Source organism: Natator depressus, chromosome 2, assembly GCF_965152275.1.
Source record: "Natator depressus isolate rNatDep1 chromosome 2, rNatDep2.hap1, whole genome shotgun sequence".
Classification (NCBI taxonomy): Eukaryota; Metazoa; Chordata; order Testudines; family Cheloniidae; genus Natator; species Natator depressus.
In genome coordinates, this window is record NC_134235.1 from 42,810,124 (window position 1) to 42,944,086 (window position 133,963).

The window sequence follows — 133,963 nt, forward strand, 5'->3', positions numbered from 1 at the left end:
TTGTTTTTCCTTTTTATCTTTCAAAGGCAAATGCTAGATTAATTTCATAATCTACAGTTTATCAAAACACTTGTTCTAAGCACTGTGTTCCATCAAACCAACAACAGTGGGCCACATTCATCCCTCAGTATCTCACCGGAGCTCCCACAGTGAGTCTGACACAATGATATTAACACCATTCAAACAAGAAATATGAAAATGGATAAACTTGGAGGTGCTAAGTGAACTTTTCCTCATCCTCTATGGTGAATATATTTAGACACATACTGAACTATCTGGAAATAATTTGGTTTGCGAAATCCAGCATCTGCTACTTTGCTGGTAATCTTTATCTCCAGTTTCATGTAGCAAAATGTTAGTAATCTTCATGTGATTGCATCTACTCTTAGCAGAAATAAGATAATAAGGGTGCTTGCATCTGGGAGTATGAATAAAAATAATTTAATCAAATCCATTGAGGATTTATAAAGAACAAACCCCATGATTTTTCTTTCCTTTTCCATTGTAGTTAAATGCGTTCACAGATTTAAGATATGTGATTAAAATATTGCATGTATTTTACATATCAAAATGATAAAGAGACACCTTACATAGAATCCAAATGGTAATACATGGGATACATATGCAGAGTAGTTACTTGAACATATTATTAACTAAAACTATGTGCCTGCACTGGCAACGTACTTTTTCTCAAGATACAGAAGCTTAAGGAAAAGAAATGAAAAGAAAGCAGTAAAGAGAAAGTGTCTGCCTCCTACTCCGTTACAGCAGTTTCCCTCTCACCTTACTAGAGGTCAAGCAACTGGAACACAACATGTACTGCAGACAGATCAGCCCTGGCACGCATACAGCACAGCTGTGTATCTAAAGCTGTATGCCAGATACAGGCTTGCATTTTCTAGTGCTTGCTAGTTGTTAGATCGTTGAGGCCATCAGGATCACCATAGACATTTCAGGGAAGGACAAACATGCCCAAAGGATGCAGTTATAATAAACCATGCTCCTTGAAGCTTTAACTTGCACATATGCTGAGGCGCAGTAAACGTAGAAGCTTGTTGTACCATAGCGATATGAAAACAGGTGTGATGTGATGTGAAACGATAGCAGTGATCGGATGCAGTGATGTGAAACAGACAGTTCTCAATGCTATCAACACACATTACACACTTTCAAACAAAAAGGGGTTTCTTGCATTTGTTTTTCTTATGGATTTAAATGAAAAGCAAATGAATCCCTTGAATAACTAGAATTGTGTTTCTTCTCATTAACTTTTTATTTGAAACCCATTGTCTTTTTGGAGTTACTGTAGCGAACTGGAACTGATGCTTGGAGCAGAAAGCTTTGCTCATCCAGAGCCAAATCCTGGCTCCCTGTGCAAAGCAGGTACATAGGACCCATGTAAGTGTAGGCAGAAAAAGTCTTTTCTCCACCCCAACCTGATAGCAGTAGTGGAGCAGCAGCACAGCCATTTATGGCTGTTACTACATCCCATGGGCTGTGGTAAAGTCCAGTATCCTTCAACTACATGTGGTTTTGGCTAGTAAATCTACAGTCATCCTCCCTGACCCACTTCCAGACTCTCTGTGCTGTGGTGAAGCAATGCAATGCTCCAATGCACACACACAGGGCACAGTCCCCCTGCCTAGACTGTGCCTGAAGGGACAAGACTTGCTCATAAAGCTTGTATCTATAATATTTACTACAGGCAAGGCTATCTGAACCTTCCACTAAAGCCAGATACATCAACCAAAAGGGGAAAGAGTTTACAAATATTTTAATTAAAATAATTTTTTCTCTCCCCTCTTTTTCTTTATCCTCCCTCAGCTACTGATGTCCAGATAGTAAAGACATTCTCACCAGTAGAGACAACCCTACCAAAACCAAAACATTGCATAACAAAACCATGCCTGATTAATTTATAGATACCTTCTCCCCCATTCCATTTTAATAGGGTTCTCTCAGCTTAAGTTGTGTTTTGAGTCTTTTCTAGCTACACCACACAAGGGATGTGGCCTTATCTTAAAGTCAGACACAAACCGAAATGCCTCCCTGAAGAGCCAGGGATTTGTGAGATCCCACGTTATAGACCAGCAGGCAGAACAAATTCACCTAGAAGCAGATAGTACACAAGTAGTTAAACCAGGGGCTCTCACAGTAGTTGACAGGTATTTTATTGCTCATTATGATCCCCAAAGTGTCACAGGCTGCCCATAACAAAATAGCAAAAGAACACTTCATTAGCCCTAGCCTCCAATTTTGTGTACTCAGGTCCATGAAAATATTCTTGTCACAAAGGCAGAAAACAAGAATGAGACATAAAATAGAGCAGAACGACAGATATGGGAGAGGAAGGTCAGCATGATCTTTGTTCTGAAAGAAATGAGCAAGGGAAGTAATCATCTCACCCATCAGACCAAAACGCTCTGTACTTGGTCGTTGGGAACTCGAGAGGAAGATGTGGAATCTCCTGGGGGTTGGGCAGAGTTTAGGATATTACAGCCAGTCGGAGGTGGATTAAGATTTATTGGTGCCCAGAGAACAAAGAACATTTGGGCCCCCCACGCTCCCCTCGCCATAGGGCCCCGCCCCTTGTCCCCAGCCAGAAGCTGAAGCTGGGCTGTGACAAGAGCCACCCAGAGAGTGCAGGCTGCTTTGGGGAACTCTGGACCTTCCACCTACCCTGGGTGGGGGCCCAGGATGCCTGAGAGCAGCCCCAGGCCCATGTCCCTGCCCCTCCGGACTGCTCTCAGGACCCTGCCCAGGGTAGGTGGAGGGTCTGGGGCTCCCCACAGCAGCCCAGGCTCCCTGTGCGGCTTTTACAAAGGCCTGGCTCCAGCTTTCACCCTGGCCAAGGGGTGGGGCCTCAGAGGGAAGAGGAGAAGCAGGGGGCAAGGCCACAGTTCTGGAGCCGGTGGCCCCACCTTCTAAACAGGTTCTGGCGCTTCTGGAGGCCTCTAAATTGATCAGGGCCCATAGGCGTGGGCCCCATGGGCCTGTGCATTAATCCTGCCCTGCATCCAGTCCTTTAATCAAGCTATTCTTGTACAGAGGAACACTGGGAGTTGCTTACATGAAGACAACTCCATTTAAGCTAATGGGGATGCATGAGCTACAGTGAGAGCAGATTTTGGGCTCAGTATCACAATGTCATGTTATACACCCAAAGAAAATCATAGCATTTTACCCTGTGACTAGTATTTCTTAATTTAATTCCTAATTTCACATTTTAACTCTCCTTTGCCTCTCACTCTGAAATTTTACTTACTTAATATTCTGCCTTTAATTGTCTGACTATATGTCCTTGCAGTCAATGTGAACAAGGAAGGTAATGTTAATGTCAAATGGCTTCTGAAAATATAAAAAACACACAAAGTTCCATTTAAAATAGTTTATAATCTTTGGAACGTCTGTAGGGTAACATTATATGCAATTTATTCTTGTCTAGTTAAGGTCGGTAGCTTTTTATACAGACTGTTAAATACAGTGAATGGTTACCATAGTTACAGCTGAATTTGAAAATTAATTTTATTTTATTATAATTCCAGCCTCTTACTACAATTCTTCTTGCTCTGGTACAGTTAAAAATATGTATCTATGTAATTAACCCTGATAGTCAAGGGGGGAGGGATAGCTCAGTGGTTTGAGCATTGGCCTGCTAAACCCAGTGTTGTGAGTTCAATCCTTGAGGGGGCTGTTTAGGGATCTGGGGCAAAAATTGGGGATTGGTCCTGCTGTGAGCAGGGGGTTGGACTAGATGACCTCCTGAGGTCCTTTCCAACCCTGATATTCTATGATTTCTCTCTCATTCATTTAAAATTGCATTTGGCAAGATAATGGCTTAGAGACATTTTTAGGTCAGGAAATGCAAGAAGGTAGCTGCCAACTACTGTGAGAGCAATAGTGCAATATATTGTATTCCTGTTTTTCTGGTTTAAATTGGGTAGCTTAATATGTCATAAATACATATATATACATACCATAAAATAAATAGATTAAGATGCACATTTTCCAGATTTATTTCAATAAATATGTATTAACTGTATGGAATTGCATTATATTAGCATTTATTTTCACTGAGGATCTGATCCAAAGCCCATTGAAGTTAACGGGAGATTCTTTCCACTGATTTCAGTGAGATTTGGATCAGGCCCTAAAATGGAATATAGCAAGAAATAACAGTGTATGACTTTATATAATATATACAGCTAAACAAATTCCTATTCCTTTGGATGGAAAAATAACATTCATATCCTCGTCTCAAAATGACATCTCCATGAACTTTTCCATAGTTGTGAATAATTAATAATAATCCAGGATCACATGTCATAATGAAAATAGATTGAGCCACCAGTGATAATGTTCAGGGCTTTTAGTATATCCGGATCTACCCCTTAATTCATGGGGAAACGGAATCCTAATCCATGGCCACATAAGAAATCACAATCATTAGTCAACTTCCTCCATATGGCCTAGAGATTAGAAGCGTTGACCTTAGGCTGCAGAAACACAGGTAGCTACTTGGTGCATTAAAGAATTTTGCTCCATGAGTGAGAACAAACATGAACAGCTGTAATACATACCATCCAATAGAGGGCTGTAGGACACATGCAGAAGCCAGTGCATTGCACTGGCAGGGCATATAAGATTTTTCCTCTCTTTGTAAATGTTTTCCTTGGATTTTTCTGATGCAAAAGGATTGCGCAGATTACATTAAAATACTGATCAACTGACCACTTGGCACAAACCCACATAAAGTAACACTAGCAAATACAGTTGTTAACTTTGAAGGCTCCCAAAAGTATGGATTTATATTGTTACACATAGTACTGGTATAACATTAAGAAACCCTACAACTATCATACTTTAAATATTAAAATTAAGCTTTAAAAGTAAAAAATATAAATGAGTAATAAAGGACTCTGAGAATATTAACTACATTAAATACATATTTAATTAACTTGCAACATATGTACTGTGATGGCATATGCTTCACAGCAAAATAGAAATGCCATTGTTCAACGATCCCTATTCTAGGCTTCTTTCCAACCTGAGACTGAGTCATCTGATGAGTCATGTAAGTAAAATGCGCAGAAATTCTGCCACAGAGGAAAAGCACATTTCCCCAATTACTCATAAGCAAAATATTTTTGGAGCAGAGCCTGGTGTGTGTTAGGAATATGAAGGGTGTTTCTATTTAAAAAAATAAAAGGATCAATCATTGCTTCAGCTGCCATTGAATTCTTTCAAAAAACATGCAGCCTAGATTTCCTTTTTAAATCACTTTTCATGGCTCTGTATGAAACAGAGTACAATACTGTCAATTTCAGGATCAAATAGAAAATGACTGTTTACTCATTCATCTCTACATCATATTTAAAATCTAGAGCCCAAGGACAAATTCAACCTGCACACTTGTCTGAAATGTGAGCTGTAGAAAGCTTATGGGTTTTAGAATCTTGAAGATGTACTAGGAAGATAAGAAGGATTTTGAAGAAATAAATACATCCCTAGTTCAATTAAAGTTTCTATCTTTGTATAAAATAATGTGTTGAATTCAAACTCTGGCAGCACTCTGATGTGGTCAAATTTCCTATATTAGCTAAAAGCCTGATGAGGGCCAGGGAAAAACAATGCTGGGGAAAAAATCACAGCTCTTCAAATAGTGCAGGACATCTGCCCTCAGACATTCACGAACAACTCCCACTGACTCCCATGACATCTGCGGTTTGAGCAACTCAGAGAGCAGAACTTGGGCTATCAGCAAACACTGCAGAGGTAGTAATTCAAAGAAAAAGGGATAAAAGTTGATCACTGTTGTATCTTTGAGTTTGATTAACTGTGTGTAAATCACCACAGAACCAAGTATGGAACAGAATCGTCCCCAAATCAAAGTATTTTCCCTCAGTACATTACATTATAACCTCTAGTACTTACAAACATTACTGCTTGTTATGGAAAACAGTAGTATTATAATTAGGCTGTGAAAAAGAATGAATCTCTGCAAAAAGAGCACTTCTAATAGGTTCACTGATAACCTTGTAGCAGGATTTCTACCACAGTTGCCAACTTTCACCCAGTAAATAAGCACCTCGACTTTCACAATAACCCAAAAATCAAGCTAATCCCATTTCAAAACAAGGCCATCCCTAAGAACCCCAACACTGTATGTGACTAGATCCTCCCGGCGTGCAGTCTGGGACTGTGGTGGGCCCTCTGTGCACCCCTGACTCTCTCGCCCCCTTGCTCCTGCTTGCCAGGAGCCAATCAAAAAAAAAAAAAAGAAGCAACAAACTACAACAAGCAATAAGCTACAAGCCAAAATCGAGCCAACAAGCAACTCACAAGCCAATTAAGCCAAAAACAAGCCCAATTTCTGCGTTTTTTTCACGGGTTTGGCATGTCTGCTGTCTACTCAGCGTTGGGATGCTTCCTTGTGATTGTGTCTGGGGAACAGCTCTGCCCAGTCTGACATCCCTTCCTGTCCCTCATTCACCCTGTGGCCCCTCTTACACTCCAGAAATTGTGGTGCTTCCTGTCTGTGACTTAGAGTGCTCCCCCTTTGTCACTGGCCCTCCAGCCAGATCACTATGTGATGTCCACTTCTGGAGTAAGTCTCACCAAACTGGCTGTCTGGATATTGTTCCCAGAAGTCCTCTAATTCAAAGCTATGCCACGTCCCCAGTGGCTGGTATGGGAACCTGGGCCCACCCACTGCTCCAGGTTCAGTTCCGGGATGCTCAAATCTGCAGCCAAGCTCTGCACGGTTCCAAACCTTGCTGCTGTTTTGCTGAGCCTTTTCTTGCTCCTCCACTCTTCTGGGTAAGCCCTTCCTTCAGGCCCTGGGTCCCAGGGCTTTTACTCTCCCCCTGGGTTTCCTTGTTTCCCTCTCTAAGCCCAGAGAGTGACTGCAGGCTTCCACACTGCAGCCCTATGCTTCTTTTTCTTTTTCACGGTGAAGGAGACTTGACTGAATAGTCTATAGCCATTGCCAACTACAATTCCTCAGTACTTAGCGGTTTATAGCCTCTCGCTCTGCCCTGTGTCTTTCAGGTAATGTAACAGCACCTTTTTAATAATACTCCCGTTCCCAGTGTTTTTAGTAAATCACATGATGTAATTTTTTTTGCCTTTAAGATGTATGAATTGCTCAAAAAGCTTTTCCCTTTCTTTATCAAAGCCCTTACCTACTCATAAAAGGGGATCAATTGTTTCTTCCACCTTACAGAGCACACGTAGTCCATCTTTGTGTCTAGTTATTCAAAAAAGATTTGTATTTAAGGACAATGGCCAGTTAGTACTAACAAAAACACTGCACTAGTCCTATCCAGTCCCTGAAGTATGTCGTAGTCCTCAACTCTAGGGGACAATTCAACAAATTCCTTTTTTTCCCATTAATCCCAATTTTTTCCCATTCCTCATTTAAATTTTTCTGTAGTAGGCTTTAGAATTCCTGTTTACTCAAGGGTATGTATATGTTAATCCTTGCATTTCTTGCAGCCTTTTTACCTGCTTTGCCCACCATTTCATTCCCTGTTTTCCCAGTATGCGCTGGGATCCAAGTTAATGCTGCATGTATGCCTATCTTTACTAACTCTATTATTAGAAATACAATTTTATTGATTAAATCACTTCTACAAGCTGAGACGCCCTTTTTTATTGCCATAAGGCCAGAGATTGAATGTAAAACAATGACGGCTTCTGGGACTGAATTAAGTCCCAGATTCAATTCAGTGCGAGCGTTAATGCTACTAGTTTGGCTGTCATGACACCTACATAGTCAGATATTGTTTTAGACGTACTAATTCCAAATTTTGGTATATGATATGCCCTCCCTACTCTTCCAGTTTTTTCTTTTTTACCAGTATATATTTGACAAAATTGACTTCACTTTTCATCACTTCATTTTTAATACCTACTCTCTCTTTTATACCCATAAGTTTATAAAATAAATCTAAATCCACATTTGGACATACGACTTTCCATTCATAATTAATTTTCCCATGACTGAAAGTTTTGACTTTGTTCAGCTTTCCCTCGTCTTTCAACTCCTGCATCCACAACTTTAACTCAAACGACATCTGGAGTTCTAGTGTCATGTGCTATAGTTCACCTATCGAATTCCCAACAATCCTCATAAATTTATTTGGTACTTTCATCATTGTAGTTCCCATTAACTTTGGCCCAAAAAGTTAGATCGAGTAGTTTCATTCATAGTGTAACTGGCATTTCACTAGAAGCTATCTGTAGTGCATATATAGATGTAATAAATGTGCTGTACACAATTCTTAGTGCCTAGGCTTGTATTAATTTTTAACATTCTGATTCTGATGCTGACCCGAAAGCTTGGCAGCCATAGTCAATAACTGATCTGATTGAGGCTCTGTATACTATCAGCAGTGTTTTCTTATCTGCTCCCCAATTAGTCCCAGCAAGACTTTTAAGCAGGTTAATCCTTCCTGTACATTATTAACATAGTTTATATGATCTCTCCAAAGTAATTTAGCATCAAATATTACCCTTTGGAGTTTGAACTTTTTAAACTATGTGTATTTGTTCTCCATACTGATACAGTTCACCTTCTTTTGCCTCGTATTAAATGAGGATATCGATATAATAGGCATCACAGAAACTTGGTGGAATAAGGATAATCAATGGGACACAGTAATACCAGGGCACAAAATATATCAGAAGGACAGAATAGGTCATGCTGGTAGGGGAGTGGCACTATATATGAAAGGGCAGGTCTACGCTGTGGGACTAAGTCAACCTAAGTTATGCAACTCCAGCTACGTGATTCCCAATCCTGAGCCATTCTTTTTATGTGACAAATCTGAGGAACTGTCCCAGAGTGAAGTGTCACAAGAGTAGTTTTTTGGAACAAATTGATAAATTAAACAATAATAAGTCACCAGAACCAGATGGAATTAACCCAAGAGTTCTGAAGGAATTCAAATGTGAAACTGCAGAACTACTAAGTGTTGTTGTAACATCATTTAAATCAGCTTCTGCACCAAATGACTGGAGGATAGCTAATGTGACGCAATTTTTAAAAAGGGCTCCAGAGGTGCTACAGGCCTCTAAGTCTGTCTTCAGTACCAGGCAAACTGGTTGAAACTATAGTAAACAGAATTGTCAGACACATAGATGAATGCAATTTGTTGAGGGAAGAGTCAACATGGTTTTTGTAAAGGGAAATCATGCCTCACCAATCTACTAGAATTCTTTGAGGGGGTCAACAAGCATGTAGACAAGGGGGGGTGACACCCTATACCTTGGGAGAACACCCAACACCCCCATGTTCATCCTTGTAAAATGTTTGTGTGGTATCCAATGCAAAGTTTGTCATGTTGGGTGTTTTTGGAAGGCTCATGATGCACTGAGCATTGTTGTTACAGTAATATTATAGGTTATAATTTTATGTATATAGTTATGAGGCTAAAAATTTATCTTCATGGCTTAAAATAAGCCCAGGCAAATATTCTCCAAGAGCAGAGAGGCAGTTCACAGCTCATCAGGGCATGTGTGAGACAAACCCAGCACAGCCTCACAGGAACAAAGGACGCCGGCCTTGGCAGCAACAAAAGAATCTGTTGGACTTTCGAGTGAGTCATCCCCCTTCAGTTTGGGACTATGATGAGGTAATGCTCACCTGACTCTAAAGGGGGAGCAAAACCAAGAGGGAGAAAAGAACATGCTAAAAGGGAGAGACGTTTGCCATGCTCGCTCCCTCTTCCACCTGCATCTACAGCCACCACCACCAACCGACTCAAGCGCTGATCAAAGGAGAGAGCCTGGCTGAAGAGCAACCAGCCAACCTGTGCTGAGAAACATCTAAGTCTGTAAGGGCATTGGAAGTGTTAAGATCAGCTTATAATGTGTTTTGCTTTTATTTCATTTGACCAAATCCGGCTTGTTATGCTTTGACTTATAATCACTTAAAATCTATCTTTATAGTTAATAAATCTGTTTGTTTATTCTACCTGAAGCAGTGCATTTGGTTTGAAATGTGTCAGAGATTCCCCTTGGGATAACAAGCCTGGTACATATCAATTTCTTGGTTAAATTGACAAACTCATATAAGCTTGCAGTGTCCCGCGGGCATAACTGGACACTGCAAGACGGAGGTTCTTAGGGTTCCCACTGTGTCTGGGACTGGAGATATTGGCTAGTGTCATTCAGTTGCACAATCCAAGGAGCAGCTTACATGCTAGAGGCTGTGCATGAACAGCCCAGGAGTGGGGGTTCTCACAGCAGAGCAAGGTAAGGCTGGCTCCCAGAGTCAAGAATTGCAGTGACTTAGCAGATCACCAGTCTGAATAACACCAGAGGGGAATGTCACAGTGGGATCCAGTGGATATAGTGTTCTTAGATTTTCAGAAAGCCTTTGACAAGGCCCCTCACCAAAAGCTCTTAAGCAAAGTAAGCAATCATGAGATAAGAGGGAAGATCCTCTCATGGATCAGTAACTGGTCAAAAGATAGGAAACAAAGGGTAGGAATAAATGGTCAGTTTTCAGAATTGATAAATAGTGGTGTCCCCCAGGGGTCTGTACTGGGACCAGTCCTATTCAACTTGTTCATAAATGATCTGGAAAAAGGGGTAAACAGTGAGGTGGCAAAATTTGCAGATGATACAAAACTTTTCAAGATAGTTAAGTCCCAGGCTGACTGCGAAGAGCTACAAAAGGATCTCTCAAAACTGGGTGACTGGGCAACAAAATGGCAGATGAAATTCAATGTTAATAAATGCAAGGTAATACACATTGGAAAACATAATCCCAACTATACATATAAAGTGATTGGGTCTAAATTAGCTGTTACCACTCAAGAGAGATCTTGGAGTCATTGTGGATAGTTCTCTGAAAACATCCACTCAGTGTTCAGCGGCAGTCAAAAAATTGAACAGAATGTTGGGAATCATTAAGAGAGGGATAGATAATAAGACAGACAATATCATATTGCCTTTATATAAATCCAGGGTACACCCACATGTTGAATACTGTGTGCAGATGTGGTCACCCCATCTCAAAAAAGATATATTGGAACTGGAAAAGGTTCAGAAAAGAGCAACAAAAATGATTAGGGATATGGAACAGCTTCTGTACGAAGAGAGATTTATAAGACTGGGACTTTTCAGCTTGGAAAAGAGACGACTAAGGGGGGACATGATAGAGGTCTATAAAAGCATGACTGGTTTGGAGAAAGAAAATAAGGAAGGGTTATTTACTCCTTCTCAGAACACAAGAACTAGGTGTCACCAAATGAAATTAATAGGCAGCAGGTTTAAAACAAACAAAAGGAAGTATTTCTTCACACAACGCACAGTCAACCTGTGGAACTCTTCGCCAGAAGATGTTTTAAAGGCCAAGACTATAACAGGGTTCAAAAAAGAGCTAGATAAATTCATGGAGGATAGATCCATCATTGGCTATTAGCCAGGATGGGCAGGGATGGTGTCCCTAGCCTCTGTTTGCCAGAAGCTGGGAATGGGCAACAGGGGATGGATCACTTGATGATTGCCTGTTCCGTTCATTCCCTCTGAGGCACCTGGTATTGGCCACTGTTGGAAGACAGGATACTGGGCTAGATGGATCTTTGGTCTGATCCAGTATGGCCTTTCTTATGTCTTTATGTTTGTAACTTTCCTTCTTTGGTTTTGGCAGTGGAGAACTTGAAACCCCATGCATTTCCCCAGTCAGAGGTCTCTCATAATGCTTTGTTGATTCTCTTTTCTGCCACCTCAGTATTCCTTCTCCTAACTCACAGAGCACAATCATCTGTGAAAAGAGTGACACCTACCCCAACGCTTAATTGTTTTGGAAGATCATTTATCATAATATTAAATAAGGTTGAGCTGATAAAAATGGTACACCACAGAGAAGTGTTAATATTATACACATTTGACGTATTTCTCATCTCTGACCTATGTGTTGCTTTTGCTCAAAAATTCTCTAATCCACCCATACATTCTTCCCCTGATGCCTAGTGCACCTACTTTGTACAATAAGCCTTCCCTTCATGGTATGGCATACATCTTTTCAATACTTGGAAAGACAGCTATCTTGAAACCCTTGTGTCTCATACTTCTTTGTGTTTCAGTTTCTAATTTAGCAGTGTGATCAATGGTGCATCTTCCTCTCCTAAAACCACTCTGCACCTTATCTGTAAATCCATTGTTTTCCAAATAGTCAACCAATCTTTCATTCACCCTTCTGTCCACAATGTTACCCACAGAGGATGTAAGGGCAATTGGTCTATAGGCATCTGTTTTTGTCGATAGTTTTCCTGGTTTTCATATTGGAATTACTACTGCGTGTTTCCACCCAACCAGTATCACTCCTTTTCCAAAATGATGTTAAATAATTACAAGATAACATAATGTTTATGTATCTCTCTGAAAGCAGTTTAAGGGTTATGTATATTATCTTTACTTGGGATGTATTCTTGCTGATATCAAAAGCTTTCTGAAGTTCTCAAATACAAAACCATTCATTTAGTATCACATCTTCATGTGTACCCCAACTACATAATAGATCATGATTCTCTTCAATGAACTGTCTTTTAATCTGGAGGAAAACTTCACTTTGGTTTTCATCATTCTCACTCCTTGGAAAATGTCTGCTTTCTCACGATCAGAACTTCTAACTATGTTTCCAGTGCCAATCAGACCTGGGATTTGGCTACTGTCAATCTGACGTCCATTCACTTTTCCGATTTGCTGTATATTTCTGGTGTATTTGTTTATCTACCCACAGTACTTCCTTCAGCTCCCTTTGTTTGATCTTTTAAAAATTCATTGCACTATTGCCTTACTTTTATACTTCATTAGAGCTCCACTAGTCATTATATTTTTCACATTTTTATAGGCTTTGTTCCTTTCTTTAACTGCCATTTTGCATTCCTCATTCCACCATGGAGGTGAGTTTTTATTTTTGGGGTAGGTCAGTATCCTAGGTATGACTACAGTAACTGCTGCTATTAATCCCTTTATTACATTATCGTTGAAATTCTCTATGTAATCACACTATGATTATTGACAAATTCAGTCCATTTACTTATAAATAGTTCCCAGTTAGCTTTCTTAAAATTCCAGGTGGGTAATTTTCCATTATCTTCAAACTTACCTTGCCCTTGAAAAGTAGTAAGTATAGGGAAATGATCACTTCCCATTCCTTCTCTTATATATTTCCTAGTTGCATTTACTTGCAATATCTGCTTTTATAATTCCCAGGTCTACGGAGGAAAAAGTACCATCTGCTGCATTAAATCTAGTTGGGGTTCTATCATTTAAAACCACTAGATTGTTTTCATCAATGAACTTTTCTAAGCCTGGACCATATTTATCAGTTGTCTTAGTTCCCCACAATTTATGAGGAGTACGTAGGACACCACATATAATAGATGGTCTTGTAGCTCCAGACTTTCTAATTTCCCACATGGGTTATAGATATTATAAATCCTTAAAGAAATACTACTCTTCTGCATTGGGATCTCAATAGCATTATATGCTAGGCTTACTTCTTCATTCTCTACTACTATGTAGTTTAACTTTCCCTTATGAAAGTACAAACTCCCCCTCCTTTTCCTAGTTGTCAGTCTTGCCTGAAGGCAACATACCCTGGAATTTTAAAAGCAAGCTTTTCAGCCAACCATGTTTCCTGAATGTATATGACATTTGATTTACTTTTCATTTCCAGGATATTTCCTTTTTGTTCTTGACCATATGCTATTAGACTGTGCACATTCCAACAAGAGTAAGATCCTAGTCATATTTCTCCATTAATTTCATTCAAAATTGCATGAATACAGTCCATTGACAAGTTGCTAACATTCCGGTATTTTTCTGCTGCCCTTGCTGTAATTTTCTTTTCTTTTTTTTCTTCTGATTTCCTTCCATTTGTGATGTACAATTTATCACTTCTATCATAAATGCAATACATCTTTTTTTCATTACTAGCATAGCGACTATTCCTTCCACAGTGTTTATCATATTCTTTATAAAATATAGGCTGTGTCTGCATTTCCCCTTTTCTGTGCTGATTGGTTGTTCCCCATCCACCTGATGCTTTGAGAGTCTCCTTACAGCTTCCACATAAGATATGTTCACATTTTTGTCTCTCTTTAGCATGCTTTGCTGCAATACACTCTCTGTATGCAGGATTGTGATCATCACCACAGCTGCTACAATTGACCTCCGTCCCTTCTATACCTTTTTCATAGGAATGTCCCCCCACCCCGCATTTTACCAGATCTTGTTTGCCCTTTACAAACAGCTGCTACATGCCCATACAGTTGGCACTTATAACACCTTAGGGGAAGGGGAATATATGGCTTGGCTGTGAATATCTGAAACCCTATTATTACTTTCTCAGCTAGAGTCCCTCTCTTAAATGTTAGTACAGCTGTTGGTAGCTTGTTTTCTCCTCATTTACTAATTAGGTGCTTACTTACTAACACTTTGGCTTCTCCTGTGCTATAGGTTATCTCATCATTGGGCAGCTCTAACGGCACTTCATATATTATCCCTTTATTTTGGTCAAATACTTTGGTAGCTGGTAACTTAGTTTAACTTTCCCTAGCATTTTAGTTTTTAGCAGTTTACCATTTTGCTCTTTATTTTTACATTCAACTGAAAGATCACTATCTCATAGCCTTCTAGCTCCTACAAAAAACCCTATCCTTTTTTAAATTGAGTCATCTGCTTTCACAGGGTTAACGTTGCTCACTGTTTTTTCTTTGAATAGGGATCTTACAATTATAACACTTTGGTTTATTTCCTTCCTCAGCTTTGCTCTTCAGCTAATATCATCATCATCTGATTCTGCATCTACTTTTCTGTTCCTCCACCCCTACTTTGTATCCGTTCTCCCTCTCTAATAGACTTTTCAGTTTTTAGGGTGACTTCATTTAGGCCCAGCCAGCTGCTATCAGGTCCTGCCCTCTCTTCCTGGCCTTATACCAACCCCACCTGCTCCTACTCAGCTGGACTCCATCCTCAATTAAGGATTTCTTATCAAGGCTAATTCTCACTCAGGTGTGGTGTCAAGTTAACTGGCCCCTCCTGAGTCTCATTAACCCTTTCTAGGCTAGTGTGGGGTGAACACCCCATAACCTAACAAGTGCAACAGCAGATTGAAAATAAAGAAGCTGCACAGATGAGACAACTTTTTAGGTCAGTTAAACTGTTGTATATACTGTAGTACAGTGGTTCTCAACCCTTGCAGCTGGGAGCAGTGCAGGGCTGAAACCCCGAGCTCTCCCGACCCACTGAAGCCCAACCACCATGGGCAGAAACCTTAAGACCAAGGGCAGAGTTGAGGGGGCGCAAGGGTATTTCCCCCACAAAGTGCAGTGCCTTACCCAGAGTGGGGTAGTGCTGCGGGCAGCTCCACCCTCCCACACCTCCTCCTCCTCCTCCTCCTCTCCCTCAGCCCCCCCTCAGTCCCTACCTTCTAGCCAGGTCCTAGGCACGAAGCCGGAGCCAGGCAGTGCGGGGCAGCTACTCCTCTGACTGGTGGTGCCATGGAGTGGGCAGCCATGGCATTCCGGCCTCTCCTCAGCTCGCAGCCAAAGGCAGCTCTGGGCCCAACAGAGCCCTTGGGGAGTAGCTACCAGCACACAACCCAGACAGGTGCATGGCCTGAGGTGAGTCAGGGGGTGGAGGTGGCACTCCCTCCCTGGACCCCACTGTGCAGAGTTGGCCCGAGCCCTGACAGTCCTTGCCCCACCCCTGAAATAAAAGTCAAACTATGCCTATGCCCCAGGGTCCCACCCCTGGCCCAGAGCCAGCCACCCACCCACCCCTGCTGGGCCCCGGAGTTTCTCTAGCATGTTGAGGGGGGCCTCAGAAAGAAAAAGGTTGAGAACCCCTGACTTACAGTACTTCCATTGTGTGTTGATTTGGGTAATAATCATAGATCAGCCTACACATTCTACTTATAATTTTCTGATACATCACAGAATATAAATATCTGGACTTCTGATGGGTCTAAGAGTGGAGATCAATAGGGTCATTGGACTGTTTATTGCTTTGAGGCTAAGAAAGTAAAAGCATCACACTAAACATGTTAAAGTCCTCTGCCTGTTTTGGTTGTAGTCAAAATACTACAACCTAGTCCCCAGATGTATCTATCTAACCATGGCAACAAGTTATGGCAATAGGTTGCAGTGGAAAAACATATCCCACATAGGTCCTGTTGCGGTTCAAATACAAGACAGGACAAGCTTTAAGCAAGCAAGCAGGCTGGTCTGCCGATGGGCTGGTCTACCTGTCAGCTTTTCCACCCTCTCCTTTATTTCTCTCTCTCCCCCCGTGCATTACATACTCCAACAGATAAAAGGAATGCACTGGCTTTGTATAATATTCTTATTTACCCCTTTCTATCTTCCGCATTCCTTGCTCTCGGGCCTTGAGCCCAGTCCTGGGAGGCTTCCCACGGTTCATGTCATCTGGGCGAGATTCCAAGGTTCATGCCCTTGAGAGGAGCCGTGTGTGCACTGCTCCTACACAACACTCCGGGTGTGCCCTGAATGTTGCCAAGTGCATGAACCTTGCATGAATGCTACATCCCCTCCTTTTTTGTTTATTTGTGCTCGGCCATCTCATGGTAGCCATCAATTTGCTTTTGTAAGCCAATTAACTCCCGGACAGACAAGGTCATAACTCGTGGAGCCTGCCAGGGCGGTTCTCGACAAAGCCTTAACAAAAAGGAAATACATTGCACACAGCAACAGCAAAAAATAAGCTTAAGAAGGTAAAGTGTAATTGGCCGGGCCCCAATTAGCCATGCTAGAGTACTGGGAAGAGAGGTTCGCGTAAGCAGCGAGCATCGTCTCATTCCCTATTTCCTCAGGGTGATGACATACTGGAATAAGGCACGTACCTAACAATTCTTCAGCTGCTACAAAATCAAATAAACAAAAGTGGGTAACATTTGCTACTAAAGCCAATCTTTCCCATAGGTTATATGTCATTCAGGCCCGTAACGGAGGAGGTGCTCCCGAGTCAACCCCTACAGGAAATAGCAGGCACATAAGGTACACAATCAATACAGAATTAGCAGTGATTTGGGCGAGAATGGCCACAAACAGAGTCTCAGGAGTCTCTGGCTGTTGGTTTGCTGCCAGTCTTCATTGAGCCACGGCGACCAATGCTTTTACTGCTCCCCATGTCACGGGCTGGCTTGGGACGCTACGTCTCCTCCGTTTCCATCCCACCGTTGTCGACCCGGGAGGCACCACGTTCTCCTCCAAGGTCAGCTGAAACTCCAGTATGGGGTTCGATAGCCCCTGGTGCCACGCCATGCTGTTTCAGTGCCGGTCGCACACACCGGGCCGGAACCCACAACGGTCCTGCAGGGAGAGACACAGCAGCATATCCCCGACCACAAGTAATTAAAGGGACTGGGCCCAACCATTGCGGATCGGGCAGCTGATGGTAATAGACACGCGGTCTTTCCAGTACCTCGGACTTGTGAAAATGCCGATCCGCGGGGGTCTGCTGATCTGTGTTCAGTGTTAAATTATTTAAAGTAGACAAAAGGACATGCAATTGTTGCTGAATGTCTCCTAAGGTTCGGAGACGCAGCTCCCCTTGTTTTAATTGTTTATCAAGCAAGGTTTTTAGCGTGCGATTTGCACGCTCAACAATAGCTTGGCCTGTGGAATTATAAGGGATCCCATGTTTGAGACGGACGTCCCATTGGGCACAAAAGGTGGAAAGGGCTGTGGAGCAATAAGCTGGGGCATTATCCGTTTTTATCTGGCTCGGGCGACCCATAACAGCAAAACAGGCTAGCAAATGGTGAATAACTTTGGGAGTGGTTTCCCCACGCTGTGGGTAGCCCAGAGGAATCCCGAATAGGTATCAATGGAAACATGTAAAAACGAATAGGGGCGGAATTGTGGCACGTGAGTGACATCCATTTGCCACAGCTGATTCGCTGCGGTACCGCTGGGGTTAACGGCATAAGAAAAGGTAGGGGCAGCAGCAGCACAGTGGGGGCAGGAACGAACAATAGAACGTGCATGATCAGCAGGAATGTGAAACTTTCGGGCCAGAACAGAGGCAGACTGATGAAAAAAGGAATGGCTTTCGATGGGGTCAGAAAAAAGGGAATTTACCTGACCACGTAATGCGCGATCGGCGCACGCATTACCTTCAGTGAGCAGCCCAGGCAGAGGGGTGTGACTGCGAATATGAGCAACAAAATAAGGGAAATTACGAGTGGTGAGGAGATACTGTAAGGACAAAAACAGGCGAAGAAGGTCCGCATCGACCTGAGGGGTAATGAGGGTGAGGGGTAAATGATTAATTACCTGATAAACATAATGGGTGTCCACAATTAAATTAAAGGGACAATCAGCAAAAAATTGAAAGGCCAAAATAACAGCAGCCAGTTCTGAGCGCTGCGCGGAACGCTGGGGCAGCGTAAAACGAGAATGCCAACGAGGGGGGTCACCTAATTGATAGGTGACAACACCGCGATGTGGAGAGCCATCAGTAAAAAGAGTGATAGCTGAAATAATAGGTCGAGAGCAGCTAAGACGATGTACGATTAGTGGCACCTTTTGTGTGATCACCAACCGAGGATCTTTTGGGGGATTATAAGAAATCTCTCCCACATAATCACAAAGAGCAACCTGCCAGGCCAAGGAGGTGTGATACAAGGAATCAAATTCACTACGTGACAAGGGGAACACAATGGCAACTAAATCAGTGCCTGTGAGTTGCACTGCACGGTGGCGGGTCTTTACGAACAAGGTCGGAGAGGGCGTCTAAATAAGGATAAATGTTCCGAGGAGGAGTGGAAGACGAATATATCCACTCTATGATAGAGACGGCTGTGTCTGTACGAGGTACAAACAGAGCCGCAGTAGGCGTATGAGGGGTGGCAAGGAGAACCAACCGCAAGGGACGAACCTCAGTGAGTCTATCCACAAACTGCTGACTCAACACTGCATTGTTCTGTCGAATGCAGGCAATGTGCTCCTCAGTGATGACAATAACTGCGTCCGGTGCCTGAGCTCCACGTAGGAGCTCGAACAATGGCTGCAGCATCGATGTGGGGAGACGGAAGTAGGGTCAAATCCAATTTAAATGACCCAAAATTTGCTGTAATTTAACGAGGGTTAGGGGTTGGGGTAGGACCACTTCCGGGCGAACAGGGGCAGCATAGGTTTGTAAAACCTTATGCCCGAGGTATTGGTAGGGATAAGAGCGTTGGATTTTTTCTGGTGCCACTAACAGGCCATTTTGGCCGAGAATCTGGGACAAATATTCAAGCTGTTGTGCCGTGACCTGGGGACCACTAAGCAAACTGTCATCCATATAATGGTAGACCTTTAGTGTGGGGTATCGGGCACGAAAAGGGGCGAGAGCCCGATCCACAAAAAGTTGACACAAGGTTGGACTATTTTGCATTCCCTGGGGCAAGACCTTCCACTGATACCTTTGAGAGGGTCGCTGATTATTATATTCTGGCACCGTAAACGCGAATTTTTCGCGATCTTGTGGGCAAAGGGGGATTGTAAAAAAACAATCTTTTAAATCTAACACACAAAGCTGATCAGTTTGAGGAATTAAATTCGGGTTTGGCAACCCAAACTGCAAGGGGCCCATGGGATTGGATGCGTTTATTTATTTCCCTTAAATCATGTAACAGCTTCCATGCACCAGATTTTTTCTTAATAACGAACACCGGGGTGTTCCAAGGGCTAGTGGAGCTCTCCAAGCGCTGTGCATGCAAATGTTGTTGTACAAGTGAATGAACCGCTTTCAGTTTTTCTAGGGGGAGGGGCCACTGGTCAATCCATACGGGCTCTAAGGATTGCCATACCAATGGTAATGCGGAGGGCAAGGTGGGTGGGGGAGGAGTTTGGGCCATTATATATTAATATCGAGGGTGGTGTCTAGCTTTACAAGTAAGTCACGGACCCAAATATTGAAGTGGACAGGGAGCACAAAAGGGCGGATTGTAGCAAGGGCACGGCCTCCTGGTTTAGAGACCGTGACCCAAGACAAACTTTGGCGCCTGGGTTTGCTACCCCCGATCCCCCACAACTCTTTAGAAGGAACTGTTGGCCAACTGACCGGCCACTCTGGATCACGAATCACCGTAACGTCAGCTCCAGTGTCCACCAGCCCTGTAAAAGGAAAATTATTTAAAAGAAGTGTTAACTGAGGTTTCGTGGGGCGGAGCGACATTGTTAGAGCAACAAGTGGAGAGGACGTGTTGTGAGAGGGCAACTGAGACAGCGTCGATCCAAAGCCGTTCCCGCCCCGGGCTCGATCCTCTGCGGCTGGCACCTGAGAGGGGACTAAAATCAACTGTGCAATTGATCGTCCACGCGGGAGCAACTGCGGAAGATGGGTCCACACCTGAACCTTAATAACGCCGGTGTAATCGGCGTCAATGACCCCTGGGGTGACAAAAAAAACCTGTTTCGCAGCGTGTGAGCGAGGGAGAACCAGACCCACAAATCCGGCAGGGAGAGGTCCCGTCACCTGTGTAGGTATGGTGCAAACCTCCCCCGGCAACTGAAAATCAGTGTCCTCCTGCATAATCAAATCAAGCCCTGCACTTCTGGCAGTCGCCGCCCTCATGGAGTCTATGGATTTTAAGGCAGAGGAACAGTTGTCTGAGTGGGGAACACCCCCGTTTGGCCCTGGGTTCGGGGGGGGACCCGTCGTGCAGTTTCCCGACCCGCTATGACACTGATTAGCTCAGTGATAGCCCTTCCGACACTTGGGGCACTTCTTTGAGGGGCGGGCGGGCGCCGTTGATGAGAGGCACTCCCGCTGAAAGTGACCCTCCTTACCACAGCGATAACAACGCTTCCCCTCCTTTCCGCTTTTCCCCAGGGCAGCGGCCAGAACCCCAGCTTTATGTGCTCGTGTGCCGATGTTTTGGCACGCCCGCAGCATGTCCGACAGCTCTAGAACGCCAGCGGCTTGTGCTGCCTGGAGAGCACGGCGGCAATCCTCGTTCGCATTTTCAACCACCATTTTTAACAGAATCTCCTGAGCTGCCGCAGGGTTATCCACCTGTTGGAGGATAGCCTCCTGCAATCTGTTGGTAAAATCCATAAAGGACTCTGATGCACCCTGATGGATACTGGCAAAACTTTTGGTAGGCTTGCCTGAATCCGGGACCTTCCGGAAAGCATGCTGGGCGCAGGCAGAAATAATGGGGAAGATGGCCTGAGGGAGTTGAGACTGCATCTGAACGGTAGCAAACTGGCCCTCCCCTGCTAACTGCTCATAAGTGACACCTTGCGCTATATATACCTGGGCTTGGCGTTCCGCCATCTGCCGATACTCACTAAGCCAAATAACATACTGACTGGGCGTCAGCATCATGCGCAACAGCGCCTTCCAATCTTCAGGGACCAGGGTGTACCCAGTACCTAGCCCTTCAAGGAGACCACGTACATACGTGCTAGTGAGGCCGAACTCGCAAATCGCTTTCTTTACCTCTCTGATCACCGAGTAAGGCAGACTGACCCAGTTTGCAAGCTGGTTGGCCTGGCCATCATCCTGCCAGGTCACCGGGCAAACTGAGACCAGATCAGCTAATTCCTCTGCTGTAAGATCTGGGCGAGTCTTTGCTGCGTGAACCATTTGTTGCACCAGCAAAAGCCCCTGAGCAGACGCGGACGATCCCCCGGGGGGCCCCGGAGCATGGGACCCCACGGGGGGACGGTGATCACACACCGGCTCCGGTGGGGAAGGCGAGGGAGGCGGTGGTAATAGAGGCACTGGGGGCGAAGCAGGGGAAGGGATGGCTGCAGAAGCGGACGGGGGTGGCGAGATCAGCAGCCCCTCTATTGGCGCGGGAGAGGGTCTTTCCGAGGCGACACGCTGTGTCGCATCGCCAGGAGGGGGGATGGCTGCAGGAGCGGACGGGAGTGGCGAGAGCACCAGCCCCGCGAGGGAGGGCCTTTCCGAGGCGACACGCTGTATCGCGTCGTGGCAGAGGTGCCAGGCATGTAAAGCCTGCACGGGCGCCCGAGGCTCTTTGTGCAATGTCTGGCCCAACAGCTCCCAGTCCGCTAGCTTAAGGGTTCTGGCCTCAGGGTACCACGGGCATTGGGCACTCACCTCCTGTAGCAGGAGAGTGAGTTCTCGAGTGGGGCAGTCATACTGAGCCTTACGCAGCAAATACTGTAGCTCATTGCGGTGTTGCACTTGCAAAGCAGAGAGGGAGCTTCTCATACTTACCACGACGAAAAATACTCACCGGGATCCACGAAGCGGATGAGTGACGCGTCTGAAACCCTTGCCAGGCGAGGTGAGTGCTGAGGGCCCCACGTTTGGGTGCCAGTTTTTGCGGTTCAAATACAAGACAGGACAAGCTTTAAGCAAGCAAGCAGGCTGGTCTGCCGACAGGCTGGTCTGCCTGTCAGCTTTTCCACCCTCTCCTTTATTTCTCTCTCTCCCCCCGCGCATTACATACTCCAACAGATAAAAGGAATACACTGGCTTTGTATAATATTCTTATTTACCCATTTCTATCTACCGCATTCCTTGCTCTCGGGCCTTGAGCCCAGTCCTGGGAGGCTTCCCACGGTTCATGTCATCTGGGCGAGATTCCAAGGTTCATGCCCTTGAGAGGAGCCGTGTGTGCACTGCTCCTACACAACACTCCGGGTGTGCCCTGAATGTTGCCAAGTGCATCATAAATAGACATGAACTTGAATTTTGGGGGGTAGTGGGCTCCCAGAAAGGCTCAGAGGGGAAAAAGCTCAACATGAAGTGGCCAAGATTCAGCTCAAGGGTCCTAAAATGTGATCTTGGTTTCTTTCCTATGAGAGTTATCATGGATAAGTTCATGGTGATATGACATGGAGGACAGCTTCAGCAAGGCCCTGCCTACCCTGCACCTTAATAAAACTGAATAACTAATCTGGGTTAGGGGGTGGGACCTCTAGATATTACCAGAGAAATTCTCCAGTCTCCATTTTGCCTTCCTAAATCTTTATTCTGAATAAATAATAGTCACTTCACCCTCAGATGGATGCTGCAGACCTGGAGCATGCTCTATACTAAGATAGGGTGAAAAATTCAGTCAATTGACAGAAAGTCCAGAATTTCTAAGATGGCATCTTTGCAAAAAGCCGTGTGTGTGTAGGGGTTGGCAGTGTTATAACTCTGAAGGAAACAGCAACAGTGAGCATATGCAAAAACATGCCCAGGCAAAGACCAAAACATGCCCAGGCAAAGACCTGACAGCAAATAGCAGTATATAAAGCCAGATACTTAGAGCAGAGCAGTCAGTCGGTGGAAAGAGAAGAAGATTTAGTCTGAAAGTCTGTGTCTGAGAAGGAAAGAACCATGCAGGAAGAGCCGGGAAGCCAGCCAGTGAAGCCAAAGAAAAACTGCTGCAGAGGGAGGGAGAGAGAGAGAAAGAAAAGAAAGCTGGAGTGGAGCATAGCTGAGTGACCAGGAACAGAACAGCAACAGCAGTGATTTTTTTAAAAGGAAGCAGTAATGGATTTATGTCATATAGTATAGTTTAGGATAGCATAGAGTTAGTATGTGTGTGTGTGTTGATAAGAATGCATAAATTCTGTTATTAATTGCAACATATCTATGTAAACTTTAAAGCAATTTAAGATCTGCGGTCAGCAATTTGTTGCAAACTGGCCACTTGCAATAAATAGCTTTGCTTAGAATCATTTAAACTATATGCTATTGTAGTTTAATTGCTCTTTAACTTGCAAAAAGCGATGTGTGTCTTGGATTTTGTGCCTTTAGGATTTTTAGGATACATTGTATTAGGGATTATTAGTTACATCAGTACAAAGATTATTTTGGTTTTGGAAAGAATACTTCCTGTGTCAATTACTTTATCAGAGGGTTATATCCATGTCCTTTAGTGTTTCCTTAACAACCTTGGGAACATTTACCTCAGGAAGAACAGACTAAGGGGACACTAGACAGGTTATTATAGCAGGATCCCCAAATCCATTTTTCGGGGTAACACCTTCACCAGGATCCTCCAGCTCCTTAAAACACCTGACAGGAAATTCGAACACGATATGATATCAACAGAGCATATATTAAATGGATTAAGAACTTCATAAATGGCAGATTTCAAAAGGTAGGTGTTAATGGGGAATTGTGATTTCTAGTGCTGTTCCACGGGGATTGATAGTAGGCCTGATGCTAGTCAACATTTTCATCAATGATAGGAAAGTAAATATAAAATCGCAGTTGACAAAATTTGTGGAACAGTGTCCCCTACCTTGCAAGCAGAACCAGAAAAATCCTTGTCATTCAAAGTAATAATTTCAACAGTCTTCTACACACCAAACAGGACAGTCATACAGAGCAATCTGGATAGTTTGGTAGGCTGGGCTCATCCAAACAAAGTATGTTTTAATACAGCCAAATGTAAAGTTAGGCATCTAGAAACAAGGAATGCAGGCCTCGTCTACAGAATGGGGGGCTGTATCCTGGAAAGCATTGACTCAGATAAAGGATTTAGGACTCATACTTGACAAGCATCTAAACATCAGCTCCCATGGCAATGCTGTGACAAAAAGGGCTAATGCAATCCTTGGATGTATATACAAGGGAACAGCAAGCAGGAGTTAGGGAGGTGATTTTACCTCTGCATACGCTATTAGCGAGACCCCTACTGGAATACTGCGCATCTAGTTCTGGTGTTCACATTTTTTAAATGATGTTGAAAATTGGAGAGCACACAGAAGAGTCACAAAAATTATTCTAGGGCAGGCGATAAGACCTCCAAGTGAGAGACTTCAAGAGCTCAATCTGTTTAGTTTATCTGTTCAGCAAGCTTTGCATGAAGCAGAAGGATTTCAATACAGAATTCATTTCTGCACTGAATTCTGTCTGTAGGCTGTGTTTTTTCACCACACATTTTCTACATTGATATTACCTATGATGTTCACTATTGAGAATCCTATATAATATACTAGTTTCCAACATTAATAAAAGTTACTAATGCACACGTATAACAGATTTTATATTAGCCATTTTCAGCATTTCAAATTGTGGAGTTCAGATTATTTTTAAGCAGTGAGAAAAAACTGTATTTATTTAAAATGAGAAGTACAGTGTGTGTACCTTTCTAGAAGGCAAACATAGCAAAATAAGTATTACTCAAACTTAAAAAAAAAAACAAAAACAAAAAGGACATCTGACCTGAAATTTTCAGGGATTATGAACTAAAAACAGGAGATTATAACAAAAGCTCTGATATAACTAGCTCTATAATGGGAGCTATCATTATAAATGCTGGACTTCCCGAAAATAGACTGTGTTCAATACCAGTATGTTGTTAGCATAACTATTCTCATATTTCTAATATTCAATATTGAGTCTGGACTATGCTGAGATTCAAGAATAACATTAAGAACAATATGAGAAGAAAAGTAGATAGTAAACCTTTCTGAAACAAAGAAGGTTGGACATAATATATTCACCATACTGAATGACTGTCTTCATGCATTTACTGCCATCTGCTGCCAGACATTTATACTGAGATAGCCAATGATTCAGTGCATGAAACAAGCTGGTAACACAAGAAAAAACGCATTATATTTAGGATTCAAAATGTTTTATGTAATCTAACCTTTGAAATATAAATGTTCTTCTAACGACAAACTAACGGCATTACTATATATGTTACTAATGGTGTTGCTATATATTGTTATAACTTCATACAATCTGAGAGGATTTTGATATGGCAAAAGCTCATGATAAATTTATTACATGAAATGTAAGGGCACATAACCTTCTTGAAAGTTTTGGTCTTATGTATGAGGATGCTTTATTGGCATATATGTGCAATTCCCCTCTCCTCTCTCTGCCAGATTCTTTCTTTTAGAGGACAGGACACATGAACGTTGGGGCCCTGGTTGAACTTTAAAAGCTCCTGCTTCCTGACATACTCAGATGATGTGTGTTTTGACTTTGCCAACTCACAAGAACAGAAGTCAATGGGAGTGAAACGATTAGAACAGCTCGGAAACCCCTGATCTGTTTGCTGGCAGCAGGAGATGGTGCAATTTTTGGCTTGGAGAGCTGATGTAAACGTCTCATTTATCATTTTTAAGAAAAAACAAAGATTTTTTTTAAATTAGATAAAAAGCATTTTTTTGCACTAAGTGCCCCAGCCAATGTCAAGGAGGACATTCAGCACAATCATTTCATTGTTTCTTCATTTCAGCTTCCCCAAAGCTGTACTAGCTGGCCAGTTCCTGTACTTGCTCTCTATAATGAACCCCTCACCCTCAAAAAATAAAAGCATCATTCCGTGAGGTCACAACTACCTTTGAATATGGAGCTGTCGAATGGAAATTCAAGTAACTGTCTATTATAGAGCACAGTTTTGCAAACCCTATTTTATATCCCAAGAGCTAATCTGTTTTTCCCAAAAGAGAGATATGTGAGGGGTGCTGGAAAAGTGTCTACTTCAGTCCCTTCGCATGAATATATATTTTCTAAATGTAATCTTTAAAAACAAAAAACAAACATAAGAGTGGCCACACTCGGTCAGACCAAAGGTCCATCTAGCCTAGTATCTGGTCTTCCAACAGTAGCCAATGCCAAGTGCCCCAGAGGGAAGGAACAGAAAAAACGGTTACCTACCTCTTGTAACTGTTGTTCTTCAAGATGTGTTGCTCATGTCCATTCCAATTAGGTGTGCGCGCGCCATGTGCATGATTGTCGGAAGGTTTTTCTTCTAGCGGTACCTGTTGGGTCGGCTGTAGAGCCCCCTGGAGTGGTGCCTTTATGGCGGTGTATATAGGTCCTTGCCGACCCGCCGCCTGCTCAGTTCCTTCTTGCTGGAATACTCCGACAGAGGGGAGGTGGGTGGGATTTGGAATGGACATGAGCAACACATCTTGAAGAACAATAGTTATGAGAGGTAGGTAACTGTTTGTCCTTCTTCGAGTGCTTGCTCATGTCCATTCCAATTAGGTAATTCCCAAGCCGTACTCTTGGAGGAGGGGTCGGAGTTCATCTGGTCGCAGATTGCAGCACTGCCCTGCCAAACGCTGCATCATCTCTGGATTGCCAAGAAATTGCATAATCCAAGGTGAAGGTATGGATAGAGGACCATGTGGCTGCCCTTCATATAGCCTCAATGGGCACTTGAGCTAGGAAAGCGGGAGATGATGCTTGAGCTCTTGTAGAGTGTGCCGTCAATGTTGGGACTGGAATCTTGGCCAAGTCATAGCAAGTCCTGATGCATGACGTGATCCAGGATGATATGTGTTGGAGGAGATGGGAAGCCCTCTCCGTGACAGCGATGAAGAGCTTCTTCTGAAATGGCTTTGTGTGTTTGATATAGCAAGCCAGGGCGCACACATCCAAGGAATGAAGCATGTGATCTCTGTTATGGGCATGAGGCTTGGGAAAAGACACAGGTAGGAAAATGTCCTGATTTATATGGAATTGAGAGACTACCTTAGGGAGAAATGCAGGGTGTGGACGTAGTTGCTCCTTGTCTTTATAAAAGACAGTGTAAGGAGGCTCAAATGTCAGTGCCTTGAGTTCGGAGACCCTTCTAGCTGAGGTGATGGCCACGAGGAAAGCTACCTTCCAAGATAGGCAGAGTAAGGAACATGTTGCCATAGGCTCGAAGGGGGAGCCAAAAGCCTGGAGAGGACTAGATTGAGGTCCCAAGGTGGAAGAGGCTGCCTCACCTGAGGATACAGTCTATCCAGCCCTTTGAGGAAGCGGCCTACCATTGAGTTTCCAAAGACTGACCTATCCTCCACCCCTGGGTGAAAAGCAGAGATGGCGGCCAAGTGAACCCTAATCAAAGAGATCATCAACCCCTGCCATTTCAAGTCGAGCAGGTAGTCCAAAATAAATGGGACTGAGGTTTGTGGTGCAGGAATACCCTTCTGCATAGACCAAATGGAGAACTGCTTCCACTTGGCAAGGTAAGTGGCTTGAGTATAGGGCTTCCTGCTTCTGAGAAGGACCTCCTGAACTGAGTCAGAGCATTGAAGTTCAGACTGGTTTAACCACGGAGCTTCCATGCTGTGAGGTGGAGGGACTCCAGATTGGGATGTCGTAACCTGCTGTCGTCTTGTGTGACGAGGTCCGGGAACAGGGGAAGGGCTACAGGCCTGTCCACTGATAGGTCCAACAGCGTGGTTCACCACCTGTGTTGGCGGGGCCATGCCAGTGCTATGAGGATCAACGAGGCCCTGTCCAGGCGGACTTTGAGGAGGACCTTGTGTATGAGAGGGAAGAGCGGAAACGTGTAGAGTAGGTGATTCGCCCATGCCAGGTGAAACGCGTCCACAATGGAACCTGCGCTGAGGTTCAGTAAGAAGCAGAAGCCTGACACTTCCTGTTGCTCCGTGTCATGAATAGGTCCAGGTGGGGAAAGCCCCACCTCCGGAAAACGTCCAGGGCAATATCCGCTCTGAGGGACCATTCGTGCCCGTTGAATGAGTGGCTGAGCCGGTCTGCTAGCTCGTTCTGAAGTCCTGGCAGATATGACGCCTCCAGGTGGACGGAATGGGCAATGCAGAAGTCCCACAGGTTGAGGGCTTCCCGACACAGGGGAGAGGAGCAAGTACCATCCTGTTTGTCTATATAAAACATCGCTGTGGTGTTGTCCGTTAGTACTGACACAGTTGCCTTGAAGATGAGCTTGGAACGCCTGGCATGACAGACGGACCACCCTCAACTCTCTGGCGTTGATATGCAGCGATAGTTCTGTCTGGGACCACATGCCCTGTGTCCTGATAGTGCCGAAGTGTGCTCTCCATCTGAGTGCTGAGGCATCCATGACTAACTCTAGCAAGGGCTGCGGTTTGGCAAAGGGTACTCCCCCGCAGACCACCTGAGCCTGTAACCACCAACTCAGGTACTCTAGAACCTGAGGCAGGAGTATGACTATTCTGTCCAGAGTCCCAACTGGGCTTGTACACCTGCACCAGGGAACGGAGATGCAACCTGGCGTGCTGGACCACATAAGTGCAGGCTGCCATATGCCCCAGCAGTTTCATGCAGTTTCTGGCAGTGGTTGTGGGGAAATCAGCGGAGGTTCTTGATAATGTCCCTGAGAGCTTGGAAGCGCGACTCGGGCAGGGATGCCCTGGCTTGTGTGGAGTCCAGGAGAGCCACAATGAATTCTATCTTCTGCACTGGGGTTAAGGTGGACTTGGGCACGTTCAGCATGAGGCCCATCCTGAGAATGGTGGCACGAGTGAGGGCCAGGTGCTCCTACACTTGTGCTTGTGACCTGGTCTTGATGAGCCAGTTGTCCAGGTACGGGAAGACTTGGACCTGACTTTTGTGGAGGAAGGCCGCCACGATGGCCATGCACTTTGTGAATACCCAAGGGACCGCCCAGAGCCCGAACGGGAGCACTGTAAATTAGTAGTGCTGGGCATTGACCACAAGCAGGAGAAATTGTCTCTGGGCTGGGATGATGGAGATCTGGAAGTATGTGTCCTTCAAATTGAGGGTGGTGTACCAGTCTCCCGGATCCAGGGAAGGAATGATGGAGGCCAGGGAGACTATGCGAAAATTTGCTTTCTTTATGAATATGTTGAGGTCTCACAGACCTAGGATAGGTCTGAGCCCGCCTTTGGCCTTGGGAATGAGCAAGTATCAGGAATAGAACCCTTTTCCCCTGAACTCCTGAGGAACCTCCTCTGTCGCCCCGAGAGCAAGAAGTGATTACACCTCCTGGAAAAGGAGTTGCTCGTGAGAGGGGTCCCTGAAAATGGAAGGGGGATGGGAGGGCAGGAACAGAATCGGATAGAATATTCAACCTTTACCATGTTCAGTACCTAGCGATCTGAGGTAATCTGAGCCCAGACACAGTAGAAGAGGGACAGACGGTTCACAAAGCAGAGGAGAAGGATCTGGGAGGTGGACTGGTGCTCCATCCTCTGGCGCACCTTCAAGAATTAGGCTTAGGGCCAAAAGATTGTTTGGATGAACCGTGGCCCTAGTCGGAGAAGGATCTTGATGGCTCTCTCCTATTGTTCCTGCCCCTTCTTCTGTTGAAGTCTTGCCGCGTGCTCCCCGAGTAGAAGCGCTGGGGAGGCTTCCTCTGGAAGGGCTTCCTCTGCGGAGCAAGGGTGTGGATTCCCAGGGACTTAAGGGTCGCCCTAGAATCCTTCAGACTGTGCAGCCATGAGTCTGTCTGCTCTGCAAAAAGACCAGCACAGTCAAAGTGGAGGTCCTGGATGGTATTCTGGATCTCCACAGGAAGGCCCGACACCTGAAGCCATGAGCTTCTGTGCATAGTAATTGCAGTGGCCATGATCCAAGTAGTCAAGTCCGCAGAGTCCAGGGCCGCTTGGAGGGAGGTCCAGGCCACCACCTTACCCTCCTCGAGTATCGCGGTGATCTCTGAATAGGAGTCCATGGGCAACAACTCCTGGAACTTGGACAGGGAGGCCCAGGAGTTGTAAGCATACCAGCTAAGCATACCAGAATACACCTTGCGACCGAAGAGGTCCAGCTTCTTGGCCTCCTTGTCCTTCAGAGTGGGACCCGGCTGCCTTGCCACTCCTTGTGATTGGCACCGTCCACCACCAATGTGCCCAGCTGGATATGGGTAAAGAGGTGCTAATACCCCTTCTGTGGAACAAAATACCGGCGCTCTACCCCTCTAGCTGTTGGTGGGATAGAGGCCAGAGTCTGCCAGAGCACCTTAGTTGTATTTACAATAGTCTTAATAAGAGGAAGGGACACCCTAGAGGGCCCCTCAGGAGCCTGGATATCAACCACTGGGTCTGAATCCTCTGTGACCTCCTCAGCCTGTAGGTTCAAGTTTTGCACCACCCGCCAAAAGAGGTCCTGATGGGCCCTGGTGTCCATTGCTGGCAGAGAGAGGTAGTCGTCCCTGCCACCGCCTCATTGGGCGAGGAGGAGGAAGATGCCTGGGGAGGGATTGGGACCTCTTGCCTTTCCAGTTCCCTGGTGGTCACCAGGACAGTTTCAGGTGCATCCGCTATAGGTGTCCTTCCTTGCACCGAGGGTGGGGCAACAAAAGCTCCCGTCTGAGGGTTGGATTGCCCCAGGTCTTCCTCTTGGGACGCAGCCCGCACTCCTGGAGCCCTTGAGACTGATGTGGCCGATGGGGTCCCGTGGTGTCCCGAGGCCACAGAAGTCGCCCTCAAGCCTGGCCCCTGGGCCTGATGGTAGGCCCATGGGGTGCAGAAGGGCCACTGCACCAGCCCCTGCCACTGGGGAGCCATAACATCATTGGCGCCGGTTGGGGTGCATCACTTCTCAAGTGGAGCCAGGAACAGTGCTGGGATCTAGAGCGGTACTAGCTCCGCCTGAAGGTGTAGGATTCTGCCTCCGACTCAGAGGAGTACTCAGATTTGGACCAAGGCAGAGCAGAACCCGATGGTGCTGGAGATCGGTGCTGTGGCGAGGATGAGTGACGACGACCCATCATCGTGGACTTGCCCCTATATCTGATGGGGGGCAGTGCTGCCATCAGTGCTGTCATGGTCAGAGCCGTCAATGTTGGTGCTGTGGTTGGTGCCAGGGCACGGGCAGTCATGGCAATCAGATCCCATGCCGCTTCAAATGTGTCTGGTGTGGAGGGAAGATCGAGGTCTTCTCCCTCCAAGTACTCCGGCACCAGACTCGATGGCCCCCCTGTCACGGCTGGAGTTGACAGCTGTGGGACTTGAAGGTCAGGTTTGGGGTGTCTCAACACAGGATGCACCCCACTGGTGTGGTGTGCTGGCGAGCGGCCCATCTGCCTTCTTCTTCTTATGTGGGCCTCGGGGCCAGGGAGGGGTGCTGATGGCCCTTACCGGAGTCCTTCCTCAGTGCTGAGTGTTCCCGCACCAATGCCGGTGTGCTGCGCAAAGAGACTGCTGGTGCTGGTTCCGGTGCCAGCTGTGGGCAAAGTGCAGATTCCATTAGGAGGAGCTTCAGATTAGTGTCTCTCTCCTTCTTTGTTCTGGGCTTAAAGCCCCTGCAAATCTTGCACCTATCTGCCTGATGACCCTCCCCGAGGCATTTGAGGCAGGAGTCGTGCAGACCACCACATGGCATAGGCTTGAGGCACTTCTCACAGGACTTAAAGCCCTGGGACCGAGGCATGCCCTGGTCCGGGGGAAAGGGAATCGGGGAAGATCCCCCAGCTAAGTACTATTCAACTAATTAACACTAATGGGTAACTATTTACAACAAAAAGAAAAGGAGTACTTGTGGCACCTTAGAGACTAACAAATTTATTTGAGCATAAGCTTTTGTGAGTTACAGCTAACTCACGAAAGCTTATGCTCAAATAAATTTGTTAGTCTCTACAGTGCCACAAGTACTCCTTTTCTTTTTGTGGATACAGACTAACATGGCTGCTACTCTGAAACCTGTATTTACAACAACTATTCAAAGAAAGACCACGAAGTAGGCATTTGCAACATGCAAGACTGGGCTGCTCCAACTACCGTCACTGGTGATAAGAAGGAATTGAGCAGGCGGCAGGTCACCAAGGACCTATGTACACTGTCATAAAGGTGCCACTCCCGGGAGCTCCACAGCTGACCCGATGGGTACTGCTAGAGGAAAAACCTTCCAACAATCGTGCACGCACTGTGTGCACACCTAATTGGAAGGGACATGAGCAAACACTAGGAGAAGAACAAGTAATCTTCAATTGATCCATCCTGTTGCCCATTCCCAGCTTCTGGCAAACAGAGACTAGGGACACCATCCCTACCCATCCTGGCTAATAGCCATTGATGGACCTATCCTCCATGAATTTATCGAGTTGTTTTTTGAATCCTGTTATAGTCTTGGCCTTCACAACATTCTCTGGCAAGGAGTTCCACAGGTTGACTGTGCATTGTGTGAAGAAATACTTCCTTTTGTTTTAAACCTGCTGCCTATTCATTTCATTTGGTGACCCCTAGTTCTTATGTTATGCGAAGGAGTAAATAACACTTCCTTATTTACTTTCTCCACACCAGTCATGATTTTATAGACCTCAATCATGACCCCCCCTTAGTCGTTTCTTTTCCACGCTGAAAAGTCCCAGTCTTCTTAATCTCTCCTCATATTGAAGCTGTTCCATGCCCCTTATCATTTTTGTTGCCCTTTTCTGAACCTTTTCCAATTCCAATGTATCTTTTTTGAGATGGGGCGACCAAATCTGCATGCACTCTTCAAGATGTGGGCGTACCATGGATTTGGATAGAGGCAATATGATATTTTCTGTTTTATTATCTATCCCTTTCTTAATGATTCCCAACATTGTTAGCTTTTTTGACTGCTGCAGAACATTGAGTGGATGTTTTCAGAGAACTATCCACAATGACTCCAAGATCTCTTTCTTAAATATTAACAGCTAATTTAGACCCTATCATTTTATATGTATAGTTGGGATTATGTTTTCTAATGAGCATTACTTTGCATTTATCAACATGAATTTCATCTGCCATTTTGTTGCCAAATCACCCAGTTTTGTGGGATCCTTTTGTAGCTCTTCAGAGTCTGCTTTGGACTTAACTATCTTTAGTAGTTTTGTATCATCTGCAAATTTTGCCACCTCACTGTTTAGCCCTTTTTCCAGATCATTTATATATATGTTGAATAGGACTGGTTCCAATACAGACCTCTGGGGGACACCAATATTTACCTCTCTCCATTCTGAAAATTGACTATTTATTCCTACCCTTTATTTACTATTTTTTAACCAGTTACTGATCCATGAGAAGACCTTCCCTCTTATTCCATGACAGCTTACTTTGCTTAAGAGCCTTTGCTGAGGGACCTTGTCAAAGGCTTTCTGAAAATCTAAGTACACTAGATCCACTGGATCTCCCTTGTCCACATGCTTGTTGACCCCTTCAAAGAATTCTAGTAGATTGATGAGACATGATTTCCCTTCACAAAAACCATGTTGATTCTTCCCCAATACATTATGTTTATTTATGTGTCTGACAATTCTGTTCTTTACTATAGTTTCAACTAGTTTGTCTGATGTGTTGCAGAGCGGCCAAAACAGCAGCTGAGTGGTTTTGTTCATTCCTGTCAGGTACTTTTTAGCTGCTTCTGCTAGATAATTTCTAATCAGCCTCAGATGCTTTCTCCTATGGAGTTCCCCAGGGGTCAGATTTATAGACATTGTTGGTGTGAGTCAAATCACTAGGAGAAGTGATAGGGCAGTAAGATCTCAGTGTCAACAATACGTGAAGGCTTAATCTACATTACTGTCTCACCCAGTCACAGATGATTAAGATGTGGACAAGAGATAGCTTGTTGAAGGTCCACCTGGATACAATAGAGATATTTTTCTTAGGGGGATGGAAATACATTTCATTTGTTGGTGATGACCCTATCTATGCAGGCAGGCAAAAGGGTGGGTAACTAGGGGCTAATTTTAGTCCATGGCTTAATTATGAAAATTAAGTTTTCAGTAGCAATCAGGAATCATTCTTCTATCTTTTCAGTATTTGGAAGCTGCAGGTTTTCCTGAGGACAGTGATCTCACCAGTCCTTTGTGACCCACAGACTGACTTGCTGTACTGTGCTTTACTTGGAACAACCTTCTATCTCAGAACATAGTAGCACTACTGCTCAAAGGCCTGTGCCTGAAAGAACTGGTGGCACCCAGGCTCTGAGAGAGACACTCTCTGTAGTTCAGCAAGCGTATGCAAAATCTTACTATCATTATTTAAGCCAGCAGCATCAGAACTGACTATATATAAGGAATTTAGTTGGTTTTTTTTTTTCATTCATTCTTCCCTTTTGATGTATGTAAAAAAAATCTAGACTTTTCCTTTTTACTGTTTTCTAGTATTTATATATGGATTTTAATTTTCCTTTCCACACACTCAGTCCCTTTTCTAAAAGGTATTGGGGCATATAACCTAGTCATTGTACGTTGTTTTTACTTTATATTGACTTTTTTAGCACTGTTATCATAGGGCACTGGCACCCAGCAATAAACTAGTTCATCCAGCAGGTGTGGTGACACACAATATAGCAGAGCAGCCATTCTGCTATCCACTCACCAGCTACAAAGCCCAGTTCCCATGATGTACCTATGAAAGACCTTCCGCAGGTTGAGGGACAAGGATGATACACAGAGGCAGCATTCCTCTCCTGTAGATCAGTTCCTCTCAAGTTCCTTCAAGTAGGAGGAATGATACAACCCTCAATCATCATGATATAACAATGATCATGTACCAAAAAATCCCCAAATCCTTAAAAATTCCCTTACTCCTCAGAGAGACAAGTACAATGGAAAGATAGAAATATCATATGATTTATTATAAAACGTTTACAAGCATAAAGTAGAAATCAACTAACTGAATATGAAAAAGATCCACTACAATTAATTAGTAAAAATATGTAATTGGGAAATTCAATCAAAAAGTGTTATTTCTTGAATAAATGTCCACCAAAATGAGACCCAAGTGCAACCGATGCTTTTCACATAGCCATTATAAAGCAGGTATGAAAGAAAAATTCAACTGTCTAATGAAGGTTTCGTCATCTACAGTTATTTCATAACTGTCTCTCTCAGCTGAAACCACACAAAGTGGGTGAGGTAACATCTTTTATTGGACCAACTTCTGTTGGTGACAGAGACAAGCTTTTGAGCTTACACAGAGCTCTTTCAACTTGGTAGCTGTAGTACCCTCTTTCTTACTGAGATGCCCAGAAAAAGAAAATACACAGGAGGAGAGATATTTAACTAACTCGGAAAGAACATTTTTGTATTTACTTAGAATTTGTTTTTAACAAGTGAAATCCCTCCAAACTGTAAGGATTCCAAAGCTTTTGTGTGCTCTGCCCAAAAGTTGTATGCAGTGTTGTTGTAGCCACGTTGGTTTCATAATATTAGAGAGACAAGGTGGATGAGGTAATATCTTTTACTGGACCAAAAGTGGTATTTAAGTTACCAGTGTCTGCTGTGAATTCAATCTCAAAATTAACAAAGAATGAGTGGAAGCTGCTTTTCACAGAGGAACTGACCACTTAGGAACAGTGAAAGGGAAAAGCTTATTTCCTATTTAAAGAGAGGTGTTCAGGTCAAAACTGAGCTGTGGATAGAACCCCCATCCATCCCCTCACATAGGCAAGTTTTCTTTGAACAGCTCCTTAACCTGGTCACTGAGAGCCAATTACAGAAATAAAAATGCTAGGTAACACATCCATTCAAGGACAGTATTGATGGTTCTACTAGGACCTAATGACGCTCTTAAATCTAAAGTTACTAAAATTACTATAAAATGTGGTAGAAATTGTGAAAAAATGCTAAAAAGTAAAAAGGAGGGCTAATTTTCAAACCAAATTTATAATATAACACATACCAGAACTTCAGAAATTATATAGAAAGCTAACTTTATTGTAAGCAAATTAACACTGTGAGAGCATACTTTTTAGATGCTTCATTATGCACCTGAGTTGTGACTATTGTGTGATACACACAAACACTGTTATGCAGTACCTCCCCACTGAATTATTTCCAGACTATACTAGTGTAATAAATCTTACTTGATTAAGCTTACTAAGTAAAAATTAAGAGGAGGTATAATTGAATTGACTCAAGTAAGCAATAAATCAAAATATTTTTGAGAAGGTATGTTTAAAGAGTGATTCTACTCTGAAAAGTGACTATATAAAAACAGGTTTCAGAGTAGCAGCTGTGTTAGTCTGTATTCGCAAAAAGAAAAGGAGTACATAGTGGCACCTTAGAGACTAACCAATTTATTTGAGCATAAGCTTTCGTGAGCTACAGCTCACTTCATCGGATGCATACGATGAAGTGAGCTCTAGCTCATGAAAGCTTATGCTCAAATAAATTGGTTAGTCTCTAAGGTGCCACTAGTACTCCTTTTCTTTTTATATAAAAACAGCACTTTCTTATACAACAGATCTGCACTGCATGCATTCAAGGTCTATTTGCTCATTTTAGTGACAAAAATTAGTTCCTAGAGCTTTTCACGCCTGTTAGCCTGCGGTTAGTCTTGCGTTAGTCAAGACTCAGTGAGCTACCATCTTGTACAAGACCATCTTGTACCTCAGCAACAGAATTGTTTATTAAGATCTGCTAAGTTATACATGTGCAAAGGCATTCAAGGCAATGGGGCTGCACAGGTCTCATGAGGGCATAAATTTGGATTGCAGAATTTTTATTACTGGCCATGATGCATAAGATGGCAAAAGGCTCAGTTTGCAGAGTAGGAAGTTATAAAGATTTTTTTTCTACTTTTCAATGGAGCACATTTCATAAAGAAATAATTGAGAGACACCACCACAGAACACTACAATGTCATTTATACAGCCACTATTCAGAGGAGAACCATGCTTTAAAGCTATCATAACAACAATAACAACAAACCAAGCTACAGTGAGCCCTGGTTACTGTACCTGATTTCCAGGCTTTGGCCTCCAATTTGTCCACACCAGCACACACAGTTTTGTCAACTAACACTTGTTCACACAGGTATTGGAATTTTTGCACTGAAAACTCTTTATGACAAAACATGCCTGAACAAAGTACTGTGCGTACATATACAGTATTAGTATCAGTTATCTGTGTGAACAGGTGTTAGTGCACAGAAGGTGTGTATGGAGATACAGTCTTGTGATAAGCTGCATGTGAATAAATGGATGCCCCACTGAAAGTCAGGCCCTCAGATTATGCTATCTAACTCCACCGTGACCTCAGGAGAGTCACAACATTTTACCAGGTTTCAGAGTAGCAGCCGTGTTAGTCTGTATTCGCAAAAAGAAAAGGAGTATTTGTGGCACCTTAGAGACAAACAAATGTATTTGAGCATAAGCTGTGAGCTCACGAAAGCTTATGCTCAAATAAATTTGTTAGTCTCTAAGGTGCCACAAGTACTCCTTTTCTTTTTGCGAACATTTTACCAGTTAATGGTAACTATTCTGAATTAGCAAGCAGCATTTGTTTTTGCAAACCAAAAGTAAGCATACCGGATCTGTAATGGCTTTGAGACTTAAATCTATGGTAACCACAGCTTAAAGACATGATATGGCACCATAATAGCCATCTTCCTCTTTATGTAGGTAAGAAGAATCTCAAATAGAATACCTCTATAAGGTATGTTGGCCCTGGGTCAGATAAGCACATTTAAAATTAAACATCTGCTTAAGTCCCACTTAAGTGCTATTCTTAAATAGAGATGCTTTTCTGAACTTGGATCTTTATGTTTTTTGCGGATGCATGTTCCCTGCTGAATTATCTTAAGACAAGTAGCGTGGCTATGAAACTGTGATACCATGCAGTGGAGTAATCATTTACTAAAAAACAAATGTTATTTTAAAACATACTGGCAGGGAGACTTTTCAAAGGCACAATTGGGGATTAGGCACTCACCTGCCCCTTTAGCCTTTGAAAATCTCCCTGAACCTTTAGTAAGCAGCATTTTAACAACTATTCAGCTGATTACATTCCAATGGCTGAAGTAGTTTATGTGGGATATGGTCACTATGTTAAATCATGAGGGAATGATGTCAGAAAATGGGATAATCGGGGAATATATTAAAACAATAATATAAGAATAGGCACTTGCACAGTCCTTTCCATCCACAGAGCATCTCAAAGCAGTTCAAAAAGATAAGTATCAGTGCCCCAATTTCACGGCTATGAAAACAAGCACAGAGCAGTTAAGTGACCTGCTCAAGGTAACATTAATTCCACAGAAGATCAGGAACACAATCAAGGCCTCCTGCATCTCCATCCTTTGCCCTATTCACTGGGCCACACAGCTCTATGGTTGTGAGACTACCAAATGTTCAAACACACATGTGCTGTTATGTGCAATCAGTGCAGAAAGAAAAAAAAAAGCAATACTGCCCCAATGATACATTAGACAAACCCAAAGGGTGGGCTAAAGTGGATCAAACCACATCAGCAATCACACAGTTTAAACTTTCACATTGAAGTTGTTTTAGATAAGTGAGAAAGATTCAACTACTTAGTCTCAAAGGTCTTCTAAGTATTTGTTTAAATAGTAGTTAGGAATTCAGGGCAGATCCCCATTTGTGGTGAACCTGAAATACATTTGATGAATATTGTATTTCATAGTAAATTCTGAAAATAAGGGATAATTTCTTTAAGCTATTTTGGAAACATGTATATATGAGGAAAAGTATGACCCCAGTCAGCAACAGAAGCACTGAAATTATCTCCTAAAAAGAAATGGCATATATCCTCACTGAAGGCAATAAATGGATTTTATCTTGTGTTAATTACAGTACTCAGCTTGATTTCTGACTGACTTGGTGTCACGTACCATTTGTTTCAAGACATTTGGTTTACTATTCACAACACAAACATCTGAAAGTTATACAAAAACAAAACTTTCTAGCACACGAAATAAAAAGAAAAAAAGTCAAAAGATTTACATTAATATTTACATAGCACTGCAGACTAATCTGTAGCTCAGGACGGCTTAATTCCATGATCAGCTCCTTTACAAAGTATTTCAACTTTTGAGTCAACTAAATAAGGAATCTTTCATCCACCAAGGTTTTGGATGCCAAATTCTTCTGCCCAGCAGTATTACGAATAAACCTAAAAATCTAAAAATAATATTAAACAAGTTTCATAACAATGGAAAAAATATTTTAAATAATTCTGTTTCTGTACATGATACAAAATAATTAATCAATTATGTACTCTGCCAAATGTTTGGACTTTCCACAACAGTACACCTTCATTAGACAGGCTCCTATACTAACACTAGGCTTTTTTATTTAGGAATCAAATGTTAAATGACAGATATTAGCAGCCCTCAACACTTAAGAGGCTGAGCCGAGGGCCTCTAAAAACCTGTAAACTATGATCATGATAATGGTAATAACATATTACCTGGATTGTTTGTGTGTCACACTAATGATACTGTAATACAAGATGTTTTTCCAAGAGTGGAGAATCAAGCAATTTGTTATGTCCAAAATACAAATCCTTTAATTATATTTGTAGCATCCCTTCCCTTCTGAGGAAAAGACTGAACCCTCCAAATATTTATATTTCTACTTATTACATCAGAACTTTCGAGTCATATCTTAAACAGTTTATATTCCAAAAATTTTTACTACTGGTGACATTTACAAACACGATCAAGTTGATCACATATGGAATTGTGTGAAGGAGAAAGAGGAAGAAACTACATCTTAATGGAAATACATTCATTTTGGTGGAGATTTCCAAAAGGGGCCTAAGAGGGTTAGGTGCTCTGCTCATTAGATTTCAATGGGATTTGGGCACTTAACTCCCTTAGGCCCCTTTGCAAGTCCCAGCATTAGCTATTCTGGGACTCTGATTAATTTTCACTGCTCTGTGTATTTTCTTTTGAGCGCTATTATTTGTGTCCTATACATACATGGTGCATAAAAAAGCAGTGTAATTTTTTTTTGGTTCATAAGTCTTTTCTTATTTTAGGAGAAAATCCAGTATTTTTTAAAATAGTTTGTTAGTATAGTTTTCTGTGAGCACACCCTATTAAATACATAAATTAGATAACCTACCTTATTTTTAAAATATTTAAAATTTAAAAATGTAAATTTACCTCCTGTTGCAAATATGTAAGAACAGCTGCTAGGACAAAACTTTGGGAAGCCAAATCCACAACAGAGAAAAACAGTATATCGAAGATGAGAAGTGTGGCCTCATTGCCATAAAAGAGAACATCACTGAAAGAATGTCCTTCATCTATAGAAAAAAAATAACTTGTTGCAAAAAAATATAAATTAAATCTGAATTTCTGTGATAATAATTTGTGAAGTTCCCTAATACAGGTCAGCATACTTAAGATTACAAGATCATTGATAAAACAATAATGGAAATTTAGGACAAGGAAATACACCACAGAAGCATAATCATGATATTGGTCTCAACCAAAAACAATATAACTTTTAAATATAATCTACAATATAGCTTTTCTGACAAAGTGCCAGATTTTCAAAAACAGGTGTGCAACATTCACAACTGCATTCATATACCTACATGCACCTAAATCTGAAAGTCTGAACCAGATTGATGGTAAATTTAGCCATTTTTATGTCATATGCACCTCTGAGTTCCTTGTCGCTAACATCTTGAGCAAGTGCTGACTCTGGCCCTGATTCAGCAAAGTAATTAAATGTGCTTAAATGCTTTGCTAAATCAGGGCCTTAGTAACAGGAGGTCTTTAGTTATGTCTCCTCATTTGGTTTTCAGGACAGAGTAATCCCTTTGTTTTACTATAGCGTGTTTTCAAGTTCAGATCACTTATCCCCTTCTATGTCTTTTATCAATATGTAACATTCCCTACAGAGAAACATGAATTTATACACAATAATAATAATAGCAAAGAAAAAGAAACAATATTACAATACCAGAAAATATTTTGACCAGGAAGCATAAAAACAAGAAACAGATCTACTTGAATATAAGTAATTGGAGAAGAGAAATCCTCCGCCAATTTTTCCACAGCTTCAGAGAGACATGTGTCTAATCTGGTTTCCTAATGGTTAGTCAATTTCCATACATTTTAAGGTAAATATCTCCTAACTATGGCTTGGCACATTTCATGGAGTCTCTTAACTCCATTTTATTCTCTCAAGAGCTAGCCCAAAAAGGCCCAAACCCAACTTACACGGGCTGTGGTTCGCATCCCAACCTCCTCTGTCATTTTGTTCTCCTAGGTAGTAACATTCAACTGTTCATGTCATCTTTAAACTATCACACAGCTGCAGACTCCAGATATAGCACAAGCTCCACAAAATACAGGTAATACAATACTGACCTGATCGCCACATGAAGTGATGTGTGGTTATCCCTATATTATGTAAGTTAAATGGGGGAACACATTAAGTCTCTCTGCTCTAGTTTAATGGATGCAGTGCAGGATTTATCAACAAGTGCAGCTGAAATCCTGGAACTTCCCCTGTTCTCCTGAAACTGGTTCCTCTTGTGCCCCCTAAGAAAAGTTACTGCTCATTAAATGTAGTTCAAGTGTGGCCTTGTACATCTGTGAGATACAAACTCTTGACACCACATGAACTTTCTAGAAAGCAGTGCCTGTTGGGGGTGCACAAGTGCGGTTTCCCAGAATTGAGTATTTGGAGGAGAGGCTATAAAAAAAGCTGTGCAGACTCAACCTCCTCATTTCCTTCCACTAAACCATGGAGACCTAGGGAAACAGAACTCCGAGAAAGGTGGGAAGGTGAGTGGATATTGTGAATATGCAGAGGCAAGAGTCTCAAATCATGATAGTTCCTGATGAGTAACCTTGCTTTTCCTTCAGAAAATGGCTTCTGCAAATTCCCCACTTCAGGCAGTTTAACAAGCAATACCATCACCAACTATGCCAAGAGGCATTCTAATTAAACAAGGACTGATGGCCAGCTGCTTGGCCTGTCCTCCCCCCACAATGTGAGTATCAGTCCTCGATGCCAAGTCATAAAGAGTACTGTGTAAACATGTACACAGCTCCAGGTAGCAACCCTTCAGATACCTCAGACTGAAACGTTACAAAGGCATGCCATTGAAGAACAACCCTCATGACCCAAGATATTGTCACCCTGGCTAATGCATAGCAGGTGTCTCCCATACCCTCACAATTCTCATTGTCACACCTCTCTGTTGGAAACTCCAATTTAGAGTGTGAACCCCAAGGCCAGGAAATTACATTTTATTTGTCTGAATAGCACCCTGCACATGTATAGTGAAATAAATATTAAGTCAAAGAGATCAAGCTGATACCATTGTAAAAGATACTTTTTTCCATTGGTTCCATGAACTCCATGCCAATAATTCGTTCAAGCAGCAACTTGTCCTTTACAATATAATCCATATCCTTATGAACCTACAAGAGGAAAAAACAAAAAAACCCTCTAATACTTAGCTCTGGGATCCTCAGGGTAAAAAATGCTAGAAGTGCACTTTACAAAAGGTAGAGTATAACTACTTAAAATAGCAGTATGAATTAAAAGACTACTGTCCATTCTGTTTACTCCTGAGGGAATTCTGAGACAAAAAATTAAAAATTCTGCAGACAATATTTTAAAATTCTGCAAATTTTATTTGTCAGTAAATAGATGTGGAGGCTCCAGCATAGCCATGGGGAGCACAAGCCATTGGCTGCACGGAGGTGGGAGATCACCCTGCAGCTCACTCCCGGGATACCAACTTAGTGGTGAGGCTGCACCTGACTCTGACACAGCGCATGGGCCAGGACTGCCCCAGTCTGTACTGGAACCTCCATATTTATTTATTTATTGCCTCAAGAGTAGCAGGTGAAGCAACTCACCAGGGTGAGCAAAACTGTGTCAAGAACACCAGGTGTGGGCAGCCAGGCTCAGTATGGCAGGATCCAAGTGTGCAGGGACTTCGTGTGGGGGGATCCAGGTGTGGGTGAGAGGGTTCTATGTGGGTCAATCTGGGTGTGGGCAGCTCAGTGGGGGGAGGGATCCGGATGCAGGAGGGTTGGGCAGACAGGGGAGCAGCACCCCATATAGTGATTCCTCCCCACACAGCTGAGGAGTGATGGGGCCAGGAAGCAGGGGAGAGGTGCAGAGCCAGAGTAGGTTTCTGGGGGTAGGTCTGACCCGGCCCCGGCCCGGCTGCTCCGTGTAGGGGAAGTGTCCTTCTCCCCCACCCCAGCCTCGCTGGGACTAACAGCTGAGCCCGGCTCAGGGTAGGACCTCCCGGCCGGGGTGAGGCTGGTGAGGGCTGGGTGCAAGAGTATGGGGCTCTGGGGGTGGGGATGGTCTGGACACAGGGGGGCGGGCTCAGCGGGGTGGGTGTTTGGGTGCAGGGGACTCAGCGGGGGAGTCTGGATATTGGGGGTTCCGGATGAATTGGGGGTGGGTCTAACCTGGCACTGGCTGGGGTTTCCCCAGCCCCACCGCAGTGATTTACCTCTCTCCGCTGCTTGCTTCGAGGGGGGCGTGACTGCTCCTGTAGCTTCCCTTTGCTTCCCCGCCAGAAAGTCATTTTTCTGCGGCGAAGCAAAGAAATCTGCATGGGGCAAGAATTCTGCCCCCAGGAGTATCTGTTATACAATGAATTCATACTATCAAGGGAATTGATGTAAGTGAAAAGTGTGTTGGCATTATTGGGCAGTACACTTATTTTTTGTCTCCTGCGAAGTAGTATTGTAGTAACAATACAACCTTCATTGACCAGTCTCTAACTTCATATCCCAAAAGGTAAATCACAATCGCTCATCTCTCACTCTCTCATTCTATTTAGCCTTATAAATAAAGTCTGTATACATACATGGTCAATAAAGGAGCCAAGAAATTTGTTCATGGTATGGTATGCCTTAGTACTCTGTTCAAAAGTAGTTGCAGATGAATCTAAAAGTCTAGCAGGACCATGTTTCTGAAAAATATTATGATGTGAAAATTAATTTAAAGACTGCACACATCCTTGGTCGGTCAGGTTTTAAATATAAACATAGCAAAATGCCAGTGTAAAAAATATCATACATACCCTTGTTAGGGTTTCATGAATCCTATCATACTGCTGTCTCATCTTGTTTGAAATGGAAATCTGAAATGTCTGGCCATCTGTGTTGGGTAATAAGCCTCTTTGACTACACAAATTTTCCTGCACAATTGAAACATAAAATAGCATAAAGAAATGGAAATATGCATGTACAAACCAGTTAGATACTATTGTTTTGATACGGCAGCTGCTTTTAGACTCTCTTAGACCTCTGTAAAGAGGTGTCTATTAAGAGACTTTCATAAAGAGGCAAATCTGAAAAACACTTGTACAGAAAACAGTTTATTCTGTCTGCATTCTTCAATTCCAAATGCAGCTTTCTTTGCTTCTCTGCAGAAAAATGACTCATGCAAGTACAGAAGGTTAGATATATCTGAATATTTGAATCCTTTGGCACTAAGTCTATGACAGCAAAAGTATTTTAGGACAAGAACCCTGATACCACTTGTTGTGAGGATATTTCCTACTTTAGACCAGCACACAGTTTGTTAGTTTTCGAACATCTTTGATCTTCACACACACTCTTCTTTTATTGTTAGGAAGCAGGAGAATACAATTCTTCCTTCTCTCCATAAGAGAAGAACTGAATAAATTGTAAGAGTTGGTCCCGGAATAGCCATCGCTTATTAGTTCTTCTAATTTGTTTGTTCTCTCCTTATTCAGTTCTTTTCCCTTATTTTTTGCTTTCCCTCACCCTCCTCCTTTAAGTTCCAAACTCTTTCCATCTTTTTCTTTGTTCCTACTTAAAAAACAAACCCAAAAAACCTAACTGCAAAGGAGGAAAGACTGATGTTTCAAAAACTGATGTTCCCACAGAATGAAAATGCTTCTCTCTAAATTACTTTAAATTAAGCTACTAAAGGAAAAGTGGGGAGGGGAGAATCAATTTAAAGGGAACTTTTTAAGGATAAAAAACTACATTTCAAAATTAAGTTTTTCCTTATCTTATTTACTAGAACGTCAAAGTTCTTTGTATCTTTACGATACTCACCTTTTCTCCCTACTTCATCCTGCAGTGATGCTGGAAAACTGAAATTTAATGACAAGTCACTAATATCAAATTAACTTCACTGCAGGATTAAGCAGACACTTATGATGAGTGTGAAAACGTCTCTTCAAGCTGATTTCTCCAATAAATTAGTATTGCCACCAGAGAGCTGCATTTGGAATTGAAGAAAGCAGTCGGAATAAACTGTTTTCTGTACAAGTGTTTTTCAGATTTGCCTCTTTATGAAAGTCTCTTAACAGACACCTCTTTACAGAGGGCTAAGAGTATAAAAGCAGCTGCAGTATCAAAACAATAGTATCTAACTACATGAGAAAAAAAAATCATATTTTAGAAAGACAGAACTTTCAATAGCCCAAGAAATCAGTCTTCGAAGTAGAAGAACGAATAAGCGACTGCTATTTCAGGACCAACTCTTACATAAGGAGAGAACAAACTCAGAGTTGGCATACAACTGTGCACCTGTTATGCACCAAACTCTCTACATTCAGTTACAAAAAGGGAAGCAAAAGATGTATATTTGTATTTCCTTTACATACCGCTTCTCTCTTTAGGTTCATATTCATTTCTTCCATATTGGTATCTGCGTGTCCATGCACAGACCGACCATGGATATAATACCCAAAGCATCTGTGTGACAAGAGAAATACTGAAATCTAAAAAACAAAAAGGAAAAAAATAGTTTATTTAATACATGGAATCAAAACTAAAAAATTACTAATGGATACCAGCAGAGCCAGCTCTACTACTAGGATAAAACAGGTCCTAAAATACCAAAATGTGTGTGTCAGAAAAATGTTTAGTAACAATTTATGTGCAATACATACAATTCAATTTACCTAGGTCCACAAAACCCCTCTTGCTAGTCCTAGAGTTCAGATTATTAACAACCAGTGTCACTAGCTGTTCTCCTGAGTAGAAAAATCTAAGTCCTTGACTTAGAAAGGAAAAAACAAACAAACAAACTATAGCTTTTATCCTAATAAAAAAAATTCAAAAGGCAAAAGTAGAATAAATAAGTTCAATGGTTTCAGTTCAACTCCTAGCAAGCTACATATAACAGAAATCTACTCAGTAAGGAACATCACTTGTCTGTCATACTAATATGACTTCTTAAAGCTATCTGGGTCACCTCCATGCAGTAGACTTTAGTTTAGCTCTCCAGCCCAACTTACACAACAGACCTGGGTTCAGGTCTTTAACTACACAGGGTAACAAAATCCAGAAGCTTTGTGGAAGTGGTAGGTTTAGCCCGGGAGGGCTCAAACAGAAAAAATGCTGAATGATATTAAAAAAACACACTTTTTCTGGTCAAATAAATGAGCTGTATTGACTGGTTCTGGTTGTGTTCTACCTTGGTTGATAAGAGAATAGCTACTAAGTCTCAACGGTGGGAATTTAAACTGGAAGAAATCTGGGGTCGATCCAGATGGCAATCAGTAAGTAGGGTTACAAGAGAAAGATTACATCAGTAAGGGGTAATTAAATTAGAGTAAAGGAAATCAATGGATAACCAAAAGTAGCAAGTAGAAACTGTAACCATGAACATATTAAAACAGAGAAGCTTCTAAGAGGAAAAAGCTCTATAATACAAACAAATAGAAAGGCCTACAAGAAATGGACTGCATGCCTTACTTCTGTCCTGATTTGTTATTGCTTCATTCTCAAATAAAAGCATGAAGAAATAGTCATATGCCTATTTGGAGTTACATGCCTGAAACCCTGTATGACGTTTATGACAGTTTACTCTTTCAAACCTAACCCATATTACAGGCAATTTGAAGCCTTCTTGTACACCACAGCAAGAACCCCAAGCCTGCTGAGGACACACACAATGGTAAAGAACATTAGCTTTGGATATTAACTAGTACATTATATTTAAAGCTAAAAAAAATGGAACCTCTTAATAACTTCTAATATATTAATCCATTTAAAAAAATAGCAATTGCAGTGATGAAATCAAAATTACTTACATTGCTCACAGAGCACAAATCAACAAATTGTCTTATCTTATCTTCTACAAATCTCTCATAAAATACAGCAAAGAATATGATCTGAAACAAACCAGATTTTTATTTATTAGTGCATCAGCTTTGACTTTCTTTTCTCAACTATAGTACAGCTAGCTTAAAATGTAGCTGTCGTAAAAGACAAACTGCAGGAATTGTCAGCTTCACATTGGGCTCAGTAAAACCTTGCTTCCCTTTCTGAGTCCCTCCTCCAAGGAGGAGAGTTTCAGCAATCACTTTAAAAGCTTGGTTTAAAATTTGAAGACACTCCATGACTATTTAAAAACAAAATAAAGCAGATAAGGGAATACTTCTCAGACCGGAAATTCAAGATGGTGACTGAAAGGCAAGATCTTATGGAAGCCATGAGACCCCTTGTGACTTGGACAAATTGATGACATGCTAAGTAAGCTATACGTCCTGATTCAGCAAAACACTTAAACAGACATTTAAAAGGGAAAGGGAAGTTATTGATGTCCTTCAAGTTAAGTGATTTGGTCAACTAGGGCCATAATGATGATTCAGAGTTACATATGCCAGAGCTGTACCTGTAACATGGCAATGACTAGCCAGAGGACAGTAGACACACCAAATCTCAGAATGCGACTCCAGGGAGCTATGTAACTCTCACTGCTTCTTGTAAGACTTGTAGAAGAATCCATTAATGCCAGGTTTGAAAATCCAACAACCTGAAGAGAGATTAAAGAAAAAGCCTATTCTTAAATCAGACACCTATACATAATACAGCAATGAACAGCATCATTGAAAAAAATCTGTTATTTTCATTCTAATTTCCTCTTCTTGAGAGTTTCAGTAAATAATAAAAATTTATATAAAGCAGGGACTGGGAAAGCAGAGTCTACTTGGGACAGTGAGTGCACAACACATGGTGAGCTTTATAAATCACACTCCTCTAATGGGCATTGCTGCTCTGTGTTGACATGCCCTAATAGTAAATTTTTTTGATTCACATAATGGACTATAGCAATGGCATATAAAGCCCCATACCAAAACACTGGTTTCTTCCTTTAAGACAATTTTTCCAGATAAATCTTTGTAGGTTGCCTCCCATTGCTGTAGGAATTGCAAACATCAAAAACTGGCCCTAAAGTTACATCAAAATTTAATTTAAAAAATACCTCCAAAAAGAAAAGAACTGCAAGCACTTGAAAGAGTGGATTTATCTTCCTCACAGTCTGAATTTCATTCCATTCATTTGCTATAAAATATGTCCTCCATATGCTCACAGGTGCAGCAGCACTTTTTATGCCACCCTCACCTAGAAAAAATACAAAGAGTAAAACTTTCAAAATGTTATTCTTTGAGAAAGTAATGTCTGAATTTAAGTGAAGCTAGTTATATAAACAAGTTACCTTCAACGGCTTTAAGGACTTTGCCTTTAGGTCGCTCCCAGTCAATAAAGAAAACCTCTACAGTAAGTTGCGAAAACAGCTTATGCAAAAATTGCAGAGCCTAAGAAAATCATACAATGAAATGTAAGTAAAAATAAATTTGCAGTAGCATTTACGAAAAGATAAAGTCATAACAAACAGATACTCTTCCTTTAATGTAACAAAAGGATGAATAATACTCCCAGCTGTACACAAGGTTGTAACTTTATTATGAAGTTCTGGTGCCATCATAAATTAATTTGTAAAGCATTTGAAATTTTTAAAGAGTTACATATTATTGTAAATCATGGAGTACAGCTCCTCTACGGGACCTCATACTTAACTGGCACAATAGTGATACGTGCAATGTCTAGTGTTATTAAGAAAATGTAAGCAATGTAAAATGCATGACAAAAATTGACTTGTTCCAGTCACTTTACTAGGGAAGAAAAGTTGATGAAAGTGATGGCCCAATAGGGCATATTACTATTTTTAGTACAAAATAGTATCCAGCATAATTGAAATACTTTCCCATGCAGGGAAACCACTAAATTCTGAAGTCTACAAACAAGTTGCCACTCTACAAAGGGAAAGTTTAATGAATTGTACTTGATGGTTAGGAACATTTTTTGGCCATGATTTAATATAGTGATATTTATTCTTGTCTTTAGAAGTCAATGTTTTGGTTTCTGATACAGTTTTGACTGTTATTTTAGCCAAGTCCCTTTCCACCTCATAGAATCATAGAATATCAGGGTTGGAAGGGACCTCAGGAGGTCATCTAGTCCAACCCCCTGCTCAAAGCAGGACCAATCCCCAACTAAATCATCCCAGCCAGGGCTTTGTCAAGCCTGACCTTAAAAACTTCTAAGGAAGGAGATTCCACCACCTCCCTAGGTAACGCATTCCAGTGTTTCACCACCCTCCTAGTGAAAAAGTTTTTCCTAATATCCAACCTCAACCTCCCCCACTGCAACTTGAGACCATTACTCCTTGTTCTGTCATCTGCTACCACTGAGAACAGTCTAGAACCATCCTCTTTGGAACCCCGCTACCACTGAGAACAGTCTAGAGCCATCCTCTTTGGAACTCCCTTTCAGGTAGTTGAAAGCAGCTGTCAAATCCCCCCTCATTTTTCTCTTCTGCAGACTAAACAATCCCAGTTCTCTCAGCCTCTCCTCATGACTCATGTGTTCCAGTCCCCTAATCATTTTTGTTGCCCTCCGCTGGACTCTTTCCAATTTTTCCACATCCTTCTTGTAATGTGGGGACCAAAACTGGACACAGTACTCCAGATGAGGCCTCACCAATGTCGAATAGAGGGGAATGACCACGTCCCTCGATCTGCTGGCAATGCCCCTACTTATACATCCCAAAATGCCATTGGCCTTCTTGGCAACAAGGGCACACTGTTGACTCATATCCAGCTTCTCATCCACTGTAACCCCTAGGTCCTTTTCTGCAGAACTGCTGCCGAGCCATTCTGTCCCTAGTCTGTAGCGGTGCATGGGATTCTTCCATCCTCAATGCAGGACTCTGCACTTGTCCTTGTTAAACCTCATCAGATTTCTTTTGGCCCAATCCGCTAATTTGCCTAGGTCCCTCTGTATCCTATCCCTACCCTCCAGCGTATCTACCTCTCCTCCCAGGTTAGTGTCATCTGCAGACTTGCTGAGGGTGCAATCCACACCATCCTCCAGATCATTAATGAAGATATCGAACAAAACCAGCCCGAAGACCGACCCTTGGGGCACTCCACTTGATACTGGTTGCCAACTAGACATGGAGCCATTGATCACTACCTGTTGAGCCCGACAATCTAGCCAGCTTTCTATCCACTTTATAGTCCATTAATCCAGCCCATTCTTCTTTCACCTGGTACTCTTAAATGAATGTGAAAGAATTCCTATAGGTGATTATTCATCTGTTTTCCTTCAAAAGACAGGAAAAATCAATTTTTAAGGAAAAATGATTTTGCCCAAAAGGATAAAACTTAGAACAATTCTTTCTTCCATATATTAATAAAATATAATATTCAAGATATTTGTAAACAGGCATAATGAAAACCAACATCCATTAAAATGTTATGATTGCCATTAGAGCAAAACATCTACCTTTAGAGCGAAAGCACATCCTACATATGTAACAAAATCCTCTTCTTGAGACGGAAGTGGTAAAAGAACTGAGACAAACTGCTGTGCCTGTAAGTGAAGAGCTACAATTAAATCATATAGACTGCATGCATAATATCATACTAAATACCAGAGTTGATTGAAAACAGTGAACGTTTTTGGAATAAATTTTGTTGAAATTTCTCATGTAATAATTTTGAATTTTTGAAAGATTTTGACTAACTTCATTAAATACACTGCAGGCACTATGAAGCCTCCAGGGAGGGGAAGAGGTAAACACAAAGATTAGGCACAAAACACAGAGTATTATGTATATAACTTGCCTTGACAGTCTGACCAGAAATGGCAAAAAAAGGAAAATAAAGGTGTGTAAAAATATGAATGCAATATATTTACTCAGAAAATAGTATCTGTATCACAAATCTGAAAATTCTACTTACTTTGAAGAAAATAAGCCAGTAAAGCCCTGTTCCCACTGTGATGATAAAGAAAACATTGGCAAGGTCTCCAGCATAAAACAGCAAGAACTTCAAAACTGTCTGTAATTATAAAAGTGTATTACATAGAGCTCTAAAACAGGAAAATTACTGTGTGTGTGTCTGTGTATATATATATATACACACACACTGTAATACATAATATGTTATATAGTTCACTTGGTAGCTAATACTATAGTTGAAAATTGGTTTCCATTACAACCAGTTTTCATACCTGCAAGTCAATTATAGGGCTCCCTATCCGCCTCTTCCAGCCAGCAGTCTTCAGAAGAGACCATAAAACTGCCAGTCCACCAAGCACACCCAATGCAATCTAAAGAGAATGAAAACAAATTGTTTGCAGATTTGTTTTGTCTTTTTTATATAAAAGTTAACAAATATGCTGACAGATTAAGGGAGGCAAGAGACTTACATTTGTCTGAATTTGAGCCTCTGATTGGTTCATTTCATAATTAACTGAGAAGGAAACCTAAAACATTAGGACACAAAAAGTAAACAAATACATATAACAAATTAACTCAGCTGCTACAACCAGTGTTCCAGCTATCCTCATAATGCTGTACATCCTTCAAATTCCCCAGAAAAGTTACTGAGTGCTTGATATTGCTCCTTCATCAACATGAATCAGGGATAACTTCACTGAAGTAGACTGAGTTACATGGATGTAAGGAAAAAAAAGCAAGCCCTTAATAATTAGTTTGCTCAGTCACATATGATTTTTCATCAATGTAAAGGAAACCAACAACATTAAAAGATCTAAAATAGCTCTCCTCAGACTGTACATCTGCTCTTAAAAAAATGGACTGAGGTCAAAAGGAGACAGTAAACCTTTGTCCTGTGGTTTCAGACTGAATCTCCCTAAGTTTAGCTTTGTGACTTTGGGAAGATCTCCAGTCTAGAAGTAGGTGGAAATGGATAGCATATTCAATTCGATAAAAGACTGAGGCTAGTGACTATTGCCCTTGTTTCTGAAAACATGTGTGCCTGCCGCTGAGAGAACCAATATGGTCACTTTAACTGGATTTGAGACTAAAAATATTTAGCTGCAGGAAGACAAGAGTTCATAACAGGCAGGATGTATTTTCATAAGCGATTTTGTTGACAGAGCAGGCTTCATGTCAAATTTGTCTAGATGGGAGAGTGCTCCATCACAACTGACAGACTAGGGAACAAACTTTTAGGTGCATCAGGCCCCCCCCATTTTTTTTTAAACTTTCTCTACTTTCTGGTGTCAGATGATTTGGCCCACCCTACTGCTCCTGTTACTTTCAGCTGATTTCAACTGGCTTTTCTTGTCTGATGGGAGGCATTGTTTTAGACAAAAAGGAAAAAAAAAAAAGTATTCTTCTCTCTTATTTTTCTACACTTGCTGTCTCCCACTTCTTTTCCAACATGCCACTCCAGCTTGAGCAGCTCTAGCATTCAGTGCAGATAACACTTTCAGCACCAAATGCTTCTAAACAGAAGCCTATCAGTATCAGAGGCCTGAGTTCCTCAGAAGGGTTCATACAAAGAAAGAATAGAAGGATTTTTTGATATCAGCAGTTTGTGAACGTTTATTCACTGTAGAACAGCTATTCTACTACATGAAATCTGACTTTTTAAATTCTTTAATGCTTAGTGACCTATCGCAAGTGACATCATACTAAAGGAAAAGACACTGCACTGGAGTGTTTTTGATCTTTTACCAGTACTTGCATTTGATTAAGCCAGAACACCCAGGCCATATTTGCTTCCTGTTAATACACGGATTTTAGAGGAAAATATGCTATTTCTTGATCAAAATATTATAATTCAGTGCATTTAGTTCACAAGAGTTGCTTTTTCTTTCAGTTCTTCATACATCTATTTCTATTTTTTAATTTGTACTTCAGCATGCTATACCACTATAAAGCAAATACATAATCTTAGATGACTTGTTTTTTAATGTACAGAAGGTTCAAATAAGGAAAGTGGAAGAGGAAAACATTTTCAACTGTTTTGTTTTAAAAATGTATTATATTTTATTGAGCTCTACTATCTTAATACTGAACAGATTTAGAAATTCTGCTTATTTCATCTTTAAATTTGTAAAGTGCAAACTCAAATGTAACTGTCAAAGAGCACTCCTGATGATTCTGTACATTAACAACAGAGAAGAACTCACCATCACACTCTGGGCATCTGGGTTTTGGACAAGAACATCCTTGTAGGAAATGGTAATTAGAGGGGGATAGATAGTTCCTCTCTGAGTATTGGGAATAAGACGAATACTGCAGAAATGCAAATAAAAAGTAGTTGTAGCTGGAAAACACAAACTGATTGGAAAGTAAAATACTAAATATAAAACAAAAAAAAATCTGATCAATAAAATTGGATTTAGAAATATAACACTCTATGGCAATTAAAAAGTGACTGGAATACAAAGGTGCACTTTCACCCTCTCTACAAAAAAAGTTTACCATATAAACTGATTCTCCAAGGTGATTTTTCATATGGATGTGCTCTTAACACTCGAGTTTAGAATCCTCTAGATAGCCACTTACCCCTGCCTTTTAGAATTCTCAGAGTACACAAGCGGGAGTAACCCCACATTGCCTTTCAGTTTCTTCCCTTAATTCAGGGGACTCTGAAGAAGTGGGGAAGGTAAAGGAGGAAGCGTGGATTCCATATGGGCAATCATCTAAGATAACCACATTTAGTATGTTACGTAACCATTTTTTCCTTTCAAAACTTGCTGCACTCTTAACAGATTAACAAGCAGTTAATCTCCAAGAGACGGTCTAAAGGTTGTAGTTAAAAGCAACTGCAAGACTGCTCTTTCAGATTGGGCATGAGATCTAGAGGCAAAAGTTGACAAAATAATGTTACATAAGAATCTATAACCTCCAAGCAGCACATTTCCATATTTCACTGATGGACACAGTGCACATATATTTAATAGAGGCTGCCTTAGATCTATTTGAATGTTAGGGGTATGGAATCAGCTTTCATATGAGGAGAGATTAAAAAGACTGAGATTGTTCATTTTAGAAAAAAAGACGACTAAGGGGGGGATACGACAGAGGTCTATAAAATCATGAATTGTGTGGAGAAAGTGAATAGGGAAGTGTTATTTACCCCTTCACATACCACAAGAACTAGGGGTCACACAATTAAATTAATCAGCAGCATGTTTAAAACCAAAGAAGGAAGTACTTCTTCACACAATGCATAGTCAACCTATGGAACTGGTTGCCATGGGATGTTGTGAAGGTCAAAAGTATAACTGGGTTCAGAAAAGAATTATATAAGTTCATGGAGGATAGGTTAATCAGTGGCTAACAGGGACACAACCCCATGCTCCAGGTGTCCCTAAACATCCAACTGCCAGAAGCTGGAACTGGACAGAGTATGGATCACTCAAAATTGCCCTGTACTGTTAATTCCTGCTGAAGCATCTGGCAATGACCACTCTCAGAAGACAGGATAGTAGACTGACCATTGGTCTGAACCAGTATGGCTGTCCTTATGTCTTTTGGTATGCATAGGTAGTTGAATAGCAATTATACATAGTCTGATCAATCTGGACAGCCTTTGAGCTGAGATGGACTAACTCCTGGGTCCTACCTTCACATACCACAACATGCCTGGGGAACCTGGGGAGAGGTTTGGCTCAATATAATTAACAAATTTAAGCCCCCCTGAACATCTAAAATACTGGAGCATGACCTTCCTCGATACAACTGAGGCTTGGAAGAAAAGATATAAGATATAGAGGCCTGTTTGAGATGGAAATCAGAGATCACTTGGGCAGGGGGAGGGCATAGGAACACTTTTCCTTTTGAAACATAGTGGATCAGCTCTCAGTATTATAGCTCTGATTCTCTGCGATGTTATGACTTTAAAAACAGTGTCTTCACAGAGACCTGGTAGAAAGAACAGACTAACAAGAGTTCATAAGCTTTGCAAGAATCTTATGATCCACATCCCAAGGCAGATGTGGTTCATTGGACCAGAGGAAGTACATGGAATAACCCTTTCAGAAAGGCTTGTTCCATCTGTATACCTTAGAGTGGAAAGATAAGATAGCAAAGTGGACCCTGAAAGCTCAAGACTGTTTTGACTGTTTCAAAGTAATATACACTCTATGATAAAAGCATCTGACTCTCTTGAATCTACTACAGTTTGAACTGTCTGCACGGAGAATCTCTTCCACTCTACCAACTAGGTTTGGCAGGTCAAAGGTTTCCTATTTTCCAACAGGATCTTTTGGACTTCAGCAGAAGACTAGATCTAATGATTCCAGCTTTCCAGAAGCCAAGGTGTCAGCCTGAGACACCTCAAATCTGCATTTCCCTACACAGAGGAATTCTCCACTGGCCATCTCCTACCATTTTAAGTTCACTTTATGCACAGCTTATGTGGTGAAAAATGGATTTAGCCGACTGCAGAATCCTGACCTCAATCTTAAATGGTGGACGAGAACCAGGGTAACTTCAGCACCTGCAAGTCTAGTTTTGAACATTCTCATTTTGATGAGGGAGAGAGCCTTCAAAATGTCCTACAGAAATTTTGCCTACTTCCTTCTACTTATGCAATAAGAAAAGCAGCAAAGGATACACTGAGACAGGCCTCTGTTCCAGGGATGGAATCTGTAGGTTTGGCAGTAATAGCGCAACTGCATTTCATAAGGTCAGCTTCATCTTTTATGTATATAAAACGTACATTGCCATTTATTCACCTGATGGTTATTTTGCTAGCAATTCGAATTATTCTTGGTTGTCTTCCCAAGTCATTCTCTTGTCCACTTAAACTATCCACCAAAAACATCCGACGAGTCAAAAGCCAATTGTTCATATTGCTGCCTATGAAAAAGAAATGGTAAAACTATACAATGCTTTAAAAATAGTAATTCAAAACTACAACAGGAATGAAATAAATCTGACTAAAATTGAAGTGATTTACATCGTTGTATTAATGATAATACATATTTATTGCTATTATTTGAAGAGGATTGTAATAAGAAATTCTTTAGAAACTGTATTTAGGATTATATTAAGAAATTCTCTCTCACCCTTCTCTTCCTACTTTTTATTTTTCCCATGCCTTAAATTATTTTTCTCCTTTTCCATCTCTTTAACTCTTAAGTACACACTTTCCTTTCCACCATCTCCTTCCCAACAAGCTCTTCTTTTCTCACCTCTTTGTTCCTCCTGACCTCCCTCTACAGCGATTGGTCCAATTCCCAGTGTCCAGAGTAGTACAGAATACAGCATATGTGACTGCCAGCCAGCACTGCTGAAAAGGCAGCTAATGTGCACTTTAGCGTCTTCCCTCTCAGATCCATCAAAACACTGCTCTTGGAGACGGTCTCTCAGCCCAAGCTAATAGGTCTACAGGCCTCCCTTTACATGTATACCTAAGGCTAGGCTCCATCCAGAGGGAGAGAAAAAGGGGAGGAGAGAACTTACATACTGCAGGAAGCAATTGATACTAATTTAGTGGTAAGACACTAAATGCAGATAGTTCTACCAATGTTAGTTTTGATACAAGATCTGCGTAAGTGATGTATGTTTGGAGACCTTTGGAATGTCAGTGGGCACTATGAAGTGAGAAAGACACCTTATCTGAGGATTTCCTTGGCTTTTGTAGGTTTCAATTAAATTACTGTTTTCTGAAAAATGAACAAACACTGGATTTTCTTTTTATACATACTCACATATATAATATTGTGCGTAATGGTCTATGATAGAAACATACACTTTATATAATGGCCTAAATTCACTGGATTGGCTATGCTCTACTCTGCTTCAATGTTGGTGTACCTAGGAGGGGAGAACAAGAGCAAAAGTGGCATTAAACCTGTGGCCAGCAGACACCAGCCCTGATCCTTGGCACAAGAGTGAAAACCTCAGAGCTGTTCTGTATGTCTGAAATCTAGGCCATTACATGTTTTGGCAGCTGGGAATCAGGCAGCTCCATAGCCACACCTTCACTATGTGGGGGGAATCCACAGGTAGCTGGTTAAACTGGCTTTAAAAGTCTCCTTTGTGCTTCCAGAGCAGAACAACATTGATTTAACAAGCCAGTGGATCTGATCCAAATTTATTAGTACTATTCATTATTCAAGCAACAAGGTAAATGAATGGTACTATTGCGCTTGAATAAAAGTGGCAGTGGGATATCTACATTTGCAGTAATACAACCTTCTCATGAGCTTGAGGTGGAAGGCTGTGTATTAAATTAAAAACAACATAAGCTCATGTACTCATTATGGTTAATATTTTACACGTTCAAAAGAAATTTGCCTCCCCTACACAAATGTATGCAACCTTCTTTCTTCCACATGGTATTCGGTATTATTAGTTTCCATAGGATGTTAATGTGTTATGCAAGATTCCTGTATCTAGTTTCTCATGTACATGGGATCACACTTTTAAACAAATACACGCTCATTTGTCTGGACAGCTATATTGGGGCCAAACCCTATATTCAGTGTGTATCTCAAGTAACCAGGTAGTGTACTGAGGAACTCTGTAGGAAGTGGCAAGGGTGGAGGTAGGGAGTAATCCTTTCTCCCAGATCACCAGAAAAGAAGCAGAATCACTCCATTGTTCCTGTTGCTCTACTGCCACCTCAGGTCTGGATCTATGCCATTCCCACCTATGACAGGTTTCAGAGTAGCAGCCGTGTTAGTCTGTATCCACAAAAAGAAAAGGAGGACTTGTGGCACCTTAGAGACTAACCAATTTATTTGAGCATAAGCTTTCGTGAGCTACAGCTCACTTCATCGGATGCATACTGTGGAAAATACAGAGGGGAGACTTTATATACACAGAGAACATGAAACAATGGGTGTTACCATACACACTGTAACAAGAGTGATCAGGTAAGGCAAGCTATACGAGAACGGATGGTGGATCCCTGTCAATGACAATACTTCATCTATTCCACTCCCCTCCAAAAAATAAAATGAAAATCCACCTGTATGTTAAAGTGGAGGGAGCCCCCATAGATTTGAATGCCTTGCCAGCTCCTTCTTCACTTCCCAAATTTCAGAGATCCTCCATGAGCCTTTATGCACTGGCATGACTGTACATAATATCAGTCAGGCCAGTGTAGACCGAGCATATGCAGCCAAAGCCTCTTACTCCTGCACAGAAAGAGGGTCAGGTTTTGGCTCTGAAATTCAAGAAGATTTTTACAACTATGGTAAACTGTGATATATTTAAAATGGAGGAGTGATTTTTAGGAGCAATAAAAAGTATTGGTATACTCATGTTCATTTATATTTTGACTGATGGTATGTGACTTAATTCAATTCACAGAAAGTGTAGTCAGTATGATATTCCTACCTTGATTCACAGACATTTCATTGTATTGAAGATTTAAGTTTAAAACTGGCACGGCCCACAGATATTGCTGTCCACTATCATCATCATGATATTCAAGATACACATCATAAAATATTGGAGTAGCAAAATCCGATAACATCTTGGAAACAGAAACTGTACACTATAGAAAAAATGTGATCAAAATATGTAATGAAATAATTAGATGATAAAAGTGACCTTTTTTATTTTAAAATTGTGAATTCCTCCCCCAACCAAATGAAGAAATCTGTCTCTTACAAAGAGCATGCAACAAGACATTCCAGCACTTAAGTTAGTTAAAAATTATGGATTTTATACAAGCCACTTGTACTTTATTGCACGTGCACAGACTTCAAACTCAGAAAGTAAGCCTTTAGTTGTTTCCTCCCTTCTTGTTTTATATCAAGAAGAAGAAACAAACATACTTAAAGAATCATATGGAACAAACATTGTGGCATTTAACAATTTTTTTTCCTGTTCTATCACAGAACTTGAGCCTCTTCTAATCATTGGATAGTTTTGAATGCAGCTTAATATGTAAGGTACTAGTTAGATATGGATACAACCTTTATAATCCAGTTTCAGCTACTGAATCTATGTCTAAGGGTATGTCAACGCTGTAGCAGTGTAAACAGGGGTGACACAGGTGGCAGCTCAAGCTAGCTGCTGGAGTACAAATCTGCCCATATCCCAAGCACACGTGCTAACTCTGGTCAAGCTAGAGCATGTCTGTCTACCTGCACCAGGAAGCACAGTTCTAGCTGTAGTGTAGACATACCCTTCGTTTATTAAATTTACATCCAACAAAGGGATTCATGTGGCTATATGCATTGCCCAGTCACAGACAAAGAAAACAACTTCAGTAAGTATGGACCAAAACATGAAAACAAAAACAAAAAAACAGCACCACAGAGGGGTGAGCCAAGCTGGCATAATTCAATGATCCACACTGAATGGCCAATAGCTTTCCATTTCTATCTTCAATATCTGAATACATATAAAAGTGAACTCTATGTTTATATATGTATAAAAATGGTAAAGACAATTTAAAGGAGGTCAGAGACATATGTATGAATAATTGGGCAAATATTTATGTGAAAACTAAAGTGGTGTACTGTAAGATTTTCACATCACCCAAAAAGCAGCTAGAACAGATCTGCTATTATACAGCAATAAATAATGCACTTTCTTTGCTACTTCAGTTAGGAAAATTTTCCAAGTGCAGATAAATTAATTAACAATAATTATAACAACAATGAATAAATAAACCTGTGCTAGGTGCTACACAGTTCCACAGAAATTTACAAATGTTCACCAATACACCTAAGAAACTCCCCCACTGTGAGGTAAGTAATTTTTATCTCCATTTTATAAAAAGGGAAAGTGAGACAAGTTAAAGGTGAAAACGAACTAAATAAGTTCATCGAGGATAGGTCCAGCAATGCCTATTAGCCAGGATGGGCAGGGATGGTGTCCCTAGCCTCTGTTTGCCAGAAGCTGGGAATGGGCGACAGGGGATAGATCACATGATGATCACCTGTTCTGTTCATTTCCTCTGGGGCACCTGCCATTGGCCACTGTCGGAAGACAGGATACTGGGTTAGATGGACCTTTGGTCTGACGCACTATGGCCGTTCTTATGTGAAATGCAAAGAATCTGAGTGTAGGGATTTCAGGCATATTGTGTCTTTCTATTAATAGTGAGTCAATAGCAGAGCAGAGATTTAAAGAAAAAAGAATCCCTCATTGTTCCAAGTCTCATGCTTATTTCACCAGACTTCACTGGTTGTATGGTATGTAATGCTGCATTGTTCTGTGATGTGATTGGTACCCGAGACTTAGCAAATAAACTCATTTCACTCAGTATGCTAAAAGGTAGAATAAGCAACAGTTTCACAATAGAAAAGCTAGTGCCACAACTCATGGCTCAACTTACTCACTTCTTTTCACACATACACTTTCACTGACAAGACTTAAAAATTACCCAACTAAAAGCTCCAAAATAAAATTTTACTTCACGCTTACACTTTGTTGATAAGTTGTTCCAAAAGTATAAGCAGCATTCAGTCTAGTCAGTGTGTCAGGACAAAGCTGCACAAAAAGAGTCATTAGTTCAGACATTTTTGTGTACATTAATTCAAAGGCACAACTTTTGCAACTTGTAGAATACACAATAACTATATAGTTTATACACCTGCAGTTCTAATTAAGATTTATTTCGTTTAAAACGAGATACTTATTTTAAATTCTGAAAACAGAATAAAACCAATTATTTACCATGGTACTTTGAGTATTGCCTCTGCTTATTCACTTGTGGGATGCTCTTCGCTTCACCACTGAACTTCTCAACCCTGTGGAATGCAATGTCCAACAGGGTTGCATGAACATCCTCTCATGGTGCTGAATGTTCAGACCTGGGATTACAAAAACTATGCAGCCTCACTGCATCAGTTCCTGCGGCTAAACCCCAGAGTCCTATAAGAAAAGAACTCCACGGAAGAGAGGAAGGTAAGTGGACAGTATGAATATGCAGATGTGACTCTCTCAAAGCACCAGAATTACCCTGGCAAGAAACAATTATTTCTCCTTCAAGATGGCCTCTTCATTTCCCCCACTTGTGGGAACGTAGCAAGCAATGCAACTCTCAGGAAGATGACTTGATTTCTGATTAAATGAGGACTGCAGAACCATCCTGCCAAAGCAAGCACCAAATTGAGAGAGACCAGAACTGTGTAAATGTGAGTAGAACCCCTGGAATCATTATAGGCATATTATTGGTATTGCTTTAGTCCGACATGCATAATCTAATACATTAAGGTACTGAGTTCCCTTACATTGGCTCCCAAAGGCTACAAAACATTTTCTATTTAGGAAATGAACAGTAGTCTTATCCAAATAAAAACTCATACCCTTAACACCTTGGACAGAGAGTCTAGTTTCCCATGGGTGATAATGAGCTTTGGAATTTAGTGATCTGATTCGGAAGAAACTCAGACACCATATTTGCAGTAAATTTGGAAGGCGGTAACAGGACAGTCTTATCCTGAGGGAATACTGTAAACAAGGGTAAGATATTGAAACCTGCAACAAACCCACTCTTCCACAGTGACAGCAATTTGAGATTCTCCAACAGCTGTCCTGATGAGCCTACCAGCTCACTCTATCACAACTCACAGACCTAAGGCCCTACTAAAATGCCTTCCCAGTTTGAGGATCCAACAGAGCCAGACTCACTGAACGTTCTCCAGAAGAGTATGCACCTGAGCGCCCAACCATTTACTCTACACACAAACCACAAATGGAAGAGGAGGAATCATGGGCCATGCACACACAGCTGCTTGTGGAAGGGAAAGAACGGAGGTGGCTGGGACCTTGGCTCTGAGTGACTGATGCCACAGGAGGCCAATAGCCCATGCCCTCTAGAAGGTTTCTAGGTGCTCAGGAGTTACACTGGTGGGAATGGGAATATGAAGAGGCCACCTTGAACAAGAAACCACCTCTAAAAAGCTATTTTTATTAAACAGGCAATTCCATGATCAGAATAAGGTTGCACTAAAGTAACTGTAGTTATCTGAACACTCAGGTGCTGTATTTGTGCTCCTCTCCATCTTGGTCTCTTCTCTAAAAGGCAATCAATATTTTGATAGTGCAGCAACAATGTAATTAAAATCACACTTACCTGCAAGACACCACCTTCCAAATTTTGCCATTTAAGAAAGTTTCCCTCTGCATCATATGAAGCTGCGATAAGCTGCAGTTTTATATTCTGACAATAGAAGACAAAACTCTTTTAAAAGACTGAATAATACATTTTAGGCACCTCCATCCCATTTTTCAATAGTTTACTAGAACCTTGCATACAACATTTCATTTTCTCCTTTTCTATTTTGTAAATATAAATATTAATCTTGGTTCCAAGATTCCATGCTTTGTTCCATGCTTTTTAAATTTACTTTCCAACTCTTCTAACATCAGCATCAGTGTGATGTGAAAAGCAAAGATGGTAAAAAAATATTGACTAAAACTTTTTTCCATAAGAATTTGCTGATTTGTTGAAATCAAAACGTTCCAGGGAAACAGTTTGATTTTGATGAAGTTCTTTTAGAAACCAGGCAGGGTTCCAACATACTCAAGGGCAAGAACCTCAGGGCTTCCAGGGTCTGTAGCCCTGGGGCAACTTGCCAGGCAGATTGCCTCAGTCAAGGATTCCCTTTTGTGAAGAATTTCAAAATTGTTGGTTTTTATTCCAAATCAGAATGAAACTAGTTTTCAAAGGAGCGAAATCCCTCATGAAACAGAATACTTTTTCTCCACTCAGCTCTAGTGAGACATTAGTTTGGTTATTCCCTAAATATTGGGTGCCATATTATGCCATGGATTTCTAAACAAAACGCTCCAAAGAAGTTAATAGGGGATCTGTTTAATAATCAATGGACTAATACATTCCTCAAGGTATATCCAAGGTGGCTGCTGGTGAAGAATAAGCATAAGGAGGACAACATTGTTTTGGCTAGGTTCTAATAACAGTAGCTAGTTTGTTTGTTTTAAATTTCTCAGCAACAGAATGCAGAGAAGGGCATATTTTCTAAATAGGTATTTAGCATCCAAAGGATATTTCCACAGCAAATGATTGTCCCTTTGAAGAATTAAATAAATTATGACCAATACACACTTAGCCATAACATGAAAATAATGGTTTAATTGTTAAAAAAAAATAAAAAAAAAAAACATAAAAGCATTGCAATGTTAGTTAAAAACCCACTGACTAAACTGTATGTGAAAACTTGATGATGGTTGTTATTTCTGAATTCAACTATAAGAGAACTTAAGATGAACTTGAAAATGTAATTGCTAGACAGCTTATTATAACCAGCACTCTTTTTTGGTATTTCATTTAAATTTTAGAGCACATATAACTTAAACAAATTTATGAAGATTGTGTGCAAAATAAGGAATCAATTGAATATCCTGTCAAAAAAAGGACATTCTGTATTAAAATGTTGGCTAAATCCATGCCTTGCGCAACTCAATTAGCTTTAATGGAGTTATACCGGAGATGAATTTGGCCCTTAAATATCATCATGTCTTGTACCTCACAATGCCTACCTTGTTTGTTCCTTTAAAACTGAAGCTTGTAGGGAACTGGGTTGTATCAAGTACTTGAGATGCTAATCCTGGCTGGTCACCATAGTACAGCCATGGAAGATTCTGTCTCCTGCAAACAGTTATATTTTGTTTTCTTCACGGGGCCTTAATATTTTATGCAAGACTATACATTTGTACTAATTTCTATGTAAACATTAATATTGAAAAAAAATGTGTGAATCGATAACATTATAGAAGATGTAACATACCAGAAGGACACTGAATGAACGGTGCCTAGCCCTGCTGTATTTGCATAGACATACTGAAACAGACCACATGCATCACTAGTGATAGAGCTTAACGAGTTCATGTTCATCACACACATATTTCCAAGTGCTTGGCATGATGTTAGATTGGAGTACAGCTACAAAGAAAAAAAAAACAGTAAAGAAAACTATTGCTGATAGCCACATCTTGTTGGTATGGCAAAAATGAGGTAGTTTTAAACCTTAACAATTCATCCCTAAGGCATTAATTTTACTCTGAAGTTTATTGCTTTGTTTACATCTAATGTCTTCCTCCAAGCACACACACTACATTTATATTTGGATTATGTAAGGCAACACACAGTCAGTATTATCACCTTTTTATACACAGGTCACCTAGATTTTCAGATTTTATATGTTTTTTAATTTTAGGTTAAAGCAAACAGATGATATAATGGAATAGTAATTTCAAAGTCTGATGATTAAAAATCCTTGTTTTAGAATTCAGATTGCTCAGGTTTTATGTCAAAGATGATTTCTCCAAAGATCTAAGAACAATCAATACATATCTAACTTGAGCAAGTTGACAAGCATCATCTACTTCATCTTCAGTGCATGCTCCATCATACTGAAGATTTACATAACATAGGAGAAAGCAGAGAAGGCAGACTGTGGTGATTATTTCTGTTCATAGAGATTAAAGCTCAATGATTAATTGAAAGCCAATTGGTAAAGCCAGCAGCCAATCATCACTGAAAATCTGAACCAATGATGAATATCATCGAATAGCCGTTGGTCATGCAGGGTTTTTTATTTTATTTTAAGTATATCAGATTTCTAGGTTTTCAAATAAACCCTTGTTAACACATTATATCTCTCTTTCTTAAATTCCTTTTGTTCTAGTCACTTGCTGTGACTTGTACAAGACCCAAATCTATATGCAGGTATTTATGTGGCCCCCACCCTCTAAGAGTCCAAGCACTACATAGACAAAACACTGAACTACTATCATCCCTACTTAATACTGTAGATGGCTGATTGAGGCACAAAGAGGCTAAGTGATTTGCCCAAGATCACACAAGAAATCTGTGGCAGAGCAGGAAAATGAACTCTGATCTTCTCAGTCCCAATCTAGTACTTTAACCATAAGTGCTCTCTTCTCTATGGTCAGAAAAGGCTCCAGTCAACCAAAGCTGAGCTAATAAAAGAAAAAGCAAACACTAAAGTAACAAAATATTTTAAAAAAATTAAATTTAAATCTTAATTTTCAATAAAACAAATTTACTCTTCATAAAATAACAAAAGGCTTCACCTTTAGGATAAATCAAACTAAAAGACCAATACATTTTCATAATCTTTTAATCTGTTTTTTTGGGAGGGGGTAGTCTTTCTAAGAAGATTCTTCACTTCTTTGGGAATTGTTCTCCTATACTATAACTCCCACTAGCATTGATTACTGTCTAAAAAAACAAAACAAAACACAGTACCTATTTTCTCCTCTTTGTATACTGTCATCCCAAAATAAGTTTTCTTTAAAAATAAATTGAACACATCAAGTTTCAAAAATTAAAGTGTCATGTATTATGTATTTCAGATTTATCAGATTACTATTTCTAAGTAAAACACACGATACAAATTCAAAACATGCTCAAAACTTACCCAACAAGCAGCTGCTGATGCTTGTAGGTTTTTCAGAAACCATGCAGATACCACTGTTATACCCTGTAAATAAGGAACCATTGCATTACAGTATCTGTTTTCAGCTGTAAATAGAACGTCAATTAACTCAATATATCAGAGTCTGGAAAATAATATGGCATGCCAATTGAAAGACTTGGGACTATTTTTCTAACTTTTCTAAAAGCTCTTTTCCTTGAAAAAGTATGTCCCTTTGGAAATGATCTATCACTTAAAGCTACAGCTTGGTACAAAACAGGTAGACTATAGCAAAGGAAAAGTTTGTGCTGCTTCAGTAAGAAAGATATTAATGCCTGAACCAAAAAGAAAGACTTAAGCTTTGAACCTGCATGCTGCCACGAATGGGCAGATCAAACTGCCCTTGAGGAGTGCCAGTGACTTCAAAGTGGCTATGTGCAGGTACACGGGTTCATGTATGTGCAACAGCTTCAGCGCTTTATTTGCTAAAACTCACTGAGTTTGATAACAGTAATAAAAAGGAAAATAATGCAACTAGACAGATCTAAAATGAAAAAGGTATCTTTTGTCTGTGAAGTACAAACTGAAGGCCTGTTTTCAGTAACAAACTATTTAGAAAAACAGACATTTTCAGAAAGCATGACTAATCCTGCTTTAAAACACACTACTTTTCTTCTCCTCTCTTTCATAATAAAGCACTCTTCAATTCTGAACAGAAGAACACAAGAATAGCCATACCTGGTCAGCCCAATGGTCCATCTAGCCCACTATCCTGTCTTCTAACAAACAGTGGCCAGTGCCAGGTGCTTCAGAGGGAATGAACAGAACAGGGCAATCATCAAGTAATCCATCCCCTGCCTTCCAGTCCCAGCACTTGGCAGTCAGAGGCATAGGGACACCCAGAGCATGGGATTGCATCCCTTACCCTCTTGACTAATAGCCACTGATGAATTTATCTAATTTTTTTTTTCAGAATACAGTTATAGTTTTGGCCTTCACAATATCTCCTGGCAACGAGTTCCATGGATTGACTGCTTTGCGTGAGGAAGTATTTCCTTTTGTTTCTTTTAAACCTGCTGCCTATTAATTTCATTGGGTGATCCCTGGTTCTTGCATTATGTGAAGGGATAAATAACACTTCCCTATTCACTTTCTCCACATCATTGATGATTTTATAGACCTCTATCACATCGTCCCTTAGTCATCTCTTTTTGAGACTGAACAGTCCCAGTCTCTTAAATCTCTCTTCATATGGAAGCTGTTTCATATCCTTAATCATTTTTGTTGTCCTCCTCTGTACTTTTTCCATTTCTAATATTTCTTCTTTGAGATGGGGTGACCAGAACTGCACAGAGTATTCAAGATGTGGACATACCATTGATTTATATAGTGGCATTTTATTTTCTGTTTTATCTATCCCTTTCCTAACATTTTCTAACATTCTGTTCGCTTTTTTGACTATTGCTGCACATTGAGAAAATGTTCTGAGAGAACTATCCACAATAACTCCAAGATCTCTTTCTTGAGTGGTTACCACTGATTAGACCTGTGGTGAGGTGAGTGCCCCACACAGGCAGGAGAAGGGTTAAGGCAGCCTTGGAAAGACTGTGCAGAACCCAGCCAATCCGGAGAAGGCTTGCTAGAGCAGACCATATATAAAGGACTGCTCAGCAGAGCAAGGGGCAGTCTCTCCCTGGAGAATAATGGGGAAGGACTGTCCGCCCAGGAGCACTGGAGATATTGCAGTGCTGGGCAGAGTAGCGGAGCTCTTGGCTGACCATGGCCAGACTGAGGCCCTGAAGCAAGAGCAGAGAAGGTGCTAGGGCTATGGGGGAAGAGGCCCAGGGAAAGTAGGCAGTGGGAACAGGAGGAGCGGCAGTAAGTGGCTGCCAACTATAGGGTCCCTGGGCTGGGACCCAGGGTAGCGGGTGGGCCTGGGTTCCCCCCCTCCCTTTACCCCTACTTGCCAATGAGGAGAGTGGCCTAAATCCAGACTGCAGTTTTCCCCTGAAGCCAGGAGCTAGACTAGAGACTGCAGTTGGCTGCTGAGGCAAGTGGAAGGACTGAGGACTGCCTGTCCCCCAAAATGGGGGAGACAATGGGCTGGGGCACAGCTGTAGGGCTGTGTCCTGAAGAGGACTTTGTGGTCTGGAAGCAAAGCGGGTTGAGACAGTGGAGGAAGTGGAAGTAACGGCGAGTGAGACACCACTAAGAAAAGGCACCCTGCTGGTCCAAGAGAGCTAATTCTCAGCATGACGAGCAGGAGGCGCCGCCGCAGGGGTGGGTCTGAACTGCTACAAGACCATCATTTTGTATGTATACTTGGAATAATATTTTCCAGTGTGCATTACTTTGCATTCATCAACATTGAATTTCATCTGCCCTGTCACCCAGATTTGAGAGATCTCTTCTTAACTCTTTGCAGTATGCTTTGGACTTAACTATCTTCATTAATTTAGTATTGACTGCAAACTGTGTCACCTCAGTTTACCCCCTTTCCAGATCATTTATGAATACGTTCAACAACACTGGTCCCAGTACAGATCCCTGAGGGACACCACTATTTACCTCTCTATTTGGAAAAGTGACCATTTATTTCTACCTTTTGTTTTCTGTTGGGATGGGGCGTCTGCCCCTCACTGGCAGAACAGTGGTTAAAAGCAGCCCTAGGAATGCTATGCAGGAGGCAGCCAGTCACAGAAGGGCTTATAGGAGCAGCCAATAAGGGCTCTGCTGGCACATATAAGAAGGGCTGCAGAACAGAGGAGTTTCAGTCACTTCCTAGAGCTTGAGAAGGGATGAGGACAGGCTGCCTTTCAGGTGGAGGACAGCAAGCACCCTGGACAGCGCAGTGCTGCAGGCAGAAACCCAGAGAGCTAACGGCAGCTCCTGGCAGGCGGAAGGGATCTGCAGACTGAGGCCCTGATGCAAAGGCAAAGAGGGTGCTGGTGCCATGTGGGAAGCGGCTAGACCGTGGACTGCAGTTTGCTACTGAAGGGAGTGGCCGGACAGTACACTGCAGGTCCCCTGGGAAGGGGGGGAACAGCGTGGACTGCCAGAGGGCAGTGTCACTGAAGAGGACGCTGCAATCCTGGGAGTGACGTAGGTCCAGGAACAGAGGTGACAGAAAACGACACACCACCAGAAGAAGGTGCAGCACTAATTCCCCAGTTAGCTAGCAGGTGGTGCTGCACTGGTGAGGCATGCCCTGTCACATGTGCTGGAGAATGCGGGCACACAGTCACCCCGATATAAGGGGAGGATAGAGAACTGTGGGAATGATTGCTTGCCTCAGAGTTGAGAGACTGAGGGACACAGGAGATGGAGACAATGGAGTGGCGGTATGCAGAGGCCTTCTTTGCAAAGGGTTCTTGTGCCTTCCCAGACTGACTCCAAAGTCGGTGCCCCTGTGAAAAGAGGCCGACAAGCAGCAAAGGTGGCTTCAGGCGCTGTTACTGCAGGTGCTCACAACCCAACAGAGACAATGGGAGGCATCGGAGTACGTGCAGGCCTATATGAGCCGACTAGCAGAACAGCAGCGGTACCTATTCAAGTTGCTGGGAGAGTCCACAGAGGCTACGGAGAGCAAGGGAGGAAGCCAAGCACCAGGATCAGGGGCCCAGTGGCTGGGCCAAGTGAATGTTATGCCTGTGGGAAACATGGACCCTGGAAGAGAGAGTGCCCCTACTGGGGTGGGAGATAGAAGCCTCTCCCAGAGACTGGGAAGGGGTGAGAGCCCAAAGAGATTCCCTCCTGTGAGGAGAACAGGAAGGAAATGAGTATGTTGGACCTGTGGGCAACAGGGACCCCTGAGGAGGGAGTGCCCTCTTAGTTGAAGGGCCAAAGCTACCCCAGGGGAAGGGGCTGAGCAAGGGAAGGACAATGGGAGGCCCATGGCCAAGGGGAGGCAAAGGGCTTGCTTCCGGTGCCATATAAAAAGACTCTACCCCCTTTGGAGAAGGCGGGATAAAAAAGGGATGCCTGAGAGCTGGGTGTGATGGGTTTGGTCACAGAGATCCCCTGGGGACTGTCATCTGATGTGCTGAAATCACCTCTGAGCCCGTTTTCCCTGCCAGTTTGGGACTTCCAGAACCCTGTCTTGTTGAGCAACACAGACCCAGAGTCTGGGCCATGCCCCCAAAGCTGCAGGCTTTAAGTGAAAACAGCTCTGCAGGTTACCTGACTCCAGCACCCAGCTCCCAATGGGATCCAAACCCCAGATAAATCCATTTTACTCTGTATAAAGCCTTTACAGGGTAAATTCATGAATTGTCTACATTCTATAACACTGATAGAGCTATGCACAGCTGTTTGCTCCCCCGGGGATTAATCACTTACTCTGGGTTTACTAATAAACAAAAGTGATTTTATTAAGTATCAAAAGTAGGATTTAAGGGGTTTCAAGTAATAACAGACAGAACAAAGTAAGTTACCAAGCAAAATAAAGCAAAAACATGTAAGTCTAAGCCTAATACATTAAGAAACTGATTACAGGTAATCTCACCCTCAGATGTTCCAATAAACTTCTTCCTAATCTGGGCCCAATCCTTTCCCCGGTACAGTCCTTGTTAGTTAAAAAGCAGCCATCTCAGGTGGTAACTAGGGGTTTTCTCATGATTGGCCACCCTTTGTCCTGCTCCACCCTCTTTTATAGCTTTAGCACAAGCTGGGAATCTTTTCATCTCTCTGGGTCCCCATCCCTCCTTCTAAATGGAAAAGTACCAGATTTAAGATGGATTTCATTGTCAGGGACCCCAGCCTCCGTTCTTCCTGGGCTGGCCCAAGTACACAGGAAGGTTTGCAAGTCCCAACGCCCCGTGATGCACCAGTTTGCATCGCAGGATTCCCTTTGCTTTCATCCACATTTGGCACCATCTTTCAACGTTTTTTGTACTGCACGCTCTGTCTTCTCTTTCGGTCTGCGGGAATGGAGCCCAAACTGCTGAGGAGTATGCTGACGAGTCTTGCCAGCACGTCACATTTGGCAGTCGATCCAAAGTGATAGTGAGGGCTCTGACGATATCGACTTGAGTAACGCATATGACACGAGTTTGCTTGTGGCATTCACGGACATGCTCACCACCGTGGAACGTCGCTTTTGGGCTCAGGAAACAAGCACTGAGTGGTGGGATCACATCGTCATGCAAGTCTGGGATGAGAAGCAGTGACTACAGAACTTTCGGATGAGAAAAGCCACTTTCATGGGACTGTGTGAGGAGCTCGCCCCCACCCTATGGCACAAGGATGCGAGACTGAGAGCTGCCCTGATGGTGGAGATGTGGGCGACTATTGCAATCTGGAAGCTGGCAACTCCAGAGAGCTATTGATCAGTCACTAACCAGTTTGGAGTGGGGAAGCCAACAGCTGGAATTGTGTTGATGCAAGTTTGCAGGGCCATTAATAGCATCCTGCTCAGAGGAACCGTGACTCTGGGTAACGTGCATGACATTGTGGCTGGCTTTGCACAAATAGGTTTCCCCAACCGCTGAGGGGTGATAGATGGCACGCATATTCCAATTCTGGCACCAGCCCACCTAACCTCAGAGTACATTAATTGGAAGGGGTATTTCTCAATAGCTCTCCAGGTGCTTGTGGATCACTGTGGGCATTTCATTGACATTAACGCAGGCTGGCCCAGAAAGGTGCATGATGCACGCATCTTTCGGAACACTGGCCTGTTCAGGAAGCTGCAAGCCGGGACTTTTTTCCCAGACCAGAAGATCACCATAGGGGAAGTCGAAATGCCCATTGTGATCCTTGGAGACCCTGCTTACCCTTTATTGCCATGGCTCATAAAACCCTACACAGGGAGCCTTGACAGCAGCAAGGAGCCATTCAACAGGCTGAGCCGGTGCAGAATGACTGTGGAGTGCACTTTTGGCCATTTAAAAGGGCCGCTGGCGCTCTCTGTATGGGAAGCTGGACCTGGCCGATGACAGCATCCCTGCAGTTATATCCGTGTGCTGTACCCTCCATAACATTTGTGAAGGGAAGGGTGAAAGATTCACTCAGGCATGGAACTCGAGCAGTAGAACTCAGAGGTTCAACACCTGGAGGCTGAATTTGAACAGCCAGAGTGCAGGGCTATTAGAGGGGCCCAGTGTGGGGCTGCAAGGATTAGGGATGCCTTGAGGGAGCAATCTGAGGCTGAAAGCCACCAGTAATGTCTGGTGCCCTGCATGGGGGTGAATTGCAGTGGTTCCAATGTTAGTAGGAACCTGTGTTTGCTACGCTGACTTGCAATGCCTGTTTCTTTCCTGGGATAAGGTATCTTTTACTTTATGCAATAATAAAGAATGTTTTCAAAGCCAAAAAATCCATTTATTGAAAAGACACACAACTGCTTGGGAAACAGAAAGGGCAAGGGGGTGGGGGAACGGTACAATCACAGATTTGCATAGTTCCTGTCTGGAGTGCTGTGCAATGAGTGCTGCACTTCAGAATGGCTATACTGCATGGTGATGGGGGTTGAGTGCAGCTGGTAAGGGTCATTGTTTTCAGAGCTGGGTGGTGAAGCTACAGTTGTTGGAGGCAGCTGGTGGCGGTAAGAACCCGGATGTTGGGGAAAGTGGGTTGGAGGTGACATGGTGGCACAAGGGAAGAGTTTTGGGACAAGGGCTGTGGGGGGGAGGGGGAAAAAGGGGGCGGGTGCGGTATGCTACGAGTGTCTGCATTGCTATCGAGTCCGCTTGGCGCTCCATGATGCTTAGCAGCCGCTCCGTACTTTGGTGCTGGCGATCTGCATTCTGCTGGCAGACCCTCCTTTCACTCTCCCGCCACTCCTGCACTTTTTGATTTTCATCACTTGAATGCTGCATTACTTCATGCAATATGTCTTCCTTGATTCTACGTGGCCTCTTTCTGATTCTTTGGAGTCTTTCGGCCGGTGATAACACAGACGACTGAGATCTCAAGGTTGCATCTGTAAAGGCAAAATGCAACACTTAACAGAGGCAGCATTGTTCACACCAGACAGAGCAATGATTCCCCTGTACTTAAGCGCAAACACAGTCTACATAATAGCATAATTTGCCCGTCCCAAAGCGAGTGCACATAACCCACGGAAGCCTCAAAATAGTGAGTAAGCACAGGGTCAAGTGTGACTGACTGTTTAAATGCTGTACTGTCCTCTGGGTTTCTATGCCTTCGGGAGAGCTGACAGCAGCAGGGGGCCCCCATACTGAACACTGTCCCCACATTTTCCACAGGAGCTTGTCCTGGAAGATATCTCGCTGCTGAGGGTGACCTGGGAAGCAAGGGAGGGCATTACAGTAGAAGACGGCTCCCACCCTGGCCCATATGTAGCTTGCCTGTGTGCAGCAATGGTCCCCCCGCCCCTCATGGCACAGTGGCGCGGACAAGTTAGCCTGATTGGAACAAGGACCATAGGGGCTCTCCCAAGAAGCCAGCGCAAGCGCATTGCCCAAGTTCTCGATGAGACCTTTGATGAGATCACTGAGGCCGATTACCGCAATGTGAGAGAGCACATCAACGCCCTATTCTGTATCTAGGCATGCATGCAGCCCTAACCCTCCTCGCCCCAAGAGCCCGCACTGATTAACTTTCTTCCCAAAATAAAAGCCGCTTACCGGGAACCTCCTCTGGTGTTTGTCCTCCCCCAAGCCGGCCACCATGACTAACTACCTTCCTCCTGGCTTGAGAACAGCTCCTGGCTGCATGCATCTAGGGATTCCGGGGTGTCTTCCTCAGCCTCAGCACCCTCGCTCTAGCTTTGCTCCTCCTCTTCCTCCTCCTGCCTTGTTGCACTGGGCTCTGAAGTGTCCATGGTGGTCCCTGGAGTGGAGGTGGGGTTGCCCCCAAGTATTGCATCCAGCTCTTTGTAGAAACGGCAGGTTGCAGGGGCAGCACCAGAGCGGTGGTTTGACTCGTGGGCTTTGTGGTAGGCATTCCGCAGCTCCTTCACTTTAATCCTGCACTGCAGTGCATCCCGGTCATGGCCCCTTTCCATCATGTCCCTTGATATCTGCCCGAAAATATCATAATTCCTACGGCTGGAGCGCAGCTGGGACTGGACAGCTTCCTCCCCCCAAACACTGATGAGGTCCAGCACCTTGCCATTGCTCCATACCAGGGCTCGCCTGGCGCGTGGAGGCATGGTCACCTGGAAAGATTTGCTGATAGCACTCCATGCCTGGCTGAGCAAACAGGAAAGGATTTTTCAAAATTCCCAGAGAATTTAAAGGGCAGGTCTGACGGTTGGTCACCTGAGGGCAGGGCAGTAGAGTTCAAAGTGATGACCAGAGTGGCTAGCACAGGCAGTGTGGGACACTTCTGGAGGCCGATCAGAGTGCACTATAGGACCAGGGCATCCACACTGGCGCTGCAGCGCTCCACGGGGGCACAGCAAACATTATTCCACTTGCCGAGGTGGAGTACCAGCAGCGCTGTAGCCGCGGAGTCAGAGCGCTCTACGTACCTTGCCAGTGTGGACGGGTAGTGAGCTAGCGCGCCCGGGGCTCCTTTATTGTGCTGTAACTCGCAAGTGTAGCCAAGGCCTCAGAAGGGCTGAAGAACACAGCAGTTTCAGTCACTTCCTGGAGCCTGAGAAGGACTGGCTAACTTGCAGGTGGAGGGCAGCAAGTACCCTGGACAGAACAGTGCTGCAGGCAGAGACCCAGAGAGCTAAAGGCAGTTCCTGGCAGGCTGCAGGGATCTGCAGACTGAGACCCTGATGCAAGGGAAAAGAGGGTGCTGGAGCCACATGGCAAGTGGCTAGTCTGTGGACTGCAGTCTGCCACTGAAGGAAGTGGCTGGACAGTAGACTGCAGGTCCCCCTGGGGGTGGGGAAGAAACAGTGTGGCACAGCCAGAAGGCAGTGACACTGAAGGACGCTGCGGTCCTGGGAGCGACGTGAGTCCAGGAACAGAGGTGACAGTGGGAGAGACATGACCAAGAGAGGGGGCAGTGCTAATTCCCGAGACACCCAGAAGGAGGCATCGCAGTGGTGAGTTGTGCCATCACACCTGTCTTTTAATCAGTTACTGATATACGAGAGAAACTTCCCTCTTATCTCAGGTCCGCTTACTTTAAGAGCCTTTGGTGAAAAGTTTGTCAAAAGCTTTCTGAAAGTCCAAGTACACTATATTAACTGGATCACCTTGTCCACATGTTTGTTGACCCCCTCAAAGAATTCTAATAGGTTAGTGAGGCATGATTTCAAAAGCCACACTGACTCTTCCCCCAACAAATTGTGTTCATCTATGTGTCTAATAATTCTGGTTTTTACTATAGTTTCAACCAATTTTCCTGGTACTGAAGTTAGGCTTATTGGCTTGTAATTGCCAGGATCACCTCTAGAGCCTTTTTTTAAAAAATGGCTTCACATTAGCTATCCTCCAATCAACTGTTACAGAAGCTGATTTAAAGGATAGGTTACATACCACAGTTAGTAGTTCTGCAATTTCGTGTTTGAGTTCCTTCAGAAGTCTTGGGTCAATACTATCTGGTCCTGTTGACTTCTAACTATTTAATCTATCAATTTGTTCCAAAACCTCTCTATTGACACCGCTGCTTTAATCTATGGAAAAACTAAGTCAACCAACTGGCAGCAGTCCTTAATTTCAAGTCTGGATCCTACTGCTGCTTTTTCAAACAGCTAAAATTTGAGCAGGTTTCCACCAATAATATACATTCACTAGCTTTGGCATTTTGAGGAACCATATATTTTCATGCACAGAAAAGATTTTTCTTCCATCATTAACCACATCTGTGTGTATATCCAGCATTTTTGCAGAAAACTTCAAATCTTACTTGTGCTTATTTCCCTTTAGTCACACTTTTAGACTGATGATGGACATAGTAAGTGTCCTTTGACCTTCTAGACCTCGTCAGCTAGTTGTCTTCTAATAAACTACTAAACATTAGACCAAGAAGTCCAAGGCTCCCCATGAACTCTGCAGCAAATTGGCTATAAACTCTTTGGAAGGTCTCTGGTTTCTGTGGCGCACTGGTGGCTTAGAAATTCTGCAGGAGCCTCATTTAAAATTGAAAAAAAAAAATCAAGATTTTAATATAAATATTACAATTATTACAGTACACATTTATTCTTATATATACACACTTAGGCCATCTCCACATTTTCAGTTTTTAATATGCTTATAATGTTGGTAATCATACAGCAATTTATAGAATATCTGTAGATTTCACAGCACCTTTTGACAAGCTGACTGGCGGCTGATAATCCCTGAAGTTTACCTTGATAACATTTATATCACAGTCAATATGTGGTCAGCCTGATATATTTATGTGGCTTTCATGACTCATTCAGTTTTCACACTCTAGCTTTTCATTTTATATTTTTTATGTTTAAGTTTCTACCCTCATGGTTGCAAGAAAATCTTCCAGCATGAACTGAGTGTAAATAAATATAGAGCTGTCATTGAGCCTGCAGACAGCCTGAAAAAAACAGCATTGAGAGGTATGAACTCCCCCTCTGCTCGTTTATTTTACTGAAGCCTTAATGCTAAAGACTAATGATGAGAATTAAGTAAACATTAACTACACGGTTGCCGATGGATTGAGGAAGGGTTAGGAGAATACGTAGGCAATTTAATTTTTTTTAGCAAATCAAATTTGCTAAAAATGTAACTTTTGGGGTATCAAAACTGTTTGTGAAATCAGGTCGAATTCAACACTAGTTTCAGGTGAAAAGCTGAGAACAATTTCAGAAATGTCAATGAACCATTTTGACGTTTCATTTTGAACCAACATTTTTGGTTTGATATTTTGTTTTGAATCAACATTCTAAACATTTTGTTCAACAAATAAAATTTTCAGTTTCAGTTAAACTACTAAACAAAAAAAATAAATTATTCATTCAGCTCTAGTCAGGAGTTAAGCACTTAAGCAGTTAAGTCAGGAAAGGAGAATTACACATTAATACATGAAAGAAATAAGGAGGGAAGGACAGAGGAGATGCACAAAGACAGAAGATGGAGAGAAACAAATAGGATAATGTTAGTCTTAAATTTTCTCACTGAATGATGCTAAATAAAGTACTGAACAAATAGTAAAAAGAAAAGGAGTGCTTGTGGCACCTTAGAGACTAACCAATTTATTTGAGCATAAGCATAAGCTGTAGCTCACGAAAGCTTATGCTCAAATAAATTGGTTAGTCTCTAAGGTGCCACAAGCACTCCTTTTCTTTTTGTGAATACAGACTAACACGGCTGCTACTCTGAAACCTGAACAAATAGTGGTAACTAAATTTTTAGTTACTACAGAAAAGTATAGTCTGCTCTGGATCTTTGTGCAAAACTTCCAACTTATATCAGTGGGAGATCCACTGTGGATTCAGGGAAGTATAGAGGCTTAAATGCTTACATTTGCCCACAGACCATAATTTAGACAAGAATTCATCTATCTCAGTGTACACAATCTAGAAAAGGATAAAGACTGATGTAGAAAGAAGGCAACTGAATTACATAATCGCTGTGGTTTATAAGAGAAGAAAGTGAACACAGTTTTGAAGCCTGGTCCTTTCTTTTTAATTATAGCTTTATTTTACTGAGTTCTGGACGAGTGAGAATAAGTGTTCCCCAAATGGTGTCTCCAAGCTCTTCTTATAACCCAAACTACTATTTTACTGCATCACTCCTTTGGAACACCTGTGTTGTAGCAACCTTCCCTCAACAGAAGAATCTAGCAAGGATATCACATGAGTTCAGTAGGGATAAGGGGGAGCTGGAGAAAATGAAAGTTAAACATGCTACCTCAGTTTGTGTTTGCAGCACCTAGGTGGCCAAGTCCCGAACTTTGGCACACACTTCTTATTCCCTTGAATTACCAGGCCAGACCCACAGAGTGAAAAGGTTAGTGTGGTGATTACTTGAAATGATTTTAAAATATACCTTCAACTATTCGTATGAATCCACAGCTGACACATTTTTACCATATTACACAGAATGTTGGTACAGTTTCAACACAGGCAGCAACCCGTTTCAATCTTGAATGCAACTTGACACTAATAGCTTTTTTGAAGACTGCTTCCCACTGAGCGATACAGTATTTAACTTGTATAGTTCTAATGGCATTTGCAATAATCTTGCAAATAGATCTTATATATATCTTCCCCCAACCTAAAGTAAACTGGGCTAACCCTCAACAGTTTGGGGGTGGAGTGGCTATCAGCTGTTTAGTGTAATTGTACATGAATTAGCTCACATCTTCCCACAGGCAGAAGCTACATATTGGGTGCAGGGCCACAGAAAGGGTAAAAAGTGACAGACTTTATCCTCATGATGCGATAATCAATCTTGCAGATGCCTTGAACCAATTCTGCCCTGGTCTACATGGTGATGTTGATAACCAGCCTACAAAACGTTAAAAGGAGAGCTAGGATGAGATGTACCCTTTTTTGGGGTAGAGTCAATGTGGTTTTTGTGAAGGGAAATCATACCTCACCAATCTGTTATACTTGCTGACACCCTCAAATAATTCTATGGACATGAGTGATCCAGCAGATATAGTGTATTTGGACTTTCAGAAAGCCTTTGACAAGGTTCCTCACCAAAGGCTCTTAAGCAAAGTAAGCAATCATGGGATGAGAGAAGGTCCTCTCATGGATCTGATTAAAACAAGGATATAAATAAATGGTTTGTTTTCACAGTGGCAATAGGTAAATAGCAGGGTCCCCCAAAGATCTGTACTGGGACAAATACTGTTCAGAATATTCATAAATTATCTGAAAAAAGGGTGTAGGCAAAGCTTGCAGACCATACAAAATTACTCTAAGACAGTTAAGTCCAAAGTTGACTGCAAAGAATTACAAAGGGATCTCACAAAACTGGGCGGCAACAACATGGCAATGAAATGTTTGTGTTGATAAATGCAAAATGATGTACATTGGAAAACATCCCAACCGTACATACAAAGTGATGGAGTCTAAATTAGCAAGAGATCTTGGATTCATTGTGGATAGTTCTCTGAAAACACCTGCTCAGTGTGCAGTGGCAGTCCAAAAAGCTAACAATATTAGCAACCATTAAGAAAGGGATAGAAAAATATAAATCCATGGTCCATTCATACCTTTAATACTCTGTGCATATCTGGTCCCCCATCTCAAAAAAGATGTATTAGAATTGGAAAAGGTACAGAGAAGGGCAACAAAATTAGGGATATGGAACAGCATCTACATGAGGAGAGTTTAAAAAAAATTGGGACTGTTCAGCTTAGAAAAGAGACTACTAAAGGGGGGAGGGATACAACAAGAGGTCTATAAAATCATGACTGGTGTGGAGAAAGTGAATAGGGAAGTGTTATTTACCCCTTCACATAACACAAGAATTAACATAACAAACATAAGGAAGTACTGCACACAATGCAGTCAATCTGTGGAACTCTTTGCCAGAGGATGTTGTGAAGGCCAAAAGTATAACTTGGGTTCAAAAAAAGAAATAGATAAGTTCATGGAGGACAGGTCCATCAATGGCTATTAGCTAAGATAGTCAGAATGCAACTCCATGGTCTGTGTGTCTCTAAACCAGTGATGGCTAGGAGCTGGGAGTGGATGACAGGATGGATTACTCGACAATTGCCCTCTGAAATAGTGGTACTGACCACTGTCGGAAGACAGGATACTGGCCTTGATGGACCATTGGTCTGACCCAGTATGGCTATTCTTATGTTCGCTTCAGGCTGAAACCCATTTTGCGTTCACACAAACATACACTTTTAAAGGCTACTGGAGAGAGATCAAACACCCAATGCAGTTTGTTTTGTTATCAAGTCTGCATGGACCTGTTGTCTCTAGCACTCTCTCATCAGTGGGCTGACGTCCAACCAGCACCAGCCAAAGTGGTTTTTGTTGGTCATTATAACTATCACTAAAACTTAATAAAGATCTTTTCTTCCTCTGTAAATTAAGAGGTGCTAAAAGTTATAGGGAGAGTGGTTACTTTGGATGAGCTATTACCAGCAGGAGAGTGAGTTTGTGTGTGTATGGGGGTGGGGGGGGGTGAGAGAACCTGGATTTGTGCAGGAAATGGCCCACCTTGATTGTCATACACATTGTGAAGAGAGTGGTCACTTTGGATGGGCTATTACCAGCAGGAGAGTGAGTTTGTGTGTGGGGGGGGGGCGGAGGGTGAGAAAACCTGGATTTGTGCTGGAAATGGCCCAACTTGATGATCACTTTAGATAATCTATTACCAGCAGGAGAGTGGGGTGGGAGGAGGTATTGTTTCATGGTCTCTGTGTATATGTCGTCTTCTGCAGTTTCCACAGTATGCATCCGATGAAGTGAGCTGTAGCTCACGAAAGCTCATGCTCAAATAAATTGGTTAGTCTCTAAGGTGCCACAAGTACTCCTTTTCTTTTTACTCACTACTGAGTAATTCTGGATAACTACCTTTCATTTATATAGTGCTTTATATCTCAGGATCTCAAAGTACTTTTCAAAAGGTAAGCAAGTGAGAGGGTGTTTTGTTTTTTTTTTAAACACAGAAATGGAGCCATCGAAAATTTAGATGACTTGTCCAAGGTCACACAGCAAGTTATTCCCAGAATCAGGACTATTACCCCGACCTCCAGATTTTCAGGCCCTAATCAAATCAATTGACCATAGAGAAATACTTCCTTACATAAGCCATCTTACTGAGAGACTATTGTATGTGCAGCAGATTGGGGTAGAGCATAGAGAATTAAAAAGTGACTTTGCAAGATACATAAGTAGATGAAAAACAAAATACCAGGCATGAGAAAATGTTCCATTAAAATTAAATTGGGTAACAAAATGTTTTTTATTTTAAAACATTTCAGCATAAAAAAAAACTAATCATAATAGATAACATAAAGCTTGATAACGTTAAGAACAAACACACTTACTAGCTGTCCATAACGTACAGTTGCAACTGGCTTTGAGGGGAAATTTCTGCTGTTACTAAAGCATAACCCTCCTGTCTGAAAAGATAAAATTAAGACAAATTCCAGTTAAAAATATATATGCGTAAGACACTTTACAACATGACTTTTTTCCTTTACACTTTGATATAAGCTGTTTGTTTCACTTACCAAAATATTTGGCTCCGAACAGTCACAAGACTCGCTTATATTGATGAATGTTTGTTCACATCTTATACACCTATAAATCACACACGAATATATAAACATGAAGAAATCACTTAAAAGAAGGTTAACCCTAAGACTTTATAATGTTAAGCAAGGTATTCTCTTCAAACGTTAGATTAGAACAAGTTTGTTCAGTTACGGAGACTGTAATGTGTAGCAAGAACCACAAGAGATCGACATGATGTTGGGGAAGAATCAGCACAGCTTTTGTAAAGGGAAATCATTCCTCACTAATCTACTAGAATTCTTTCAGGGGGTCAACAAGCATATGGACAAGAGTGATCCAGTGCATATAGTGTACTTGGACTTTCAGAAAGCCTTTGACCAGGTTCCTCACCAAAGGCTCTTAAGCAAAGTAAGCAGACATGGGATAAGAGAGAAGGCCCTCTCATGGATCAGTAACTGGTTAAAGTAGGAAACAAAGGGTAGCAATAAATGGTCAGATTTCATAATGGAAAATGGTAAATAGCAGGGATCTGTATTGGGACCAGTGCTGTTTAACATTCATAAATGATCTGGAAAAAGGGGTAAACACAGAGTTATCTGGGTATACCGAAAGAAGGACAGGAGACACTTGATATGGATTTTAATCAGACTACAACTTTATTATATAGATGTCTTGGACTACCTGGCAGATAAAGTGTACAGTGCAGGCAAATTCATGCTTCTTCAAATCATTACCCAGGGCTTCCACCAGCCCCTCTTCATTTTCCATCCAGGTCCCAGGCCAACCCATGGCTTGGACCTTACCATCCACCCCCCCTTGGGGGGGGGGCCGGCGTTGGCTCCCTGCCATACTAATAATAGGAGTTCCCCTTCTCCCGTTCTATTCCTTTATCCAGCACCTTCACCAGGCCATTTATCTGATCACTGGATGCCTTCCATATGGAGTACCTGCACTAGACATCCGCCTCACACTTACAAAATAAGTTGTGACATATAGCCTACCTCCTTTTCTTCTTGCCAGCAACAGGTCTGGCTCCAAGGCAGGGCTGGCTCTAGTATTTTTGCCGCCCCAAGCAAAAAAATTCTTGTCCGCCCCCGTTTTTTCGTGCCCCCCCAACTCCGCCCCTTCCCATGCCCTTCCCCAAATCCCCAGCCCCGCCTCCTCCCCCAGGCGTGCTGCATTTCTCGCCCCCTTGCTTCCTGCGGCTCCCCGCCCGGCAACCCCCTGCCCTAGTTCACCTCCGCTCTGCCTGCTCCCCTGAACACGCTGCTGCTCCGCTTCTCCCCCCTCCCTCTCAGGCGAGGAAGAGGCAGCACGTTCAGGGGAGCGGGCGGAGTGGAGGTGAGCGGGGGGGGGGGGGCACAGGAAGTAACGGGGGGGGGGTGGTAGAGGAACCGCTCCCTCCCCAGGTCCCCCCTGCCACCTCCCCCGAGCGCACCGCTGCTCGACTTCTCCCTCCCTCCCAGGCTTGTCGCGCAAAACGGCGGCGGCGCACTCAGGGGAGTGGGCGGAGGCACATTTCTTGGTGCGGCATGGCCAGCCCCAGAATGCTGCCAGAATGCCACCCCTAGAAATGTGCTGCCCCAAGCACCTGCTTGTTTTGCTGGTACCTAGAGCCAGCCCTGCTCCTAGGCGGAGGTGTGCAAGCGGCTTTGTCGCCCCCCCCCCTCAGCTCCCATTGGCCAAGCCCCGTGGCTCCTCTGCCTAGAAGCCAGACCTACTGCGCCCCGGAAGTGGCCAGCAGCGTGGTATTGGAAAAGGCAGGCACTAGCCTGCCTTAGATGGGCAGCACCGCCAACAGGACTTTTAATGTCCTGGTTGGCAGTACTAACCAGAGCAAGGCGAGCCAGTGCCTTACATTGCTGTTACCCAGTACTGGGTCACAACCCACAGTTTGAAGAAGTGGTTTAGTTCAAAGCCAATCATGAAGAAATCCAAAGGGGTCTCACAAAACTGGGTGACTGGGCAACAAAATGCCTCATGAAATTCAGTGTTGATAAGTGCCAGGTAATGCACACTAGAAAAAAATCTTAACTATACATAGAAAATGGATGGGTTCTAAATTAGCAGTTACCACTCAAGAAAGATCTTGCAGGCAGTTGTAAATAGTTCTCTGAAAACATCTACTCAATGTGCAGTGGCAGGCAAAAAAAAAAAAAAAAAAGCTAACAAAGTTAGGAACCATTTGGAAAGGGATAGATAAGACGACAGAAGATATTATAATGCCATTATATAAATTCATTGTACGCCCACATCTTGAATACTGCATGTGGATTTGGTCACCCATCACAAAAAAAGATATATTGGAAAAGGTACAGAGAAGGGCAACAAAAATGGGTGGAGGTATGGAACAGATTGCATATGAGGAAAGATTAAAAAGACTAGGGCTGTTCATCCTAGAAGAGACCAACTTCTATTGGTGAGAATGTGTAAGTTTGAATGCTTACACAGAGCTCTCCTTCAGCTCTGTGTAAGCTTGAAAGCTCCTCTCTCACCAATAGAAGTTGATCCAACCGAAGATATTACCTCACCCACCATGTGTCTCTAATATCCTGGGACCAACGCGGCTACAGCACTGCAGGTCCATCAATTGTTATTAGCCAAGATGGTCAGGGACACAACCCCATGCCCTGTTTGTTCCTAAATCTGGGACTGCTAGAAGCTCAGAGTAAATGACGGAATGGATCTCTCAACAATTGTCCTATTCTCTTCATTCCCTCTGAAGCATCTGGCACTTGTCACTGTTGGAAGACAGGATACTGGGCTAGATGGACAATTGGTCTAATCCAGTATGGCTATTCTTATGTTCAAAACTTCAAATTAAGTCCTCGGATCACATATTAGCCCAAGTATACAGTCTTTTTTTTTTTTCCTGTGTTCGTAGCACAATGTTATTAGAGGCCTGAGACTAATCCCAATGAAGTCAGTGGGAAGCTTTCCGTGGTTTTCAATGGGAGCGGGACAAAAATTAATGTTACCAGTTCATTTCCACTATTATTCAATTAGCAACAAATAAAGCAGTACATATTAATATAAGAATATGTTTGTTCCCACTCTACCATAAGTCAGAAGAAAGACTGGAGTTTCAAATTTAGGATACTGGCCCTGCAAGATATTTAGCAACCTCAACTCCTGCTGACTTGAACATGAGTTGAAACATCTTGTGTGACTGCTATTTAGATTGCCACAAAACAATAAGGACACCTATACTATATGCAAGAGAGAATGCCCCAATTAACCAGAAGTATTCATATTTTATCCAACAGATAGTTTGTTCCTGGGGAGTGTTCCATTTAAATCACATCATCAGGATCTATACAAAGCAGATCTGAATACATAAATTTAGAAGCAGCAAGAGTACTTACCTATCTCCTAAGACATTTGAAGCAGAGAATGATGGTTCATTTGCATCACAGCGTGTACACAATGCTTCATTCAACAACTTGCCATTAACATCTCTTTCCACTAAGTGGGGGAAAAAAAATGTAAATGTGAGCAACAACATGCCACAGAGCAGGGGTCTCAAACTCAGGGCCCGCAGGCCATCTGCGGCCCACAAACCTCCCCAATGTGGCCTACAAGGCTCCAGCAGTTTTTGGGGCCAGGTCTCTCCCTTGGCCCCACCTGCCGCCCCCAGGCGCTTCTCCCCCGGTAATTTAAAATGGCCCGGGGCCCCAGCAGCACAGCGGAGCTGAGCGGGGTCTGCCTGCTTGCTCCACATGTCTGCCGGCCCCTCCCTGTGGCCCCAGGGTGGGGCAGCGCTGTGCCTCCGCGTGCTGCCCCTGCCCTGAGCACCCCTGCAGCCAATGGGAAGCTGCAGGGGCAGTGCCTGGGGGCAGCAGCGCACAGAGGCCCCCCAGCCCACCCCACCTTGGAGCCCCAGATAAGCGCTGCACCCCCAGATCCCCTCCCAGAGCCTGCACCCCCATCCCTTTCCCACCCACCCCTCCCCCAAACTCCCTCCCAGAGCCTGCACCCCCACCCCCAGCCCAGAGCCTGCACCCCAGATCCCCCCACCCAAACTCTCACCCCTTCTGCACCCAAACTCCCTCCCGGAGCCTGCACCCCAATCCCCTACCCCAGACCTCCTCCCTCACCCAAACTCCCTCCCAGAGCCTTAGGCAGGTTGGGGGCAGAGGGTTTTTTTTTTGGGTGGGGGGGGGGGGCCGGCATGAGTGACATTATTTGCCTGCTGGGAGGATTTGAGGACTGGCACTGGCCCTAAAGTAAATGGAGTTTGAAACCCTGCTATAGAGTATTCCGCATAGGTTATAAAGCTGCTTACAAAAATAATGCTTTAAAAGAACATATCTACGAAAACCTGGTTCAGAAATTAATACAAAATCAGTTGGCATTTTCTAAAACTCCTGGGCCACAACTGACAAAAAGTATCCTGTGTAAATTAACACACACACACACACACACACACACGTTTTAATGATAAGCCAAGGGCAAAAATGAAACAAGTTTCTCTACATTTGTGTTAAGAAGGAATTTATATTCAAAAGAACAGGATATTTGTAATTTAATTGCAAAATTTTGGAGTAGGAAGTAATTCTCTTTGAACAGCAGTAATTTAATCATTGATTTTTATGGGACAAGATAGTTGCCTTAGAAAGCTTAAATTTCGAAATTTAAGCTTTCTAAGGCAACTAAGAAAACTACAGATTAATAGTGTTCAAAAACTAAATTACAGATGCTGTGCAAAGATGATGCACATGTGAACATATCACAAATGCAAGATTTTTTCTTCCCCCAAAGTTCTTTGGGGTTGTTTAAGTTTTTCCATATTTTTTTACTTTTAGTTTTTAGACTATTTGCTGTGGGGATAAGAAATGTATTTTGTAACCCTCATGATGCTTAAAGGGAGATGTTTCAGCTAAAACTGTTTTCTGGTTCTTAGAAAAAGAACAGTTTAACATTAAATGACAGTTCAGTGTATCTTAAAGCCACCCTCAAGGCCACCTTTTTAAGACTTAAATCAGTGATCAGAAGAATGAACCTAGTACAAAGACATCTGCTTTCTGTTTAAAAAAATTTAACTGTTTTGGATAACTGTGACGATGTGACGCAGCAGGGAGGGGGGGAGTGTTGACCTGGGAATGTGCCCTGGGGACGGGAGACCTGAGAGCCTGTCACCTGAGCCGGGAGGGGGAGGTGACACCTCTGCCCAGGAATGTGGATGGAGGCTGCAGCAGGGAACCTGCTCGGTGGGTTTAGTTTCAGTTTGGGGCTGGGTGGAGGAACACAGGGAACCCCAGGGCTGGGGTCTAAGCTCCCGGCTCCCCCAGAAGGACTTCACTGACGGGTCCTGGGTGTACCCACAAGCTCTGTTTTGGACTGTGTTCCTGTTGTCCAATAAACCTTCTGTTTTACTGGCTGGCTGAGAGTCTCAGTGAATCCCAGGAAGAGGGGTGCAGGGCCTGGACTCCCCCACACTCCGTGACAACTGGTGGCAGCGGTGGGATCTACTGCACCCCGTGAATGGCGCTTCCTGCAGTAAGTGACTGGGGAACAGTAAAACGAAGGGGGATTGACGGGGACCAGGCGTGCTGAAGATTCAGAGAGAGACGGTTTCAGGGGGCGGTTAACCCCTGGGAGTGTGTGACCAGAGAGAAGGACTTTTGCAGTAACAGGGTCCCCCGGGGGATTGCAGCGAGCGGTCCCAGGGGCGGAGGAGTCTGCAGCTCGACCCTGGCAAAGAGGTGGTGACCTCAAGAAGGACTGGCACACTAGGGGCTTTTCCTGGAAACCGTGGACAGCTGCCCGGCCTGCGAGTGGCCAGCCGGGAGATGTACGCTAAACGCCTTAAGAGCGACCTGGTGGAGCTGTGCAGGCAGAGGGGGCTGCGCGTTGGGAGGTCCACCAAGGAACAGCTGATTGCCCAGCTGGAGGAGAGGGATTGCTTGGATGACCCGATCCCTGTCCCTGAGGGAAGCCGCCCGGCGGACGCAGCGTGGGCCCTGGGGCCTGACCAGGCTGGGAGGGGTCAGACTGCTGCCCAGGACACCCCGAGACCCTTCCTACCTATGCCTGGGGGAGGGGTTGTGGGAAGCCCAGCGAATACCGAGGGCCCCCTGACCCCAGCAGCCAGCAGGGGATCCTCCCAGCGGAGCTCCCCATCCCTGGAGCGGATGCGGCTGGAATGGGAGAGGGAGAGGAAAATGAGGGAGCTGGAGGATCATGAAAAACAACGTCAACATGAGGAGAAACAACGTCAACATGAGCAGGAGGAGAAGGAGAAACAACGTCAACATGAGCAGGAGGAGAAGGAGAGGGAGCGTCAGGAGAAGGAGAGGGAACGTCAACATGAGCAGCAGGAGAAGGAGAAACAAAGACAGCATGAACTGGAGCTGGCCAGGCTGAGGAGCAGTGGGGCCCTGGCTGCGGTGAGTGAGGGGGGACCCAAGACTGCAAGGAGCTTTGATAAGTGCTTCCTGGCCCAGCGGAAGGAGGGGGAGGACATAGATAGCTTCCTGACGGCCTTTGAGAATGCCTGCGAGCTGCACAGGGTTGACCCTGCCGACAGGCTCCAGTTCCTCACCCCCTTACTGGACCCCAAAGCCGTGGAGGTCTACAGCCGGATGACAGGGGCAGATGCAGGGGACTATGAACTGTTCAAACAGGCCCTGCTCCGTGAGTTTGGGCTGACCCCCAAGATGTACCGGAGAAGGTTCCGGAGTCAGCGTAAAACGCCTGAGGTCACCTACCTACAACTGGTCAACAGGATGCAGGGATATGCCCGCAAGTGGACAGCGGGGGCCCAAACTAAAGAGGACCTGCTTGACCTGTTTGTACTGGAGCACCTGTATGAACAGTGCCCTTCCGACCTGAGGCTGTGGCTGGTGGACAAAAAGCTCGCGAACCCCCAGCATGCAGGGCAGCTGGCCGACGAGTTTGTGAACAGTCGGTCAGGGGGTAGCCGGGAGGAGTCCCAAAAGAACAGGCCCCCCCGATGCAGAGAGAGAGTCACCATGGGGCCTCCCAGCGGGGAAATAGGGAGAACCCCCTCCAAAGGGGAACGCCTGGTGTCGGGCCCCTCCGACCCGTTCGAGGGGACCAACGTGACCTGAGCTGCTATCACTGTGGCCAGAGAGGCCACGTACGGGCCCAGTGCCCCGGGCTCAGGGACAAACTGAGCAGACCCAACCTACCCAGGGTTAACTGGGTAGGGACTCAGCTGGACGAGGGGCAGGCGACCCAGGAAAGGGGGGCTACCAGTTTGCCACCTGCTCAGGAGGGAAGAGTACCCCCAGCCAGCCCCGCCAGAGGGCTGGAGGCTCTGGACTCAGGGTGCTCGGTTTACAGGGTGGGTGCGGGGCTGTCCCTCCGGAGAGAGTGCCTTGTTCCCCTGGAGGTGGATGGGAGGAAGGTCAATGGATACTGGGATACGGGCGCGGAGGTGACGCTGGCCCGGCCCGAGGTGGTGGCCCCAGATCGGGTGGTGCCCAACACCTACCTGACCCTGACGGGGGTGGGCGGGACCCCATTTAAGGTGCCCGTGGCAAGGGTACACCTGAAATGGGGGACCAAGGAGGGCCCCAAGGATGTGGGGGTACACCACCATTTGCCCACTGAAGTTTTGATGGGGGGAGACCTAGAGGACTGGCCAAGCGACCCCCAGACCGCCCTGGTTGTGACCCGTAGCCAGAGCCGGCGAGGGGCACTGCGACCTGACCCTGGGGAGGGTACCACACTGGAGGCGCGAGACCCTACTCGGGTGGGGAGGGAGCGCCGAGGGGCACGGCTCAGAGAGGCTGCGGCCTCAGACCTGGCCACGGAGGGGGAACCGGGCCCCATCCCTTCCCCAGCCGCTGAGTTCCAGGCCGAGTTGAGGAAAGATCCCTCCTTGCAGAAGCTCAGGGACCTGGCCGACCTCAGTGAGGGACAGACCATGAGGAGAGGCTGCCAGGAGAGGTTCCTGTGGGAGAAGGGGTTCCTGTACCGAGAATGGGCTCCCCCAGGGGAAGGGGAGTCCTGTGGGATCAGGAGGCAGCTGGTGGTCCCCCAGAAGTACCGCCGCAAGCTCCTGTCCCTGGCCCATGACATCCCCCTCGCAGGGCACCAGGGAATCCGGCGCACCCGGCAGAGGTTGCTACAGAACTTTTACTGGCCCGGGGTCTTTACCACCGTCCGGCAGTATTGCCGATCCTGTGACCCCTGTCAGAGGGTGGGGAAGGCCCGGGACAAGGGGAAAGCGGCGTTGAGACCTTTGCCCATCATAGAGGAGCCTTTCCAGAAGGTGGCCATGGACATCGTGGGGCCTCTCAGCAAGACGACCCGGTCGGGGAAGAAATACATTCTGGTGGTGGTAGATTTCGCCACCCGCTACCCCGAGGCAGTGCCCTTAGCTTCCATTGAAGCAGACACCGTGGCAGATGCGCTCCTGACCATTTTCAGCCGAGTGGGGTTCCCCAGGGAAGTCTTGACAGACCAAGGCTCCAACTTCATGTCGGCCCTGCTCCGGTGCTTGTGGGAGAAATGTGGGGTCCGGCATGACTGGGCCTCAGCGTATCACCCCCAGTCCAATGGGCTGGTGGAGAGGTTTAACGGGACGCTAAAGATGATGCTGAAAACCTTTATGAACCAGCACCCGCAGGATTGGGACAAGTACTTACCTCACCTGCTGTTCGCGTACAGGGAGGTGCCCCAGGAGTCTACCGGATTTTCGCCTTTCGAACTGTTATATGGAAGGAGGGTGAGGGGCCCCCTGGACCTGATGAGAGACGAGTGGGAGGGGAAGGCCACTCCCGATGGAGAGTCAGTGGTGGAGTATGTCCTGACCTTCCGAGAGAGACTGGCTGAACTCATGGGCCTGGCCAGGGAGAATCTGGCCAGAGCCCAGAGGAAGCAGAAGGTCTGGTATGACCGCACGGCGCGGGCCCGTGCCTACGCCACCGGGGATCAGGTGATGGTTCTCATCCCCGTGAGAAAGAACAAACTACAGGCCGCCTGGGAGGGCCCGTTCAAGGTCGTCAAGCAGCTCAATGAGGTAAACTATGTGGTGGAGCTGTCGAACCGGGCCCACCACCGCCGGGTGTACCATGTGAATATGATGAAGCCATATTATGCCAGGGGGAATGTGGTGTTAGCTGTGTGTGGTCAGTGGGAGGAGCAGGGAGATGACCCTTTAGTAGATCTATTCCCTGGGACCAGAGCTGGTTCCCCCCTGGAAACAATCCCCCTCTCGGATCAGCTCACCCCTGCCCAGCAAGCTGAGGTCAGGGGGGTGCTGCATCCGTACCGACAGCTGTTTTCCAACCAGCCTGGACGCACTAATCTGACTGTCCACCGGGTGCAGACAGGGTCGCACCCGCCGATAAGATGCTCCCCCTTCCGAGTCACAGGGAAAACTGCTCAGGACCTGGAAAGAGAGGTCCGGGACATGCTGGCTTTGGGGGTGATCCAGCCATCGGCCAGCCCTTGGGCCTCGCCGGTGGTGCTGGTCCCCAAAAAGGATGGGTCAGTCCGGTTCTGTGTGGACTATCGGAAGCTCAATGCCATCACTGTATCGGATGCCTACCCCATGCCCAGGCCGGACAAGCTCGGAGGAGCTCGGTACCTTACCACCATGGACCTTACAAAGGGCTACTGGCAAGTGCCGCTGGATGCAGATGCCCGGCTGAAATCGGCCTTTATCACCCCTCTGGGGCTCTATGAGTTTCTGACCCTGCCTTTCGGCCTCAAGGGAGCGCCGGCCACCTTCCAGCGCCTGGTGGACCAGCTCCTGAGGGGGATGGAGAGTTTTGCCGTGGCGTATATTGACGACATCTGTGTCTTTAGCCAGACCTGGGAGGACCACGTGTCCCAGGTTAGACAAGTGCTGGACCGACTCCAGGGGGCTGGGCTGACTGTCAAAGCGGAGAAGTGCAAGGTGGGGATGGCTGAAGTATCTTACCTGGGCCATCGGGTGGGGAGCGGCCGCCTAAAGCCGGAACCGGCCAAGGTGGAGGTGATCAGAGACTGGCCTGCTCCCCACACCAAAAAGCAGGTCCAAGCCTTTATTGGGATGGCAGGATACTACCGAAGATTTGTGCCCCACTTTAGCGCCATAGCCACCCCCATCACTGAGCTATGCAAGAAGGGGAAGCCAGACAAGGTGGTCTGGACCGAGCAGTGCCAGGAGGCTTTCCGGGCGCTGAAGGAGGCTCTGGTCAGTGGCCCAGTTCTAGCAAACCCAGACTTTGACAAGCCCTTTGTGGTGTTCACCGACGCCTCCGACACGGGACTGGGGGCGGTGTTAATGCAGGAGGATGAAAAGGGGGAGAGACACCCCATCGTGTACCTGAGCAAGAAGTTGCTACCCCGGGAGCAACACTACGCGGCCATCGAGAAGGAGTGCCTGGCCATGGTGTGGGCCCTCAAGAAACTAGAGCCCTATCTCTTCGGGCGACACTTCACCGTGTACACCGACCACTCTCCCCTGACCTGGCTGCACCAGATGAAAGGAGCCAACGCCAAGCTCCTGAGGTGGAGCCTGCTCCTGCAGGATTACGACATGGACGTGGTCCATGTGAAGGGAAGTGCCAACCTGATAGCGGATGCGCTGTCCCGGAGAGGGGGCCCCGAACTTCCCCAGGTCACTGGTCACAGTGACCCCGCTCAGTTCAGTCTCGAAGGGGGGAGAGATGTGACGATGTGACGCAGCAGGGAGGGGGGGAGTGTTGACCTGGGAATGTGCCCTGGGGACGGGAGACCTGAGAGCCTGTCACCTGAGCCAGGAGGGGGAGGGGGAGGTGACACCTCTGCCCAGGAATGTGGATGGAGGCTGCAGCAGGGAACCTGCTCGGTGGGTTTAGTTTCAGTTTGGGGCTGGGTGGAGGAACACAGGGAACCCCAGGGCTGGGGTCTAAGCTCCCGGCTCCCCCAGAAGGACTTCACTGACGGGTCCTGGGTGTACCCACAAGCTCTGTTTTGGACTGTGTTCCTGTTGTCCAATAAACCTTCTGTTTTACTGGCTGGCTGAGAGTCTCAGTGAATCCCAGGAAGAGGGGTGCAGGGCCTGGACTCCCCCACACTCCGTGACAATAACCAATACTAAACATTTCTACAGCAAGTTCCTGAGCCTGGTACATAGCCAGAAAGCAAACTATGAGGTGTGGATGACATTGTGTCTTACACTGAAAATAGGAGCAATCCAAGATAATAATAATCAGGTTTCTCTACATCCAAAAGGGTTTGAAATAGGAGACATATGATTCAGTTACAATAATTCCTGTTAAAAGAGTTTTTCAGAACTGTGCCACTTTGCAGCAATGACAGGTTTCAGAGTAACAGCCGTGTTAGTCTGTATTCGTAAAAAGAAAAAAGAAAAGGATTACTTGTGGCACCTTAGAGACTAACCAGTTTATTTGAGCATGAGCTTTCGTGAGCTACAGCTCACTTCATCGGATGCATAGCATATCGTGGAAACTGCAGAAGACATTATATACACACAGAGACCATGAAACAAAACTTCCTCCCACCCCACTGTCCTGCTGCTAACAGCTTATCTAAAGTGATCATCAAGGAAGGCCATTTCCAGCACAAATCCAGGTTCTCTCACCCTTCCCCCCCCCCCCCCCCACACACACAGACACACATACAAACTCACTCTCCTGCTGGTAATAGCCCATCCCTCTTTGAAACCTCTCTTTATAATGCGCATGATAATCAAGGTGGGTCATTTCCAGCACTAATCCAGGTTTTCTCACCCCCCCCCCCCACACACACATATACCCCCCTCCAAAAACCACACACACAAACTCACTCTCCTGCTGGCAATAGCTCATCTTACAATGTGCACAGCAATAATCCAAGTTTAACCAGAACGTCTTGGGGGGGGGGGGGTTTGTAAGAAAAAAACAAGGGGAGATAGGCTACCTTGCATAATGACTTAGCCACTCCCAGTCTCTATTCAAGCCCAAATTAATAGTATCCAATTTGCAAATGAATTCCAATTCAGCAGTTTCTCGCTGGAGTCTGGATTTGAAGTTTTTTTGCTTTAAGATAGCGACCCTCATGTCTGTGATTGCGTGACCAGAGAGATTGAAGTGTTCTCCGACTGGTTTATGAATGTTATAAATTCTTAACATCTGATTTGTGTCCATTTATTCTTTTACGTAGAGACTGTCCAGTTTGACCAATGTACATGGCAGAGGGGCATTGCTGGCACATGATGGCATATATCACATTGGTGGATGTGCAGGTGAACGAGCCTCTGATAGTGTGGCTGATGTTGTTAGGCCCTGTGATGGTGTTCCCTGAATAGATATGTGGGCACAGTTGGCAACGGGCTTTGTTGCAAGGATAGGTTCCCGGGTTAGTGGTTCTGTTGTGTGGTATGTAGTTGTTGGTGAGTATTCGCTTCAGGTTGGGGGGCTGTCTGTAGGCAAGGACTGGCCTTTCTCCCAAGATTTGTGAGAGTGTTGGGTCATCCTTCAGGATAGGTTGTAGATCCTTAATAATGCGTTGGAGGGGTTTTAGTTGGGGGCTGAAGGTGACGGCTAGTGGCATTCTGTTATTTTCTTTGTTAGGCCTGTCCTGTAGTAGGTGACTTCTGGGAACTCTTCTGGCTCTATCAATCTGTTTCTTCACTTCCGCAGGTGGGTATTGTAGTTGTAAGAATGCTTGATAGAGATCTTGTAGGTGTTTGTCTCTGTCTGAGGGGTTGGAGCAAATGCGGTTGTATCGCAGAGCTTGGCTGTAGACGATGGATCGTGTGGTGTGGTCAGGGTGAAAGCTGGAGGCATGTAGGTAGGAATAGCGGTCAGTAGGTCTCCGGTATAGGGTGGTGTTGATGTGACCATCGTTTATTAGCACTGTAGTGTCCAGGAAGTGGATCTCATGTGTGGACTGGACCAGGCTGAGGTTGATGGTGGGATGGAAATTGTTGAAATCATGGTGGAATTCCTCAAGGGCTTCTTTTCCATGGGTCCAGATGATGAAGATGTCATCAATATAGCGCAAGTAAAGTAGGGGCGTTAGGGGACGAGAGCTGAGGAAGCGTTGTTCTAAATCAGCCATAAAAATATTGGCATACTGTGGGGCCATGCGGGTACCCATAGCAGTGCCGCTGATCTGAAGGTATACATTGTCCCCAAATGTAAAATAGTTATGGGTAAGGACAAAGTCACAAAGTTCAGCCACCAGGTTAGCCGTGACATTATCGGGGATAGTGTTCTTGATGGCTTGTAGTCCATCTTTGTGTGGAATGTTGGTGTAGAGGGCAAGTTCTGTGGTGACCTAGAATCCTATTTTCGACGTCTCCGACTCAAGGAATATTTCCAAAATACCTCCGAACAACATAATGATCCACAGAGGCCTGCCTACCAACATTCTAGGTGGACTCCTCCTGAAGGTCGAAACAGCAGACTGGACTTCTACATAGAGTGCTTCCGCCGACGTGCACGGGCTGAAATTGTGGAAAAGCAGCATCACTTGCCCCATAACCTCAGCCGTGCAGAACACAATGCCATCCACAGCCTCAGAAACAACTCTGACATCATAATCAAAAAGGCTGACAAAGGAGGTGCTGTTGTCATCATGAATAGGTCGGAATATGAACAAGAGGCTGCTCGGCAGCTCTCCAACACCACTTTCTACAAGCCATTACCCTCTGATCCCACTGAGAGTTACCAAAAGCATCTACAGCATTTGCTCAAGAAACTTCCTGAAAAAGCACAAGATCAAATCCGCACAGACACACCCCTGGAACCCCGACCTGGGATATTCTATCTACTACCCAAGATCCATAAACCTGGAAATCCTGGACGCCCCATCATCTCAGGCATTGGCACCCTGACAGCAGGATTGTCCGGCTATGTAGACTCACTCCTCAGGCCCTACGCTACCAGCACTCCCAGCTACCTTCGAGACACCACTGACTTCCTGAGGAAACTACAATCCATTGGTGATCTTCCTGATAACACCATCCTGGCCACTATGGATGTAGAAGCCCTCTACACCAACATTCCACACAAAGATGGACTACAAGCCATCAAGAACACTATCCCCGATAATGTCACGGCTAACCTGGTGGCTGAACTTTGTGACTTTGTCCTTACCCATAACTATTTTACATTTGGGGACAATGTATACCTTCAGATCAGCGGCACTGCTATGGGTACCCGCATGGCCCCACAGTATGCCAATATTTTTATGGCTGATTTAGAACAACGCTTCCTCAGCTCTCGTCCCCTAACGCCCCTACTTTACTTGCGCTATATTGATGACATCTTCATCATCTGGACCCATGGAAAAGAAGCCCTTGAGGAATTCCACCATGATTTCAACAATTTCCATCCCACCATCAACCTCAGCCTGGTCCAGTCCACACATGAGATCCACTTCCTGGACACTACAGTGCTAATAAACGATGGTCACATCAACACCACCCTATACCGGAGACCTACTGACCGCTATTCCTACCTACATGCCTCCAGCTTTCACCCTGACCACACCACACGATCCATCGTCTACAGCCAAGCTCTGCGATACAACCGCATTTGCTCCAACCCCTCAGACAGAGACAAACACCTACAAGATCTCTATCAAGCATTCTTACAACTACAATACCCACCTGCGGAAGTGAAGAAACAGATTGATAGAGCCAGAAGAGTTCCCAGAAGTCACCTACTACAGGACAGGCCTAACAAAGAAAATAACAGAATGCCACTAGCCGTCACCTTCAGCCCCCAACTAAAACCCCTCCAACGCATTATTAAGGATCTACAACCTATCCTGAAGGATGACCCAACACTCTCACAAATCTTGGGAGAAAGGTCAGTCCTTGCCTACAGACAGCCCCCCAACCTGAAGCGAATACTCACCAACAACTACATACCACACAACAGAACCACTAACCCGGGAACCTATCCTTGCAACAAAGCCCGTTGCCAACTGTGCCCACATATCTATTCAGGGAACACCATCACAGGGCCTAACAACATCAGCCACACTATCAGAGGCTCGTTCACCTGCACATCCACCAATGTGATATATGCCATCATGTGCCAGCAATGCCCCTCTGCCATGTACATTGGTCAAACTGGACAGTCTCTACGTAAAAGAATAAATGGACACAAATCAGATGTTAAGAATTATAACATTCATAAACCAGTCGGAGAACACTTCAATCTCTCTGGTCACGCAATCACAGACATGAGGGTCGCTATCTTAAAGCAAAAAAACTTCAAATCCAGACTCCAGCGAGAAACTGCTGAATTGGAATTCATTTGCAAATTGGATACTATTAATTTGGGCTTGAATAGAGACTGGGAGTGGCTAAGTCATTATGCAAGGTAGCCTATCTCCCCTTGTTTTTTTCTTACAAACCCCCCCCCCCCCCAAGACGTTCTGGTTAAACTTGGATTATTGCTGTGCACATTGTAAGATGAGCTATTGCCAGCAGGAGAGTGAGTTTGTGTGTGTGGTTTTTGGAGGGGGGTATGTGTGTGTGTGGGGGGGGGGGGTGAGAAAACCTGGATTAGTGCTGGAAATGACCCACCTTGATTATCATGCGCATTATAAAGAGAGGTTTCAAAGAGGGATGGGCTATTACCAGCAGGAGAGTGAGTTTGTATGTGTGTCTGTGTGTGTGTGTGGGGGGGGGGGGGAAAGGGTGAGAAAACCTGGATTTGTGCTGGAAATGGCCTTCCTTGATGATCACTTTAGATAAGCTGTTAGCAGCAGGACAGTGGGGTGGGAGGAAGTTTTGTTTCATGGTCTCTGTGTGTATATAATGTCTTCTGCAGTTTCCACGATATGCTATGCATCCGATGAAGTGAGCTGTAGCTCACGAAAGCTCATGCTCAAATAAACTGGTTAGTCTCTAAGGTGCCACAAGTACTCCTTTTCTTTTTTCTTTTTGCAGCAATGAGTAAGACCTTAAATACACCAAATTGACAAAAGCCATTTATGCTTCAAGCAGGTCTATAAAAAAAAAAAAATCATCAAGATAATTCTACGCTTGCCTTTTTATCTATAAAGAAATGTTGTAGGAACAACATAAATGTGTATTTGACATAAATGAACACTGAAGTGTATTTACTGTGTCCATTGATATGCATCAGTGAATTTTCTTGGGGTGGACACTGACCAGCTATGGGCTCAATCCTGCAACCCATATTTTTAAAGTCAGAAACCATTCACATAACTAAGGGCTGCAGCACTGGACCACATGTCTCAGAAGCAGCATGAGACAAACTATCCTTAATCCAGGGTAGTTTGTTTATCCAGACTATCCTGCTGTTCCTTGCGCAGGATGAGTAATTTCTGTATTACATGGCTGTAAACTCATTATCTTTGTTTTTAACTAGTACATTTTGATAAACTTGCTGTTATTATTGCATTTTTTCCACTTCAGTCAGAACTGCTACCTGCCCGGGGTAGGCAGAAGGGGTCCGATAAGAATAATCAGTCTTTAGTTTTATTTGCAACTTTCAAATGAAAGGAATAATGGCTAGCGGACACAGTTTTGTCTGCTATGGGTTTATGGTTTTTTGGGGGACATGGGTTTAAAAAACCAAGATGAATACTTTTTTTTTTTCCCTAAACACACATTAGAACTGTAAACAGCAATACTTTGCTAACTTTGGCTTGCTGTTTTTTATTAATTTGTTAGTAATACACAATGCTGTTTTGATAAAGTCAGATGTTTAAGATCATCAGCATTTCATATTGTGTACAGATTTCTTACCTAAAATTTCATTAATGGCGCATTTACATTTTCCTTCTGTAGTTAAGCCTTTAGGACAAGTAATACAATTCCATCCATCTTCAGTAACGCCACTCTATAAATTTTAAAATATATGTAAAATCCTTTATAAAAGTCCTCTAGAACTGAAAAAAAATCTGATACATACATTATTTAAAATAGAAATTTAGGTATTCTAACATGCATAACATTCACAAAGCTGTCTGAAGAACATACTAGAGACCCTAGCAAAGAGAACCATCAATATATTCAATGGGGCGCCATTCAGATTTAAGGATTTGACTGATCTTTTCAGAAGTCTGAGGTCACAATACAGTACCTAGTTAGAGTATAAGAGGAGGTTTTAGTTTGTTTTTTAAAGGATTAGTTGAAATCCATTTATGCCATCTTGGAAATAAAGTGTAGTTTAAAAGTGCTTGTTTTACAACAGAAATGGTGTAACATCATCTAATAAAAAAATGAATGCTATGGATTTTGACAACTTATCACCAATGCAGAAGTGATTATAGGTAGGGCCCTACCAAATTCATGGTCCCTTTTAGTCAATTTCATGGTCATGGGACTTTAAATGTGAAATTTCACAGTGCTATAATTGTTGGGGTCCTGATCCAAAAAGGAATGGGGGGGGGCGCCACAAGATTATTGTAGGCGGGGTTGTGGTACTACTACTCTTCTGCGCTGCTGCTGGTGGGAGAGTGACAGCTGTTAGCCAGGCACCCAGCTCTGAAGGCAGCACCCTGCCAGCAGCAGCGCAGAAGTAAAGTTGGCAATCCCCTACAGTGCAGAAGTAAGGGTGGCAATACCAAGACCCCCCCCCCCATAGCCTTCTGACCCCCCAATTTGAGAAATGCTGGTCTCCCCTGTGATATCTGTATAGTATAGGGTAAAAGCACACAAAAAGACCAGATTTCACGCTCCATGATGCGTTTTTCATTGCTCTGAATTTGGTAGGGCCCTGATTAAAGCCAAATGTGATAGGGAAACAGTGGAAATGGAAGAGTTGAGGGTCAAGCAATTGCAGCCTAGAACCTATGCAGTTGTATAGAGTCTTGTACATCCATAGTGTTCACGTGTACACACGTACCTTAAGCTACACCACCACTGCAGAGCATGACCGAGGTGGGGGAATTAGGAACTGAATGTCACTCTTCTTCTCCACTATTCCCATCCTATCTTTGCATAAAACCTACCATAGGGTCCAAGAATGAATGCCAGATTATAGACAACGGAATAGGGGGATAAAAATCAATGACTTTAAAAAAAATCAAAAATCAGATTTTTTTTTTGATAAAATGCTTTTTTTGAGGGAAAAAACCTATCTAAAGATAGGTTTCAGAGTAGCAGCCGTGTTAGTCTGTATCCGCAAAAAGAAAAGGAGGACTTGTGGCACCTTAGAGACTAACAAATTTATTTGAGCATAAGCTTTCATGAGCTACAGCTCACTTCTAAGGTGCCACAAGTTCTCCTTTTCTTTTATCTAAAGATAGTTTTAATTAAGATACATCATAACTCAAAGATATCTCATCATGGAATAGGGCTTATAAATTCTAATTCTATAGTATGAGACAATATATTCAAGTAATGTTTAAGAAAAGTTTTGTAAATGAGTTCCAATAGTTCATGGATTAGGGACCCAATCTTATGGGGGTCCAGGGGCTTCTGGGAAGATTAACCTAAATAATCTATACATCTACCCAATGGGACTCAGTGATCACTCTAGAAGATACCATCAGAGATGTTTAGTTTTGCAGTTCTCAAACTGTAGATTTATGTCTCCAGAGATAACACGCTTGTTAACAGCAAAAATGTTTTTAAATAAATATATAGAGGAGAGAAATAACAGACCTCAACCGTATTGTCCCTCTGCAAATTTGTGTACACAAAGTCAATCCCTTACCTCTCTCTAAAAGTGCAAAGTTTCAAAAAGTTCAATGAATAGAAGATTGTTGGGGCTGGAATAGATCTGGAGATAAATGTGAGAAGGGAGGGACAGGCAGTAGAAACAAAAATGAAACTGTTTGAGCAGCACATTCCAGAAGTCTTGAGGTCTTTATGAGCATAGCCTTCATTGATTTGAGATCTACCATACCATTATCTCACTAGAAGGGAAAACCTATAATGGCAGCAGGCCATAAAAAAGATGCAGTTTAGGAATATTTTAATGAAGTTCCTCTACCTGTGGGTAAGACAGGCATGCGTGCAAAAGGCAAATAGTGCAACAAAGAAATGCAAGAAGTGTTCCTTCTCAGGAAGAAGTTGCGTTGAAAATGAAAGGAACATGTCTGAACATGCAGGATCGTCAGGTTGGTAAACTTTTTTATTTCATACTTCTTTCTTAAGGACTGCCTGTCTTCCTTCTGGACTATACTTGAATTCTCATGTTTGAGCAAAAAAATAAAGTGGTTACTCTATGGTACTATCATTTTAGATGCAGTTGTGATTAAAAAATAAATAGCTGAAATAGGCAAATCTTCCTTTTACAATTCCACCTTTACAGTAGTATTGAGTGTCAGTGAATGCAATGAGTAATACTAGATGAGCAGTATAGTAATAATAAAATAACTGCATTGACTTATTTTGTTTAGAAGAAGCCACCCCTCAACATACAGAATTCTGAAGACTATCCACCTTCAAGATCACCATCATTTCCTACAGTTTCAGAGTTATCTGACAATGATAGTGTTTCAGTCACATCATGTATGTCACATAACCACAGCATATCACCCGTAGCAAAAAGAAAAAAAAAATCTCCATCATCCAGAAACAATTACAGATAAATTTGTGATAAGAATCAGCAGATTACAAAGAAAGGTAACTGATGGGAAAATTGCCTGGTTTATTTATGCAACAAACTCTCCTTTCTGTATGACTGAGAACCCACACTTCATTAACATGGTTCAGTCATTAAGACCAGGATACTGTCCACCCAACAGAACAGATGTTGCTGGCAAATTGCTGAAATTGAGCAGTATGCAAAAGGTCTAGAGGGTGAAATTGTTAACCTAAGTCTTGATGGGTGGAGCAATGTCCACAATGACCCTGTTGTATGTGCTTGTGTGACAACAGAAGAAGGGAATGTCTTCCTTACAGAAACAATTGAGACATCAGGAAATGTTCGCACACAGCAGAATTCTTACAAGAAAAGCTATAACAAACTGGGGGGAAAAATTCAAATGTCTAGTATGCAGCTTGGTCACAGACAATGCTGCAAATGTATCCAAGATGAGAAGAAATGTAGAAAAGTGAAGAGAGTCCCAAGCTAATAGCATACGGTTGCAGTGCTCATTTGATGCACCTCCTAGCCAAAGACTTCAGTGTTCCAGAAATAAGGGCTAATGTTGTTGAAATTGCAAAATACTTTTGTAACAACCACTTTGCAGCAGCTGCTCTGAAAAAAGTGGGAGGAACCAAGTTAACTCTCCCACAAGACGTGTGATGGAACGCAGTAGTGGACTGTTCTGAGCACTGTATCAAGAACTGGCCTAATCTGATGACAGTTTGTGAAGAAAATCATGAAAAAAAATAGATGGCACTGTCAGCCAAAGTTCTCAACATTGGGCTTAAGAGAAATGTTGAATGCATGCGGAGTACCCTGAAGCCTATTTCTGTAGCCTTGAACAAAATGCAGGGAAATAGCTGTTTTATTGCTGATGCTGTTGAAATTAGGAAGGAACTGAGGGAGATCTTAAAAAGAGAAATATGCAATGACAGGAGTTAAATTACAAGCATTTAAAAAAAAAAAAAAACAACAACAACAAATGGGACAAGCACTATCTCCAGCTCATTTTCTTGCAAATATTCTCAATACTCGGTACCAGGGTCAAACCTTAACTGCTGAAGAGGAGTTGGCATTATAGAGAGATGATTCCTGGATGTCCATGTCATAGCTAACTATAATAAACTTCAGAGCAAAGGGTGAACCATTCAAGAAATATATGTTTACTGATGTTTTAAAGAAAGTCGCACCAGTGAACTGGTGGAAGTCACTTAAGCACTTGGATTCGGAGACTGTTGAAGTGATAATCCTCACTTTAACAGAAGTAGCTTCTTCTCCCGTTGTAGAAAGAATATTTTCTTCCTTTGGACTAATTCATTCCAAATTGAGAAATCGTTTGGGACCTGAAAAAGCAGGAAAGCTTGTTTTTCTTTTCCAGATTATGAACAAAGAGGAAAATGAAGGTGAAGACGACCAAGTTAGCTGCAGAAGACAATATTTTAAAGTTTCTCATGTTGACCTGGCTGACAGTCAATTTAATTTTTGCTTTAAAAAAAAAAAATTTAACTATTTTAGTTAAAAACAATTTAAACAAACCTGATTTTAAAACACTTGAATGTTAAACTAAATTCATATGCTTGTTTTGTTAAAATATAATGTTTGCTGTTGAAGAAAAAATCCAGAATACATAACTTATTTTAAATTAAATTTAAAATTTAGTTAAATAAAACAATTTATGTTTCTGGTGATGTTCTCCTCCTAATACAGCATGGCAAGAAAATCCTCCAAATATTAATGATTAACCTGTTGGATTGGAGCTCGTTCACTTCCCAGTGACTTCATAAATATCTGCTTCAATTACCCTTGGTAAATGAAAAAGCCAAACTATCATTCATTTTCTGATATAGCTGTAAAACTAATCTGAAAAGTTTTAAAAATAAATAGCTTTAAAAATGTATAGTGTGTATCTTCTAAAAAATGAAACCTACATCTATCTCTGAGTTGTGAAGAATATGTATTAAGGTTAGAACAACCAACAAGAATGCACTTTTATGTAGAAATCCATGATTAAACCGAGTCTTCCTGATTAGTGATTTAAATCAATTTAAATTCAATCCACCCTGCAACAGAAGGATATAGTAAGCCTTAGTTACAATAAAGAAGGAAGACAGAAATGGAGCTATGCCCGAGGAGGTTTGCTAGAGCGACAAGAAACACCTCTGTCTTTAAAACAGTGAGATTAAAGAAGCTGACATGAAGTCACAAGTTTACTTAGTCTAGATAGGCAATAAGAATTTACTAGGTAATAGTCAAAAGTTAATAAGATACATATCTTTGAAGATCAATGTAAAAGTCGCTGCTCGTGTTAAAGGTAGAGATAAGATGACCAAAGCTGGAAGGCCACAGTCTAGGCATTATGGTAGTCTGATCTATACAAATGCCAAAAATAGACAAGAAGCAAAAAACCCAACAACTGAGCCTAGGGATTTCATGAAGGGGTGGTCTTCGTGCAGAGACACAGCCATCAGTCACTTAGGCTATGTCTACACTGCGCACCTTACAAGGGCACAGCTGTGCTGCTACAGCCCTGCCGCTGTAAGGTACACAGCGTAGCTGCTCTTCTACCAAAAAAATAAAGCCACCCCCAACGAGGGACAGTAGCTTTGTTGTCGGCACAGCATCTTGCGCTGTTCATGCTACTGCTTTTTGACTGTAAACCTTGTGTCGTTCAGGGGTGTGGTTTTTTTCAAACCCTTGACCGACAAAAGTTTTACCGATGAAAGTGCAGTGTAGACATAGCCATAAAGAAAGCAAGGACTGATAAGAGATTACACCAAAATTTAGAATACCCTTAAGTTGTTTGCTCACTCATGACATTTTATACATTATTTTTTCTTAAATCATGTTTAAATTGGTCAGCTTTTAAGCAACCTGTGTGTTCTACAACTTGTTTGGTTAGAAAAGTATTTGGTTGCATGAGAGAATGAGCAAACCAAAAAGTTATTCAAGGCAGGTTTACGCTTGCCTATCACCTTATTTACATTGGTTACTACTGTTTATTTCAGTATCCTTATTCTAGCCTCACTGAAATTTTCTTGGCAATGACTCACTTTTGCAAACATAAAAAGTACAGCCTTTAAACATTACAAAAGTCAAATTTTCCCACAAAAATTAAAAACAATTTTCTCATCTTACATTCAAAGGAAGCTCCCCATGTTTGTCATAGACAGCTAAAAACTGTGGTAAGATGAATCCCAAGTTTCATAAATATGGCACTCTTACCAATATCTGAACACAAACTTTTGAATAGTTCTAAATAAAAATACTGCTATTAAAACATTAAGTTAAAATTTTCCAAAAAAAAATTAAGAAATTTTGTAATAAATTTTATTTAAAAAATAAAACTTATAGAAGACCTGTAAAACTGCAAAAATGTATCATCATATCACAATATGTAAAGCTTAATACCTACCATATTCTCTGGGCATTTTTCACAAACAACAGAAGGCCCACCATTATTAGAAACCATCTTGAATCCTGGTAGACATACACATGAAATACCTAAAAAGTAAATAGCTTTATTTTCACCCCAATTTATACAAATAAACCCCAACTCTATTGTAGAGCAATTGCTACAGCTCTTAAATGAAGACTCGCAATTTCCTACTTAAACAACTACAATGTTTGAATAAGAACTGCGGTAAAAATACTCCACTTCTTTTCGAATGTTCATGTCAGAGTTCAGTTTTTACCCTTCAAAAGTAGAATTACTCTGAAAGATTAAAGATAACCAGGAAAACAACTGTCTTCTTTGTGTGCAAAGAGCTTCAAAGTTATTTTGTAAGCTATTTTAAATTCAATACTTTTAAAATATAATTTTTTCCTTTATTCAAACATGAATACTAAAATACTCCAAATACTATTCAACGGGCTTGATCCTGCGAAGCGTGTAGTGCTCGCAACTTCCACTGATTTCAGCTGTGAAAGCTGAGGGCACACCATGCCACATAGGAACAGGGCCACCAATTGTTGTTTACATTTATTGCTATTTCTATTACAAAACAAAAGCGGATATAAAATTAAACATGTAAAATATTGAACTATGTCAATAATCAATTTGGCAATGTCATTTAAAAAAAATTCTCAGAACGTTTCTGATCCATTATTCCCTTCTTCACATGAATATACAATACTCATGTATCTACATACATTTCAAAACAGAACCTATTCTAAATGCTCTCAGCTCTGGAGAGATCACATAAAACAGTATAACCTCAGAGTTACGAACAACTCAGGAATGGAGGTTGTTCGTAACTCAAACGTTTGTAACTCTGAACAAGCCTTTATTGCAAGGGTGGCCAACCTGTGGCTCCAGAGCCACATGGTAGCTCTTCAGAAGTTAACATGCGGCTCCTTGTATAGGCACCGATTCTGGGACTTGGAGCCTGTAGCTCCAACTTTCCAGTCTGCCGGGGGGTGCTCACTGCTCAACCCCTGGCTCTGCCACGGGCCCTGCCCAACCCGTTTCCCACCCCCTCCCCTAAACCTGCTATGCCCTCGCTCCCCCGCTTCTCCCCAGAGCCTCCTGCATGCCACGAAACAGCTGATCAGGAGGTGCGGGGAGGGAGGGGGAGGCGCTGAATGGCAACGCTGCTGGTGGGCAGGAGGCTCTGGGAGCGGGGGCAGGGAGCTGATGGTGGGCTGCTGATGTATTACTGTGGCTCTTTGACAATGTACACTGGTAAATTCTGGCTCCTTCTCAGGCTCAGGTTGGCCACCCCTACTTTACTGGATGCTCCTCAGAGCTCTGCAGTGGCTGGGTGGTGAGTGAGGATGGCCCCAGCTGCAAGGGTGATGAGTGAGGCACCGCAGTGTCAGTGCATGGTTAATCATAGAAGGTTAGGGTTGGAAGGGACCTCAGGAGGTCATCTAGTCCAACCCCCTGCTTGAAGCAGGGCCAATTCCCAATTTTTGCCCCAGATCCCTAAATGGCCCCCTCAAGCATTGAACTCACAACCCTGGGTTTAGCAGGCCAATGCTCAAACCACTGAGTGGTGCAGGCTGTGGTCCTTTAAAACTGAGCTGCTCCTCCAGAGCTCGGGCTCCAGCAGCTTACACTCCAGGTCAGGTTTCAGTAGCAGTTCTAGAAGTTTCTTTCCCAAGCTCTGAGCTTGCAAGCTTGACCCCCTCCCAGCCAGGGGAGAGGCAGAGGGGAAAACAGCATTCACCACAGCTATAAGTGGCTGCCCGGTTGTGGGGGACAGGCAGCCCAGATGTGCCTACCTTTAAGATACAGGCACCTATGACCCTTCAGTCAGTAACTCTGGTGTTTGTATCTTTGCGGTTCTACAGTACTGGACCTATCTGATCAAGTAAATGTTTGCAGAAATTTACAAGTGTAAAAGACCCAGAAATACTTATAAACATCATCGTATGTCAGCCACGTATTGTGGAAAGAACCTTGATTAATACTATCAACCCTTCACTTAATGAGCACCACATTTACGCATATTTAACACAAAAAGGAAAAGACTAACAAACTTTGTTCTCTCATTTCTAGGCTTGTCGCTTGGGACAATTGTTACACGAAATGAAAAAGCTGATCACATCGGAATTACATTCAGCTGGTCAAAATGATGTATTGTTTTAAACCTTCCTCTTTCTCTGCTTCATATCTGTCCAAGATTCACACATTTGGAGGAGACTGAATTTCTTCCTCAGCAGTATTATTGTGGTAGAACTAGACAATAAAAATAAGACCTACATTTCAGGTTTACTCCTATTCTTAAAAACAAACCCAAAACCACAAACAAACTAAACACCGCAGAAATGAGAAACCTGTCTTGCAACGTTCCCACAAGGTAAAGTTACTGCCCCAGAATGGTGAATGTACTGTAAATTCAACCCACCTATGCTACTGTGAAAATCAAAAAGTCTTTAGACAAAATTCCCTAGATCACCACTTTCCCCTAGAAGCATCACTACCCCACTATCCATGGGTGATCACTGGAGACTTGCCACCCCTTCGCAGGTAGTTCACGTGCAAAGAATGAGCATCCCGATTTCTGCCATGCAAAAGATGAATGAAAACAAACGCTTCAGTGTCGTAAGAGCCAAAACGTTGAACAAACCCCCACCTGCCCCTGCTTAGCGTGACGCGCCGCTCAGCATCCCGGGACCACCACAAACACGGCTTTAACGGGTACTTCGTGAACGCAGCCCGCAGACCGCAGACCGGGGCGGGCCGTAACACGACGCAGCCCCCTCAGCCCAGGCTCTGCCACCCCGCGACGGAGCTGAGCCTCCAAGAACAGCTCCCCCCAAGAGATGGGGGTTCACCCACCCCCAATGCCTAGGCAGCGGGGGGCAGGCTAGGCCTCTTACACACCCTGCCCCGCCTGCTAGGAGACAGGACTCCCCCGCCTGGGCCCCTCGCTCGCTCTCACCCCTGGCGCTCCGCCCCTGGTGGGGCCCGCACTGGCCGCACGCCAGGCTGGAGATATCGAAGTAACGGGCATGGCCGCAGTCCTGCGGCTGGCGCAGAGGCAGGGAGAAACTCTGCCCAGCCGAGAGCCGCACGCTGAGCGCCAGGAGCAGCGCAGCGGCGCCACAGCGCCCCACCGTCGCCATGGCTACTCAGATCCCAGCAGCCTCTAAGCGGCCCGACCCCCAGCGGTGATTGGCGAGCCCCACCTCCCCCGATGAGTAAAGAACAGCCCCAGCTACGGACAGCCAGAGGGGTCAGAAAGTTCAAGGCGGGTGCTTCTTCTTAGGAATCAGAGGGAGCTGCACAGGGGAGGAAAGGGTGGGCTGGTGGCTGTGCGACTGCTTCTCCCCTCCCCCACAGCGGAACATCAGGTTGAGAAAAGCACAATGTGGTGTGAGGGAGAAAAATACAAAAGACTGCTAGTTAATTTAGAGAATGGGTGAGTGTGGCAGAAAGAGGGAGAACATAAAAGCGGCCATACTAGTCAGATCAAGGGTCCATCTAGCCCCGTATCCTGTCTTCCAACAGTGACCAGGTCACGGTGCCCCAGGGAAAGAACAGAACAGGTAATCACCAAGTGATCCATCCCCTGTCACCCGTTCCCAGCTTCTGACAAACAGAGGCTGGGGACACCATCACTGCCCATCCTGGCTAGTCGCCATTGATGGACGGGTCGTCCATGAATTTGTCTAGTTCTTTTTTTGAATCCTGTTATAGTCCTGGCCTTCACAACATCCTCTGGCAAGGAGTTCCACAGCTTGACTGTGCATTGATTGAAGAAATACTTCCTTTTGTTTGTTTTAAACCTGTTGCCTATTCATTTCATGTGGTGACCCCTAGTTCTTGTGTTTGTAAGAAGTAAATAAGCCTTCCTTATTTAGTTTCTCCATACCAGTCATGATTTTATAGACCTCAATCATATCCCCCCTTAGTCGTCTCTTTTCCAAGCTGAAAAGTCCCAGTTTTATTAATCTCTCATATGGAAGCCGTTCCATACCCCTAATCATTTATACTGCCCTTTTCGGAACCTTTTGCAATGCCAATATATCTTTTTTTAGATGGGGGCGACCATATCTGCACACAGTATTCAAGATGTGGGTATAGCATGGATTTATATAGAGGCAAAATTATATTTTCTCTCTTATTACCTATCCCTTTCTTAATGATTCCCAACATTCTGTTTGCTTTTTTGACTGCTGCAGAACACTGAGTTGATGTTTTTGGAGAACTATCCACAATGACACCAAGATCTCTCTTGAGTGGTAACAGCTAATTTAGAACCCATCATTTTATATGTATAGTTGGGATTATGTTTTCCAATGTGCATTACTTTGCATTTATCAATATTGAATTTCATCTGCCATTTTGTTGCCCAGTCACCCAGTTTTGAGAGATCCTTTTGTAGCTCTTTGCAGTCTGCTTTGGACTTAACTATCTTGAGTAGTTTTGTATCATCTGCAAATTTTGGCATCTCACTGTTTACCCTGTTTTCCAGATCTTGTATGAATATGGAGAACCACTATTTACCTCTCTCTGCAAACTGACCATTTATTCCTACCCTTTGTTTCCTATCGTTTAACCAGTTACAGATCCATGAGAGAACCTTCCCTCTTATCCCATTACAGCTTACTTTGCTTAAGAGCCTTTGATGAGGGATTGTTCCCCAATAAATTATGTTCATCTATGTGTCTGACAGTGTTGTTCTTTACTATAGTTTCAAGCAGTTTGCCCAGAACTGAAGTCAGGCTTACCGACCTGTTATTGCCGGGATCACCTCTGGAGCCATTTTTAAAAATTGGCATCACATTGCCTATCCTCCAGAAGCTGATTTAAATGATAGGTTACAGACTACCATTAGTAGTCCTAAAATTTCACATTTGAGTTCCTTCAGAACTCTTGGGTGAATACCATCTGGTCCTGGTGACATTACTCTTTAGTTTATCAATTGGTTCCAAAACCTCCTCTAATGACACCTCAATTTGGGACAGTTCCTCAGATTTGTCACCTAAAAAGAATGGCTCAGGTTTGGGAATCTCCCTCACATCCTCAGCCGTGAAGATTGATGCTGTGATAAATGAAGGGAGTGGCGGGTAGCTCCCTTTTATGGATACCCAGCCAGCCTGTTAGCTATAAAGTCCCTCTTGGTGGTTGTTCTCTGCTTGCTTAACCTGTAAAGGGATAAGAAAGTCCCCCAGGTAAAGGAAAGGGAGTGGGCACCTGACCAAAAGAGCCAATGGGAGGGCTAGAACTTTTTAAAATTGGGGAAAAAAGCTTTCCCTTTGTGTCGCTCTCCAGAGAGCGGAGACACAGAGTAGCAATGCTGTAAGCAGCTTTAAAACCAGGTATGAAAAACATCAGTTCATACTTCAAACCTACTTATCTAAAACCCCAGATCAAGGAATGTCTAAAATAAACACGATGAGGGTTATTTCTTTTCTTTCTTATTGGCTTGTGAACTCCTCTGTGCTAAACCCAGATGCTTCTCTTTTATAGATTCATAGATTTAAGGTCAGAAGGGACCATTATGATCATCTAGTCTGACCTCCTGCATAACGCAGGCCACAGAATTTCACCCACCCACTCCTGCAAAAAACCTCTCACCTATGTCTGAGCTATTGAAGTCCTCAAATCATGGTTTAAAGACTTCAAGGAGCAGAGAATCTTCCAGCAAGTGACCTGTGCCCCATGCTACAGAGGGAGGCGAAAAACCTCCAGGGCCTCTTCCAATCTGCCCTGGAGGAAAATTCCTTCCCGACCCCAAATATGGCAATCAGCTAAACCCTGAGCATATGGGCAAGATTCATCAGCCAGATACTACAGAAAATTCTTTCCTGGGTAACTCAGATCCCACCCCATCTAATATCCCATCACAGGCCATTGGGCCTATTTACCATGAATATTTAATTACCAAAACCATGTTATCCCATCATACCATCTCCTCCATAAACTTACCGAGTTTAATCTTAAAGCCAGATAGATCTTTTGCTTCTAATCTTTAAGCTAAACCTCAAAAGAGCTATCTTGATGCTTAATTTTTGTAATTGTTTCTTTTAAAATCTAGCAAAAAGCCTAAGTTCCAAATGTATTTCCTTTCTTTTTGTTTTTAATAAAATTTACCTTTTTTAAAAACAGGATTGAATTTTTGTGTCCCTAAGAGGTTTGTGCATGTTGTTTAATTAGCTGGTGGCTGTCAACAGCTGATTTCCTTTGTTTTTTTCTGAGCTCTTCCCGGGGTGGGGTGTGTGTGAAAGGGCTTGAGGGTACCCCACAGGAAGGAATTTCCAAGTGTTCCTTCCTGGGTTCTCAAAAAGAGTGGGGCGGGGGGTGGTTTGCACTTGGGTGGTGGCAGCATCTACCCATCAAAGGTCAGAGAAAAGCTGTGACCTTGGAAGTTTAATACCAGCCTGGAGTGGCCCATATGAATTTTTAAAATCCTTGCGGGCCCGCACCTTCTTTGCTCCAAGTGCCGGAGTGGGGAATCAGCCCTGAGTACAAAGAATTCATTTAGTTTCTCCACAATGGCCTTATCAGCCTTGAGTGCTCCTTTAGTATCTCGGTTGTCCAGTGGCTCCACTGGTTGTTGTACTTAAAAAAACCATTGCTATTACTTTTTGAGGCTTTGGCTAGCTGTTCTTCCAATTCTTTTTTGGCCTTCCTAATTATATTTTTACACTTCATTTGCCAGAATTTATGCTCCTTTCTGTTTTCCTCACTAGGATTTAACTTCCACTTTTTAAAGGATGCCTTTTTGCCTTTCACTGCTTCTTTTACTTTTTTGTTTAGCCACAGTGGCACTTTTTTGGTTCTCTTACTATGTTTTTTAATTTGGAGTATACATTTAAGGTGAGCCTCAATTATGATATCTTTAAAAAGTTTCCATGCAGATTGCAGGGATTTCACTTTTGGCGCCGTACTTTTTAATTTCTGTTTTACTAACTTCCTCATTTTTGTGTAGTCCCTCTTTTTGAAATTAAATGATACCGTGTTGGGCTGCTGTTCTGTTTTCCCCACCACAGGGATGTTAAATTTAATTATATTATGGTCACTATTCCCAAACAGCCCAGCTATATTCACCTCTTGGACCGAACCCTGTGCTCCACTTAGGACTAAATCTCCTCTTGTGGGTTCCAGGACCAGCTGCTCCAAGAAGCTCTCATTTAAGGTGTCAAGAAACTTTATCTTTGCATCCCGTCCTGAGGTGACATGTACCCAGTCAATATGGGGATAGTTGAAATCCCCCTTTATTATTGAGGTTTTTTTATTTTAATAGCCTCTCTAATCTTCCTGAGCATTTCACAGTCACTATCACCATCCTGGTCAGGTGGTCGGTAATATATCCCTACTGCTATATTCTTATTATTCGAGCATAGAATTACTATGCAGAAAGATTCTATGGTACAGTTTGGTTCATTTAAGATTTTTACTTCATTTGATTCTACGCCTTCTTTCACATATCGTGCCACTCTTGCACAAGCACGACCTGTTCAGTCATTCCAATATATTTTGTACCCTGGTATTATTGTGTCCATTGATTAAATGGGAGGGAGGGAGGAATAGGATGAGAAATAAGGAAGAAAAAAAGATGAGTAGGCTGGGAGAAAAGGAAAAAAGAAAGGGGAATATAAGAACAGCATAAAATATAAGGTCAGAGAACCCAGTAAAAGGGGATCATATAGACCAAGGCAGAGGCAGGAGAAATAAACTTGTATCAAAATAGATTTAATTTATTTATTTATTGCCTGCAAAGCAAAGGTAAAATCAGAAGCAGTGAGCAGAAAACAGCAAAGGGGACACAACTCTAGATACCTTTCTCTCTCAGCTCACCTTTGATTTTATCCTGCTTTACTTTTTATTTGGAAAGGTGGGCAGAGTTATGGTGCAGAAGAAAAATGGCTGGATGAGAAGGAAAAAGAGAGGGTAATTTCTTCTCCCTTTTCCCCAGCTACCAAAACCCACCTGTACCCCTCATGCCTCTCTAAACCCTACCAAAACTTCGGTACACTAGATGTCTTCATTATTATTCCTGACCATCCTTTTCCAGACACAAAATTACATGACAGTTTATGATCCTGTGTGGTATTATTGCAAACTCATACCAAGTTTATCACACCAATTGCTCCCTAGGAGTTCCCAACTGGATACACATTTCAGCAGTAACAATGACTCTCTTAAGGGTCTAGTTATCTGGTGACAGAGACTTTTATCTTCCTGCACCAGTAACATCTCTCCTGGAGACAGCAAAGAGGTCCAGCTGTCATATAAACTCAATCTGCCTACATTTTGTGTTCCACCAACTATCTTGTATTTTTCACAATAAAATAATAAGAAAATTATGTCCCCATGCAGCAAGACTAGAAAGCTGGAGAACTCCTTCCAGAAAAACTGGCACCTATTTCCAAACCAAAATTGAAGATAGTTGTTACTCAAATGGAGAGCAGAATCCTGACTTAATGCTCTCTCGTAATGCCCAGTCTCTAAGGCGTGGTCTACACTGGTAAGTTTTTTCGCCAAAAGGCAACCTTTGGCAATGAAACAGCAGAGGTGTACACACTGCAAAGCCAATTTTTGCGACGAAACTCCTCAGTCGCAGCACTGTAATAAAACCACTTCAATGAGTGTCATAAGGCTTTTTGTCTCAAGGTTTTATCTTTCTAGTGCCAGTGTAGACACCGTGCTTGATTTTAGCGCTGTTATTGGCCTTCAGAATGTGTCCCACAATGCCCATCCTCACCACTCTGGTCAGCAGTTTCAACTCTGCTGCCAGGTAAACAACCTTCCATCCCTCCCACTTTAAAACCCTGGGAATTTTGAAATTCCCCTTCCTGTTTGCGCAGCATGGAGAGCTCACATTGCATCCTCCCAGGTGACCACGGTGGCTCCATGCAGCAAACAATCTCCCGCTTGGACCACTGAAGCTACTGGATCTGATAAGTGTTTGGGGAGAGGAGGCTGTCCAGTCCCAGCTGCACTCCAGCTGTAGGAATTTCGATACCTATGGCCAGATTGCATGCAGCTTGTGTGAAAAGGGATATGACTGGGATATGCTGCAGTGCAAAGGTGAAAGAGCTGAGGAACGTGTACCACAAGTTGAGGAAGGCAAACGGTCGCTCCAGTGTTGCACCCCAGACCTGCCGTTTTCATAAGGAGTTGGATGCTATCCTAGGCGAGCCCACCTCCACCACCAAGAGCACCGTGGATACTTTGGTGGGTCTGGAGCCAGTGGAAAGTGTACCTAATCCAGAGGAAGTCATTGATGAAGAGGTGGAGGCTGAAAAAGATGTGGAGCCCATGGCACAGTCGCCTGGTGGTGAGTCCAGTCAGGGGCTGTTCTTCACTCCAGAGGTGTCCAGCCAGTCTCTGCAGTTGCTCTTTGGTGAGCCAGAAGCAGGAGAGGAGTCCCCTGGTAAGTGGTTTTGCTTTGTGAAGTTCTGAAGCAGGTTGAGGGCAGAGAAATGTAGAATGCTGGCTTTGTTTCTGCATGCTGGGCATTTCCCCGCATAGCTAGGCAGTATGGCCCTGGGGTATCTGGCCGCTCAAAATCAGCAGCCAGGCATTGTGCCTCAGCAGTCCGCCCCTGAGTAAACTTTTTGCCCTTCCCTTCACACATATTATGCAGCGTGCAACACGCGGCTATAACCATGGGAATATTTTCCTCATTGAGGTCTAACCTGCCATATAGGCATTGCCAACCCGCCTTTAACCAGCCAAACACACATTCCATGATCATTCTGCACCTACTGAGCCTGTTGTTGAACTGCTCCTTATTGCTATCTAGGTTTCCCATGTACAACTTCAGGAGCCATGCAATTAAGGTGTATGCCAAGCAGTGTTCCCTCTAATTTTTTATGTCCGTGTGCGGAATGAATTTTGTTATGTGCACCAATATGGAGGAGAGTGAGTTTGTGTGTGTGGTTTTTGGAGGGGGGTGAGAGAACCTGGATTTCTGCAGGAAATGGCCCACCTTGATTATCATACACATTGTGAAGAGAGTGGTCACTTTGGATGGGCTATTACCAGCAAGAGAGTGAGTTTGTGTGTGGGGGGGGGCGGAGGGTGAGAAAACCTGGATTTGTGCTGGAAATGGCCCAACTTGATGATCACTTTAGATAATCTATTACCAGCAGGAGAGTGGGGTGGGAGGAGGTATTGTTTCATGGTCTCTGTGTATATAATGTCTTCTGCAGTTTCCACAGTATGCATCCGATGAAGTGAGCTGTAGCTCACGAAAGCTCATGCTCAAATAAATTGGTTAGTCTCTAAGGTGCCACAAGTCCTCCTTGTCTTTTTGCAAATACAGACTAACACGGCTGTTACTCTGACACCTTCATATTGATGCACATAACAAAATTCATGTGGTGGGGGGTAGGTCCGAGAGTTTCGAAGTGTGAGAGGGGGCTCAGGGCTGTGGCAGAGGGTTGGAGTGCAGGGGTGTGAGGGATTTGGCTGGAGGTGTGGGCTCTGGTGGTGGGGACGGGGATGAGTGGTTCAGGGCGCGGGAAGGGGCTCAGGGCTGGGGCAGAGTGTTTGGGTGCGGGGGGCTGCAGGCTCTGGGGTGGGGCCAGGAATAACGGGTTTGGGGTGCAGGCTGACCCAAGGCTGACCCGAGACTCTCCCCAGGCCTCTCTCGCCACAGCAGCTCAGGGCTGGGGGAGAGGCGCTGCTTCCCAGGCATGGCAGCTCCAGCGGGGCTGGGCTTGGCAGAGGGAGGGGCTCCTCTCCCCGGCAGCTTTGGTGGGCCTGGGCCAGGCTGGGAAAGGGGCTCCTCTCCCCCGGCCACAGCAAGTCCAGGGGAGGTCCGTGCTGGGGCTGGCAGGGAGGGGCGCCTCTCCCCACTGTGGCAGCTCCACACTGGGGCTTTCGGGGTGGGGCGCCTCTCCCTGCTGCGGCAGGTCCATGCTGGGGGAGAGGCATCTCTCCCCACCGCAGTCCTGAGCCCCTGTGCGGGGCTTAATAGACAGCTGCACAGCCATGCGGCCACGCAGCTTAGAGGGAACTTAGACGCCAGGTCTCCCAGAATCACTATGGGCATATTGACTTCCCCTACGATGACCTTATGGTAAGAAAGTCCCTGCTTGCAGCTTTCTGTACAGGCCACTATTCCTAAAGATACATGCATCATGCACCTTTCTGGACCATCCTGCACTGATGTCAGTGAAACACCGATGAGGATCCACAAGCACCTGAAAAACCTTGAAGAAGTACCCCTTCCAATTGATGTACTTCATCGCAAGGTGGCCCAGTACCAGAATTGGAATATGCGTTCCATCTATCGCACTTCCGCATTTAGGGAAACCCATTTCACGCACGTTGCCAAGAGTCAGGGTCTTTGCAATTGTCAAGGTTCCTCCCCCACTCTGAACTCTAGGGTACAGATGTGGGGACCTGCATGAAAAACCTTCTAAGCTTATCTTTACCAACTTAGGTCAAAACTTCCCCAAGGTACAAAATATTCCACCCTTTTGTCCTTGGATTGGCCACTACCACCACCAAACAAATACTGGTTACTGGGGAAGAGCTGTTTGGGCACGTCTTTCCCCCCAAAATACTTCCCAAAACCTTGCACCCCACTTCCTGGACAAGGTTTGGTAAAAAGCCTCACCAATTTGCCTAGGTGACTACAGACCCAGACCCTTGGATCTTAAGAACAACGAACAATCCTCCCAACACTTGCACCCCCCCCTTTCCAGGGAAATGTTGGATAAAAAGCCTCACCAATTTGCATAGGTGACCACAGACCCAAACCCTTGGATCTGAGAACAATGAAAAAGCATTCAGTTTTCTTACAAAAAGACTTTTAATAGAAATAGAAGTAAATAGAAATAAAAAAACATCCCCCCTGTAAAGTCAGGATGGTAGATACCTTACAGGGTAATTAGATTCAAAACACAGAGAACCCCTCTAGGCAAAAACCTTAAGTTACAAAAAAGATACACAGACAGAAATAGTTATTCTATTCAGCACAATTCTTTTCTCAGCCATTTAAAGAAATCATAATCTAACACGTACCTAGCTAGATTACTTACTAAAAGTTCTAAGGCTTCATTCCTGGTCTATCCCCAGCAAAGACAAAATATAGACAGACATACATACCCTTTGTTTCTCTCCCTCCTCCCAGCTTTTGAAAGTATCTTGTCTCCTCATTGGTCATTTTGGTCAGGTGCCAGCGAGGTTACCTTTAGCTTCTTAACCCTTTACAGGTGAGAGGAGATTTCCTCTGGCCAGGAGGGATTTTAAAGGGGTTTACCCTTCCCTTTATATTTATGACAGCAATAGGATGTGATTCATTGCCTTGCACACTTGTGTTAACACAGCCCCAGTGGTCGACTTTCCCACTCCAAACTGGTTCGCGACTGACTGATAGCAGTCTGGAGTTGCCAGCTTCCATACTGCAATTGCCCCATGCTTTTCCACCGAGTGTGCAGTTCTCATTTGGGTATCCTTGTGCCGCAGGTCTGGGGCAAGTGCCACACACAGTTCCAGGAAGGTGGCTTTCCGCATCCGAAAGTTTCCAGACCTGTGTAACAATGCGATCCTATCACTCAGTGCTAGTTTCCCAAGCCCAAAAGTGATGTTCCACTGTGTTCAGCTGTTTTGTGAATGCCAAAAGTAACCTAATGTTGCTGCTTTCGATGTTGGACACTGCATCAGGCAACTGTGACTGCCATTGCCTTCGTAGCTTCAAGAATAACAGCACTGCTATTCACAATGTGCTAGTGATAGCTTGCAGAGCAGTGGAGATCAGCACAGGACCCATTCCTGCAAATAGATGTGGTGGGGCAAGCAGAAAACAAGGGACGTTGAAAAATGCCGCAAACTGAAGACGAAAGCACATGGAATGCTGGGACGGAAAGCAGTGCATCGCTGGGCAATGAGCCCGGACTCATGATGTGCCACGATCCCCTCCACCTTCCCACAAGACCGAGCGGCAGAGGGGGGTGAGCTGCACCGTGCACTGCTCTCATTGCCGATGCAAGTGCCGCAAGTGTGAATGCGCTCTTCCGACAGCAGAAGACAATGTGAATACGCAACAGCAATTTTCTTTAAGTGCTTTTTTATCACTGACCAAACTCTGGGTGAAAAAAATCTGCCAGTGTAGACCTAGCCTGAGGCATCTATCACCGACAATAGGAATGCATCCAATGAAGTGAGCTGTAGCTCACGAAAGCTTATGCTCAACTAAATGTATTAGTCTCTAAGGTGCCACAAGTCCTCCTTTTCTTTTTGCAAAAACAGACTAACACGGCTGCTACTCTGAAATAGAGACCTTATAACCCATTCATTTACCTTGACATCGTCACTAGTATCCTATGTCTCGTCCCACCAGAAAACAGCCCGCCAACCCCACATCAAAGCTATTCCAGCCAGCACCAAGATAGTGTTGGGGTCCCAGGGCATGGCCACTAGGTAAGTCAAGGGGATGGAAGGCCATGAGTGTCGAGGAAGTCTCTTTGCTCAACCCCCCTTCACAGAATTCAGTCCTGGCTGGCCTGAGAAAGCCCTTGCACTCCCAAAATAATGCTGCAGCTGCAGATAGAGCTGTTTTGTGTAGGTTTTGCTGGCGCCAAGTTAGGATAACGGCAGGAATCAGCTACAAGGCCATAACCGCTTATTTGCCTCATTAATTGCAAGGCTAAGCACGCTGTGCTGTTGTTTTGAATTACTTAAATGCTTGTTAAAGGTTGCCGGAAAAAGTATTGTTGTAACCCATATAAGGCAAAGCAGTTTTACTTAGCTGATGTGTAATGCAATAGAGATAAGGAGTATAAAGGTATGTGACTCTGCCTGCTCTGTGTGCAGGATTTGAGATTCTGTTCTCCCTGTACCTTCTTTGGAGCTCCAAATAAACTTTTCTGCTTCTCCACCCCGTCGTGTTTATATTGGGTGACGCATACCGGGCAACGAACCCCTGCTGTTGCTTGCCTCTGGCACTGGGTGCCGGCAACAACAGGATGGGAGGACGCTACCCTGGAAACAAGAGGGAGAGATCGGAACAATTGGTAATGCCAAAGAGATGCCAAAATAGACCATGAGACTGAAGGAACAGGCAGGCCCAGCCCCTGCACCCTCAATCTGAATTAGACAGGCCCTTTGCCTACTATGAGGCAGAGCTCCCTCCCAGCACATGCACACTACCCCCACAGAAGTTGGCAAAGGAAACATGGAGCAGCGTAGGACATGCCAGGCATGCGCAGTTGTGAACCAAGCACCGGTGAAAGGGGAAAGCAACGGCAGCCGCGAAAAGGACAGACGCGTGCGTACTGAGGTTCCATGCACCCGCCGCCTATGAACTAGCACATGCGCAGTGAGACTCGGTGATGACCGTTGGAAGGCACGCACACATGTACACGGGTTCCGATTACAAGAAGAGGTTGCAGTGACACTCTGCCATAGGAACCGAGTTTGCACATGCGTAAAGATAAGCCTGGCGTAAATCACTCGGGCGGCAGGAGGCTGCAAGGTCGCGCATGTGTAGTGTAGGCTGAACTGTAGCGTGGGGGGCGCGCATGCGTGTGGGCTCGGTCAGTTGGGAGAGGGGAAAGAGAGGGACGACGCCATCTTGTTGCTGCTTCTCCGGAGCTGCAGGGACACCGAGCGAGGCGCTCGGCGGGGAGCCTCTCTCACGTGTAGCGGGCAGCGGTGTGTACGGTGGGTGGGGCGAGGGAAGCGGGCTGAGGGTGATCCGCTTTCCCCGGGCAGTGCTCTTGGCCGCCCGCCCGTTCCCGGGGCGGAGGGTCTGCGCTGGGAGATGGCCACGGGGCCGGAGAGACGTTGCCGGTTTCTCCAGCTGTCTAGGCGGGCTCCGCTGGAGTCCTGGCCTGGTCCCTGAGATGCTGTCGCACATGGAGGCCTATCGGCCGCTCCGGATGGTCCTCCTCACCTGTGAGCCTGGATATCCCCCCCCCCGGCTCCCCCCTTGTGTTCCCCCCGCCCCGGTGCCGCGGGGAGGCCGGGCTTGTTCTCCGCAGGATCGGATCACAAACGGCCTCTGGCGGGACTGGGGCGCACCTGGCATGGGGGGAGCGGCCCCTCCGGGCCCAGTTGGCCTCTGGACGGAGGATCCCGGCGAACGTTCGGGCTGGTGCTGGAGGCGCTCAGGTCGTGCCCGCTTGGAGGCGGAAGGTGCTGTGCTTTCTAGGCTTGTGATGCGTCGGCAGTGTCCCTAATCGGGTTGAGGAGTGCGGGGATGCTGACTGAGGCCTTGAGTTTGTGGGACCGCTCTCTGGCTCAGGCTCGACACCTACTGTCTTCGCCTAAATAGCAGCGCCTCGCCGAAGCCTTCCGTGCAACGGGTCTGTCTACAGACTTCACTCAGCTGTTGCTCCAGTGAAACTAAATCTCTCAGTTGATAAACTTCTTGCTTTGACTGTTAAGTCCATTTTTTGCCAGCAGCTGAGATAGGGAATGGCTTACCGACTTACCAGTTTTTTTTAAGTAAAATTCATAAACATTGTTCACCCACTTTAGTTTATTTAGTTTCAGTTAATGTCATCATCCTCTGGCTTATGCTGGGGTTTTCTTCAGCTGTCCTTCCCAGACCATGATTTGATTGCATGGGATCTGGGTATGGGAAATTATACAGTGATAAGTAAGCATCAGTGTTATGGAGACCTAGTTTTATGAAATGTTTGATTCTTTTTTATTGGTAGTGAAAGTGAGTATGGTATGAGGTTTTGCTAGGTAATGAAATGAAAGTATGGTCCTAGTCTTGTGTACTTCTTATTGATGCTTTTTTGAAGATGATATTGTTTAATGAAGCCTTTGTGCTTTGAATTGGTGAGTATGTAGGGCTTTCCCAAAAGCCTTATCCATTTATCTAAACATTTGTTCTTCTTTGGCGGCCTCATTCTACTGCTGATTTGAACTTGCATGTGTTTAAAAAAAACTTTTTTTTTTTTTAAACTACATTTCACTTCTTTGGGTTATTCATTTAAACCATCTAATGACTTGTCTATATTTGTTACCATCTTTTGATTGTTTGGATGAACAGCTAGCAAAAATTTATTAGATTAACTTGCATTTCTATCTGTGGAACAGTTTAACATTGATTTTATTTTATGTGGTGATCTGAAATTAACTTGACTGGTTCAAGCGCGAGAAGTTGTGTATTGTGTCCATGGTGTATGATGGGCAAACTTGACAGTTGTCATCACAGGAGTACTGAGCATACCTGGTTCTGTGTTGACGACAAAATATTGGGAAATGATTTTTGGTCATAGGAACGCAGAAAGGTGCTAGAAAACTGCTGAAATACTACATCAGGATGCTACATGAATTAGTGGGCAAATGGATTTGACTTTTCAAGAAACGAAGGCCCTTTCAGAGAATTCTCTCTCCCGTTGAATTCTTTCCTTGCACGTTGGCATTGCTGTTTCATCTATTGAGAAGATAGCATATACAAATGTGAGGAGCTGTTTATCTACAAGTGCAATGATCAAACATTCAGTCTTTCTAGCTTACAGACTTGTCTATAGAAAGAAAGTATTCAGACAGTTTAGAAGTAAAATAAGGTCTTTCAGCTACAGAAATTTGGGCTTTTTTTGTGCTAATTCAGGTGAAGTGATCAGCTTTTGTGATTAGTAGATGTAAGTGGATCAGAAATCTGAAAAATTTAAGTGGTCAGTATGGTATCTTATATTTTTGATAAACTAGGGCTTTCTGTATAATGTGGTAGCATTCTTAACTACTTGTCAGTAGTAGCTTGTTTAAAAAAAAGAGTAATAATTTGGTAGTGCATAGGTTTGCCTTGTTTCTGTAACATAGCTGTGTTATATAATCCTGTAGCTTGTCAGAGCACATTCAGTGGTTCTTGGTTGCATGTTTGGAAAGCAGCAAGCAGTGCGGGGGGGAAAGCCTTGCAAATGAGATTTGTTTGTAAATTCATGTACTCGTTGAAATCTGTTTGGAATTTTTGGCTCTTTCATATGATTGTCTATCTTCAGTGCAATATTGGACTGGTGGTGATTAGCATGTTTTGTCGTGCACGTCAAAAGCAGGTGGATATCAGAAGAATTGGACATGTAATCTTGAGCTGGATTTATACACCTTTCAAGGAATGAAGTAACAGAGGGTTTTCCCTCTACCTTATTGGCAGTTCTGTTGCATTTCAACAGTTCAGTGTGGCACAATTGATGACCAGTTAATCTCAGCATGTTTACATCATTTGCAGACGTCACCCTTAACATTTGAATTTTCTTTCCTACATCTAAAACGGATTCACAGACAGAGATGCAGTGCATAGCAGTGTGCCGAAGTACAGTATGTCTCACTTATATTTCTCTTGGAACAAGGAAGGAATTCTCCATAGTTCTCAAAATTGTGGTTTCATTACAGTGCTTGGCTGTTAATGTTATCCATTGATATGGACATGCCACAGTAACGTCGCACAATATGTAAACCAAAATACAAATATCAGCCATTAATTATGTTTCATTTTCTTTCCACAGTTAAGTTGATTTTACAGAATTTATCAGGTCTTCCAAGCAAAAACAGGTAAGCTGCCTAAAGCTTAATGCTTATCACTGAATATTGTCAAAGATCACGCACGGCCTTTTCTCACATACTTATGACTGGGAATTAGGACGTACTCTCCTGAGTGCATGTGGCTGCTGCAGTTAGCATCCTGACTACTTGAAAGAGGCAACGTTGTTGAACGCTGAATAAACATATCCATTGGTGAGCAGAACTGGTCAGTTGATAGATCAGCTTGTCTGAAAGTCTAAATTCATCATTGTTGATGAATTAATTCTCAGTGAAGTAGTTATTCTTTTTTGTCTGTAATCTTCTACCTAGACTTCACAGTGCTATGATGGAAAGTGTCCCGTTAACACTAAAACAGAAGATTTTGGTCCTTAGTATCAGGTAGAGATTTCTGGCAGGTAACAACCATGCCATGAAGGACTTGAGGCATTCCTTACTTATCTTGGATCGTGAGAAGAGTGACTTACGTGGATTTTGTTGCCCTTAAGATAGGGAATATTGACAGTTATGTGCGTACATCCAGGTGGAGTAGCTAATTGTTCTGACTACTTAATCAGCTTTAAGATTAAAACAGGGTCACTGATTGATTTGAATTTGAGAGTTTTTGATTTCATAAATCTGGATTGATTGAGGCAGGGACCTTCCTTAAAAAGGCTCTAGCTTAAGTATTAAGATACTGTAATAGATGAGTACTAAAGACTTGCTATCATGTGTACCTTTTTGTCTGCAGGTGATTTTTGCTGTGGGTTGAGCTCAGAATGGCTGTAGTCATCCGTTTACAGGGGCTTCCTGTTGTTGCGGGTCCTGCAGATATTCGCCGTTTCTTCTCGGGATTGAATATTCCTGATGGAGGAGTGCATATTATTGGAGGAGAAACTGGGGAGGCTTTTATTATATTTGCAACAGATGAAGATGCACGACGTGCCATGAGCTGTTCAGGAGAGCTTATCAAAGACTCCCCCATAGAGCTCTTTCTCAGCAGCAAGACTGAAATGCAAAATACAATAGAAATGAGCCGGAAAAGATTTGATCGTGGGGGAAGAGAACCAATGTCTGGGTCTAGACGAACAGGTGGTAGTAATTCAGGTGCATCAGGTGTTGGGAACCTTTCAAATTTAGTTGCAGCTATTACAAAAGGAATAAATAAATCTGGCTATGTTCCATCAAATCACCCAGAGTCTGGCTTTCATACCAATGGCACAAGACATGGTGATCCAAGTATACCTAAATCAAACTATAACCAGTCAAGAAAGGAGTCACTGAGTTCAGATGATATTTATTTATTTCTACATGGCATACCGTACTCTGCAACAGAAGATGAAGTACGTGCTTTCTTTTCTGGATTACGAGTAGAGGGAGTAATCTTTATAAAACGTCGCAATGGCCTAAATAATGGTGATGGTTTGGTAAAATTTGCTACACCTCATGGTGCCTTAGAAGGACTTAAACGTCATAGACAATACATGGGTCCAAGATTTATAGAAATAAGTCCAGCTACTGAAGAACAGTGGATTGAATATGGTGGCAGGGTAGACATGAAGAATGAGATTGCTCGTTACTTAAGCAAAGAACGGTCTCCAACAAGAGGTTCAAACTATACTCATTCAAGAAAACATTCTCATTCAAGATCTCCTCCAAGGAGACGAACGCGCTCTCGTTCACCTCGTGGCCAGGAATTTTACTTACACTTAAGAAATCTACCTACCTATCTTGAGAAGAAAGATCTGAGAACTTTCTTTGGAAAGCTGGATGTGTCTAACAACCAAATCAAGTTTTTACTGGACAAGCATCAAAGGAGGACAAGAAATGCGTTTTTGATGTTGAAGAATCAGAAAGATTTTAATATTGCTCTGGAACATCACAGGATGTCTCTTTTCAATCGTCCTGTTTACATTTTTCCTATTTCTAGAAGATCTATGTTGAAACTAATTGAGTCATATGAGAAGAAGAGCTCACAAGAAAGCGATCGGCCTGGACAGGCTGTATCGGAAAAAAGTTATCGGGAGGGGCATTCTGGCCCAAAGATGTGCATATATATAAGAAACTTTCCATTTGATGTGACAAAAGTTGAAGTACAAAAGTTCTTTGCAGGATTTGCTATTGATGAAGATGATGTCTACTTGCTTTATGATGACAAAGGAGTTGGGCTGGGAGAAGCATTGGTAAAATTTAAATCTGAAGAACAGGCAATGAAAGCAGAAAGTTTAAATCGTCGAAGGTTCTTGGGAACAGAGGTACTATTAAGACTTATATCTGAAGAACAGATGCAGGAGTTTGGTTTAAATGTTCCACCATCAGCACCAAGTGGAAAAATGCAGGTTCATTCACAAGCATATGACAGAGGTGAGCATTCCCGTCCAGCTGGTTCACCACCTGGACAACCACAAGGACTACCTATGCACTCATTTGGTCCTCCTGGGAGCTTTAGGCATCCTCCTGATGTTAGACGACCCCCTGAGGATTTTCGAGGTCCTCCACCTTTTATGGATTTTGGTGGTGATGGCGAACCTTTTGGTAGGATGGAGTATGGAAACAATAACATGGGAGGCTTTTCTGAGGGAAGATTTATGTCCGATCCAAATTTCAGTGGTGGTTCTGATCGTGTAACTCCTATTAGATTAAAGAACTTGCCATTTAGAGCCACCCCTAATGAAATTTTGGATTTTTTCTATGGCTATGGTGTCATTCCAGAGTCTGTTTCTATACAATGTAATGAACACGGATTACCTTCAGGTGATGCCATTGTTGCTATGACAAATTATGAGGAAGCAATGGCTGCTATTAATGAGCTAAATGATAGACCAATTGGCCCACGCAAAGTTAAGCTAAGCTTGCTTTAAAGAGAGAAAATGTTTCTCAAATTAAAAATTCTAGACATCACAGTATTGATGCAGTAAGATGGTTTCTTATTTACAATTTTTTGTTACTGGAAGATGCAGAAGAAACAGTTTCCATAAACAGAGGACGTTGTAAATAGTGTCATGTTTAGTTATTTTGCATTGGTTCAAATTGACATCTGTAGGGTTTTTTAGAAGACGTCTTAGAAGTGTATTATGCTTATTTTTATGGCAGATGGAGAGATCAGTAATCCGAATGGATTGTCTGTTGACTTGTAAGGTGCATATCTTGATATTAAGATATACAAACGTGGAGTTGTAATGCATTTGGGGGTTTTTAGTTTTGCGTTCGTTCCATGGTTCTATGACTCTGCAACATTTGAAAATGTAAAACTGCTGGTTGACTTGGTTGTACAGACTGGTCAAAGAGAACAATTTCAGTGCCACCTTCATTAGTAAATATCCTTGGGGCTATTGTCAACCCTATATATGTAGAATAGGTAAACTGTAAACATGAGTGAATTTCTTATGTAAACTGTTTAGTCTTGTTCAGTTTCATGTGGTCGCAGACATCTCAAGTTATTCTCATAATTAGTTTCCTGTTCATGTTAGCTGTCTGTGCAACTTTTTTAAAAAAATAAAAATAAAAGGCTTTACAGCTATGTGGATTACCTGTTTAAAATTTGTGTACATTTATTCATTGAACCCTTGGTCAGAATCATGCTGACCATCTTTCATAGAAGGGGTGAAAAATGGATATTCAGTATACACTGTTCTTTGCACATGTTGGTCAGTTTTGGCTCTAAAACTGGTTCTCAACTTATTTATCATTGTGGGCCACAGGTTGAGAACCACAGTGTGCACCCCTCCCCCCCAACTTCCCATAGTCCCCTATGCACAGTGCCCCCCGCCCAGAGACTCCTTCACAGAGTGGGACCAGGATTGCAACCTTGAGCACAGAGCCTGCTGCGTGGGGCCGGCAGCCAGACCCAGCAACCTGGACCCTGGGACCCTGCCACATGGGGCCAGGTAGCCGGGACACCTGGCCAGGAGCGGAGCGCCTGGTACGGGCTGGCAGCTAGGACCCGAGGTACGGGGCCAGGAGCAGAGCCCCACCTAAAACCTGGGGGTGCTGCCAGATCCCTGCAAAACCCCAGTTCCAAGTACACTCCCCCTCCCCCCCCCACCTGCCCAGAGACCCACTTTCCTGCACCCTGCTCCCCTGCGGCACTCACCAGCCCCCTGCTGGCAGGAGCGCTCCTGAAGGCTGCCAGACACTGTCTGTCCCTCAGCCAGCCCCGCCCCGTGCCAGACCAAAGTGGCAAATTTTGAGGTTTTTTTGGACACAGCTTGGCCACAGGTTGAGAACTGCTGGGTTGAGAACCGCGGCTCTGAAATCTATGTTGCTCAAAATTTGGTGGGATTTTCTGTTCTGTCTCAACATAGTATATTGTCTACAGTGAGGAGTGAAAGTAGGATATGGGTTTTTTAGTGTCCCATATCCATATTCTTGAAACTATTATTAGGAATAAGTTAGTAGTTATAACAAAATTCTTAAATGCAAGCTAGTTCAGTGACCATGCTGTACAGACTTACTAACATCTGAGTAGCATGTCAGTGGCAACTACTCAGTTACATCCAGTTATTTACTGACCTTTTCCTATAGGAATGAAAAAGATGTTGGCTTAAATCTAGATGTTTAGAATGCTTTTCTAGGTAGTATGCTGCTACTTTTAAAATTGAAACGAGGAATAGAAAGTGAGGTTGCTTGTTTCTTTTGTGGTTCAGAAAATAAGTTAGGTTCCCTCTAATTGTGATATAAATTTGCATTATAAGAAATAGCAAGATCATAATATTACTGTTTAAATTGAGTGGGAGACTTACGAAACTGAACTAATAGAATTTAGATGTTTAAAAGTCTACCCTGTGTTTTATCTGACTGTCAGAGTGCCCCACAGTATCATTTTAATTCATGAGTTCCCCACTGTAACTACCTTCATACAATTTAAACAGTAAATATTAATATACAATTTTTGATTCATTGTAAGTAGTGTAAGGTAATAATGTAAAGAAATATCAATCATGATAGTGGCACTCTTACTGACAGCTCTAAACTATACAGAGTTGTGGGTTATTACTGTATTTTAAAACAGGTCTTCTGAGTTTTTGTAATAACTAAGTTCTGCTGATGCCATGTAATGGATCCTTCTTCATGGAAAGCACTGTTCATGTGGGTTCCATGAGGGTTTGCCAGCATTCCTGTACTGTAGGAAAGAGAGCAGCTTAGGCTTTCTTACTCCTTGGCCAATGAATTTCTGGGGTTTTGTATGAACTGGATGTGAGGGTTAGTGTGTGCGACTGCATATCAATGGAGAAAGGTTAAAGCAGTTCTTGTGTGGGACAGATGAAGAGCCAGAACTGTCAGTAAGAAAGAGCAGTTGTTGGCAGTAAAAAAGGCATAGTAGATGAAACAGCCTGCCTTTTGAATTGAAAGAGGAGGGGCTGATTAATTAGAAACATTAATATATCATACAAGCATGCAATACAATGCATTTTTTTCCCTAACTAATCTTATCTGGGACACTGAAAGCAATAGTGACTTGAAATCAGTTTGGATTTTAAGATCAAAATAAAGTTTGGTTATGATGGTGATTTGTTGAATGTTACGTACTTATAGGAACACAAACTTGCATAAAGCTTCATATGAGACCTATAATACATTAAACAAATTGCTATAGGAAAAGCTTAATTACCAAATTTTAAAAACCAAACGCTGGAAAACTTCTGGCTGCTTTATTGCTACTTCAGTTTTTTCTGTCATTCAAGAAATTTATTTTGTGTACTAATTTTAGAAATGTGCTTTTACAAATTCCTCGAAGCAACCACTGAGAACTTAACCTCCCCCTACCCCCTACTTTGAATAAAAGGGAATAGAAGAAGAAAAGCAAGCAGCAACATCCCTTGTATTTTTTTAAAATAAAGAATTTAAATGGCAACTTTGTTTTTGAATTGTTCCTTGTGAGTAGTCCCATCTTTTTTTAAAGGGTAGCAAAATGGCTTTCAATACTTCTGCTTTAAAGGTGGAAATGGCAATGCTCTGCCTGTACATGGAGAATCTGTGAGACGAGAAATTGAGAGAGATAGTAAAACTTAGGCTTCTGAGTTACTTTTAAAAATTATACCTACTCTTGCCTCACACTTAAATTTCTAGTTGAAAGTAGTTTCAGTAGTAAGCTGGTTTTGAGTTCTCCTGCCAGTTTTTATTTTTAAATAGCACTTAATATCAAATCTCAAAACTACTACTCCAGAGAGTTGCCAAAATAAATTGAACATAATTTTGTCTAATCTTGAGTTAGAAAAAATTTCCAGACAGGAAATCTGTCATTGCAGTGACAAATACAAATTATAATGAATTTCATCTGGAAAAAGCTTTTGGTAAGATTTCGGTACACTACTTTTAACTTATTTTAAAGTTCACAATTCTTCCAACTCTTACAAAACACAGTATCTAAACTAATGGCAAAAATTGCTAACTCTTTCAACCAAGTTCCTGCATTTTTGAAGTTATAGAACCTTTATGTTGCTTACTAACAGGCAGCTAGAAGTAAAAATATATAAATCTCGCAACATATTTGCTGTTTCTTTGAAGTGTGTAGTTCTATGCAGCTGTCTATGTAAAATGGCTTCTCCATCTCTAGGGCTGTAGTTAATTATATATTTTACTGACAAGTTTTTTTTATCAGTAGGCTAGAACCAACAGTTATGATAGGGAAAGCTGGATTCTTTTTCAGTAATTGTACACGGTAAGAGATAAAACTGACTAATGTATCGGGGAAGATATTTTGGTTAGACTGTTTAAAACACTTTTTTTTTTTTACCATGTTTAACTCCAGTGACTAATGAACGGTGAAAAGAAAAGATGGCTTTGATAAAGATTTAGACCTCTGCCCCTTTACCATATGAACTCAGAGCCTGGGACATCAATGAAATCCTTAGGAAAGACCGAACTTGATATTCCTGACTTTTCTATGTCAAAAATCCTTAAAGGTCATCTTCATACACTATTAAGAAGCAGAATTTAAACCCCTTGCAGGTCACCCATAATTTATAATTATTTTCTTGGATGCAATAGTAAGCACTGATCCCCTGCAACCTCCATTGGTGGAAATGCCAGAAGAACATTATTTAACTAAGAAACGTTGCCATGAAAAATATGTACCTATCATGGCTTTCTTAACATGTTAGGGCTTTCTTGGGTGTTACATTTTGGCTTTCTAGGTTAGCTACAGTCATATTCTACCATGGTTCAGTTACTTTCAAACACATCATACAAGTCCTAGATAGATTCTTCAGAAAAGTACATAGCAATACTCAATTCATCTGGCATAGAGGAAAATTACTAAGAAAGGATGCTGATGAGTTGCATTACTGTACTAGGAAAAGGTAGCTGGAAGCCTAGTTCTCCAGTATTTTTACATATTACCTACTTGCTTAGAGAAATTCTCTACTTCCCTGGTATCAAAGAGATGGGGGCAGTGCATCCAGATTGAACAAATTCAAAATCTGAAAGTCTCCTTGAGTTGGATCAGGTCTGCATTGATGCAGGCAGTGGTGGCACTAAGCATTCTTGGATGGCTTAAACTATAACATTGACTATGTATCTTTTGAGACACTGGGATGGTGTTTTAGTCTGCAAATATTTCTTGCAGTGCAGCACATTGTGGTGGATTCTGAAGCAGAGGAAACAACAATCATGGTCCTCCTCTCTCTGATGCTCTTCTGCTGTGCTGACAGGGCGTGAAGCTGCTGAGCAGTCTTCTTCCTTAGGTGCCATGCCCGAAGTACAGGAAATAACTCATCGGCAAGGAAAGTACTGGACCAGTAGAACAAATGCTAACCTCACTGAGCTAGGCTCAGGCAGCGTGTGGCATGCCAAGACCACCACCATGCTAATGGTCTGGAACAGGTAGGTCTCAGGTACCTGTGCATTAAGGCAGAGGTGAAAGCGGATAACAAGGTATATTTGGGATCTGATTAAGTGCTGAGGTTTGCAGGAGAGTGGTATGTTCATTGCTGATTAAAGTCAAGAAGGAACTGACCGGTATTTTCCAAAGAGCAGCATATATACACAGCAGGGGCTGGTGTGTAGTAATAATTAAGGAGCCTGGCTTCTGCTACCATCAGTGACCCCAAAGCCTTAAGTGCTAGGGAAGATGTGCTGAAGAACTAAAACCCAGCATTTGTGCAGCCTTCTCATTCCTATCTTTAAATATTCCACAATCAGAGCTAAGTTACTCCTATTGATAATGCAGAAGTGAGAACAGTTCTACACACCACTGACGATAAAAATGGATTAGTCAAAATCAGATGCCTTGTACTACATAGGACCATAGGTCTGCTGAAGGGGGTGTCATTTTCACTCATTTTTTTCACTGTACAGTACCTGCACCTGAAGTACTTCTTGACAGTTTTACAAGAATGTGAAAATACAAATCTGTGAGGTCTGTTTTCAGATCTCCTAGAATAATGAGGAAAGGCTTCCCAACTAGAATCTTGAGCATTTGATTCACAAGTTATTGATTGAGACTGAAAAAAAGACAAGTGTTCTTTCATGAACACTTCGTTCCTGAATTTGGTTGTGTTTTTATGCTCCATACTGTGCTGTGTATTTAGGGAGGCTTGTGTTTGACTTTTCCACCTCACCTTTCTCTCCCCCTACCCTGCTATCAATTCGAACTGAGGTTATGGTAAAACTATCTATACTGTATAATCAGATATGAGCAGTGGAGGAGACATCTCACATTTTGATCCTTTATTGTAAATGGCACTTGAAGAAGTGCACTTTATACCTCCTCACACAGTTCCAGGAATTAAATTGTATGCAAAGGGCTAATATTTCACACATTTCTTGATCACATTAATTTTATTCTGAATTATATATTAACTCAAGAATTTGTTGATGTATTAAAGCCTTAGAAGTATAGGTATAATGGATCTTTCTGCCTTAGAAATTCCAAGAATGTCAAATTTAGATTCCCCTGGTTTTAGTGGAACAGAGGTTGGAGGTTTTAATGTGTACAGAAAACTCGCCCGCACAATAACTGAAGGGGGGAGGGAGGGGGAGATGTAGATGGCCACAAAAACAAAGTAGTGGAACTAAAAATTCATTCCTCAGCTATGGTCTTTTGTGATGTTAGACCACTCTTCTCTAGTTTCTCAGGGCTTGGCTACACTTGCGAGTTAGAGCGCATTAAAGCAGCCCCGGACTCCCTAGCTCACTACCCATCCACGCTGGCAAGGCACGTAGCGTGCTCTGACTCCACTTCGGCGGGCAGATTAACGCTTGTTGTGCCTTGGCTGAAACGCCTGGGCGTCAGTGTGAACGGGGTGTTGCATTACTGTTTTGAACTCACCGCAGGAATGCGGATATGCCCTTTGAAAGCTCCGTTTCTGACAGCTGTTGTGCTTATCTGCTCCGAGACAAAGCAACCATTAGTGTAGAATCCTGTGTGTGAGAGAGAGAGAGAGGCCGGGGGGAGGGGTCTGCTGCTGTCTGAACTTAAAAGGCAGCATGCTGACATGCTCTTTCTCCCCCCATATACACACAACACACTTTGTGTCACACTCCACCCCACCCCCCCATTTGAAAAGCACGTTGCAGCCACTTGCATGCTGGGATAGCTACCACAATGCACTGCTCTCTGTGGCTATTGCAGGAGTTGCTAATGTGGCCATGCCAGTACGCTTGTAGCTGTCAGTGTGGACAGATTGCAGCGCTTTCCCTACTGTACTCTATGAAGGCTGGTTTAACTCAAAGAGCTCTACATCTGGAAGTGTAGCCATGCCCTAAGAGAGAAAATATCTGAACCTATAATGTAAGAAACAAACAGGAAATATTAAAACAAACCTTTCATATTTTTCTCATGCATCAAAATACAGCAAAAGAGAACAAGTCCATATTTTGCACTTTTGCAGGCCACTTTTCAAAATTCTTATTAAATTGAGCAATTTAGAAACCAGGCTAAAATTGTCCAGCTCACAGTATTGTGGCTGAAACAAGTGTTCAGTGTCAAGTTATGTTCTAATTAAAACTGTTGTTTAAAAAGATTGCTTGGTAAACTGCGTACAAGCATACAGTAGGTGTTTTAATAGAGCTAAATGTAAATTTGTACATGGGGAAACAAAGAATGTAGCCCATGTTGTATCGTAAAAAGCAGTGACTCTGAAAAAGATTTAGGGGTTGTGGTGGATAGTCAGCTGAACATGAGCTCCCAGTGTGACACTGTGGCCAAAAGAACTAATGTGATCCTGGGATGCATAAATGAGAACCTTGAGTAGGAGCAGAGAGGTTATTTTACCTCCATCTTTGGAACTGGTGTGACTGCTGCTGGAATATTGTGTGCTGTTCTGGTGCCAACAATTCAAGAAGGATGTTGATCAGGGGAAAAAGGTGAAGAGGAGAGCCAGGAGAATGATTAAAGGATTAGAAAACATGCCTTATAGTGACAGAATCAAGGAGCTCAATCTCTTTAGTTGAACAAAGAGATAGTAAATGGGTAATTTAATTACAATCTATGAATACTTAGATGGGGAACAAATATTTAATAATGGGCTCTTCAATCTAGCAGAGAAAAATATAACACAATCCAATGCCTGGAAGTTGTATCTAGATAAATTCAGATTGGAAATAAGGTGTACATTTTTAACAGCGAGAGTAATCATAGAAATGTAGGACTGGAAGGGACCTCAGTAGTTCATCTAGTCCCTTCCCCGGCACTGTGGCAGGGCTAAATATTATCTAGATCATTCCTGACAGGTCTTTTTCTAACCTGTTCTTAAAAATCTCCAATGGTAGAGATTCCACAACCTCCCTCAATGACCTTGTTCCAGTGTTTTCACTACCTTTACAGTTAGGAATTTTTTCCTAATGGCTAACCAAAATCTCCCTTTCTACAATTTAAGCCCATTGCTTCTTGCCCTGTCCCTGGTGATTAAGGAGAACAATTTATCACCCTCCTCTTTATAACAACCTTTTATGTACTTGGAAGACTCATGTTTTCCCTGAGTCTTCTCTTCTTCAGACTAAACAAACCCAGTTTTTTCAATCTTTCCTCATAGGTCATGTTTTCTAGACCTTTAATCATTTTTGTTGCTGTTCTCTGGATTTTCTCCAATTTGTCTACATCTCTCCTGAAGTGTGGTGCCAAGAACTGGACACAATCCTCCCGCTGAAGTCTTATCAGTGCTGAATAGAGTGGAAAAGTGCCTTCTCATGTCTTGCTCACAACACTTGTACTACTACATCCTAGAATGTTTGCTTTTTTTGCAACAGTGTTCTATTGTTGACTTATTTAGTTCATGATCCACTATAACTCAGATACTTTTTTGCAGTACTCCTCTCTAGGCAGTCTTTTTCCTGTTTTGTGCAATTGATTATTCCTTCCTAAGTGTAGTACTTTGCATTAGTTCTGTGTTGAATTTCATCCTTTCTGTTTCAGATCATTTCTCCAATTTGTCCAGATCATTTTGAATTCTAATTCTGTCCTCTAAAGCACTTGTAACCCCCTCCCAGCTCTGTATTGGCCACAAACTATGTAAGTGTACTCCATGCCATTATGCAAATCACTTATGAAGATACTGAATAGAACTGGACACAGGCCAGATCCCTGTGCAACCCCACTCAATCTATCCATCCAGATTGATTGTGAACCATTGGTAAATACTGAGTACAGTTTTCCAGCCAGTTGTACAATCCCCAGTTAATTTTTTCATCTAGGCTCTATTTCTCTAGTTTCTTTATAAGAAGGTTATATGAGACAGCATCAAAAGCCTTAGTAAAGTCAAGATGTATCACGTCTTATTCACAAGGCTTGGTATCCTGCCAAAGGAGGATATTAGGTTGATTTGTTCTTGACAAATGCAGGTTGACTGATCACATTGTTTTCTTCTAATTGCTTACAAATTTATTTATTTGGTCCATTATCTTCCCAGGTACTGAATTTAAGCTGACTGGTCTAATTCCCTGGGTTGTCCTTATTCCCTCTTTTAATAGATAGATACTATACTGGCCCTTTTCCTGTTCTCAGGGTCTCTCTCCTGTCCTCCATGAGTTCTAAAAGATAATCACTAATGGCTCAGAAATCTCTTCAGGCATTTCCTTAAGTATTCTTGAATGTATTTCATCAGGCCCTGCTGACTGGAAGACATCTGAATTGTCTAAGTAATTCTTTACTTCTTGTTTGCTATTTTAGCCTCAACTCCTATCCCATTGACACTGATGTTCACTGGTAGTTGTCCAGTCACTGCTAACTTCTTTGGTGAAAACTGAACCAAAAAAGGCATTTAACGCTGGCCATATCTATATTTTGTTATAGTCTTCCTCACTGAGTAATGGGCTTATCCTGTCCTTGGTCTTTCTCTTGCTTCTCATATATTTATAAAATGTTTTCTCGTTACCCTTTATGTCCCTAGCTAGTTGTTCAACCAGTGAAACAATTTACTGAGGATTATGGTGGTTTCTCCATCACTGACAATTTTTATATTAAGATTGGATGTTTTTTCTAAAAGATATGCTCAAGGAATTATTTTGGGGAAGTTCTAGAGCTTGTCATATGCAAGAGGGCAGACTAGATGACCACAGTGGTCCCTTCTGGCCTTACTCTGAAAACACAGAAGCACATGCCTCTTATATGCAGTTACATCTTGGTAGAGTTCTGACACTCCAGCTGCTACAACAGGGGTGGACAAACTTTTTGGTCCAAGGGCCACATCTGGGTGGGAAAATTGTATGCAGGGCCATGAATATAGGGCTGGGGTAGTGGGTTGGGGTGCAGAAGGAGATGTGGTGTGCAGGAAGGGGCTCAGGGCAAGGGGTAGGGGTGCAG

At 43.3% G+C, this 133,963-nt stretch overlaps 2 protein-coding genes across 3 annotated transcripts; one reads left to right on the forward strand and one right to left on the reverse strand.

Moving 5' to 3' along the window:
- Positions 1-36,799: 36,799 nt before the first annotated feature.
- TMEM67 (transmembrane protein 67) lies at positions 36,800-106,919 on the reverse strand. Its single transcript, XM_074944099.1, has 28 exons — positions 106,724-106,919; positions 103,750-103,838; positions 97,544-97,637; positions 84,231-84,330; positions 80,862-80,931; positions 80,676-80,750; positions 65,835-65,897; positions 64,179-64,333; positions 63,931-64,039; positions 62,504-62,590; positions 60,850-60,915; positions 58,807-58,966; positions 56,193-56,316; positions 53,637-53,742; positions 51,903-51,959; positions 51,705-51,803; positions 51,434-51,532; positions 50,976-51,062; positions 48,844-48,943; positions 48,610-48,749; positions 48,019-48,159; positions 47,435-47,515; positions 46,001-46,117; positions 44,441-44,557; positions 44,225-44,329; positions 42,707-42,809; positions 40,530-40,672; positions 36,800-39,540 (listed from the first exon to the last, which is right to left on the reverse strand). Exons 1-28 carry the CDS (start codon positions 106,905-106,907, stop codon positions 39,460-39,462), a joined length of 2,952 nt encoding a protein of 983 aa, XP_074800200.1. The 5' UTR covers positions 106,908-106,919; the 3' UTR covers positions 36,800-39,459.
- An 11,361-nt stretch (positions 106,920-118,280) lies between these two features.
- RBM12B (RNA binding motif protein 12B) lies at positions 118,281-124,749 on the forward strand. 2 transcript variants are annotated; one of them, XM_074944100.1, is made up of 3 exons: positions 118,281-118,401; positions 121,209-121,254; positions 121,973-124,748. In XM_074944100.1, the coding sequence occupies exon 3, from the start codon at positions 122,001-122,003 to the stop codon at positions 124,080-124,082; it is 2,082 nt and encodes a 693-aa protein (XP_074800201.1). In that variant the 5' UTR covers positions 118,281-118,401; positions 121,209-121,254; positions 121,973-122,000; the 3' UTR covers positions 124,083-124,748. The 2 variants fall into 2 exon arrangements, with proteins under 2 accessions (XP_074800201.1, XP_074800202.1); XM_074944101.1 differs by having other exon boundaries at positions 118,306-118,410; positions 121,973-124,749.
- Positions 124,750-133,963: the final 9,214 nt, after the last annotated feature.

Bases quoted from the DNA above. Each gene is read 5' to 3' on its own strand.
- RBM12B (XM_074944100.1), top strand. From the start codon at position 122,001: ATGGCTGTAGTCATCCGTTTACAGGGGCTTCCTGTTGTTGCGGGTCCT.
- TMEM67 (XM_074944099.1), bottom strand. From the start codon at position 106,907: ATGGCGACGGTGGGGCGCTGTGGCGCCGCTGCGCTGCTCCTGGCGCTC. The intron at 65,898-80,675 runs GTAAGTGTGTTT...CCTTATTTACAG, and splicing joins CTGTACGTTATGGACAGCTA to GGTATAACAGTGGTATCTGC. The intron at 42,810-44,224 runs GTATGTATACAG...TTCCTCTTGTAG, and splicing joins TTGGCTCCTTTATTGACCAT to GTTCATAAGGATATGGATTA.